We start from the raw sequence: 136,382 nt of genomic DNA on the forward strand, positions 1-136,382 counted from the left end.
GGAGAGTATGTATTTGTCCTGGCAAAGCGGTTTTATGCGCTTATTGAATGGAAGCTGATAATTAGTAGGTTTTGTTCTCGGCTGGTCTCGGGAAGAAATGACCAGTCCTCACTGTTTGAGACCGAGTCAAGACGAGTACAAATGTATCTGACACGGAGACAAGACCAAGAGACTTGACGTGGTCTCGAGACCGGTCTCTGGTACTAGAACACTGCCAGACGCTATTTTCAGTCATATGGCGGCAACATTATGTACAAAAAACGTTAAGATCAGCGCAAAAAAACACACAAAATTGCATAATTTTTCCCGAACTACTGAACAAAGAACATATCTCAGCTTATAAGGCTTGTTTTTTCAACACATCTGTTACCCTTCGGTGGGCACGCCCTTCTCTGATGTTACCCTTGTCCCTAAGTCAGTATATCATATCCATCAATCATTCTAAGATAAACCACCAATAAGCTCCCTTGACATAATGCAATGCAGACTGTGGCACCAAGCCACTTATCTACTAACTTTAACCTGGTTCACACAACAATATGAAATGACATCATAACACTGTGAATGCTAACAGTTCCTTCGTTGGAGGACAACCCCATGTTTTCACTGAATTATGATGTTTTTGTTGAAGCTCCATCAGCCTGTGTGAAGTCTGGCTGCCAGCTCTGCCTTCCGACTCTGGACCAGCCTGCTGGGTTCACCTGTACCTGTCCTGATAACAAGCTGCTCATGACAGATGGCTCATGTGAATGTATGGTCACCATGTATTACATAATTAACTCTAACCCTGTTTCTTGCTCTGCTAGTTCTGGCACTTTAGAGCATTGGTTGAGCAATGTACTTGTTGTTCGATCACACAGATCCCAGGTTTGCTTATGCAACAGCCACAACACTGAACCTGTTGGAGTTGAAAGGGAAGGAGCTGATCAAGACATTGCTAATGACTACGGATGACGTCATGGAGTCTTTTGACATCGACTGGAGGAGGGACTGGGTCTACTGGGCAAACAGCACTGGTCATGTGATGCGCAGGAGCCTCAATACCGGACAATCAGAGACTGTCCCCACACTGAGACCAGGTACACCCTTTACTGAGACCAGGTACACCCTTTACTGAGACCAGGTACATATAATGGAGCCATATGGTGCAGGTTTCGTGTTTGTGCGTGTATATGTATGTACACTGAACAAAAATATAAACGCAACATATATAGTGTTTGTTTCATGAGCTGAAATAAAATATCCAGGAAATGTTCCATATGCACATAAAGCTTATTTCTCTCAAATCGTGTGCACAAATGTGTTTACATCCCTGTTAGTGAGCATTTCTCCTTTGCCAAGATAATCCATCCAACTGACAGGTGTGGCATATCAAGAAGCTGATTAAACAGCATGATCATTACACAGATGCACCTTGTGCTGGGGACAATAAAATGTGACTCTGGTGCAGTTTTGTCACACTACACAATGCTACTGATGTCAGGTTTTGAAGGAGCGTGCAATTGGCATGCTGAAAGCAGGAATGTCCACCAGAGCTGTTGCCAAAGAATTGAAGGTTAATTTCCCTACCATAAGCCACCTCCAATGTTGTTTTAGAGAATTTGACAGTACGTCCAACCGGCCCCAAACCACAGACCATTTGTAACCACGCCATCCCAGGACCTCCACATGGCATCTTCACCTGTGGGATCGTCTGAGGTGTAGTGGGGGGGTACTGAGGATTATAAAAGCCCTTTTGTGGGGAAAAACTCATTATGATTGGCTGGGTCTGGCTCCACAGCGGTCATGTGGTCCTCTGTAGCTCAGCTGGTAGAGCACGGTGCTTGTAACGCCAAGGTAGTGGGTTCGATCCCCTGGACCAACATACACAAAAATGTATGCACGCATGACTGTAAGTCGCTTTGGATAAAAGCGTCTGCTAAATGGCTTATATTATTATTATTATTATTATTATTATTATTATTATTATTATTATTATGTGAAATCCATAGTTTAGGGCATAATGAATTTGTTTCAATTGACTTTCCTTATATGAACTGTAACTCAGTAAAGTCTTTGTAATTGTTGTTTATGTATGTATATCGAACATTAGGAAGACCTTCTGAATATTGAGTTATGTTGGTCCATTCCCTCTCCTAGCCTGTTCTGGTCGTCTATATTCATGTTGTGCCGTCCTTGCCTCTCCTAGCCTGTTCTGGTCGTCTATATTCATGTTGTGCCGTCCTTGCCTCTCCTAGTCTGTTCTGGTCGTGTATATTCATGTTGTGCCGTCCTTGCCTCTCCTAGCCTGTTCTGGTCGTCTATATTCATGTTGTGCCGTCCTTGCCTCTCCTAGTCTGTTCTGGTCGTGTATATTCATGTTGTGCCATCCTTGCCTCTCCTAGTCTGTTCTGGTCGTCTATATTCATGTTGTGCCGTCCTTGCCTCTCCTAGTCTTTTCTGGTCGTGTATATTCATGTTGTGCCGTCCTTGCCTCTCCTAGTCTGTTCTGGTCGTGTATATAGTCTCCCGAGTGGCGCAGTGGTGTAAGGCACTGCATCACAGTGCTAGCTGTGCCACTAGAGATCCTGGTTCGAATCCAGACTGTCGTAGCCGGCCGCGACCGGGAGACCCATGGGGCGGCGCACAATTAGCCAGCGTCGTCCAGGGTAGGGGAGTGAATGGCCGGCAGGGATGTAGCTCAGTTGGTAGAACATGGCGTTTGCAATGCCAGGGTTGTGGGTTCGATTCCCACGGGGGGGGCATTATGAAAATGTATGCACTCACTTAACTGTAAGTCGCTCTGGATAAGAGCGTCTGCTAAATGACTAAAATGTAAATGTAAAAATTTATATTCATGTTGTGCTGTCCTTGCCTCTCCTAGCTTGCGTGGTGTCAGTAGACCAGAAGATGAGAAATCTGTACTGGCTGTCATGTGACGAAGTCTGTATTGGCGTCACTAACTTGGATCAAGGTTACCCCCGGAGACTGTACCAGGCAGGCAGTGAGGTAAGCGATGTTTATCTGGACTGGCAGCGGGGGAGGCTGTACTGGCTGGAGGCCGGCTGGATCCTATCCATGAGACTGCCAGGAGGAAACCCTAGGAAAGTCCTGAGTGTGGATGGACACGTCGCTGGGCGCGTTGTTTTGGACCTGAAGTCCAACACACTGCTCTGGAACACAGAGGGGGACGGTCAGTATCACTAACTGCAATGTTATCTTTAACAGTGATTGTTCTGTCTCCTGTAACGCTTTTTCTTGTGCTCCTCAGTGTAGGGCTGGTTCTGTTTAGGAAGGATCATGTGGGGTGTAGGGCTGGGGGTGTGGGGCTGGTCATGGGGGGCGGTGCTGGTCGTTGGGGGAGCCGGGCTGGTCGTGGGGGGCGGTGCTGGTCGTTGGGGGAGCCGGGCTGGTCGTGGGGGGCGGTGCTGGTCGTTGGGGGAGCCGGGCTGGGCTGGTCGTGGGGGGCGGTGCTGGTCGTTGGGGGAGCCGGGCTGGGCTGGTCGTGTGTGATGTAAGGCTGGTAATACTTTGGGGCATTTGAGCGGATGACTTTTGTCAAGTTGGTGACCATTGTTGGTCACCGACCTTTTCAGTGTTGCGTTACGGGAATACAAATTCTGTCTTGTCAACCAATCATTTAGGGTGTGTGTTTGACCCACGCGAACGCGACCAAAGACGTGACTGAAGTCCATTTATGTCGCGATATGTGAAATGTTTAGCCTCACCAATTGATTGTACAATGTACACATGTATTTGCAGTTTGTGTGGGTGATATGGGGGTTGGAGAAGTATTTATTTTGACATATTAAATAAACTTTTCTAAACCACTGCCAGGTTGATCTGAGCCTTGCTGTTGGAAAACGACATCCGTGTCTGACTTTGGGTTGTCGCAGATGCACCTCACCTGACTTGGCTCCTGGACTTTCATTAACAGTCGGTTGCGTTGGCCTTACCACTCAAACAAGCTCTGTGTGCTCCCTGACCCTGTGTAGATCTGAAGATCATGAGTCTGTTGAAGTCCCAGACTCACCTGGCAGGTAGAGAGTGGAATGTCCCTGGTTCCATCATGGCCGCTCACGCGCCGCTCCTCGTGTCGCTGTTTAATGATGTCATCACTGTGTGGGACCGGCGGGACAGGAGGCGTGTCCACGACGTCCCTGTAGGAACAGGCGTTGTCAGGGTGATTGTGGCTCTGATGGATGTAAACAAAGGTTAGTACATTAGGATCAATGTATAGTGAACAAAAATGTAAATGCAACATGCAACAATTTCAGAAAACGAGCTCAGACTGGGAAATTGTTTTGAACAGTCATCCAACTCTGGAACTCTGGCCTCTTTCTAGAGCTCTGACTTTCTGACCTCAATATCACTGATGTCATGATTTTACCTCGTAGTTCCCAGTTGTCTTGAAAGCACCATAGGTGGTTAGGGTTAGGGTAGTTCCCAGTTGTCTTGAAAGCACCATAGGTGGTAAGGGTTAGGGTTAGGGGTTAAGGGTTAGGATTAGATAAGGGAACCATCCAGTCACCTCATTTTGTTATAGCATCTTTGGTCTGACAGACGATTATGTGTGATAGAAGGTCAACAAACATGGCACCCTAACCCTAACCCATAGCTGGCAAGTGGCTTAGCATTAGCGTCATATCATTACAACCTTCAAAAAAGTATTTTAAACATGTGTCCATTACAATCTATGCAAGAATCGGAATGCATGATTTGTCACCAGTACTAGAAAACGTGAATAAAACATTATGCTCCATACATACGGCGTGCTACAGTAGAAACGACAACACAATATACAGAAACTAAGGCTCTGATAGGAACGCACATGTCCAAAGTTATTAGTAAGGAAAAGCACAATGAAGGCAATGCGGGCGCCATTGAAAAAGTTTGCAAGGCCTGTTCTGCCTAGAGATGCGCAAATGTCTGCATACTTGATCTGGGGAAACACTGGGGAAGTGCTTGGGCTCTTGACGAAGAGAGAAGTTCTCAGTAAAGCCTCAAACAAATTGTCCGCAACAGTGAAATGGGCTACTTTGTATGTGAATTAATTCAAACTGTTAAATAAAACTTGTTAGAAAATAATTAGAAATTGACAAGTTGAAACAGCCTATAGATAATTAGCAGGCAACTGTTGTGCAACAATCACATTTTGAGTGCATTCTGACATCGTACGCATAAAAAAAACTCAGACCCCTTCCCTTTTTCCACATATGGTTATGTTACAGCCTTATTCTAAAATTGATTAAATTAAATGTTTTCCTCATCAATCTACACACAATAACCCATAATGACAAAGCGAAAACAGTTTTTTAGAACTTTTTATTTATAAAAAAATAAAACAGCATATTTACATATGTATTCAGACCCTTTGCTATGGGACTTGTAATTGAGCGCAGGTGCACCCTGTTTCCATTGATCATCCTTGATGTTTCTACAATTTGATTGGAGTCCACCTGTGGTAAATTAAATTGATTGGACATGATTTGGAAAGGCACACACCTGTCTATATAAGGTCCCACAGTTGACAGTGCATGTCAGTGCAAAAACCAAGCCATGAGGTTGAAGGAATTGTCCACAGAGCTCCGAGACAGGATTGTGTCGAGGCACAGACCTGGGGAAGGGAATCAAAACATTTCTGCAGCATTGAAGGTCCCCAAGAACACAGAGGCCTCTGTCATTCTTAAATGGAAGAAGTTTGTAACCACCAAAACTCTTCGTACAGCTGGCCGCCCGGCCAAACTGAGCAATCGGGGGAGAAGGGCCTTGGTCAGAAGTGACCAAGAACCCGATGGTCACTCTGACACCGCTCCAGAGTTCCTCTGTGGAGATGGGAGCACCTTCCAGAAGGACAACCATCTCTGCAGCACTCCACCAAATCAGGCCTTCATGGTAGTGGCCAGACGCAAGCCACTCCCCAGTAAAAGGCACATGACGGGCTGCTTGGAGTTTGCCAAAAGGCACTTAAAAGACTCTCAGACCATGAGAAACAGGTTTCTCTGGTCTGTAAACAAGATTGAACTCGTTGGCCTGAATGCCAAATGTCACATCTGGAGGAAACCTGGCACCATCCCTACGGTGAAGCATGGCGGTGGCAGCATCATGCTGTGGGGATATTTTTCAGCGGCAGGGACTAGGAGACTAGTCAGGATCGAGGGAAAAATGAATGGAGCAAAGTACAGAGATCCTTGATGAAAACCTGCTCCAGAGCGCTCACGACCTCCGACTTAGGCAAAGGTTCACCTTCCAACAGGACAATGACCTTAAGCACACAGCCAAGACGATGCAGGAGTGGTTTCGGGACAAGTCTCTGAATGTCCTTGAGTGGCCCGGACTTGAAAACGATTGAACATCTAAGGAGAGGCCAGAAAAATAGCTGTGCAGCGACATTCCCCATCCAACCTGACAGAGCTTGAGTGTATCTGCAGAGATTAATGCGAGAAACTCCCCAAATACAGGTGTGCCAAGCTTGTAGCGTCCTACCCAAGATAACTCGATGCTGTAATCACTCCAAAGGTGCTTCAACAAAGTACTGAGTAAAGAGTCTTATATAAATGTGATATTAAACTTTTTTAATGCATTTGCAAAAATGTCTAAACAGGTTATGTCATTATGGGGTATTGTGTGTAGATTGAGGGGACAAAAACAATTTAATCCATTTTAGAATAAGGCTGTAATGTAACAAAGTGGAAAAAGTCAAGGGGTCTGAATACTTTGCGAATGCACTGTATTTGGAACTCGCAAGTGAAAAGGTTGCCTTTCATTGTCCCCAATCAGCTGTTTAATCACCTGTCAGGTGGATGGAATATATTTTCTTACATCCCTATTAGCATTTCTCCTTTGACATTTGTGCACAAAATATAAAATAAGCTTTTTGTGTGGAACATTTCTGGGATTTTCTTTTTTCATCTAATGAAACATCGGACCAACACTTTACATGTTGCATTTATATTGTTCAGTGTGTTTTAATTCAGTCTCGGGGGGGGGGGAGATGGAGGTAAAGGAAGGTTAGTAGGATCATTAATGTATTTAATTCAGTGTGACCATCGTTTGACGCTCTTCATCCCAAAAAATTGATTTAAATGGATGTGCATGTTTTCAACTCAGTGTCTCCTGCTCAGCCAGTCCATCAGTGACGTATCGAATCAAATTAAATCAACCTTATGTAACCTCTCTCCCTAGATTCTAACAAGGCCCTTCCTCCTGTCCAGCCAACTCTGGTTCAGACCTGTACTAGTCCATCAGTGATGTGTCGGGGTTCAACATTGTGCATCTCCCAAACTCAGCTGTGTGATGCATGGAGAGACTGTCCTGATGGTTTTGATGAGGAGTCCTGCATTACTAAATGTCCAAACGGCGGTAAATATATGAAAGCTTTCTGATATTTGTTACCTCTTTGCCCCCCAGAAAACCCCTTAAACCCTCTTAGCTTTCTTCATGGTCCCTCCTATGTGTGTCTCCCAGGTGAGTTCCGATGTAAGGACAGGAGGAGGTGTATTGAGAGGAGTCTGGTTTGTGACGGACGCTCTCATTGCAATGACGGCTCCGATGAGGTTGGCTGTCCAACGATAGCTGCGCCAACATCCCAGGCAGCGCCGCTGAAGTGTCGTATGGGCTCTAGACTGTGTAAGGATGGGAGAGAGTGTGTCCTGCACAGCCATGTTTGTGATGGAGAGGTGGACTGTACGGATGGATCAGATGAACAGGACTGTGAGCTGCTCTGCAAAGCAGGTCAGAAGCTTACCTCTTGATCTGGTTTAATCATAAGTAGCCCGTTCCAGTACAAATCCATCCCTTTATGTCAACGTCCTAAGTTCAGTGCCAGTGATCTCATTGGTTCCTTCCTCTCAGGTCAGTTCCAGTGTGCTCATGGGAAAAAGTGTATCGACCAGCAGCAGGTGTGTGATGGGAAGGCCCAGTGTCAGGACCGCTCTGATGAAATGGACTGCTTCAAGCCCACCAAGAGCTGCAGCCATCGCTGTGACAACAAGAGCCGCTGTATCCCAAAACCTTCCTCTGTGACGGAGAGGGAGACTGTGTGGATGGCTCTGATGAGGAAGGCTGTGGTGAGACACTGCTGACTCACTGGGACAGTTGGCACAGAAGGATGAGGAGGAGAATCTCTTTAAATGAATCTAATGTAACCTCTCTCCCTAGATTCTAACAAGGCCCTTCCTCCTGTCCAGCCAACTCTGGTTCAGACCTGTACTAGTCCATCAGTGATGTGTCGGGGTTCAACATTGTGCATCTCCCAAACTCAGCTGTGTGATGCATGGAAAGACTGTCCTGATGGTTTTGATGAGGAGTCCTGCATTACTAAATGTCCAAACGGCGGTAAATATATGAAAGCTTTCTGATATTTGTTACCTCTTTGCCCCCCAGAAAACCCCTTAAACCCTCTTAGCTTTCTTCATGGTCCCTCCTATGTGTGTCTCCCAGGTGAGTTCCGATGTAAGGACAGGAGGAGGTGTATTGAGAGGAGTCTGGTTTGTGACGGACGCTCTCATTGCAATGACGGCTCCGGTGAGGTTGGCTGTCCAACGATAGCTGCGCCAACATCCCAGGCAGCGCCGCTGAAGTGTCGTATGGGCTCTAGACTGTGTAAGGATGGGAGAGAGTGTGTCCTGCACAGCCATGTTTGTGATGGAGAGGTGGACTGTACGGATGGATCAGATGAACAGGACTGTGAGCTGCTCTGCAAAGCAGGTCAGAAGCTTACCTCTTGATCTGGTTTAATCATAAGTAGCCCGTTCCAGTACAAATCCATCCCTTTATGTCAACGTCCTAAGTTCAGTGCCAGTGATCTCATTGGTTCCTTCCTCTCAGGTCAGTTCCAGTGTGCTCATGGGAAAAAGTGTATCGACCAGCAGCAGGTGTGTGATGGGAAGGCCCAGTGTCAGGACCGCTCTGATGAAATGGACTGCTTCAAGCCCACCAAGAGCTGCAGCCATCGCTGTGACAACAAGAGCCGCTGTATCCCAGAAACCTTCCTCTGTGACGGAGAGGGAGACTGTGTGGATGGCTCTGATGAGGAAGGCTGTGGTGAGACACTGCTGACTCACTGGGACAGTTGGCACAGAAGGATGAGGAGGAGAATCTCTTTAAATGAATCTAATGTAACCTCTCTCCCTAGATTCTAACAAGGCCCTTCCTCCTGTCCAGCCAACTCTGGTTCAGACCTGTACTAGTCCATCAGTGATGTGTCGGGGTTCAACATTGTGCATCTCCCAAACTCAGCTGTGTGATGCATGGAAAGACTGTCCTGATGGTTTTGATGAGGAGTCCTGCATTACTAAATGTCCAAACGGCGGTAAATATATGAAAGCTTTCTGATATTTGTTACCTCTTTGCCCCCAGAAAACCCCTTAAACCCTCTTAGCTTTCTTCATGGTCCCTCCTATGTGTGTCTCCCAGGTGAGTTCCGATGTAAGGACAGGAGGAGGTGTATTGAGAGGAGTCTGGTTTGTGACGGACGCTCTCATTGCAATGACGGCTCCGATGAGGTTGGCTGTCCAACGATAGCTGCGCCAACATCCCAGGCAGCGCCGCTGAAGTGTCGTATGGGCTCTAGACTGTGTAAGGATGGGAGAGAGTGTGTCCTGCACAGCCATGTTTGTGATGGAGAGGTGGACTGTACGGATGGATCAGATGAACAGGACTGTGGTGAGTCTGATTTCTGACTGTTTCCACCTTGGTCAGTCAGAACGTTTTTCTAAATCGACTAAGTGTCTGACGTTATTCAGAAAATGGCATGATGTCCCAACAATGGGGAGCCGGACAGAACGGCCATTTACAGTACATGGTCAACAATGTGGCAAATGTTTTCCAATGTTTTTTTGCAGGGCTGTCAGAGTTAATCAGTTAACTCAAGTTAACCTTTCTGCAATTTTTGTATCGTGATTAAGCGCATTGTCAAAATACATCTCAAATCTACAATGCCATGTAAAAACATGTTGACATTGCGGTTAAAGAAAGTGTGGTTTCTCAAATTACCTAATTTTGCTAACCGTTACTTATGACAAAATCAAGACGTCAATATTCTTGTAATGTTTTTTTTGGGGGGGGGGGTTTATCAAAATAAATCGAATGCAGCACGTTAACTTATTAAGTACAATACCATTGGAAATTAATGTTGACATTATATTCATAAAACGTAAGTTAAAAATTATGCTGTCGCTGCTTCCTGTTAACAAGACATAATGATAAATAGCCTGTCAAAATCAACTAATATGCAGAGAAGGTTCTTGATATATTGTAAAATTTACTGTGCAACAATAGTAATCATATGACATATTTTTTTTAGGAGTACCTTATAAACTGCACATGCACCAAAAAAAACGTGTCAATTGGCAATTAATCACTCATCGATTATTGAGGGGGGGGGGAGATTATATGCGATGTTGAAACTACCACAACTCAAAAACCACATGGAAACTGGATATATTTCTACATCACTTATTAAAGGACAACCTTCGGAACAGTCCGCTATATTTTGGGATGTAGCATTTTGATAGGGGATAACAAAAACAGGAAGTGGAACCCAACACTTTTTCATTTTGACTCAAGTGGGTCGCCAACGAGGCAAGTGTAAAGCAATACTTTTTTAAATCACTTCCATCGATATCACACTGAAATCAATAGATCAGGGGCTGTTTTAAATTAACACTTTTCAAGGCCACACGGAAACTTGGATTAACCTATACATGGTTGGTTAGATGAGAATTTGTAGAAGGCTTCTATTTATATTTTGGAATGGCACATTTTGATTTCGGGAGGCTACATCACCGGAGAAGGGAATATACCACTTTCTGTTAAGGTCAACGAATCCCAACCCGCCATAGGAATATCCGCAGTGACAAAGGTCGGCTGTTACTTAAGTGATCCGGGCGCCGACGAAGATGGCGGCCTCGCGACTAGCTCTTAGGAAACTTTGCGGTATTTTGTTTTATGTATTATACAAGCTCGACGAACTCCGGGCAAGGATTTCTTTCCAGAGAGACATCAAGGCTTGTAACATACTTTGTTTCACGGAAACATGGCTCTCTGGGGATATTTTGGCGAAATCAGTCCAACCAGATCAGTTCATTGCGCAGACAGGAATGAATATCTCTCCGGGAAGCAGAAGGGTGGAGGTTTCATGATTAACGACTCATGGTGTAATTGTAGTAACATACAGGAACTCAAGTCCTTTTGTTCACCCAACCTAGAATACCTCACAATCAAATTCCGACCGTACTATCTCCCAAGATAATTTTCTTCATTTATAGTCACGGCCGTGTATATCCCCCCCCCTCAAGCCAATACCATGATGGCCCTCAAATAACTTCACTGGACTTTATGCAAACTGGAAACCACATCCTGAGGCTGCGTTTATTGTAGCCGTTGATTTTATCAAAGCAAAATTGAGGACTAGACTGCCAAAGTTCTATAAACATATCGACTGTTGTACTCGCGCTGCTAAAATCCTCAACCATTGCTATTCAAACTTCCGGGATCGTTAAAAGGCCCTCCCCCGCCCTCCTTTCGGCAAATCTGACCACGACTATATTTTGCTCCTCCCTTCCTATAGGCAGAAACTCAAACAGGAAGTACATTACATTTACGTCATTTAGCAGATGCTCTTATCCAGAGCGACTTAGTTATAGTGAGTGCATACATTTTCATACTGGCCCCCCGTGGGAATCAAACCCACAACCCTGGCGTTGCAAACGCCATGCTCTACCAACTGAGCTACACGGGACTACCCATGCTAAGGACTATTCAACGCTGGTCTGACCAATCGGAATCCACGCTTCAAGATTGTTTTGATCACGCGGACTGAGATATGTTCCGGGTAGCTTGCGAAAAATATTTTAAACCCAGTCACCGCTTCAGTGTATTCGTCTATCAGGAAGTGTATAGGTGATGTGCCCATTGTGACTATTAAAACCTACCCTAACCAGAAACCGTGGATAGATGGCAGCATTCGCAAAACTGAAAGCACGAACCACCCCATTTAACCATGGCAAGGTGACTGGGAATATGGCAGAATACAAACAGTATAGCTACTCACTCCGCAAGGCAATTAAACTGGCTAAACATCAGTATACAGACAAAGTGGAGTCGCAATTCAACGGCTCACACACAAGACGTATGTGGCAGGGTCTACAGACAATCACGGACTACAAAAAGAAAACCAGCCACGTCGCCGACGTCACGCTTCCAGATAAGCTAAACAACTAGACCGCTAGACTCCCCGTAAATAAACGTTCAGTTACAATCTGTAGCTACTCGGTTAATGTTACAAGGCAGCTAGCTAGCTAACACTTGCCTCCTTATGCAGTGACCAGAATGTGGTCCTCATTGCTTGGTTCTGGTGGTAAATGCTCTAACGTTACATTGCTCACCCATCCACAGTCAATGTAGTTGTGGCTACGATTGCACCGACTTGTAGGCTTTGAACTCTTGGCAGGTGGATGCAGTTATTGTGTTGTGAATAAAGTATAGAGTTCACAATGTCAGGGTAGGTGATTGTTGGTGAGTCAGAATGATCAAGAACTAGCTTAATCTTGTCTCATTAGGGTCCAAACCAACAATGTGACAGTCTTCACAACGCCTCATGAATCGTTTTGTCTTTGTACTTTGCAGAAAAGTTGGTTGCCATTGTAACTTTGACACTTGTAATTTCCCCATGTGCTAACATAGGTTAACAGTGCTCTTAAAGATGACTATAAAAATGGCTGCCACCGGGCCAGCAGTGAGGTCACCAAATTCTATCAATTAAGTTCTAATATAAGGAGTGGTTTCATGGACAAGGATTAAGTCTAGTGCTGGACGGAAAATAGCTTAAAAATGAGAATTTTCAAATTATCTTTTCGGAAACTTCTAACAGTTCATTAGACTTGTTCTGGGTAGTCTGTAAAAGGCTTGTGCTTTCCTTTCCATTATCTTGGTAACATTCTCTCCCTACAGGGTCTCCAATTCCAGTTACTACCTCTAATTTAGCTCCAACTACAACCAGTCCAGATATTCTTCCTGCTCAGCCAGTTTGTACCAGTCCATCAGTGATGTGTCGGAGTTCAACATTGTGCATCTCCCAAACTCAGCTGTGTGATGCATGGAGAGACTGTCCTGATGGTTTTGATGAGGAGTCCTGCATTACTAAATGTCCAAACGGCGGTAAATATATGAAAGCTTTCTGATATTTGTTACCTCTTTGCCCCCCAGAAAACCCCTTAAACCCTCTTAGCTTTCTTCATGGTCCCTCCTATGTGTGTCTCCCAGGTGAGTTCCGATGTAAGGACAGGAGGAGGTGTATTGAGAGGAGTCTGGTTTGTGACGGACGCTCTCATTGCAATGACGGCTCCGATGAGGTTGGCTGTCCAACGATAGCTGCGCCAACATCCCAGGCAGCGCCGCTGAAGTGTCGTATGGGCTCTAGACTGTGTAAGGATGGGAGAGAGTGTGTCCTGCACAGCCATGTTTGTGATGGAGAGGTGGACTGTACGGATGGATCAGATGAACAGGACTGTGAGCTGCTCTGCAAAGCAGGTCAGAAGCTTACCTCTTGATCTGGTTTAATCATAAGTAGCCCGTTCCAGTACAAATCCATCCCTTTATGTCAACGTCCTAAGTTCAGTGCCAGTGATCTCATTGGTTCCTTCCTCTCAGGTCAGTTCCAGTGTGCTCATGGGAAAAAGTGTATCGACCAGCAGCAGGTGTGTGATGGGAAGGCCCAGTGTCAGGACCGCTCTGATGAAATGGACTGCTTCAAGCCCACCAAGAGCTGCAGCCATCGCTGTGACAACAAGAGCCGCTGTATCCCAGGAAACCTTCCTCTGTGACGGAGAGGGAGACTGTGTGGATGGCTCTGATGAGGAAGGCTGTGGTGAGACACTGCTGACTCACTGGGACAGTTGGCACAGAAGGATGAGGAGGAGAATCTCTTTAAATGAATCTAATGTAACCTCTCTCCCTAGATTCTAACAAGGCCCTTCCTCCTGTCCAGCCAACTCTGGTTCAGACCTGTACTAGTCCATCAGTGATGTGTCGGGGTTCAACATTGTGCATCTCCCAAACTCAGCTGTGTGATGCATGGAAAGACTGTCCTGATGGTTTTGATGAGGAGTCCTGCATTACTAAATGTCCAAACGGCGGTAAATATATGAAAGCTTTCTGATATTTGTTACCTCTTTGCCCCCCAGAAAACCCCTTAAACCCTCTTAGCTTTCTTCATGGTCCCTCCTATGTGTGTCTCCCAGGTGAGTTCCGATGTAAGGACAGGAGGAGGTGTATTGAGAGGAGTCTGGTTTGTGACGGACGCTCTCATTGCAATGACGGCTCCGATGAGGTTGGCTGTCCAACGATAGCTGCGCCAACATCCCAGGCAGCGCCGCTGAAGTGTCGTATGGGCTCTAGACTGTGTAAGGATGGGAGAGAGTGTGTCCTGCACAGCCATGTTTGTGATGGAGAGGTGGACTGTACGGATGGATCAGATGAACAGGACTGTGAGCTGCTCTGCAAAGCAGGTCAGAAGCTTACCTCTTGATCTGGTTTAATCATAAGTAGCCCGTTCCAGTACAAATCCATCCCTTTATGTCAACGTCCTAAGTTCAGTGCCAGTGATCTCATTGGTTCCTTCCTCTCAGGTCAGTTCCAGTGTGCTCATGGGAAAAAGTGTATCGACCAGCAGCAGGTGTGTGATGGGAAGGCCCAGTGTCAGGACCGCTCTGATGAAATGGACTGCTTCAAGCCCACCAAGAGCTGCAGCCATCGCTGTGACAACAAGAGCCGCTGTATCCCAGAAACCTTCCTCTGTGACGGAGAGGGAGACTGTGTGGACGGCTCTGATGAGGAAGGCTGTGGTATGAGCCTCATCTCTAAAAACACATTTCCATTGTAACGACTTTCCACGTTGTTCAGAACCCATTTCCATTGTAACGACTTTCCACGTTGTTCAGAACCCATTTCCATTGTAATGACTTTCCACGTTGTTCAGAACCCATTTCCATTGTAACGACTTTCCACGTTGTTCAGAACCCATTTCCATTGTAACGACTTTCCACGTTGTTCAGAACCCATTTCCATTGTAACGACTTTCCACGTTGTTCAGAACCCATTTCCATTGTAACGACTTTCCACATTGTTCAGAACCCATTTTCGTGGTAACGTGTTTCCAAGTTGTTCACAATCAATTTCCATTGTAACGCGATTCCACGTTCACAACCCATTTCCATTGTAACATGTTTCTACTTTGTTCTTTGCCACCATCACGCTCCTGTTTCCGCCGTCTCCTCTCTCACCTCCCAGTGGCAAAGCTGTGTGGTCAGCAGCAGTATCAGTGCAGTAGTGGTCAGTGTGTGTCTGAGGGTCTCCGTTGTGACGGCCATGCTGACTGTAGAGACCATTCTGATGAGGCGGGCTGTGCCAAACCCCCCCACTGTCCCCCGGAGCGCCGCTGCACAAACAGCCATGAATGTCTGGTGAAGGAGTGGCTGTGTGATGGGGAAGAGGACTGCCAGGACGGTTCAGATGAGAGGGTGAGGAACCCATCTAACATTAACCTTCACTTTAAAAGGACTGTGCAAACCTACTTCCCCTCAGCCAGATGAACTCATGGATACTCTTTTTGGCTCTGCGACCAGTATTAAGGAAGGTAGTTTCGCAAACCAATACAAACTAGTATTAGGTTAGTTGACAATCTCGCACTATCCTGTTTACCTTAACTCTACATTCTTGGTCAACTACAGTACTTCTCTTCCTAAAGCAAGAGTTGAAATAACATGCTTGAAACGTTTTCCATTGGTCTGTATATTTAGCCTTTAAATTGGTGTTGTGGTTTCAGAACTGTAAGGTGTCTCCAGTGAGGTGTGGGGAGTCCCAGTGGAGCTGTGTCTCTAGGAGTCAGTGTATCCCTGCGACCTGGAGGTGTGATGGACAGAAGGACTGTGAGGACCACAGTGACGAGGCCGGATGTGAGCTTACACAAATAAAGGGTTATGGTTACATTTGTAGGTGGCCAGGTGACGTGCTCCAACCAGCTGTGGTAGTGGAGAGTGTGTGGACCAGTCTGTTGTTGTACTGCAGGTGGCCAGGTGAAGTGCTCCAACCAGCTGTACCAGTGTGGTAGTGGAGAGTGTGTGGACCATTCTGTGCTGTGTGACCACATCATCAACTGTCCTGATGGATCTGATGAGGGGCATGGCTGTTTCATCAAGAACTGCTCCAGCCCTGGGACCCCCCAATGTGACCAGCACTGTGTCAGCACCCCTTATGGACCGGTTAGTACATTACATTTACATTTACGTCATTTAGCAGACGCTCTTATCCAGAGCGACTTACAAATTGGTGCATTCACCTTATAGCCAGTGGGATAACCACTTCACAATATGTTTTTTTTTCTTTCTTTGGGGTGGGGTAAGGGGGGGTTGAAGGATTACTTTATCCTATCCCAGGTATTCCTTAAAGAGGTGGGGTTTCAAGTGTCTCCGGAAGGTGGTGAGTGACTCCGCTGTCCTGGCGTCGTGAGGGAGCTTGTTCCACCATTGGGGTGGCAGAGCATCGAACAGTTTTGACTGGGCTGAGCGGGAACTGTGCTTCCGCAGAGGTAGGGGGGCCAGCAGGCCAGAGGTGGATGAACGCAATGCCCTCGTTTGGGTGTAGGGACTGATCAGAGCCTGAAGGTACGGAGGTGCCGTTCCCCTCACAGCTCCGTAGGCAAGCACCATGGTCTTGTAGCAGATGCGAGCTTCAACTGGAAGCCAGTGGAGTGTGCGGAGGAGCGGGGTGACGTGAGAGAACTTGGGAAGGTTGAACACCAGACGGGCTGTGGCATTCTGGATGAGCTGTAGGGGTTTAATGGCACAGGCAGGGAGCCCAGCCAACAGCGAGTTGCAGTAATTGCATTTAGATTTTAGTCATTTAGCAGACGCTCTTATCCAGAGCGACTTACAGTTAGTGCATACATTTAAAAAAAATCTTACCCCCGTGGGAATCGAACCCACAACCCTGGCGTTGCAAACACCATGCTCTATCAACTGAGCTACATCCCTGCCGGCCATTCCCTCCCCTACCCTGGACGACGCTGGGCCAATTGCGCGCCGCCCCATGGTTCTCCCGGTCGCGGCCAGCTACGACAGAGCCTGGATTCGAACCAGGATCTCTAGTGGCACAGCTAGCACTGCAATGCAGTGCCTTAGACCACTGCGCCACCCGTAATCCAGACGGGAGATGACAAGTGCCTGGATTAGGACCTGTGCCGCTTCCTGTGTAAGGCAGGGTCGTACACTCCGAATGTTGTAGAGCATGAACCTGCAGGATCGGGTCACTGCCTTGATGTTAGCGGAGAACGACATGGTGTTGTCCAGGGTCACGCCAAGGCTCTTCGCACTCTGGGAGGAGGACACAACGGAGTTGTCAACCGTGATGGCGAGATCATGGAATGGGCAGTCCTTCCCCGGGAGGAAGAGCAGCTCCGTCTTGCCAAGGTTCAGCTTGAGGTGGTGATCCGTCATCCATACTGATATGTCTGCCAGACATGCAGAGATGCGATTCGCCACCTGGTTATCAGAAGGGGGAAAGGAGAAGATTAGTTGTGTATCGTCAGCGTAGCAATGATAGGAGAGGCCATGTGAGGATATGACAGAGCCAAGTGACTTGGTGTATAGGGAGAATAGGAGAGGGCCTATAACTGAGCCCTGGGGGACACCAGTGGTGAGAGCACGTGATGCGGAGACAGCTTCTCGCCACGCCACTTGGTAGGAGCGACCGGTCAGGTAGGACGCAATCCAGGAGTGAGCCGCGCCGGAGATGCCCAGCTCGGAGAGGGTGGAGAGGAGGATCTGATGGTTCACAGTATCAAAGGCAGCAGACAGGTCTAGAAGGACAAGAGCAGAGGAGAGAGAGTTAGCTTTAGCAGTGCGGAGAGCCTCCGTGACACAGAGAAGAGCAGTCTCAGTTGAATGACCAGTCCTGAAACCTGACTGGTTTGGATCAAGAAGGTCATTCTGAGAGAGATAGCAAGAGAGTTGGCTAAAGACGGCACGCTCAATAGTTTTGGAAAGAAAAGAAAGAAGGGATACTGGTCTGTAGTTGTTGACATCAGTGGGATCGAGTGTTGGTTTTTTGAGAAGGGGTGCAACTCTCGCTCTCTTGAAGACGGAAGGGACATGGCCAGCGGTCAAGGATGAGTTGATCAGCGAGGTGAGGTAGGGGAGAAGGTCACCGGAGATGGTCTGGAGAAGAGAGGAGGGGATGGGGTCAAGCGGGCAGGTTGTTGGGCGGCCTGCAGTCACAAGTCGCAAGATTTTATCTGGAGAGAGAGGGGAGAAAGAAGTCAAAGCATAGGGTAGGGCAGTGTGAGCAGGACCAGCAGTGTCATTAGACTTAACAAACAAGGATCGGATGTCGTCAACCTTCTTTTCAAAGTGGTTGACGAAGTCATCGGGAGGGAGGGGGGGATTCAGCAGGGAGGAGAATGTGGCAAAGAGCTTCCTAGGGTTAGAGGCAGATGCTTGGAATTTAGTGGTAGAAAGTGGCCTTAGCAGCAGAAACAGATGAAGAAAATATAGAGAGGAGGGAGTGAAAAGATGCCAGGTCGGCAGGGAGTTTAGTTTTCTTCCATTTCCACTCCGCTGCCCGGAGCTCTGTTCTGTGAGCTCGCAATGAGTCATCAAGCCACGGAGCTGGAGGGGAGGACCGAGCCGGCCGGGAGGATAGGGGACACAGAGAGTCAAAGGATGCAGAAAGGGAGGAGAGGAGGGTTGAGGAGGCAGAATCAGGAGATTGGAGGGAGAAGGATTGAGCAGAGGGAAGAGATGATAGGATGGAAGAGGAGAGAGTAGTGGGAGAGAGAGAGCGAAGGTTGCGGCGGCGCATTACCATCTGTGTAGGGGCAGAGTGAGTAGTGTTGGAGGAGAGCGAGAGAGAAAAGGATACAAAGTAGTGGTCGGAGACATGGAGGGGAGTTGCAGTGAGATTAGTAGAAGAGCAGCATCTAGTAAAGATGAGGTCAAGCGTATTGCCTGCCTTGTGAGTAGGGGGGGACGGTGAGAGGGTGAGGTCAAAAGAGGAGAGGAGTGGAAAGAAGGAGGCAGAGAAAAATGAGTCAAATGTAGACGTAGGGAGGTTGAAATCCCCCAAAACTGTGAGGGGTGAGCCATCCTCAGGAAAGGAGCTTATCAAGGCGTCAAGCTCATTGATGAACTCTCCAAGGGAACCTGGAGGGCGATAGATGACAAGGATATTAAGCCTAAATGGGCTAGTGACTGTGACAGCATGGAATTCAAATGAGGAGATAGACAGATGGGTTAGGGGAACATTTGAGAATGTCCACTTGGGAGATATGAGGATTCCTGTGCCACCACCCCGCTGACCAGATGCTCTCGGGGTATGCGAGAACACATGGTCAGACGAGGAGAGAGCAGTAGGAGTAGCAGTGTTTTCAGTGGTAATCCATGTTTCCGTCAGCGCCAAGAAGTCGAGGGATTGGAGGGTAGCATAGGCTGGGATGAAGTCTGCCTTGTTGGCAGCAGAACGGCAGTTCCAGAGGCTGCCTGAGACCTGGAACTCCAGGTGAGTGGTGCGTGCAGGGACCACCAGGTTAGAGAGGCAGCAGCCACGCGGTGTGAGGCGTTTGTGTAGCCTGTGCGGAGAGGAGAGAACAGGGATAGGCAGAGGCATAGTTGACAGGCTGCAGCAAATGGCTACAATAATGCAGAGGAGATCGGAATGAAATTAACTAAACATCTGGGAAAGGAGAGAGCGGGCCTCCCTCACCACAACTCCCAAATATAACTCTCCCAACTTCCACCTCAGAAACTATAATTGTTGTAAACTACAGCGGTTCAATGTTTTCTATGAATAGACTAACTCAGCTAGCTAACTAGGCGCAGCACGAACGGCACGAACACACAGAGAGAGCCAAACTAACGTTAACTAGTCACCCATGTCCCGAATTCCCTGAACGACTCGGGCTATCAATATGTAAAAAACAAAACACAAATGTAGGTTATGACTTACCCCTAGCAGCTACTGTTAGCTAGCCAAGTGCAAAGCTAGCCACTGAATTGACTCAGCCAGTTCGCGTCTGTTCGCTAGGTCGTTCCAGCTATTGTTTACTAGTAGCTATCCAGGTAGCAACAAGCTAGCTAAATTTCAAGCACAGTAGCCACTTGCTACCTAACGTTAACGGTTCAGACATGAGGTTAGAAAACAGCTGAATGGTAGGCAATTATTGTATGTAATCATTGTAGGCAGCCAGCTGGCGTAACCACAGGCACTCCCAGGCGTGAAATAACTATACCGTTGCTAATTGCTACTCGCCAGCTAGTCCAGGTGGAGGGTTAGCCAGCTAGCTTCGTGCTACGCCGGCGCCGCCGAATACAATACTAACCTACAATAATTACATACAACAACCCACGATAACTACCAACAATACCTAACTACAATCTAAATACATATGTAGGTTATGACTTACCCCTAGCAGCTACTGTTAGCTAGCCAAGTGCAAAGCTAGCCACTGAATTGACTCAGCCAGTTCGCGTCTGCTCGCTCGGTCGTTCCAGCTATTGTTTACCAGTTAGCGTTAACGGTTCAGACAATGAGGTTAGAAAACAGCTGAATGGTAGAAAACAGCTGAATGGTAGGCAATTATTGTATGTAACTATTGTAGGCAGCCAGCTGGCGTAATTACAGGCACTCTCAGGCGTGAAACAACTATACCGTTGCTAATAGTTGCCAGTAGCTATCCGCCAGCTAGTCCAGGTGGTGGGTTAGCCAGCTAGCTTCTAGCTTCAGCCGAATACAGCTAGCTTCGTGCTCAGCCGAATACAATACTAACCTACAATAATTACATACAACAACCCACGATAACTTCCTACAATACCTAACTACAATCTAAATACATAGTTTTAGCCTTACTCGACAAAGCCCAAACTATGTATAAAGCCTAAGTGAGTTTGAGATGGTCAGAATATGAATGTCATCTGTTGCTAGCAAGTTATCGACTTTCATGAACCTTGTTTCTTAGGCTACATATTATAATGTGGGATATTTATCTGAGCTGGGCTTGAGTCATTAAGTCATTGTCTCAACATAGCTTTGAAATACGTGGACCGAGTCTAGGAGCCAACATGATTTGGATGGACTCCGTCATTCCTGTAGAGCATCTTCGGTTTCCAGAAGGTGTCAGTTATCTGTTAAAGTGATTCCAACAGAGCTACAGTGATCTTTTAGCCAGATGTGTAATGCCAGTAGCCTGCTGAATCTTTCACACCCACGGCCTAACGATGACCCATGCCACGCCCTAACTACACGCCCTAGGCCATGCCACGCCCTAACTACACGCCCTAGGCCATGCCACGCCCTAACTACACGCCCTAGGCCATGCCACGCCCTAACTACACGCCTAGGCCATGCCACGCCCTAACTACACGCCTAGGCCATGCCACGCCCTAACTACACGCCTAGGCCATGCCACGCCTAACTACACGCCCTAGGCCATGCCACGCCCTAACTACACGCCCTAGGCCATGCCACGCCCTAACTACACGCCCTAGGCCATGCCACGCCCTAACTACACGCCTAGGCCATGCCACGCCTAACTACACGCCCTAGGCCATGCCACGCCCTAACTACACGCCCTAGGCCATGCCACGCCCTAACTACACGCCCTAGGCCATGCCACGCCCTAACTACACGCCCTAGGCCATGCCACGCCCTAACTACACGCCCTAGGCCATGCCACGCCCTAACTACACGCCCTAGGCCATGCCACGCCCTAACTACACGCCCTAGGCCATGCCACGCCCTAACTACACGCCCTAGGCCATGCCACGCCTAACTACACGCCCTAGGCCATGCCACGCCCTAACTACACGCCCTAGGCCATGCCACGCCCTAACTACACGCCCTAGGCCATGCCACGCCTAACTACACGCCCTAGGCCATGCCACGCCCTAACTACACGCCCTAGGCCATGCCACGCCCTAACTACACGCCCTAGGCCATGCCACGCCCTAACTACACGCCCTAGGCCATGCCACGCCCTAACTACACGCCCTAGGCCATGCCACGCCCTAACTACACGCCCTAGGCCATGCCACGCCCTAACTACACGCCCTAGGCCATGCCACGCCCTAACTACACGCCTAGGCCATGCCACGCCCTAACTACACGCCCTAGGCCATGCCACGCCTAACTACACGCCCTAGGCCATGCCACGCCCTAACTACACGCCCTAGGCCATGCCACGCCCTAACTACACGCCCTAGGCCATGCCACGCCCTAACTACACGCCCTAGGCCATGCCACGCCCTAACTACACGCCCTAGGCCATGCCACGCCCTAACTACACGCCCTAGGCCATGCCACGCCCTAACTACACGCCCTAGGCCATGCCACGCCCTAACTACACGCCCTAGGCCATGCCACGCCCTAACTACACGCCCTAGGCCATGCCACGCCCTAACTACACGCCCTAGGCCATGCCACGCCCTAACTACACGCCCTAGGCCATGCCACGCCCTAACTACACGCCCTAGGCCATGCCACGCCCTAACTACACGCCTAGGCCATGCCACGCCCTAACTACACGCCCTAGGCCATGCCACGCCCTAACTACACGCCCTAGGCCATGCCACGCCCTAACTACACGCCTAGGCCATGCCACGCCCTAACTACACGCCCTAGGCCATGCCACGCCCTAACTACACGCCCTAGGCCATGCCACGCCCTAACTACACGCCCTAGGCCATGCCACGCCTAACTACACGCCCTAGGCCATGCCACGCCCTAACTACACGCCCTAGGCCATGCCACGCCCTAACTACACGCCCTAGGCCATGCCACGCCCTAACTACACGCCCTAGGCCATGCCACAAGCCCTAACTACACGCCCTAGGCCATGCCACAAGCCCTAACTACACGCCCTAGGCCATGCCACAAGCCCTAACTACACGCCCTAGGCCATGCCACAAGCCCTAACTACACGCCCTAGGCCATGCCACAAGCCCTAACTACACGCCCTAGGCCATGCCACAAGCCCTAACTACACGCCCTAGGCCATGCCACAAGCCCTAACTACACGCCCTAGGCCATGCCACAAGCCCTAACTACACGCCCTAGGCCATGCCACAAGCCCTAACTACACGCCCTAGGCCATGCCACAAGCCCTAACTACACGCCCTAGGCCATGCCACAAGCCCTAACTACACGCCCTAGGCCATGCCACAAGCCCTAAGACCCCTTGGACCGTTGAGTTAAAACAAACCCCAACGTGTTGCCCTACAGAGGTTTGGCTGTAACATGTTCTGTCTCCCACAGAGGTGCATCTGTGCTGCAGGCTTCCGGCTCCAGTCCAATGGTGTGTCCTGTGTGGATGTTGATGAGTGTAACACGGTCCTACCAGCTGTCTGCAGCCACACCTGCCTCAACACCCACAGCTCCTTCCTGTGTCGCTGTCACCATGGATATCTGCTGGAACTAGATGGTCGCAGCTGCAAGGCCCAAGGTACTCTCAACGTGTCTTGGCTTGAAAGAAATTAATACAAAAACTGTTTTAAATTAGATATTAGCTTTTGTCTGAAGCTGGAAAAGACAGGAAATTCAGAAGCTAATTTGACCTATGCACTAAATGTTTTTCGGTATAAGCAGCTTGAGTACTGTAGCTTTATTTATCTACTTTTCAACAGATGTACTCACATTAGATGGGTTGATTAGGATTGAAACCTTCTCTCAAACAGCCTAATACATACTCTTTAGAGTAGGTTAACCCCATTTAATGTACATGGTAATGTACATGTGTTTTTACATGTAAGACATCATCCCATTCCACTCATTTAAATATTATGCAGAGGTTTTCCCAGACACAGATTAAACCTAGTCCTGGATGAAAAAATAAGATCAAAGAACATCTCCAGCCAACAGATCAATGAACATCTCCAGCCAAAATCATTTATAGTCCAGGACTAAGTGAGATCTGTCTGTGAAACCGCTCCTTAACCCTAACCCTATATGTGACCCAGCCTAATACATGAGCCTACTCGGATGGGAAATGGACAAGGTAGTTGACAGCATTTGAACATATTTTGAAGCTATACATGGTTTATGTTCCTGTTATTTTTTTTATTTATTTTACCTTTATTTAACTAGGCAAGTTAAGTTATAAACAATGGAGTAATGCAATCTTATATTTTGTCTAATGATAGGGTAAGACGGTTACGCTATGCTCTTGAGACATAAGTTATTTAAAGCAGAGGGGGCACCACAGAGCCTAAAAGTGGTGTGGCAAAATTAGTGTGTTTTCTGGGGCTTGGAGTTGATTGGGTAAAACTCTGGGTCCTATTTGTAGGCTATGACAGGGTCCAATGCTAACTTTCTTTTCTCACTGACATGACTGGGCCAGTTGGCAAAAAATCGACTGACCCAAACAGAATTTTCCGGACATGGTGTAGCTTTTAAAAGTATTGGGGTAATGCATGGCCTATTGATTGGCATGCTTTCACTCTATATGTAGCTATTAATAGGCTACATTTATAATACATAAAAAATAATTAGTTGGGTGCTTATTTGTCCTATTTCACACATGTACTGTATGTGTGAATAAAAAATGTGCCATTAACGGCAACCCTGGACCAGTTAAGTGCCTTGATCTAGGGCACGTCGACAAATGTTTCACCTTGTCGGCTCGTGGATTCAAACAAGTAACCTTTCGGTTACTGGCCCAATGATCACCACTAGGCAACCTGCTGCCACCTTTGGTTATTATGAAGCTGTTTAATAGAATTGAACAATAAGTCATTACTCTAAGAATTGCACTGCATTAATTGCATTCATTTTTGTTTCTAAAGCATGTCATTTAGAGTTCTTTTTTTTACATCAACTGTATATCTACCAGGCTACAGTAGACAAGACTACCAACAGTAGCCAGCATATTGCTAGTATGTTCACTATTGAAAGTTTACTTCTGTACACTGAACAAAAATATAAATGCAACAATTTCAAAGATTTTACTGAGTTACAGTTCCTATAAGGATCTAAATTCATTAGGCCCTAATCTATGGATTTCACATGACTGGGAATACAGATATGCATCTGTTGGTCACAGACGCCTTACAAAAAGGTAGGGGCGTGGATCAGAAAACCAGTCGGTATCTAGTGTGAATACCATTTGCCTCATGCAGTGCAACACATCTTCGCATGCTGTTGATTGTGGCCTGTGGAATGTTGTCCCAATCCTCTTCAATGGCTGAGCGAAGTTGCTTGATATTGGCGGGAACTGGAACATGCTCTTGTACATGTTGATCCAGAGCATCCCAAATATGCTCAATGGGTGACATGTCTGAGTATGCAGGCCTCTAAAACAATGTTGAAGGTGGCTATGGTAGAGAAATTAACATTCAATTCTCTGGCAACAGTTTTGGTGGACATTTCTGCAGTCAGCATGCCAATTGCACTTCTCTACACGTTTTCCGGCGGCTCTGATTTTAAGGGTAAATCTCTGTTTTGACTTCTAAATTATTTACACACCCATTGATTCTTGAAGAGTATAACTTATAATAAATTGCTCATGAACTTAGTCCAATTGTCATAGCCCATCATAAGCCCAAATATTTACTTGTTCAACTCAATTGTTTATAAACAGTCTTTTGCAGCTTCAGGCAAAAGCTAATATTTAACAGTTTGTTTATTTCCAGGGTTTATTACTGTGCGTTAACTATAAAACATGGCTGTCGATGGCTGCCTAAAGTGGTTGGTTTTCAAAATGGTGCAGCTCCTTAACAGTTTAAGCTTTAGACACTATACAACTGTAAAAAGGTCTTACAACTACATAACTAGTTTAACTATATAATGTATATAAATCTATCGCAGCGCCTATCTCCTTAATGCTGAGTTCCAAGCGGAGACTCATCCTGTCCCACTTTTACAGTCTTGGGTTTGACTCGGCCAGGGATTGAACTCAGAACCTTCCACTCTAACCACAAGGCCACGGAGTTGGTTGATATTTGCTATTCTGTGTGGGCCTATGTTTTGAACCCGCTTCGGTGCTTTAGGTGCCAAAGATTTGGACATAGTGCAGCTTTGTGTTGAAGGGAGATACCGCGACATGATAAATGTGCAGGAGGGCATAGTCAGAGGGTGTGTTCAGTTGGGATAGAGTGTGGGTGTGCCCATGCAGCTGGTGATCCGAAGAGCCCTGTGTGAGGGAGTCCGGTTGAGATTGCCGGAGTTTGAGTGGGGCACAAAGTTTCCCATGCTGAGGCAGTGAAGAGTCGACTTGGAGGCCCCCAGTGAGTAGGCCTGAAGAGAGAGAGCCAGAGGTAGTTTTTTTTTTTTTAGTAAGGTTGGATTTCTTGCGTTTATAGTGATGCACTGCACTGATGGAGCGGAAATCACAGAAAATAGATGTGGTAGTGTTAAGATAATTATTTCCTCTCAATGGTTGAACTCAACTATTTCAGTGTCTCTGTGCGTCTCCCAAAAGGTTGTAAGGCTTTTGGATCAAGAAACGGACAGAGCTCCCAGTTGTAATAGTCAGATCTTTATTCATTGAGAATTCTGTTATCACAATTTCAGAGTCCATCTTTTTATACACACGTCATACAAAAATCCCACCCCGCTTTAGGCGGGCTGTATTTTTTCCATTGGTTTAGCTCATGTTTTCCTCTGCTCTCCTGACCATCAGGTCACACACATGTTCTTATCATAGTCTACTCCTTGCTCGGGCAGGCTGCATTCCTTAGTTATCGCCGTCCTCACAATATCCTGCAACATATTTCATACTCTCTTCCAAGCCTAACAGTTTCTCTCCTCCCTATATTGGGAGGCCTCTTTATCTTGGTTTCTCAGTTGTCTGTAGCCAGCTCTCCTTGTCCTTTGTTGTCTGGTCTAACTCCTACTCACATTGCTAAATAGTAACACAATGTAATCTCAACTTGCCCTACGCTCACACATTACTAGGTAGTAGTCTTATGATTCAAACCCATGTCATAAGGTGGAGTGTAATAATGAGTAATGACCAAATCCTGCTATCAGGTAGTTAGAGTAGCAGAGAAATGTTTTGATGAGATTTTAGTGCAGTAGATCTACAGGAAGTTCTGAGAGAAGGGGTTCCATCCTCCCAGGCCGACTTCCTGGTGTAGGATCGTTTAGGGCCAAGTAGTGGGATGGGGTGGTGAGTTTTGAGGGATGGTGTATAGGTGCAGGGTTGGATGGTGGTGCAATTTTACGTCTTTTCCCTTTTTTGGGTGACAAATGTGCAATCCGCCCTCCAATCTGCGGAAGGCCGCAATACGCAACATAGCGTCTAGTCTGCCGGAAAGCCACATGAAGAAGGCTTCAAAGTTAGCTGCTTAGCGATTTCAACGCATGCCTCGGAGCTCTGGTATCAAACGTGTCATCACTACTAACTATTTATTATGTTAAGGTAAGAATTATCCAAGATAAAAAGTTAGGGTTATTTGTTTGTCTCTGGGCAGTGACTGTTAATGTTAGCTAGCTAACAGTGTGTGATGTGTACATCTCCCTCCAATGCAACACCCCCAGGTGTGAGCCGGCTTTGAGAAGGTTCTGGAGGAGGTGACCCACTTCACCTTTCACTACATTACTGATTTGGTTTAATTGTTTGTAGATGGTGTTTAGTGTACGTTTTGATTTTTGTTTGTGTGGATGCATTGACAGATCAGCTTGTTGGGGGTGAACTGGGAGCACAGTGCTGTAGTGGTGGGACAGAGGAGACTGCAACAGAGGGCTTCATTTTGAGCCCTATACTACGAATCAGATTTGAGGTGTTAGCGAGGTAACTTTAGTAAACTCCGGGTTCAACTTTGCCGGGAAACCCGACGTTGAAATGCATTGAATTCTACGTCGGGCAGAAATTAGCGTTTGAATCGGGATTAATTTTTGTGTACATGCTTCGGTGTGATAGAAATCTGAACGCGCGACCAGCGCTTTGAAAAGTTGATGTAATTATACTTTCCTATATAGTGTCTCACATTCCTACCTGCAAAAGGACCAACTGCAGGACAACCGGAAAAGTACGTTAAAATATAATTTAATTCAACATTCTGGCTTGTGGAGGTTGTGCGAGGGAACTTTCCTGATTCAAAAGCCTGATGTAGAATTAAATTCAATGTCGGGTTATCAGGCAAGGTTCAACTCAGGATAACTGGTACCATGAAAGTGGCTCCCCTTTTAGCTAGGTACATTTCTATAGCAACGAATCCTTCAAAACTAACCTGCTCCGGGGCAGGCAACTAAGGGCTAACTCCATTTATCCTGAATGAAATGTCTGAGCCACGAGTTGAGGACCACTGAAATCAGATTCCCTCCCTCTCGCAGAGATTGAGTCATCCCCTTCATTAAGGAAGACGACTGATTACATACACTGCTCAAAAAAATAAAGGGAACACTTAAACAACACATCCTAGATCTGAATGAATGAAATAATCTTATTAAATACTTTTTTCTTTACATAGTTGAAAGTGCTGACAACAAAATCACACAAATTATCAATGGCAATCAAATTGATCAACCCATGGAGGTCTGGATTTGGAGTCACCCTCAAAATTAAAGTGGAAAACCACACTACAGGCTGATCCAACTTTGATGTAATGTCCTTAAAACAAGTCAAAATGAGGCTCAGTAGTGTGTGTGGCCTCCACGTGCCTGTATGACCTCTCTACAACGCCTGGGCATGCTCCTGATGATGTGGCGGATGGTCTCCTGAGGGATCTCCTCCCAGACCTGGACTAAAGCACCCGCCAACTCCTGGACAGTCTGTGGTGCAACGTGACGTTGGTGGATGGAGCGTGACATGATGTCCCAGATGGGCTCAATTGGATTCAGGTCTGGGGAATGGGCGGTCCATAGCATCAATGCCTTCCTCTTGCAGGAACTGCTGACACACTCCAGCCACATGAGGTCTAGCATTGTCTTGCATTAGGAGGAACCCAGGGCCAACCGCACCAGCATATGGTCTCACAAGGGGTCTGAGGATCTCATCTCGGTACCTAATGGCAGTCAGGCTACCTCTGGCGAGCACATGGAGGGCTGTGCAGCCCCCCAAAGAAATGCCACCCCACACCATGACTGACCCACCGCCAAACCGGTCATGCTGGAGGATGTTGCAGGCAGCAGAACGTTCTCCACGGCGTCTCCAGACTCTGTCACGTGCTCAGTGTGAACCTGCTTTCATCTGTGAAGAGCACAGGGCGCCAGTTGCGAATTTGCCAATCTTGGTGTTCTCTGGCAAATGCCAAACGTCCTGCATGGTGTTGGGCTGTAAGCACAACCCCCACCTGTGGACGTCGGGCCCTCATACCACCCTCATGGAGTCTGTTTCTGACAGTTTGAGCAGACACATGCACATTTGTGGCCTGCTGGAGGTCATTTTGCAGGGCTCTGGCAGTGCTCCTCCTTGCACAAAGGCGGAGGTAGCAGTCCTGCTGCTGGGTTGTTGCCCTCCTACGGCCTCCTCCACGTCTCCTGATGTACTGGCCTGTCTCCTGGTAGCGCCTCCATGCTCTGGACACTACGCTGACAGACACAGCAAACCTTCTTGCCACAGCTCGCATTGATGTGCCATCCTGGATGAGCTGCACTACCTGAGCCACTTGTGTGGGTTGTAGACTCTGTCTCATGCTACCACTAGAGTGAAAGCACCGCCAGCATTCAAAAGTGACAAAAACATCAGCCAGGAAGCATAGGAACTGAGAAGTGGTCTGTGGTCACCACCTGCAAAACCAGTCCTTTATTGGGGGTGTCTTGCTAATTGCCTATAATTTCCACCTGTTGTCTATTCCATTTGCACAACAGCATGTGACATTTATTGTCAATCAGTGTTGCTTCCTAAGTGGACAGTTTGATTACACAAAAGTGTGATTGACTTGGAGTTACATTGTGTTGTTTAAGTGTTCCCTTTATTTTTTTGAGCAGTGTATTATATAAAAATATTTGTAGGTGTCAAAAACATAAATAATCTTGTTAAAATACATATCATATTACACATTTAGTAAGGACAGCGTTTGCTTTCCAAACTATTTTTTTTGTGCAATTGTATTTAGAAATTTGCATAAAAGCAAACTGACAGCTGCAACCAACCACAGACATATAATCCCTAGATGGCAGTTCCCATTCAAGTCCAGACGGGCAGACATTGCTAGTGCACCCATGAGTGAACACATTGACTATACTTCAATGGATGTTTGTTACGTGTACGCTTTATTGGCTGTTCAAAAAAGTAATTGTGACTGTGTTTTTCAGATGACCATGGTGAGTCTAACCTAGAGATGGGCAACTGTATTTCTCGGAATGCAATTAGTTTTATCAGGTGTCTTAGCTGAGGCTGGGGAAAAGTCCCTCCACCCTTTCCTCTTGTAACCTCTCTCCCTCTACTATAGCAGTCTAGTCCCTCCACCCTTTCCTCTTGTAACCTCTCTCCCTCTACCATAGCAGTCTAGTCCCTCCACCCTTTCCTCTTGTAACCTCTCTCCCTCTACCATAGCAGTCTAGTCCCTCCACCCTTTCCTCTTGTAACCTCTCTCCCTCTACTATAGCAGTCTAGTCCCTCCACCCTTTCCTCTTGTAACCTCTCTCCCTCTACTATAGCAGTCTAGTCCCTCCACCCTTTCCTCTTGTAACCTCTCTCCCTCTACTATAGCAGTCTAGTCCCTCCACCCTTTCCTCTTGTAACCTCTCTCCCTCTACTATAGCAGTCTAGTCCCTCCACCCTTTCCTCTTGTAACCTCTCTCCCTCTACTATAGCAGTCTAGTCCCTCCACCCTTTCCTCTTGTAACCTCTCTCCCTCTACTATAGCAGTCTAGTCCCTCCACCCTTTCCTCTTGTAACCTCTCTCCCTCTACCATAGCAGTCTAGTCCCTCCACCCTTTCCTCTTGTAACCTCTCTCCCTCTACCATAGCAGTCTAGTCCCTCCACCCTTTCCTCTTGTAACCTCTCTCCCTCTACCATAGCAGTCTAGTCCCTCCACCCTTTCCTCTTGTAACCTCTCTCCCTCTACCATAGCAGTCTAGTCCCTCCACCCTTTCCTCTTGTAACCTCTCTCCCTCTACCATAGCAGTCTAGTCCCTCCACCCTTTCCTCTTGTAACCTCTCTCCCTCTACTATAGCAGTCTAGTCCCTCCACCCTTTCCTCTTGTAACCTCTCTCCCTCTACCATAGCAGTCCCTCCACCCTTTCCTCTTGTAACCTCTCTCCCTCTACTATAGCAGTCTAGTCCCTCCACCCTTTCCTCTTGTAACCTCTCTCCCTCTACTATAGCAGTCTAGTCCCTCCACCCTTTCCTCTTGTAACCTCTCTCCCTCTACTATAGCAGTCTAGTCCCTCCACCCTTTCCTCTTGTAACCTCTCTCCCTCTACCATAGCAGTCTAGTCCCTCCACCCTTTCCTCTTGTAACCTCTCTCCCTCTACTATAGCAGTCTAGTCCCTCCACCCTTTCCTCTTGTAACCCCTCTCCCTCTACTATAGCAGTCCCTCCACCCTTTCCTCTTGTAACCTCTCTCCCTCTACTATAGCAGTCTAGTCCCTCCACCCTTTCCTCTTGTAACCTCTCTCCCTCTACCATAGCAGTCTAGTCCCTCCACCCTTTCCTCTTGTAACCTCTCTCCCTCTACTATAGCAGTCTAGTCTCTCCACCCTTTCCTCTTGTAACCTCTCTCCCTCTACCATAGCAGTCTTTGGTGATTGGGCTGATGGATGTAAACAGACATATTGCTGCTACCACATTTAACAATGTGTGATTCATCCACCATTACATCATCATTTAAAATAAAGTGAATAATCTTTGTTTCATATTCTTGTTTGTGCTAAGGAGGTCCAGTAGGTGAATATGAATAGTACTGATGACTGAATTACAATCATGTTGGTAAGGTTGACCTGATGGATTGTAGTATTGTAATGCTTTCTGTAACTGGTCTCATCACCTGCTGCTTGCATTTCAAATAGCAAAGTTGTTTATTAATTACACAATTGTCAGAAAAGATCAGGCGACATCAGTGAACAGCCATCTTAGTGCAGAACAACATTGTCAGAAAGTGAGGATACGGAATTTGGAGGGACGCCATGTGCGACTGACGTGTTTTCCGTTTGCTCCCGTGGTATTTTTAAAGTTTATGTGAATTTTGCAGCAAAACCGTATTTATTTTCATATATTATTTTGGTGATCCCTTTCCGTAAAAACCAAGACTACTTTACTTCCAAATATCAGCATGTCGACGAAACATAAGGCCAAAAACATGACTTTGAGAAAACCCGGCCTACAAGACACACTCTCATCACCGCCCTCCCCTGAGCCTGACGACCCGGGGACTGATACTCTACCCGGGGCGGCTTAGCCTGGCGGCGCTGAAGTGAACATTCTCGAGGCCATCAAACTACTACGCTCTGAGATAGTTGAAATGAAAACGGAGGTGGTTGCTACGATTGAGGCCCGAATAAAGGAGGTTTCTGATACTTTCTGGTTTCTCTAATGACTGCCTCGCCTGGTTCACCAACTACTTCTCAGATAGAGTTCAATGTGTCAAATCGGAGGGCCTGTTGTCTGGACCTATGGCAGTCTCTATGGGGGGTGCCACAGGGTTCAATTCTTGGGCCAACTCTTTTCTCTGTGTATATCAATGACGTCGCTCTTGCTGCTGGTGACTCTCAGATCCACCTCTACGCAGACGACACCATTTTGTATACATCTGGCCCTTCATTGGACACTGTGTTAACAAACCTCCAAACGAGCTTCAATTCCATACAACACTCCTTCAGTAGCCTCCAACTGCTCTTAAACACTAGTAAAACAAAATGCATGCTCTTCAACCGAACGCTGCTTGCACCCGCCCACCCGACTAGAATCACTACTCTAGACGGGTCTGACCTAGAGTACGTGGACAACTACAAATATCTAGGTGTCTGGTTAGACTGTAAACTCTCCTTCCAGACTCACATTAAGAATCTCCAATCCAAAGTTAAATCTAGAATCGGTTTCCTATTTCGCAACAAAGCCTCCTTCACTCATGCTGCCAAACATGCCCTTGTAAAACTGACTATCCTACCGATCCTTGACTTCGGCGATGTCATTTACAAAATAGCCTCCAACACTCTACTCAGCAAATTGGATGTTGTCTATCACAGTGCCATCCGTTTTGTCTCCAAAGCCCCATATAATACCCACCACTGTGACCTGTACGCTCTTGTTGGCTGGTCCTCACTACATATTCGTCGCCAAACCCACTGGCTCCAGGCCATCTATAAATCACTGCTAGGCAAATCCCCGCCTTATCTTAGCTCATTGGTCACCATAGCAACACCCACCCGTGAGTCTGCGCTCCAGCGGGTATATCTCACTGGTCATCCCCAAAGCCAACACCTCCTTTGGCCGCAATTCCTTCCAGTTCTCTGCTGCCAATGACTGGAACAAACTGCAAAAATCTCTGAAGCTGGAGACGCTTATCTCCCCTCACTAACTTTAGGCATCAGTTGTCAGAGCACCTTACCGATCACTGCACCTGTACACAGCCCATCTGAAATTAGCCCGCCCAACTACCTCATCCCTATATTGTTATTTATTTTGCTCATCTGTACCCCAGTATCTCTATTTGCACATCATCTCTTGCACATCATTCCAGTGTTAATACTAAATTGTAATTATTTTGCACTATAGCCTATTTTATTGCCTTACCTCCATAACTTGCTAAATTTGCACACTGTATATTAATTGTATTTCTGTTGTATTTTTTTGATTTTTGTTTTGTTTTACCCCATATGTAACTCTGTGTTGTTGTTTTTATCGCACTGCTATGCTTTATCTTGGCCAGGTCGCAGTTGTAAATGAGAACTTGTTCTCAACTGGTTTACCTGGTTAAATAAAGGTGAAATAAAATAAAAAAAAAAGATCTAACCATCCTGCGGAACGAGACGGTGCCGGCAATCGCATCACTCAAAACAACAATGGAGTCGCACACTACAACGATTGCAGCACTGGAGACCTTCGCTACAAATGTCTCCGACTTAACTACATCCCTGGAGGCTGACGTGAAACGCCTAGCTGCGGATTTGAATAAGGTGAAGGAGAGCTGTGTAAGTTTGGAGGGATTCTCTCGCCGCAATAACCTGAGACTTGTATCAGTCCCAGAGTCAGCGGAAATGCCTCGCGCCACGGATTTCGTTTCTGGGCTGCTGAAAGATGTTCTAGCCTTAGATGAAAAGCCCCTGATTGATCGTGCCCACCGGTCGCTGCGCCCAAAGCCCCGGGATGGGGAGAGGCCCCGTGACATAATTCTTCGAGTGCACTTTTTTCCATGAGAAGATGGAGATTCTCCGACGAGCCCGCAATACCACTCTGAGCTTTCAAGGACAGAGCTTCTCCATCTACCAGGACTACTCCCCCACTGTTTCCAGGCAGCGCGCAGCTTTTCGGACAGGCCAAACGACTACTTCGGGACCATCCAGGTGTGAAGTACGGACTGCGATTCCCGGCCCGTTTATGGCTATCTCATGATGGTAAAGACTACACATTTGAATCTCCGGATGAGGCTCTCTCTCACATTCAACGTCACATCAAGAAGTCTTGAACTTGCTCATAGTTCAGCAACTGTTGCTAGCGAACTGTGGATAGTAAGTAACCCACCTGTGGTACAACTATGTTTAGCTACAACATGCTAATTTTGTATAGTTGGGGGGTTGGCGTACCCATTCAGGCTTATTTGATGTGATCTAATGTTTTGATCATCTGGTGTGCTTGCCTTACAAGCATTCAGTCATTTTAATTTCATTGTATTGCGGTTTTACTATACTCCTGTGTTTTCTAGGCTGTCTTGCTCACCTATTCAGTTTGTTTACATAGTGTCTCAGTGACTCAAAATATTCTTGGTTATTTGCTTACTGCATCCGTTTGCATTGACCCAGTAAACAGTAAATGCTTCCCGAGGCGACACGTTTTTTTGGGGTCTTCACTTAAATTTTAAAGTTCTGAGCGTCATTTATGCCCAGCAAGCGTTAAACGTTGCGCACACGTAGTTTTTTGGTCTTGGTTGTAAGCTGTCTCAGCATTCAACTAGACAACTATTATAATAATAATAATTGTTATCATTTTTGATTGTCTTACTACGATTTCCTTACTTCAAATTAGGTTTTCGGCTGAGAGCCTTTACACATTCTATTTATTTTCTTTATTTTCTCTCTCAAATGCCTGTTATAAGACTGGGAATATAATTATATACATCTACAAGTGGTGCTTTTGTAATTTCGTCTGCACAAGGGATTCACCTTAATTTCTTTTATTTAAAAATGATTATCTCTTTTTGCTGTTTGATCCACTAACAAAACACGACTTTAAAGAGCGGGACTGTGGGTTTAGGTTTAAGACCGCACTCTCACAGACATACTGTGCGAAGAGAACATGCTCTATTTAGGCTTGTACCTCGTTTGGGGAGGTACTGTCTGGGATGGGGGGAGGGGGTGGGGGGAGGGGTTGAATTGTTCAGTTCTGTTGTCATTCTGTCTTTTTTGTTTTTTTTTCGGTACTTTTTCTCAACATCTACCACCGTACATTATTACTCTGAGGCAAGTTATTCTGGGGTTTCTGGGCGCTCATTGCTTTTCCATTCTATGCTCTAATGACAGGGTTGTATAACGGGAATGCCCAGAGGGGCCGAAACAATGCGATCAAATACATTTCGTGGAACACCAAAGGGGTTAATAACCCAGTGAAACGTAAGAGGGTGTTGACACACTTAAAGGGTTTGAATGCAAATGTTGCATTTCTACAAGAGACTCACTTGAGGACTGGTGAGCACTTTAGGATGCGTAGGGACTGGGTTGGTCAAGTGTTCCACTCTAACTTTCATAGTAAATCAAGAGGGGCTGCCATTTTGGTTGATAAAGTCACTCCCTTTGTAGCTTCTGAGGTTATCGCTGATCCTAAGGGACGATACGTCATAGTAACCGGTAAACTGTTTTCTACCCCTCTTGTTTTGGCTAGTGTTTATGCTCCCAATTGGGATGACACAAGTTTCATTTCTTCCTTTTTGTCTGCTATACCCAATTTAGATTCTCATTTATTGATTTTAGGGGGGATTTCAACTGCAAAATGTCCCCAGTTCTTGACAAGTCCTCACGAACAACTACAGGCCCATCTAAATGTGCCCTACTTATTCAAGCCTTTCTTCAGAAATATGCCATGTTTGAGGCCTGGCGTTTCCTACATCCTACAGATAGACAGTATTCCTTTTATTCTCATGTTCATCAAACATACTCCCGGATTGATTACTTCTTTTTGGACAAAAAACTTTTGCCTAACCTTCGGCAGTGTACTTACAAGAGTATTGTTATTTCGGACCATTCACCATTAGTGCTTGAACTAGAGTTTCCCCAGCGACCTCCTATGTGTTATCAATGGCGTCTTAACCCCATTTTACTCTCAGATAAGGAGTTTGTCAATTTCATTTCTTCTGAAATCACCTTATTCCTAGAAACTAATTCAACACCAGGTATGTCCTGCTCTACCATATGGGAGTCTCTCAAAGCATACCTACGTGGCCAAATTATTTCTTATACAGCCAACCAAAACAGAGTTCGCTCTCAGCGACTTCCGGGACCTGAGCGAATCCATAGCCACATTGGATGAGAAGTATGCCACGGTTCCTTCCTCTGATCTGCATAAAGAGCGCCAACTACTCCAATCTGAATTTGATGAGCTTTCTACCAGGCAAGCTGAACAGTTACTCTTGCGAGCTCGGTACAGAGTGTATGAACAAGGCGACAAGGCCAGTAAACTCCTTGCACATCAGATCCGTAAATCTGAGGCCTCACGTTTAATCCCACAAATAAGGACCCCGTCTGGTGCCACCACAGTTATACATAAAGAGATCAATGATCAATTCAAACAATTTTATTCTGCGCTATACACCTCTGAATCCCCTCAAGACCCTTTGCTGATTGATTCCTTCTTTAATGGCCTGAATATGCCTTCAATTGATACAGACACCCATGACTATCTAGAAGAAGAAGTTACACCTGAGGAGATTGCAACAGCAGTGTCCGCAATGAAAAGCGGTAAATCACCGGGTCCGGATGGTTTTCCAACCGAATTTTACAGGACGTTTTCTGGTCTGCTTTGCCCATTCTTGTCTCGACTATTTGCAGAGTGCCTTAATACCTCAAAGCTACCGCCTAGTCTTTATCAAGCTTCAATTTCATTACTATTAAAGAAAAACAAAGACCCCCTGGAATGTGGATCCTTTCGCCCAATCTCGCTTTTAAACTGTGATTACAAAATCCTAGCCAAGCTTTTAGCCATCCGTATGGAAGGCTCCCTGCATCAAGTAATACACTCTGACCAGACTGGCTTTGTGAGAAATAGGCATTTGTTTTTCAATATTAGGCGCCTTATGAATATACTGTACTCCCCTCGTCGGAGGACCCAGAGGTGGTGGTCTCACTTGATGCAGAAAAAGCGTTTGACCGCGTTGAGTGGGATTACCTAACAGCCACCCTTTATAGATTTGGCTTTGGCCCCAAATTCATTGCGTGGATAAAGATTCTTTATTTTTTCCCCCATGGCTTCGGTACGGACTAACAACTTGTCCTCTGACTATTTTCCCTTGCACCGCGGATCCAGACAGGGCTGTCCACTCTCCCCCCTTGTTGTTTGCTTTGGCAATCGAACCTCTCGCCATTGCATTACGCTCTAATGATGCCATTCAAGGAATAATCCGGACGGGCTCAGAGCAGAAAGTCTCGCTATATGCGGATGACCTCCTTTTGTTTATCTCTAACCCTGATACCTCATTGCCACGCGCCTTATCTGTTCTTAAAAGGTTTGGATCAATCTCAGGGTACAAGCTGAATCTAGGCAAGAGTGAGCTTTTTTCCTGTAAACAAGGCTGCTTTAAAGTGCTCTTTTACAAGTTCTCAGTTTAGGATTGTCCGGGATCAATTCACCTACTTGGGAGTTAAAGTGACAAGGAAATATTCAAATCTGTTTCAGGAAAACTTGGTTGCTCTAGCAGACAGTTTGAAACAATCTTTTGCTTTTTGGAATGCGCTACCTCTTTCTCTTATCGGAAGGATTAATGTCATTAAAATGAGTGTGTTGCCCAAATTTCTATATTTATTTCAATGTCTACCCATTTTTATTCCAAAATCTTTTTTATTTCACTGGATCAAACATTCATGCATTTTATTTGGGATGGCAAGGTACCACAGATTGGTAGAAAACATTTACAGAAGCCTAAGTCATTGGGGGTTTAGCTCTACCAAATTTTCAGACATACTATTGGGCTGCAAATTTCAGAGCCCTTCTGTACTGGCTGCAGACTGATCCTACTGGCCCTAGACCAATCTGGGTCCAGATGGAGTCTGAATCGTGTAAACCTGCTGCACTTTCTTCTGTGTTGTGCTCGTCTCTCCCAGTGTCCCTAGGCAAAAGGTGTGTCAACCCAATTGTAAAGCAGTCTCTTAAAATTTGGAATCAGTTCCGCTTAGCCTTTGGCCTTCGAGGCTTTTCTCTATCAGGCCCAATCAATCAGAACATTTTATTTCCTCCATCTTTGAATGATGGGGCTTTTGACATCTGGCACTCACTAGGCCTCTCCTCACTAGCCCAATTATTCTTTGATGATACATTTGCCTCTTTTGCTCAGCTACAGGAAAGGTTCAACCTCCCCCAATCCCACTTTTTCCGCTATCTCCAGACTAGGAACTTTGTCAGAGCTAACACACCTGAATTTCCCCATAGGCCTGTGAATACAGCTATAGAGAGCATCCTGGAGCTGAACAAGCTTCCTAGGGGCGCAATTTCAGATGTATATGCAATCATTCATGACTTACAGAACCCTTCTTTGGTGCCTTTAAAAACTCGATGGGAAAAGGATTTGGGGGAGGAACTTGGGGAAGACACCTGGGAATCTGTGCTGCGCAGGGTGCATTCGTCCTCTTTTAGCACTAGACACAGCCTCATTCAATTCAAGGTGGTTCACCGTATCCACTGGTCTGGGGCCAGACTTGGAAGAATATTCTCTGATTTTGATCCTACCTGTGTCAGATGTAAAATTGAACCGGCCACACTGTTGCATATGTTCTGGGGCTGTCATAAACTGTCAGGTTTCTGGGAATTAATATTTAAATGTTTCTCTGATATATATAACACTGTTATAGATCCCTCTCCCCTTACAGCCCTTTTTTGGAGTACTGCCCATAAGCACCCCCCTGTCAAGAATCCAGTCGGACACTGTTGCTTATACAACTCTTTTAGCTAGACGGCTAATACTACAGAACTGGAAGATGGCAGCTCCCCCATCTTATAAATATTGGGTGAGAGATGTGTTGTGCTCTCTGAAATTAGAAAAAATTAAATTCAATTCACGTGGGAACCCCAAACTGTTTAATGAGGCTTGGGCTCCATTCCGGTCTTACTTTAAACAGTCCATCCTCTGATGGCATTCCTATTAAAACCAAAATAAGTCTGTATTTGACCCCCTGTGACTTAGGGGTTGGATGAGCATTTCTCTGTGTTTTTTTCTGGGGTGGGGGTGGGGGGCATTAAGGTTGATGTGCTTATTGATTGTGACCTGCGGATGCCTTGTTCATCTCGCCCGGGCAGAGACTAAGGTGTGAGCTTGTTTTTCCCAGTTATTTTTATTTTTTAATTCTGTTCACGCCTACATAAAATTATCAATATTCATTTTTTATTTTAAAGCATTGTAAACTTTTTATTTTTGGTCCAGTGGATGATTGGTCTGTGGCCTTGACTGTCTGTGAGTGGTTGCATTTCTCCACCCCATCCCTTAACTGTTTACAGGAACAATGGTGAGGTGTTTGCTCTGTCCCTATTCTATAGATTGCCCTTTAACCTTTTGTAGCCTTCTGCCTGGTGTGTTTAAAGTATGGTATCTTTAAAGTAATTTTTTTTTTTTATATGTATTATTTGTATTTTTTTTCTAGTTGAGTATATTATTTATATTGCTTTGTCTTGTCTGTGTGTGTGTAAAACTTAATAAACAGAGTTCTCAAAAAAAAAGAAAGTGAGGATACATCAGTCAACAGCCATCTTAGTGCAGAACAACATTGCCTGGACACACAATTTTGTGATGAGTCTCCAAATAATGTTAGAGTAGCTAATACTGTAAGAATAGACTTGACGTTCTACTTCTGTTTGATCAGGCCCTGTGTAGCTCAGTTGGTAGAGCATGGCGCTTGCAACGCCAGGGTTGTGTGTTCGTTTCCCACGGGGGGCCAGTATGAAAATGTATGCACTCACTATAACTGTAATTCGCTCTGGATAAGAGCGTCTGCTAAATGTCTAAAATGTAAATGTAATGAAACTGTTGCGGAATTATGTTATTGTACAGGGCCGTGAAAAAGTATCTGCCCCCTTTCTGATTTTCTCTTTTTGCGTATTTTTGATACTGAATGTTATCAGATCTTCAACCAAAACCGGTCTTCGATAAGATTTTATTTAAAGTTATACAACACCCAATTCCCCAGTGAAAAAGTAATTGCCTCCTTACACTCAATAACAGGTTGTGCCACCTTTAGCTGCAATAACTGCAACCACATGCTTCCTGTAGTTGTTTATCAGTCTCGCTATGGAGGAATTTTTTCCCACTCTTGCATGCAGAACTGCTTTAAATAAGTGACATTTGGGGGTTTTCAAGCCCTGCCACTTCTCAATTGGGATTAGGTCTGGATTTTGACTAGGCATTTGATTTCTGTGTCATTAAGAGTGAGAACGGGGGCTGTTGATATCTCAAGCGTTTTGGACAATTCGTTTATATGGTTGTCTAGCAATGATCGTGTGTGTGTGTACACGCACAGTGCCTTTAGAAAGTAGTCACAACGCTTAACTTTTTTCCACATTTTCTTGTTATTGGATGAGTTCTGGATGAGGTCTGGATTTCCAAAACATGTGTTGCTTTTTATCAATTTTAATGTAGATTTGATTTGTTGATTTGATTTTTTGATTTGATTGTGTTTTGGCTCATTGTCTTGCTGCGCTTCAGCTCAGACGGATGTCCTGACATTCTCCTGTAGGAATTCTGATACTCATTGTTCCTTCTATTAAGGCAAGTCGTCCAGGTCCTGAGGCAGCAAAGCATCCCCAAACCATCACCACTATGCTTGACCGTTGGTATGAGGTTCTTACTGTGGAAGGCAGTACATGGTTTTCACCAGGCATAATGGGACCCATGTCATCCAAAAAGCATCTGGATGATCAAGACTCTTGGAAGAATGTTTGATGGACAGATTCAAAAGTAACTTTTTGGATGACACGGGTCCCGTTATGCCTGGTGAAAACCAAGTACTGCATTCCTTAGTGACGTGAGACGGATCAACAACTACAGGAAGCGTTTAGTTGGTCATTGCAGCTAAAGGTGGCACAACCAGTTATTGAGTGTAAGGAGGCAATTTACTTATTCACACAGGGGCATTCGAAAGTGGCATACTTTCTCGGCACTAATTTGAGGCATTGGTTTGATTAGCTGACGTAGTGAACTAGCTAGCTATGGTGGAGAGGCCTTTTTGATGCAACTAAATGAATGTTTCTGAGCTCATGCCTGTGTGTTATAGTGTATCTGACTTTAATAACATTTTGAATATGGTTGATGTGACCTGTTACAGAAAGCTGGGCGTATGACGCACGTCACTACTTCACAGGAGATGCATTTGAAAGCAAAACATTTTTCATCAACAGCTTTAGAGGATGTGAACGATGTTAAATGGGCGTAAACAAAGAATAGTATTGTAGCTGGTCAATGTGAAAGGTTATCTTTATTATAAAACAATAGGCAATATACTGTTAATGGTTTGCCTAACGGGGTAACCTGGTGAGAATGTTCAGAGAATCCATTTTGGCTATTTGGGGGAAAGTATTCCTTTTCGAAATGTTTCCCAAGGATTAATGTAGAGCGTGAAAACACAACAAAATGTGACTCGTTTCAGGAAACTAGTCGTATGTCGCACATCACTACTTCACAGGAAAGACATTTGAACACTTTTTTATCAAAATGCTTGTTTTTGGCAGAAAAGCCTTCTGGAACATGTGAACTTTCATGTGCCTTCATAACAAACTTGTATTCTATCTGTAAATACAAATAAAATGGTTAACTTAAGAGCCTAGTTGGTTTAGCCATGGAAAAAGACAGCAACCTTCCCGCTAGCCATGATTGGCTGAGATAATGAGTGGGCTGGACATGCCGAGAGATGAGTTCGGATTGGTCTGCAATGTAGCACGCTTCTGTCCATAACATGAGCTGGTCAGTATGTGTAGGTAATCCTTTCTAACATGGCTTTTTTGAAAGATGTCACGTAGTAGAACTGCATAAGTGTTGCTCTCCACTTTCTGGAGGACAGAGTTTTGAAATCAGTGGACTTAGAGTATGATAGCTAAGGAGATTCTGGCGTTTGATTGCAAATATGCAGATGGAGTTGAAAAGAGAACACAGAGAAGGCTGTTGTTTAAAACACCTGTGTCTGGATTACATCTTCAAACTAAGGGCAACCATGGCATCTGTGACAGAGAGGGAGAAGCGTCCATCCATGTAGACTGGTAAATGTAGACGGGTAAGATTAGCTAGCTACATTTTGAGATATTACACGTTTCTAATTTTGTCAGTCGATTTCAAGTTAGCTAGCTAACGTTACATGTATGATCTGTGTAGTAATATTATTCGGATCTCAGAGCCATTTGCATTGCTAGTTATATTTGTTAGCTAGCTAACATTGAACCTGGTTGGTTAGCTACCTGCAGATTAATGCAGGGTAGTAACGTTATGAGTTGGGATTATGGTTAATTGTTTAGCTAGCTAGCTACATGTCTTATCAAAAGACTCCACTATGCAAGTAACCATTTCAATAGAATGTTTCATGCTGTCACGGCAACAAGTGTTGATAGACGTAGCTGTTAAATTCGCTCTGGCTATCTACTCCGATTTCAGAGCACTCTCGTCTGAGTGTGCCAGAGTGCAGAATAACTGACAAATTTACGAACGCTCAACACCCATTGAATATGGCCGTGTCAGTAAACATTGGCAAAAAGCATAATTAAATTGTTGCCAGCAGCACCGTTGCAGTCACCAACACACTGGATAACATAAAAACAGCCTAACCAGCTCTGCAGTACTACATAGAGCCATAACTACATGGAACTCTATTCCACATCAAGTAACTGATGCCAGCAGTAACATGTTGATTTATAAAACAGATAAAAATACACCTTATGGAACAGCGGGGACTGTGAAGCAACACAGACACATGCATACAAGCACACAATAACATACGCACTATGAACGCGTGTGAACGCGTGTGAACGATGCTGAATGGGTGTAGACAAAGAAGAGCTCTCCAGTAGGTACCAAAACATTCAAGGATCATTTTCTCAAAAGTAAGCTTACAAGTTTATCAACTTTCAAAATATAATTACTTTCCCATTGTTCCTCAACTGTAGTGTATGATATATCATTTTCTAGCTCTGAGTCTCTACTTTTATCCAATGTAAAAAAACACCCTTTCAAATTTTGCTACACAAGTGTCAACTTTTAAAGCGGCATTGCTTCTCCATGTTTCCTCCCACTACAATGTATGATATGCCATTTTGAAGCTCTGATTCTGTACTTTTATCCAACGTAAAAACAATTTCAAATTTTGGATCATTAGACTGAAAAAAAATGGTGGGTCACAAATGTCTTAGAATCCCTACAGGAGAATTCTAGATTTCTATACATCCTTCCAGCAAGAAAACGAGCCAGCGGATTACGGCGCCCAATGCTGACCATGAGTTCTCAACCAGTGTGCCAAATTTCTTTCCATAATATGGACTGTTGATGGAGAAATGACGGGGGAAAAAAACTAACTTTAACATGCATTGCTGGCTCAACCTAATAGATGAAACTAATGTAGATTTGCCTAATGTAGTTTTGTCATTGTATTCAGAATGGTGTGTTGTCATGGTATATTGATGGTGTGTATTTTGTTGTGTGTGCAGATGAGGCTCTCCTGCTGGCATCTGTTGAGTATGAGCTGCTGGTGTTAGGGCTGCATAGCTCCAGCCTTTCAGTGCTCTCTACTAGTATGAGACCTGTGTTCTGTGTGGATTATGACTGGAGAGACCAGAGGGTATACTGGGTCAGTCTGGATGAGGAGAGCATCAAGTGGACCTCCATCAACACCAAGGATGCAGGCACTCTGGTCAAAGGTCAGTACCCTAACCAAGGACAGGGTTAGTTCCAAGTACAGACTCAGCCCTATTGTCTCCTAGATGTTTGCTAACAGAATGCTTCCCTCTGTCTGTAGGTGTGAAGCCTGAGTCTATAGCTGTGGACTGGGTTGGCAGGAACCTGTACTGGCTGGATGGGCTGGCCAGTCGGATTCTGGCTGTGAGGCTGTCTACAGTAAAGCCTCAGAACTACATAGTGGTTCTGGATGAGGATCTGGAGCAGCCTCGCTCACTACTGCTGCTGCCACACAAAGGGTGGGTGAGGGTGAGGGCTGCTGCCACACAAAGGGTGGGTGAGGGTGAGGGCTGCTGCCACACAGGGTGGGTTAGGGTGAGGGCTGCTGCCACATAGGGTGGGTTAGGGTGAGGGCTGCTGCCACACAAAGGGTGGGTGAGGGTGAGGGCTGCTGCCACACAAAGGGTGGGTGAGGGTGAGGGCTGCTGCCACACAATGGGTGGGTGAGGGCTGCTGCCACACAGGGTGGGTGAGGGTGAGGGCTGCTGCCACATGGGGGTGGGTGAGGGTGAGGGCTGCTGCACACAGGGTGGGTGAGGGTGAGGGCTGCTGCCACACAGGGTGGGTGAGGGTGAGGGCTGCTGCCACACGGGGTGGGTGAGGGTGAGGGCTGCTGCCACACAGGGTGGGTGAGGGTGAGGGCTGCTGCCACACAGGGTGGGTGAGGGTGAGGGCTGCTGCCACTGGGGTGGGTGAGGGTGAGGGCTGCTGCCACAAGGGTGGGTGAGGGTGAGGGCTGCTGCCACAGGGGTGGGTGAGGGTGAGGGCTGCTGCCACAGGGTGGGTGAGGGCTGCTGCCACACAGGGTGGGTGAGGGCTGCTGCCACAGGGTGGGTGAGGGCTGCTGCCACACGGGGTGGGTGAGGGCTGCTGCCACACAGGGTGGGTGAGGGCTGCTGCCACACAGGGTGGGTGAGGGCTGCTGCCACACAGGGTGGGTGAGGGCTGCTGCCACACAGGGTATAAAAATACATCAAATCCGTTTTTTTTTTTTTATCACATACATGTGTTTAGCAGATGTTATAGCGGGTGTAGCGAAATGCTTGTGCTTCTAGCTCCGACAGTGCAGTAATATCTAACAAGTAATAACTAACAATTTCCCAACATATACCCAATACACACAAATCTAGTAAGGAATGGAATTAAGAATATACAGTGGGGAGAACAAGTATTTGATAACCTGCAAAATCGGCAGTGTTTCCTACTTACAAAGCATGTAGAGGTCTGTAATTTTTATCAAAGGTACACTTCAACTGTGAGAGACAGAATCTAAAACAAAAATCCAGAAAAACACGTATGATTTTTAAGTAAATAATTTGCATTTTATTGCATGACATAAGTATTTGATCACCTACCAACCAGTAAGAATTCCGTCTCTCACAGACCTGTTAGTTTTTCTTTAAGAAGCCCTCCAGTTCTCCACTCATGACCTGTATTAACTGCACCTGTTTGAACTCGTTACCTGTATAAAAGACACCTGTCCACACTCAATCAAACAGACTCCAACCTCTCCACAATGGCCAAGACCAGAGAGCTGTGTAAGGACATCAGGGATAACATTTTAGACCTGCACAAGGCTGGGATGGGCTACAGGACAATAGGCAAGCAGCTTGGTGAGAAGGCAACAACTGTTGGCGCAATTATTAGAAAATGGAAGAAGTTCAAGATGACGGTCAATCACCCTCGGTCTGGGGCTCCATGCAAGATCTCACCTCGTGGGGATAAAAATCCTGCAGCGCATGCAAGGTCCCCCTGCTCAAGCCAGCGCATGTCCAGGCCCGTCTGAAGTTTGCCAATGACCATCTGGATGATCCAGAAGAGGAATGGGAGAAGGTCATGTGGTCTGATGAGACAAAAATAGAGCTTTTTGGTCTAAACTCCACTTGCCGTGTTTGGAGGAAGAAGAAGGATGAGTACAAACCCAAGAACACCATCCCAACCGTGAAGCATGGAGGTGGAAACATCATTCTTTGGGGATGCTTTTCTGCAAAGGGGACAGGATGACTGCACCGTATTGAGGGGAGGATGGATGGGACCATGTATCGCGAGATCTTGGCCAACAACCTCCTTCCCTCAGTAAGAGCATTGAAGATGGGTCGTGGCTGGGTCTTCCAGCATGACAACGACCCGAAACACACAGCCAGGGCAACTAAGGAGTGGCTCCGTAAGAAGCATCTCAAGGTCCTGGAGTGACCTAGCCAGTCTCCAGACCTGAACCCAATAGAAAATCTTTGGAGGGAGCTGAAAGTCGAATTGCCCAGCGACAGCCCCGAAACCTGAAGGATCTGGAGAAGGTCTGTAAGGAGGAGTGGGCCAAAATCCCTGCTGCAGTGTGTGCAAACCTGGTCAAGACCTACAGGAAACGTATGATCTCTGTAATTGCAAACAAAGGTAACTGTACCAAATATTAAGTTCTGCTTTTCTGATGTATCAAATACTTATGTCATGCAATAAAATGCAAATGAATTACTTAAAAATCATACAATGTGATTTTCTGGATTTTTGTTTTAGATTCCGTCTCTCACAGTTGAAGTGTACCTATGATAAAAATTACAGACCTCTACATGCTTTGTAAGTAGGAAACACTGCCGATTTTGCAGGTTATCAAATACTTGTTCTCCCCACTGTATACACTACCATTGAAAAGTTTGGGGTCACTTAGAAATGTCATTGTTTTTGATAGAAATTTAAAAAAATGTGTCCATTTAAAATAACATCAAATTGATCAGAAATACAGTGTAAATGGCTATTGTAGCTGGAAACGGCAGATTTTTAATGGAATATCTACATAGGCGTACAGAGGCCCATTATCAGCAACCATCAGTCCTGTGTTCCAATGGCACATTGTGTTTGCTAATCCAAGTTTATCATTTTAAAAGTCTAATTGATCATTAGAAAACCCTTTTGCAATTATGTTAGCACAGCTGAAAACTGTTGTGCTGATTTAAGAAGCAATAAAACTGGCCTTCTTGAGACTAGTTGAGTATCTGGAGCATCAGCAACTGTGGGTTCGATTACAGGCTCAAAATGGCCAGAAACAAAGAACTTTCCTCAAACTCGTCAGTCTATTCTTGTTCTGAGAAATGAAGGCTATTACATGCGAGAAATTGCCAAGAAACTGAAGATCTCGTACAACGCTGTGTACTACACCCTTCACAGAACAGAGCAAACAGGCTCTAACCAGAATAGAAAGAGGAGTGGGAGGCCCCGGTGCACAACTGAGCAAGAGGACAAATACATTAAATAACTTGTAAATGAGAAAAATGACAACTCCATGAACGTATTCTATCGCACAACTGATATTCATGACTAATATTTTAGCTGCCCCCCGCGTTACAAAGATGGTTCAGTTGTTGCTGGCTCTTCTTACTGTCCAATATTGACTGTAGGAGAAACTTCTAAATGCTTTGAAATAAATATTGATTTAAACTAAAATGCAGTTAATCATTTTAGCTTTAACTGCTTGAAAAAATGACTGTCTCTAGGCTACGTCATAAACTGCTATAAATGGCACAACTTTTCAAATGTGCTCAACTGACCTGACTAGTAAAATGCGAGCAAATTTACATCATCTCATCTTTCATTTAGGAAATTTAAAAAAATTAACAAAAGAACAAAACTGCTTTTTTTTTTATTAAATGAAAATCATGACCTATACCAGCCATGAATAAACAGAAAAGCCTTTGGGCTTAGTCATAATTTTTCTTCCAGTGACTCTAGATGGCTGGGTACAATATGACTGCCCTTTTACCATTTTTACATTTGGGGGGGGTTGTTCGGCTTCGTCACGAGCGGTTTCTTTTTTTCCTCTACAATTAAAATATTTTAATTAATATGCCATTTAGCAGATGCTTTTATCCAAAGCGACTTAGTCAAGCGTGCATAAATTTTTACGTATGGGTGGTCCCGGGGATCGAACCCACTACCCTGGCGTTACATGCGCCATGCTCTACCAGCTGAGCTACAGAGGACCACACTGAGAAGGCGCTCACTGTCCACACTACTACAGGGAGCACCAAGATACTTGTGCGCAGCTTTAGCTAGGACGGGGAAACGCTGCTTGTTACTTCTCCAGTATCCAAGTGCATCTTCATTCCTGTGAATAGTAGTTTCTGTCAGGTATGCTAGTATCTGCAAATAATGGGAAAGGAGGGGGGGGGGGGGATTAGTATATTTAATACAACATATTGCATTATTCTTGCATTCCAAAGGATCATTAGGCATAGATCAAATGTTGGCCGATGTAGTAACAGAAAATGAAAATACAACGCGTCTCCCTCTGAGATGCATACACACACCAAAAAGTTATTTTGTTGGCATTTCCGCATGTCCCCATTACCAGGAAAACAGAAGCAAAACATATTTCTTTCACTTACTTGCTGTGCTGTTTTGTTGTTCTTCTTCAGTCGTTCCATTGTCAACCAGGATTTCATCATACATGTCAAGCAGTGAAGTTTCAGCTCTGTCTGTCCTGTTCTGTCGTGGGTCCTCTCTCTCGGTGACCTAACCCTAACCACTGTCACTGTGTCCTCTCTCTCGGTGACCTAACCCTAACCACTGTCACTGTGTCCTCTCTCTCGGTGACCTAACCCTAACCACTGTCACTGTCCTCTCTCTCGGTGACCTAACCCTAACCACTGTCACTGTGTCCTCTCTCTCGGTGACCTAACCCTAACCACTGTCACTGTCCTCTCTCTCGGTGACCTAACCCTAACCACTGTCACTGTGTCCTCTCTCTCGGTGACCTAACCCTAACCACTGTCACTGTGTCCTCTCTCGGTGACCTAACCCTAACCACTGTCACTGTGTCCTCTCTCTCGGTGACCTAACCTAACCACTGTCACTGTGTCCTCTCTCTCGGTGACCTAACCCTAACCACTGTCACTGTGTCCTCTCTCTCGGTGACCTAACCCTAACCACTGTCACTGTGTCCTCTCTCTCGGTGACCTAACCCTAACCACTGTCACTGTGTCCTCTCTCGGTGACCTAACCCTAACCACTGTCACTGTGTCCTCTCTCTCGGTGACCTAACCCTAACCACTGTCACTGTGTCCTCTCTCTCGGTGACCTAACCCTAACCACTGTCACTGTGTCCTCTCTCGGTGACCTAACCCTAACCACTGTCACTGTGTCCTCTCTCGGTGACCTAACCCTAACCACTGTCACTGTGTCCTCTCTCTGGTGACCTAACCCTAACCACTGTCACTGTGTCCTCTCTCTCGGTGACCTAACCCTAACCACTGTCACTGTGTCCTCTCTCGGTGACCTAACTCCTAACCACTGTCACTGTGTCCTCTCTCGGTGACCTAACCCTAACCACTGTCACTGTGTCCTCTCTCGGTGACCTAACCCTAACCACTGTCACTGTGTCCTCTCTCGGTGACCTAACCCTAACCACTGTCACTGTGTCCTCTCTCTCGGTGACCTAACCCTAACCACTGTCACTGTGTCCTCTCTCTCGGTGACCTAACCCTAACCACTGTCACTGTGTCCTCTCTCGGTGACCTAACCCTAACCACTGTCACTGTCCTCTCTCTCGGTGACCTAACCCTAACCACTGTCACTGTGTCCTCTCTCTCGGTGACCTAACCCTAACCACTGTCACTGTGTCCTCTCTCTCGGTGACCTAACCCTAACCACTGTCACTGTCCTTTCTCTCGGTGACCTAACCCTAACCACTGTCACTGTGTCCTCTCTCTCGGTGACCTAACCCTAACCACTGTCACTGTCCTCTCTCTCGGTGACCTAACCCTAACCACTGTCACTGTCCTCTCTCTCGGTGACCTAACCCTAACCACTGTCACTGTGTCCTCTCTCGGTGACCTAACCCTAACCACTGTCACTGTGTCCTCTCTCGGTGACCTAACCCTAACCACTGTCACTGTGTCCTCTCTCGGTGACCTAACCCTAACCACTGTCACTGTGTCCACTCTCGGTGACCTAACCCTAACCACTGTCACTGTGTCCTCTCTCGGTGACCTAACCCTAACCACTGTCACTGTGTCCTCTCTCTCGGTGACCTAACCCTAACCACTGTCACTGTGTCCTCTCTCTCGGTGACCTAACCCTAACCACTGTCACTGTGTCCTCTCTCTCGGTGACCTAACCTTAACCCTAACCACTGTCACTGTGTCCTCTCTCTCGGTGACCTAACCCTAACCACTGTCACTGTGTCCTCTCTCTCGGTGACCTAACCCTAACCACTGTCACTGTGTCCACTCTCGGTGACCTAACCCTAACCACTGTCACTGTGTCCTCTCTCTCGGTGACCTAACCCTAACCACTGTCACTGTGTCCACTCTCGGTGACCTAACCCTAACCACTGTCACTGTGTCCTCTCTCGGTGACCTAACCCTAACCACTGTCACTGTGTCCTCTCTCTCGGTGACCTAACCCTAACCACTGTCACTGTGTCCTCTCTCTCGGTGACCTAACCCTAACCACTGTCACTGTGTCCTCTCTCTCGGTGACCTAACCCTAACCACTGTCACTGTGTCCACTCTCGGTGACCTAACCCTAACCACTGTCACTGTGTCCTCTCTCGGTGACCTAACCCTAACCACTGTCACTGTGTCCTCTCTCTCGGTGACCTAACCCTAACCACTGTCACTGTGTCCTCTCTCTCGGTGACCTAACCCTAACCACTGTCACTGTGTCCTCTCTCTCGGTGACCTAACCCTAACCACTGTCACTGTGTCCACTCTCGGTGACCTAACCCTAACCACTGTCACTGTGTCCTCTCTCGGTGACCTAACCCTAACCACTGTCACTGTGTCCTCTCTCTCGGTGACCTAACCCTAACCACTGTCACTGTGTCCTCTCTCGGTGACCTAACCCTAACCACTGTCACTGTGTCCTCTCTCTCGGTGACCTAACCCTAACCACTGTCACTGTGTCCTCTCTCTCGGTGACCTAACCCTAACCACTGTCACTGTGTCCTCTCTCTCGGTGACCTAACCCTAACCACTGTCACTGTGTCCACTCTCGGTGACCTAACCCTAACCACTGTCACTGTTTCCTCTCTCGGTGACCTAACCCTAACCACTGTCACTGTTTCCTCTCTCGGTGACCTAACCCTAACCACTGTCACTGTGTCCTCTCTCTCGGTGACCTAACCCTAACCACTGTCACTGTGTCCACTCTCGGTGACCTAACCCTAACCACTGTCACTGTGTCCTCTCTCGGTGACCTAACCCTAACCACTGTCACTGTGTCCTCTCTCGGTGACCTAACCCTAACCACTGTCACTGTGTCCTCTCTCTCGGTGACCTAACCCTAACCACTGTCACTGTGTCCTCTCTCTCGGTGACCTAACCCTAACCACTGTCACTGTGTCCTCTCTCTCGGTGACCTAACCTTAACCCTAACCACTGTCACTGTGTCCTCTCTCTCGGTGACCTAACCCTAACCACTGTCACTGTGTCCTCTCTCGGTGACCTAACCCTAACCCTTTTTTAACTGGGTGCACGTTTGCATTCGCACAAAGTGCTACTTGTGGATGGCAAATCCACAAGTGGGGACACCGTGTTGATCAGTTTGCTCACATTAGGATTATAATGACATGACAAATTGCATTGAGAGGGAGCGTACGGAATTAATACATAAGGTCTGTAAAGTAAAGTTGGCTAACGTTTCCTTTGGCTGGTCGAAAATCAACATGTCTGTCTGGTGTGCTAGCGAACTGTTTCTTAGCAAGGTCATTTTATCAGCTACAGTTGTCAGATACATGGCTGGCTGGCTAGCTAGCTATCAGTTATGTGCTGAAATCTGTTTGCACATGTAGCGTTAGCAAGCAAGCCAATGTGACTGTGTGGAGTAGCTAAAGTTAGATGAGCAATGCCGGTTGCAAGATGTACTATAAATTAGCAACGTGGCAGTTTCCCAAAGTTGGGTGTTGACTATGAACTTTACATAGTTAGTTAGCTATGCTTTGTGGAAGAATGTGGGGTATATATTTTCAACATTGGGTTGTTACTGGCTAGCTAACAAGCTATAGCAGGAAAGGAAGTTCCTAAATTGTTTGTTAATGGAGAGAAATGAGCGGATTATTTTATTATACATTTAATCACTGTTGCAGCTACAGATTTAGTCATGCCGGCATTTCTTCAGTCCTATGATCACATTATGGACGATATAGTGTTTTAATCCGATGTCTAGAATATAAACTAGGTAGCTGCAAGAAATACTCAATTATATTCCTAACAACCCTGTTAAGTCTGGTATGTGGTTCTCGGTAACGGACGGACGGGGAGTGTGTTGACCTCCAAGTTGATTTGCGATTTTCTTTTATCGATTGGGGTCATTGGGTTAGATATGATGCTAGGGAGATTAGAATTTAACACTGAGCTTCAACCAATGCCTATATAGACCACTATAATTCAATCAAATTATAACTAAAATAGGCATATAAGGAATTGTTTCCGTCACACAATTTCAACAAAATGCACACTAATCTAATTTTTAAATAATCATACAATGATTCAGCCAATAAATAATCATGATCATGACAAGTACAATAGGTCCTAATTGTGAAATGGAAGCCACATCCCTAACTATAAGGGTCTGTATAGTTTCTGGCACTGACTCCAACTTAGGTTCCCAATGTGATTGGTTTGTAAACGATGTATGGGGAAAATGTTTCATAATCCAAATGGTCTAATTCAATCTTCTATGATAGACAGGTTTTTAATTTTAGAATGTTGGAGTTGTAAGATAACCCTCCTCCCCCTTACATGTTTAATTGCCAGTATTCAGATTCAGGAAACTAATGTCCTCAGAGGCAATTCATTTTGCAGCAGTCATAAAACACATCACATATAAAAATGTAAAATAAATGGCAAAGGATATTTACAAGCAAATAGGCAGTTTCATAGTTCAAGTGCAATTAATTCAACATTTTGTTAAGTTGGATAATTGAATTATGAATAAAAGAATACTGGGACCATTATTTTTTTAGTTAGGGTGTACCACACAGAAGGTGGGTTAGGGTGAACCACACAAAAGGTGGGTTAGGGTGAGGGCTGCTGCCACACAGGGTGCGTTAGGGTGAGGGCAGCTATCACACAGGGTGCGTTAGGGCTTCTACCAAGGAAAGGGTAGGTTAGACTGGGGTTAGGGCTGCTACCAAGGAAAGGGTGGGTGAGGGGATAGGGTTTTGGCATAAAGCCCCAGTAGAATATAATGACAAACTCTAGTCTGTGAAGTTGTAGACTGTAAGGACAGGTTGGTGGTAGACTGTAAGGACATCCAAGATGGCGTAGCAGTGCGGTTGTGTTTTCTGTAGTGTCCTTGTGTAAATAGCCATTATTATTTTTAATTTTTTGTCTTTTGTATATATTTTACTTTTCATTCTTTAACTAAATATACTTTCCTGCAAACCGCCTCACCCAACGTGGAAAGGATTCTATTATTTCTTTAATTTTTATCAAGAACCTGAAGCTGAAACTAGTCTAGCTAGTTTGGGGCTGGTCCTCTGTAGCTCAATTGGTAGAGCATGGCGCTTGTAACGCCAGGGTAGTGGGTTCGATCCCCGGGACCACCCATACGTAAAAATGTATGCACACATGACTGTAAGTCGCTTTGGATAAAAGCGTCTGCTAAATGGCATATTATTATTATTATTATTATCTAGCTGCAACCGAATGGCTACTTGCTATTAGCCACCGTTAGCGTCTTCACCATTGTCCGTGGCCTGCACTACCCGCCAGCCAGCACTAGCTCTAGCCTGGACAATTTGTCGGCCAGTCTGCACAGCGTGCTATCGACCCAGAGCATATCGGATTTTCTGCCTGAATCACTGGTCCCTAGCGCCGGATCATCGCAACCAGCTAGCTGCAACCGAATGGCTGTTGTCGTTGGCTAATTACCATTGCCCTTTAGCAAGCACCAGTTAGCCTTGAGCTAGCTTCGAGCCAGGCCCATCTCCCGGCTATCTACCTCTCTGTCAACCGGACTGGACCTCCTAGTGTTGACACGGAGCCCCGCCGATCCAACACGACTGGTCTGCCGACAAAATACTGTGGTTTCAACAGGCTTCCCGTTACGACGTCGACCACGAAGATCCATCTGCTAGCCTCGGCCCGCTAGCACACGCAAGCTGTGGCCTCTTGCTCGCCAGTGCTGTAGCAGCCCCTGAACTACCTCCGAACTCTCCTATTGCTGTTCACCGGACCTTACGATAACTCAGCTATACAGCTGATGCCTGCTGGACTGGTCCTTTATACGGTACCCCATCCTGTTTAGCCTCAGCCCAAACTGTGTCGCCATTACCAGCTGTTGTCTTAGCTCTCTCGAATAACACCTGTGATTGCTTTATGTCTCTCTCCCATGTCAATATGGTTTGCTTATTGCTGTTTCGGTTATTTCTTATTGTACTATCTCACTGTAGATCCCCCAGCCCAGCTCAACCTGCCATAGATGGCTCCTTTGTCCCACCCTCCATACACGCGGAGACAGACTCAATCGGTGCCTCCAGTGATGCTATCTCTTTCGTTGTTACCCAGCGCTTAGGTTTACCTCCACTGTACTCATATCCTTCCATATCCTTGTCTGTACATAATGCCCTGAATCTATTCTACAACGCCCCTTTTTGTCTCTGTACCCAACAGACTAGAAGACCAGTTTTTAAAGCCTTTAGCCGTATCCTTATTCTACTCCTCTGTTCCTCTGGTGATGTAGGTTAACCCAGGCCCTGTAGCCCCCAGTATCTCTCCTACTCCCCAGGCGTTATCATTTGTTGACTTCTGTAACCGTAAAAGCCTTGGTTTCTTGCACGTTAACATCCGAAACCTCCTCCCTAAGTTTGAGTTATTCACTGCGTTAGCACACTCCGCCAACCCTGATGTTCTAGCAGTGTCTGAATCCTGGCTTAGGAAGGCCACCAAAAATTCAGAAATGTCCATCCCCAACTACATTTTCCGTATCGATAGAACTGCCAAAGGGGGTGGGGTTGCAATCTACTGTAGAGAGAGCCTGCAGAGCTCAATCATACTATCCAGGTCTGTGCCCAAACAGTTTGAGCTTCTACTTCTAAAAATCCACCTTTCCAGAAATAAGTCTCTCACTGTTGCCGCTTGCTACAGACCCCCCTCAGCCCCCAGCTGTGCCCTGGACACCATATGTGAATTGATTTCCCTCCCATCTATCCTCAGAGTTTGTACTGCTTGGTGACCTAAACTGGGATATGCTTAACACCCCGGCCAACCTACAATCTAAACTAGATGTCCTCAATCTCACACAAATGATCAACAAACCTACCAGGTACAACCCTAAATCTGTGAACATGGGCACCCTCATAGATATCATCCTGACAAATTTATCCTCTAAATACACCTCCGCTGTCTTCAACCAGGATCTCAGCGATCACTGCCTTATTGCCTGCGTCCGTAATGGGTCTGAGGTCAAACGACCACCCCTCATCACTGTCAAACGCTCCCTAAAACACTTTAGCGAGCAGGCCTTTCTAATTGCCTGGCCCGGGTATCCTGGATGGATATTGACCTCATTCCGTCAGTAGAGGATTCCTGGTTGTTCTTTAAAAGTGCTTTCCTGTAGCACTAACTCCAAATAGTTTTGGGACACTGTAAAGTCCATGGAGAATAAGAGCACCTCCTCCCAACTGCCCACTGCACTGAGGCAAGGAAACACTGTCACCACCGATAAATCTACAATAATTGAGAATTTCAACAAGCATTATGCTATGGCTGGCCATGCTTTCCACCTGGCTACCACTACCCCGGCCACCAGCACTGTACCCTCTGCTGCAACTTGCCCATGCCCCCCCCGCTTCTCCTTCACACAAATTCAGACAGCTGATGTTCTGAAAGAGCTGAAGAATCTGGACCCCTACAAATCAGCTGGGCTAGACAATCTGGACAAAGAGGGTGACACTCTAGATCCAAACTGTTACAGACCTATATCCAGCCTTTCGAAAGTATTTGAAAGCCAAGGTAAACAGATCACCGACGATTTCGAATCCCACCGTACCTTCTCCGCTATGCAATCCGGTTTCCGAGCTGGTCATGGGTGCACCTCAGCCACGCTCAAGGTCCTAAACGATATTATAACCGCGATCGATAAAAGACAGTACTGCGCAGCCGTCTTCATCGACCTGGCCAAGGATTTCGACTCTGTCAACCACCACATTCTTATTGGCAGACTAAATAGCCTTGGTTTCTCAAATGTCTGCCTCGCCTGGTTCACCAACTACTTCTCAGATAGAGTTCAATGTGTCAAATCGGAGGGCCTGTTGTCTGGACCTCTGGTAGTCTCAATGGGGGTGCCACAGGGTTAAATTCTCGGGCCAACTCTATTCTCTGTGTATATCAATGATGTCGCTCTTGCTGCTGGTGACGCTCGGATCCACCTCTATGCGGACGACACCATTTTGTATACATCTGGCCCTTCATTGGACACTGTGTTAACAAACCTCCAAACGAGCTTCAATGCCATACAACACTCCTTCCGTAGCCTCCAACTGCTCTTAAACACTAGTAAAACTAAATGCATGCTCTTCAACCGAACGCTGCTTGCACCAGCCCACCCAACTAGAATCACTACTCTCGGCGGGTCTGACCTAGAGTATGTGGACAACTACAAATACCTAGGTGTCTGGTTAGACTGTAAACTCTCCTTCCAGACTCACATTAAGCATCTCCAATCAATAGTTACATCTAGAATCGGCTTCCTATTCCGCAACAAAGCCTCCTTCACTCACGCTGCCAAACATGCCCTCGTAAAACTGACTATCCTACCGATCCTTGACTTCGGCGATGTCATTTACAAAATAGCCTCCAACACTCTACTCAGCAAATTGGATGTAGTCTATCACAGTGCCATCCATTTTGTCACCAAAGCCCCATATACTACCCACCATTGTGACCTGTACACTCTTGTTGGCTGGTCCTCACTACATATTCGTCGCCAAACCCACTGGCTCCATGTCATCTATAAATCACTGCTAGGCAAATCCCCGTCTTATCTTAGCTCACTGGTCACCATAGCAACACCCAACCATAATCTGCGCTCCAGCAGGTATATCTCACTGGTCATCCCCAAAGCCAACACCACTTTTGGCCGCCATTCCTTCCAGTTCTCTGCTGCCAATGACTGGAACGAACTGCAAAAATCTCTGAAGCTGGAGACACTTATCTCCCTCACTAACTTTAAGCATCAGTTGTCAGAGCACCTTACCGATCACTGCACCTGTACACAGCCCATCTGAAATTAGCCCACCCAACTACCTCATCCCCATATTGTTATTTATTTTGCTAATTTGCACCCCAGTATCTCTATTTGCACATCTTTTGCAAATCCTATCATTTCCAGTGTTAATACGAATTTGTAATTTCTTTGCACTATTGCCTATTTATTGCTTTACCTCCATAACTTGCTACATTTGCACACACTGTATATATATTTTCTGTTGTATTTTTTACTTTATTTTTTGTTTTACCCCATATGTAACTCTGTGTTGTTTTTATCGCACTGCTTTGCTTTATCTTGGCCAGGTCGCAGTTGTAAATGAGAACTTGTTCTCAACTGGCTTACCTGGTTAAATAAAGGTTAAATAAATAATAAAGGACAGGTCGGTGGTAGACTGATAGCGGTAGGCAACCCTGTTTCTGGAGCGCCGCAGGTACTGCAGGATTTTGTCCCAACTGAGTTAATTGATCAGTTCAGTGATGGCCTAAATTCAACACACCTGGTCTTCCCAGGTTGGTGCCTGTTGCCCTCCAGGACCAGGGTTGCCTACCCCTGATGACAGTACCTGTTGCCTACCCAGGACCAGGGTTGCCTACCCCTGATGTAGACTAATCATTCTTTCTCTCCCAGGTTGATGTTCTGGTCAGAGGTTGGTAACGATCCCCAGATAGAGCGGTCAGGGATGGACGGCGCTGAGAGGAAGGTGGTGGTGACTCGTGGTCTCAGCTGGCCAGTCAGTCTCTCTGTGGACACTCTCACTGACCGAATCTACTGGGCCGACGAAAAACTACAGTGCATCGGCTCTGTATCCCTGGAAGGACACAATGTCAGGGTAACACTGCAGCTAACATTAATTATGGTTATAGACTTTACAGTAAACATGGAATGTCTAGATATGAACTTTATTGTAAACATGGAATCTGGTTAATTAAGATGTTTCTTTTTGCTCTTGTCTGTCTTTACCAAAGCTTCTGCAGATGACTGAAATGCCCAGTCCCTTCTCTGTAGTGGTCTTCAATGACATGGTCTACTGGTCTGACACCAGGAGGAGAACTATTCAAGTAGCCCACAAGAACACTGGCAAGAACCGCAAGGTTTTACTCAAAAGGCCTGGACAGCCTTTTGGCCTCAGGGTAAGGATTTATAAGAGGGTTAGGATAAGGGCACTTCAAGTTCATGGGTTCAGTCCTTATAATCAGTTGTAGTGGTCATGATGTTGACCTTGTCACTGCCCTTCTCTCCCTTGGTCTCTTTCCTTCTAACTGTCTCGTTCCTGGTCTCTGTGTCACTTGCGCTCGCGCGGTGTCTCGTGCGCGGTCTCTCTCTCTCTCTGTCTCTGTCTCTCTCTGTCTCTCTGTCTCTCTCTGTGTGTGTGTGTGTGTATAGATGATGCACCCCCTCATGCAGGCCAACGTGTCCAGCCCCTGTGAGAAGCTCCAGTGTTCAGACCTCTGTCTCTTGGCTCCAGGGCTATCTACGGGGCCCAAGGCTGTGTGTCGATGCGCAGCAGGGCTACTTCTGGCTGGGGACGGCCTCACCTGCTCCGCCCTTGTAGACACCACCTTCCTCCTGCTCCTCTCTCCTACTGCAGTCACACAGGTATGTGCCTCTGTCCTACTGCAGTCAGTCATGTAGGACAGTATATTGGTCAAACTGTGATTTGACCTCCACCTATAGCTGGCTGTTGGTCAGACAGGATCCACCTATAGCTGGCTGTTGATCAGACAGGATCCACCTATAGCTGGCTGTTGATCAGACAGGATCCACCTATAGCTGGCTGTTGGTCAGACAGGATCCACCTATAGCTGGCTGTTGGTCAGACAGTGATGTTGCCTCCAGCTATTTATGAATCTAGATTTTTCTACTCTTGTATTTCTGTTTAGATATACCTTAGCACCATGCATAATGGTGTGGGTTTGACGCGGTGGCCTGAGCACCATGTATTGTCTCTGCCGGGGGTGCACCAGGCTTCTGGGCTGGATTTGGCTGTACAGGACAGGACATTATACCTGGCTGATGCTGCCCAGGGCTCAGTGGGTCTCCTGAAACTGAGTAGCTCAGGGCTGACACCAGGCAGCAGAGTCCTGAATCTCCCGGACGATACGGTGACGGCTCTGGCTGTGGACTGGGTAACACTCAACCTGTACTGGAGTAGCAGCAAGCAGCCTGACCTACATGTCACCACCAGCAGGGGGCAGCACACTGCACTTCTGCTCCAACCAGGAGTCCAGGGAACCACCTCCGTCGCCCTGCACCCCCCCTCAGGACGACTGTGCTTCACGGCCTTGGGCCAGGTGAATGTGAGGAGCCTGCCTCAGGTGGACTGTGCCTTCATGGATGGACGCAGTCAGAAGCTGCTCTGGAGGAAAGCTGTGATGCCAACCTCCCTTCTGTTCTCCAACAAGGGCACTCAGCTGTATTGGGCTGACATAGGTGAGGTTATAACCGGTACTGGGCTGACATAGGTGAGGTTATAACCGGTACTGGGCTGACATAGGTGAGGTTATAACCGGTACTGGGCTGACATAGGTGAGGTTATAACCGGTACTGGGCTGACATAGGTGAGGTTATAACCGGTACTGGGCTGACATAGGTGAGGTTATAACCGGTACTGGGCTGACATAGGTGAGGTTATAACCGGTACTGGGCTGACATAGGTGAGGTTATAACCGGTACTGGGCTGACATAGGTGAGGTTATAACCGGTACTGGGCTGACATAGGTGAGGTTATAACCGGTACTGGGCTGACATAGGTGAGGTTATAACCGGTACTGGGCTGACATAGGTGAGGTTATAACCGGTACTGGGCTGACATAGGTGAGGTTATAACCGGTACTGGGCTGACATAGGTGAGGTTATAACCGGTACTGGGCTGACATAGGTGAGGTTATAACTGGTACTGGGCTGACATCGGTGAGAGATTATGACCTGTAATGGGCTGATTTATGTGAAAGATTTAAACTTGTACTGGGCTGACATCTTTCAGATATTATAACCTGTACTGACTGGGCCAACCTAGATTATTGTGGCCCATTATAAGCTATGTGGAATACCTCATTGAGATGAATTGTTTTCACCAGGCCTGCTATCCTCAGTGAAAACATGTCCCTTGTTGCAGGTGCTGGAGTGATCGGCTCCATTCTTCTGGATGGTTCTGGATATAAACAGTTTAAAGCAGGTCCCGGCCTCATCTCCTTCACACGAGCTGAGAACATCCTCCTGTGGAGCACCCTGGACAACGGTATGGTACAGCCCTACACGACTAATCCACACCGTACACCCCTAAGCCCTAGGAAGTCTGAGCGGTTGTATGAAACCAATCGGTACGTCAAGCAAAGCTCTTAACCTTGCCAGCCCGCTCTTCATTTCTATTAAATTCAACTTGCAAGAAGTTTGGCGTCTGAACTGTGCGTAACCGACCTGACACCCCTAATTCTAACCTTGACAACGGTACAGCCCCACACTCCTAACCCTTTAATTCCGTAAAATGAGTGTGGAAGAGATGGGAAATTGATTGTCTATCAACAATGACAAGCCACTGGGGTCTGACAACTTGGATGGGAAATTACTGAGGATAATAGCGGACGATATTGCCACTCTTATTTGCCATATCTTAAATTTAAACCTACTAGAAAGTGTGTGCCCTCAAGCCTGGAATTAAGCAAAAGTCACTCCGCTACCTAGGAATAGTAAAGCCCCCTTTACTGGCTCAAATAGCCGACCAATCAGCCTGTTACCAACCCATAGCAAACCTTTGGAAAAAATTGTTTGACCAGATACAATGCTATTTTACAGTAAACAAATTGACAACAGACTTTCAACACGCTTATAGGGAAGGACATTCAACAAGCAGAGCACGTACACAAATGACTGACTAGCTGAGAGAAACTGATGATAAAAAGACTGTGGGGGCTGTTTTGATAGACGTCAGTGCGACTTTTGACATTATTGATCATAGTCTGCTGATGGAAAAACTTATGGCTTTACACCCCCTGCTATATTGTGGATAAAGAGTTACCTGTCTAACAGAACACAGAGGGTGTTCTTTAATGGAAGCCTCTCCAACATAATCCAGGTAGAATCAGGAATTCCCCAGGGCAGCTGTCTAGGCCCCTTACTCTATTAAATCTTTACTAACAACATGCTTTGAGTAAAGCCAGTGTGTCTATGTATGCGGATGACTCAACACTATACACGTCAGCTACTACAGTGACTGAAATGACTGCAACACTTAACAAAGAGCTGCAGTTAGTTTCAGAATGGGTGGCAAGGAATACATTAGTCCTAAATATTTCCACTGTGTTCTTGGGGACCTTCAGTGTTGCAGAAATATTTTGGTACCCTTCCCCGGATCTGTGCCTCGACACAATTCTGTCTCGGAGCTCCTCAGACAATTCCTTCGACCTCATGGCTTGATTTTTGCTCTGACATGCACTGTCAACTGTGGGACCTTTTATGTAGACAGGTGTGCCTTTCCAAATCATGTCCAATCGAAAAAGTCAAGGGGTCTGAATACTTTCTGAATGCACTTGATCTACAATACAACATGTATAATACCACCATATTACAATGTACGTGTGTGTGCGTATCTCTTCAGTCCCTGCTGTTCCATAAGGTGTTTTAATCTGATTCTACAGCTTGTATCAGTTACCTGATGTGGAATAGAGTTCCATTTAGTTATGGCTCTATGAAGTACTGTCTACCTCCCATAGTCTGTTCTGGATTGTGAAGAGACCTCTGGTGGCATGTCTTGTGGGGTATGCATGGGTGTCCGAGCTGTGCTAGTAGTTTTAAACAGACATCTCGGTGCATTCAGCTTGTCAACACTTCTTCCAAAAACAAGTAGTGATGAAGTCAATCTCTCCTCTACTTTGAGCCATGAGAGATTGACATGCATATTATTGTTAGCTCTTCGTGTACATCCAAGGGCCAGCCATGCTGACCTGTTCTGAGCCAATTGTAATTTTTTACGAGGTCCTCCTTTGTGGCACCTGACCACACGACTGAACAGTAGTCCAGGTGTGACAACACTAGGGCCTGTAGGACTTGCCTTGTTGATAGTGCTGTTAAGAAGGCAGAGCAGCGCTTCATTATAGACAGACTTCTCCCCATCATAGCTACTGTTGTATCAATATGTTTTGACCATGACAGTTTACAATCCAAGGTTACTCCAAGTAGTTTAGTCACCTCAACTTGCTCAATTTCCACATTATTCATTACAAGATTTAGTTGAGGTTTAGGTGAATGATTTGTACCAAATACAATGCTTTTAGTTTTTGACATATGTAGGACTAACTTATTCCTTGCCACCCATTCTGAAACTAACTGCAGCTCTTTAAGTGTTGCAGTCATTTGTCACTGTAGTAGCTGACGTGTTGAGTCATCGGCATACATGGACACACTGGCTTTACTTTGAAAAAAGTGGCCTAGACAGCTGCCCTGGCAAATGCCTGATTCTATCTGGATTATGTTGGAGGGTCTTCCATTAAATAACACCCTCTGTGTTTTGTTAGACAGGTAACTAGACTGACTCTCTGTTGTAGATGTAATTCGATTCTGTCTCTGTAGATGTGACTAGACTGGATCTCTCTCTGTTGTGTCTCTGATGTGGCTCTGTTGATGTCTCTGTTGATGTGGCTCTGTCTCTGTTTATGTGGTTCTGTCTCTGATGTGGCTCTTGATGTGGCTCTGTCTCTGTTGATGTGGCTCTGTCTCTGTTGATGTGGCTCTGTCTCTGATGTGGCTCTGTCTCTGTTGATGTGTCTCTGTTGATGTGTCTCTGTTGATGTGGCTCTGTCTCTGTTGATGTGGCTCTGTCTCTGTTGATGTGTCTCTGTTGATGTGGCTCTGTCTCTGTTGATGTGGTTCTGTGTCTGTTGATGTGGCTCTGTCTCTGTTGATGTGTCTCTGTTGATGTGGTTCTGTCTCTGTTGATGTGGTTCTGTGTCTCTGTTGATGTGGTTCTGTGTCTCTGTTGATGTGGTTCTGTGTCTCTGTTGATGTGGTTCTGTGTCTCTGTTGATGTGTCTCTGTTGATGTGGTTCTGTGTCTCTGTTGATGTGGTTCTGTGTCTCTGTTGATGTGGTTCTGTGTCTCTGTTGATGTGGCTCTGTCTCTGTTGATGTGTCTCTGTTGATGTGTCTCTGTTGATGTGTCTCTGTTGATGTGGCTCTGTTGATGTGGCTCTGTTGATGTGGCTCTGTCTCTGTTGATGTGTCTCTGTTGATGTGTCTCTGTTGATGTGTCTCTGTTGATGTGTCTCTGTTGATGTGGTTCTGTGTCTCTGTTGATGTGGCTCTGTCTCTGTGTCTCTGTTGATGTGGCTGTGTCTCTGTGTCTCTGTTGATGTGGCTCTGTCTCTGTGTCTCTGTTGATGTGGCTGTGTCTCTGTGTCTCTGTTGATGTGGCTCTGTCTCTGTTGATGTGGCTAGACTGGATCTCTCTCTGTTGTGTCTCTGATGTGGCTCTGTTGATGTCTCTGTTGATGTGGTTCTGTCTCTGTTGATGTGGCTCTGTTGATGTGGCTCTGTCTCTGTTGATGTGGCTCTCTCTCTGTTGATGTGGCTAGACTGGCTCTGTCTCTGTTGATGTGGCTCTGTCTCTGTTGATGTGGCTCTGTCTCTGTTGATGTGGCTCTGTCTCTGTTGATGTGGCTCTGTCTCTGTTGATGTGTCTCTGTTGATGTGTCTCTGTTGATGTGTCTCTGTTGATGTGGCTCTGTCTCTGTTGATGTCTCTGTGGCTCTGTCTCTGTTGATGTCTCTGTGGCTCTGTCTCTGTTGATGTGGCTCTGTTGATGTGTCTCTGTTGATGTCTCTGTGGCTCTGTCTCTGTTGATGTGGCTCTGTCTCTGTTGATGTGGTTCTGTGTCTCTGTTGATGTGGTTCTGTGTCTCTGTTGATGTGGCTCTGTTGATGTGGCTCTGTTGATGTGGCTCTGTTGATGTGTCTCTGTTGATGTGGCTCTCTCTGTTGTAGATGTGACTAGGCTCTGGTTCAGTGATGGATTTCAGCCCAAGCAGCTGTGGTTTGAGGTCAAGACCAATGTAGTGGCACTGAGGGTTTACAGCAAGACCAGTCAGAAAGGTAAGTGTGTGTGTGCTGCGTCCACCACGGCCCAGTGTAAAGACCAGCTCTGCCTCCTGAGAGATTGAATAGAAGCAGAGGGATATGAGATCTGTTGAAAGACCAAGCTTGGCGTACCATGAAGGCCCAACCGGTCTCTGAAACCTGCTTCATTCAGTCCTCTCCTCTGTGATTCGATGAGGCGCTTACTGGTCTCAAATAGGACAAGCTTGTCTCACAAATGTGTGGAAAATCTGCATGAAATCTGTGGTATGATTTGACTCATGATGAAGTTACAACTAGCCATGTGGGTCACAGTGCAGTTAGGTGAAGTTCCAACTAGCTTTGTGTGTCAGTGCCGGAAGGAACAAAACACATTCCTGTCATCCATGTTGCATCACACTGGTCCAGAGACACTAAACCAGCACCCTTCCTCTGCCTGTAGTGTATTCAGAGTTAAGTAGTGTCACATTCAGCCACCAATGCTCCTCTGTCCTGTCTCTCCCAGGAACGAACAGTTGCTCAGAGAGGAACGGAGGCTGCAGTCAGCTGTGCCTGGCCTACCCAGGGGGGCGGAGCTGCCGATGTGGACGTGGTTACCAGCCTATCGACACCACCACGTGTAGCCCTTTCCCCTCCCTCCAGTGTCCAGAGGGCAGCAGGGCCTGTAGCGACGGCAGCAGGTGCCTCCCCCTCACAAAGTTCTGCAACCACCAAACAGACTGCCTCGACCAATCAGACGAGATCAAATGTGAGTCTAACCCCAAACCCGTCTAACCTGCTTCACATAAAGAATTACAGTGAATAGACTATACCCCTGACTCAACCATAGAAATACAGTGAATAGACTATAGACAGGTTGGCTGACATTGTCACAAAAATGATGTGCGCGTCGACGTGGCCGGAAGGTGTGCGTTATGATTCAGATATCTAGGAACAATGACAAGGAGCTGCCTGATGGGGAATCGCAGGTGTCTTGTTTCAGCTCATTATATCATATTATATCTAGGAACAATGACAAGAAGCTAAAGCTGAATGTCCTGCTAAAGCTGAATTAATCTCTGTCTGGTGGAAAACAGACAACCAAGTTTTCCTCTAGGATTTTGCCTGTGCTTAGTTCGATTTTCATTTTTTTTTAAATCCTGAATACACTATTACTGCACACAGTGAATCAATGCAACTTATTATGTGACTTGTTAAGCAAGTGTTTACTCATGAACTTATTTAGGCTTGCCATAACAAATGGGTTGAATACTTATTGACTGAAGACTTTTCCGCTTGTCATTTTTTATTAATTTATAAACATTTCGAAAAACATAATTCCACTTTGACACTATGGGGTATTGTGTGTCAGCCAGTGATGACAAAATCAGAATTTAATCTGTTTTATTCAGGCTGTAACAGAACAAAATGTGGAAAATGTTAAGGAGTGTGAATAATTTCTGAAGGCACTGGAATTGGGTCGTTGTATAAATAATGGGGCCAATGTGTGACATTGATCTACATTTCAAAATGGTTTGAAACAAAAATAAAGATTGTTATGCAGTTCCACATGTGTACTTAGAGGAATAAAAGTGAATATATGCAGATTAGGCCATGACTGAACTATAGACATTGGCAAGTCAAATTCAAGGACTTTCAGGGACTTTTTCAAGCACTTAATTATAGTTTTCAAGGACCTCAATGTTATAAAATAGAATAATTTATTTACAGTAGTTGTACTTAATATAGAACCCAAAAAACATGCAATAAGTAGGTCATTACCACTAAGAAGAATGCATTTTTTAAAACCTTGATTCTAAAATGTGATAATGTGGACATTGCCTGACTAAACAGATCGGATGCATGATCTTTCAGTGGCCAGTGTGGCCCTCGCAGGCACACATAATAAAGCCATGAATAGTGGTGGCATTTGTCTCAACATCCGAGTTTTTATCAGGAGAAAGTGACCAAAAACCAGTTCTTTTTTAATGGAAGGATTTGCATGGAAAGCCAAGTTGAAGCCAACATTAATGTCATCCTCATAATAACAACGTGGTTGTACTGCAACAGAGTAGCTTCAATTGAAGCCGCGGGAAACGGATCAAAAATGAAATCACAGATAATTGTAAGGGAGCAGGATTAATAATTACAAGGAAAATTGAACAAATGTCTGATTTTCAAGGTAGGTCTATTCCAATACTTGAATTTCTGAGCTCCAAGTTCCGTGTATTGTTTCAAATTGTGTGTGTAACATGGAAAACAATTTATTTGTCAGTGTTGTAGTACTCGAGACAGGTCTCGGTCTCGAGACCACATATTGAGTGTATCGGTCTTGTCTTGGTGTCGGATACATTTGTACTCGGTCTTGACTCGGTCTAAGACAGTGAGGACTCACAATTTCTTCCCGAGACCAGCTGAGTAAACAATTCATAATTATCAGCTTCCAAACAGTCAGCGCATAAAACTGCTTCGCCAGGCCAAATATATACACTGCTTTCTTGAAACATTAATATCTTAACAGCCTGTATCTATTATAGACATGTTTGATCAGTAGCGAACCTATAGACCTTCAGTGTGTGACAGGTTGGTGATTCTGAAAGGACAGCAACCGTAATAGCCAGCAACCGTAATAACCAGCGCACTCATGTAGGAGATTGAGCTTTATGTAAAACACAAAGGGCCAGTGGTGTAGTGGAGGGTGTATTCAGGTATAAACCGTTTTTAAACTGTTTTTCAGTGGGCGTTGCTTATAGGCACTACTTATTCCCTACTGATGCGTATCAAAGAAGTGTAGTGGAGGTATATGACTTATCAATGATGCAATAGAGAAATCATGCTCAAAGTAGCCTACACAGCCGCAAAGCACGTGGAATATATTCACATGCGCGCCGCCGCACACAGCCTAGTTTCAGCAGAATATCATCTGCAGGAGTGGAGCAGCTCTCAACTGGTTTGGGCACGGAGCAGCTCTCAACTGGTTTGGGCACGGAGCAGCTCTCAACTGGTTTTGGCACGGAGCAGCTCTCAACTGGTGTTGGCACGGAGCAGCTCTCAACTGGTTTTGGCACGGAGCAGCTCTCAACTGGTGTTGGCACGGAGCAGCTCTCAACTGGTTTTGGCACGGAGCAGCTCTCAACTGGTTTTGGCACGGAGCAGCTCTCAACTGGTGTTGGCACGGAGCAGCTCTCAACTGGTGTTGGCACGGAGCAGCTCTCAACTGGTTTTGGCACGGAGCAGCTCTCAACTGGTTTTGGCACGGAGCAGCTCTCAACTGGTTTTGGCACGGAGCAGCTCTCAACTGGTTTTGCACGGAGCAGCTCTCAACTGGTTTTGCACGGAGCAGCTCTCAACTGGTTTTGGTACGGAGCAGCTCTCAACTGGTTTTTGACGGAGCAGCTCTCAACTGGTTTTGCACGGAGCAGCTCTCAACTGGTTTTGCACGGAGCAGCTCTCAACTGGTTTTGCACGGAGCAGCTCTCAACTGGTTTTGGCACGGAGCAGCTCTCAACTGGTTTTGGCACGGAGCAGCTCTCAACTGGTTTTGGCACGGAGCAGCTCTCAACTGGTTTTGGCACGGAGCAGCTCTCAACTGGTTTTGGCACGGAGCAGCTCTCAACTGGTTTTGGCACGGAGTAGCTCTCAACTGGTTTTGGCACGGAGCAGCTCTCAACTGGTTTTGGCACGGAGCAGCTCACAGAAGAATGACATCCACAGCCGGTAGGGTAGGAAAGTTTAAACTTAAATCTACCAGTAAATGCTAACTAAGGCAACAATGGATATGCAAACCAGGTATTGAAAAAGTTATATTATCAGAGGTAGACCTGATGAGCTTTGTTTGCTTTACTACAATGAGTATGTAGGACTGGCCTTTCTTCCTGTGTTATATTACGTAGAACATGGGAATCAACTGTGAAGACAGTGAATATACAAGTGAGGCGACTAGGCAGGGTGAGATCTCATGGTCAATGTGTAAAAACATTAGCACCACAACTGTCTTTATTCTTAGACTGAAACTGATAAAGCATGAACACTACTAGTACTTACTACCACACATGCCAACACCACCGTCACACAGGAGCCAGACACATTCATGCTCCTGTAGGAGGATTACCTTCAGGAGAATGTCATGGCCTGGGATAGTGAGAAGCAATTCCCTCCTACTCAGAAGACAGGGAGAGAAGAGAGCTCTGTCAAGCAGCCCAGTCAGAGATAGGAAATGAAGGAAGAGGAGACCAGAAGTGGCCACAGGATGTTGTCACTGCTTTGTGCTTGGCTACGATGACGAGCGCAGAGGAAAGTGTCAGTGTAGAACAACAGTCTTGAGTGGTGGTAATGACCGAGAGAGAGACAGATCAGCAGACTACCGAATGGCTTTCTCTCTCACTGTTGGCCTACTAAAGAGCTGCCTCTTACTTCTTGACCTCCTTATGTCTATGTACAGAGTAGACTGGGCCATCCTGGTGTAGGCTACAGTACACAGGGGGTCAAAGATGGTCTGGAGAAACAATGGAACCGCTTCAGAACGTCTGGACAGAATGCAACTACTAGCCTATCTAATATACCTTATGGAGACTGTCAAGCTCCAAAACAGCTGAACCCAGACCAAATCTGATATCAAGTCAAATCATAACAGTGAATAATTCATGGATCTTCCAAAGGATGAGAGATGAAATATTACAAAAATGTTTCTCCCTCCAGGGATGTGAATAATAGTGGTGTGCAGCAGGCAGGCAGGGCTGATTTGGCCTGAGGTGTTGTGGAGAAGACCTAAAGCCAATGTTTTGGTTGTTGGAATTTGTGATGCGCAATTGCCATCATGCATCGTTTGCATCAGGGGCGTAGACATGGATGGGCCTGGGTGGATACAGGCCCACCCACTGGGGAGCCAGGCCCAGATAGGCCCATCCAATCAGATTGATGTGGTTTAAGCATTGTTGTGGACTTAGACCATCAATTGTGTAATTTTTCTATTAACCCTTGTGCTTTGCTGGAAAAAAATGACATCCATTATGTTACGGGTCAAATTGACCCGCACTAGTTTAAACACACTCAAGACAGTCAAAGAATTAAGTAAAAACAGAAAACCACTTTATTTTGTCTTATCAGACATTTCAGAAAGAAGAAATACAATACTTTTTATTTTTTTTTAAACAATATTTAAGAACTATTTGTTAAACATATTTCCTTTCTCACAAACAAGATTTTTCAGTTTCCCCAAGTAGGTTTTTTCCCCCTATTGGTCCATATTATCCCTTCAGTCTTTCTCTCTACATGTTGAACACAATGTGTGTGTGCTTTCTGCAGATGTATTTATTGCATTCTACACAAGTGGTGCTTGTTTTACTGTCTTGTCGAGGGGGGCAGAGCTGGCATCTTTTCCGTTTCTTGCCACTGCCTGTATCCACTGGATCCATTTCTGGTTGATTGGAGGCATGTGTTGATGGTCCAGCTTGAATTTTCTGGACGGCAGATGCAGCTGCTGTCGACCGAGGAGGCCGGACTCTCCTCTGGATCTTGGGAGTGATGAGAGCTTTGCCGAGCTCCTCTAGGGAAAAGCCGAGCGTCGGTACAATTTGCCACCATTCCATTGCTGGTTGATTTCAGTCCACAGGACATAGGCATTGTAAGCAGACACATCCACAATGTTGTAGAAAATCACCAAAGGCCAGCGGGCAGTCATGCGCTGACAACTATATGTTGCTGTGACTTTATCCAAATTGTCAACTCCTCCTTTGGTGGAATTGTAGTCCAGTATTATTTGTGGCTTGATGTCCTCTCTTGTACTCAGCGATGCATCTTTGTGCATTGTGCTCTCATTACAAGAACATTCTTGTTCTTCTTTGGGCAGTATGAAACAACAGTTGCATTTTCAGAGAAAGCAAATTTAGAGGAATGCACAGTTCTGCCCTGCATTTTTCAGAAGCTCACTGGGAAGTTCAGGTTTGTTTTTTTCTGATTGTTCCAACCATGGTCAGCTTTCTTCTGTAGTTCAACACCAAGGCGGTAGGATGTGAAGAAGTTGTCACACGTGATGTTATGACCTTGCAGCCCTTCACTCATGTCCAGCACCACCCGCATCCCCTGGTTTTTCTCAGGCACTCCCCGGGTGGCTTCCCCAGTGTAAACTTGCATATTCCATGCATAGCTTGATGTGGCATCACATGCTGCCCATATTTTGATGCCATATTTTGCAGGCTTGTTTGGCATATACTGTCTGAAGGGACAACGTCCTCTGAATGGAACAAGGCGTTCATCAACTGTAACATGAGGACTGGGATTGTACAGTAACGGTAGAATTTCCACCCATTTATCCCATACATCTCTGATTGCAGCTAGTTTGTCTCTTTCACGTCGACCCGGTCTGGTATCACGGTTATCAAGCGAATCACCCGAGAAATTATGTGGAATTCTTGTAGAGACATTGTTGCCCGAAATATTGGCCTTCCATTCTCTTCATTCCACAGGCTGGCCGTTGCTTCTCCGTTTGACCGGTAGACTCCAGCTAATACGAGCAATCCAATGTATGCATGCAAGTCAATCCGATCCAGTGGCTTCCAGTTCTCTTGAAACACACGGCTCCCCCTCCAAGTTGGTCATGTCCAGAACAATCTTCTCTATTGCTTGGGGTAAAAAGAGCTCAAAAGCTGATTGTATGTCATGGACTCGAGTGACAGCAAATCGTGTAGGTCCTGGAACCATTTTTATTACATTGGAAGCTGAGAGTCTACCTTGACCTCGTTGTGGTGACGGTGACCATTCAATATGACCATCTTTAGACTTCCATGTCTTCTCTTTCTCTTGATGATGCTTGTTGCATGCTCTGTCTCTCATCTGATGTAGGGGATGGTACGGCAGACTCCTCCTCTGAATCCTCTTCAATGAAGACAAAATCTGGATCATCAACAGCATTGTCCTCTATCTCTGAAATATCCTCTGTCTCTGAAACCTCTTCTTCTTTTCACTGTCACAGTCCAGAATTTGTGATAAGACTTCATTGATTGAAAATCTTTTGGAGCTCATTTTTGAGTGTCTGTGTCAGGGGACCTGCTGCTCTCACACTGAGGAGAAGCTTGGGAAAGCCCTTTTAACCCAAACACAATTCTAAAAAGTGCAACCAGGACCAGTCAAAACAAAATACATCAAAGACACTTTTTTGTTTTGCACCTGTGCAAATATATATACACATGAAAGCCTCCGGGTCAAAATGACCCACAACATCATGTTTGTATACAAAATGTACACAGACATTCCACAACACATCAGTGTGTCCACATTTTGCAGTTAGGTTCATGACCCTAAATGAGGAAAAGTCATGTAATTTCATGGCGAAAAAGAGTGGTTAACTAGTATTTTAGACAACGCAAAAGTGGAAACGGGTCAAATTGACCCACAACATAACAGGAGGGTTAAAAAAAATTGGGTTTTGAGAGTGAATCTCCTAAATCTTTAGGAAAACTCATAAACATAGGAAAACATGGGATTTTTCACACAGGGTGCCTTTCCTTGGCTGGGCAGTCTGTTAGGGAACTTTTGAGTATACCCATTTCTCCAGGCACCACTACACCACTGACTAAGGCTGATGGAAAGACAGCAGTCACACAGCATGATGTTAAAGGATAAGCAGTCACACAGCATGATGTTAAAGGATAAGCAGTCACACAGCATGATGTTAAAGGATAAGCAGTCACACAGCATGATGTTAAAGGATAAGCAGTCACACAGCATGATGTTAAAGGACAGCAGTCACACAGTATGATGTTAAAGGATAAGCAGTCACACAGCATGATGTTAAAGGATAAGCAGTCACACAGCATGATGTTAAAGGATAAGCAGTCACACAGCATGATGTTAAAGGATAAGCAGTCACACAGCATGATGTTAAAGGATAAGCAGTCACACAGCATGATGTTAAAGGATAAGCAGTCACACAGCATGATGTTAAAGGATAAGCAGTCACACAGCATGATGTTAAAGGATAAGCAGTCACACAGCATGATGTTAAAGGATAAGCAGTCCATGAACTCTGGCATAAGAAGCCATTAGGTCCCAATCATCAGAATAGAAAAACGCAACCATTAAGCATTTCCCAATCGAAATGCAAAAAAAACATTTTCACATTGAGCACACAATGTAACCGGTGACCTAAAGTTTAAAGTGGAACTGACAGCGTTTTAACTACTTTGCGGATATGAAACAGACAATCATATCAGTCAAAAAACAACTTTAAGAGGTTTTAAAAATAGGTTATTTGTTGGCAGAATAGATGGATGTAGTTCAATGCATAATTCACCAATACGTTTCTTGGTAGTCCAAAATATATTGCAATCAGGTTGTAAATCACAGCTGGCCTGGTACATTGTTTCCTGCCTTCATTCAGGATGCACTGTTTCAGTGTCAATTACTCAATATTCTGGACCAAAACAGACGAATGTAACTAAGGCAGGAATGTCAATACAATCAAACTAGTAAAGGGCAATGATCACAAGTCAGTCATAACGTGGCTAATAGGCTAGCGTATCTATTAATGTAGCAAGCGAAAAACATGGAGCCTAACGTTGGCTAGATAGCTCGCTAACTGCTAGGAGGATGTCATGCCATTTGAGGAGTGGGTGAGTGACTGTACACAGCTAGAGATGCAGGTTTCATTTGGTTAGCTTGCAAGAACTTGAATGACTGTTATCCAGTTAGAATCTCTTTTGTTCACAAATTCACTGTCTTTCTACTCTGATTTCAGAGCACTCTCGTCTGAGTGTTCCAGAGCGCAGAACAACTGATGAATTTACGAGTGCGCAACACCCGCTGAATATGACTGGTGTCAGTAAACATGTACCAAAAAAGTTAGTTAGTCAAGAACGCTCTAGATAACATTAACATAACCAGCTCTGCTACGGCGAGTAAAATGGTCTGAGTGAGGTGTTCTCTGATTTGTCTGGAAGTAGCTAGCTAGCAAGCTAGTCAACTTTAGCCAGTTAGCTTGGGTGCTTGGTTGGGGCAAGCTGCAGAGTGACGAGGAGGCTACAATTCCCCATCGTTCATCAGTGCAATTTTGACGGCAAACTAGCTGAAATGTTCCTTCGTTTAGATTTTAGCTCGTCTTGCTCTGGCTAGCAGTAGTTGTTGATCTTGTTTGATCGATAGGACTGTAACATTCCCAAATGTAAGAGGACTTCCGTGGTGTTGACATATTGGCAGAAATCCATTCAGGTGTATTTTGTGGCTTTTGGTGAATGTGTTCTAATGATCTGAAGTCACTGCCTGTAAAGACAGTCCAGTTCAAAGTGAATGATGGCAGGCCAGTTCATGGTGAATGATGGCAGGCCAGTTCATGGTGAATGATGGCAGGCCAGTTCATGGTGAATGATGGCAGGCCAGTTCATGGTGAATGATGGCAGGCCAGTTCATGGTGAATGATGGCAGGCCAGTTCATGGTGATTGATGGCAGGCCAGTTCATGGTGATTGATGGCAGGCCCGTGTGGCAAATGGCTTGTTTGTACAAAGGCCTACTGTTGCTCTGATTTTGGCTATAGCACATCGGTCTGTGTAGACTTGGGTCCTTGACAAGACAGATGTTTTTATTCAGTTTTGTTTACTGTAGTGTCTCTTAATTGTCCAAATGCACGGCTGCTTTCTCACTCTATATTGCTATAGAATTTATACTTAATTCCCAAACATTCTAGGTGATCGCTTGTCAGAAAATGATTTTAAAAAGTGTAATTCTTCTGGGGGTAAAAATTAACAGATTAATAATATTTCATGTTGCTAAAATGCAGTCAGTTCTACTTTAAATGCAACAATCTTTCACAAACAAGTTATTTTCAAAGAGATAGCGAACAGCAAGCACGTTGAAATAAAGTTGTTTTTAGTTCTTCTTGAAAAGGGAGACGCTAAGAAATTAGCAACAACATCCTCTTTGACTACGCCTGCTGCAGCCGCTGCAAACTAGCCTACAACAAAGATGGCTAGCTAGACCGTGGGAAAACTACCTCGCTATTGCACAGTGACCTGTTGGCCTTCAACATGGCAGAAGTTTCCATAAGTTTTTGTAAAAACGGTCCCACCCATTAAGTTGATGTGATTGGTTGATTCCACTGTCACTCCAAATGTGGCCATAATACAGTTGAATGGCAGGTGCCTTTTTTATCTAGCTTCTGATGGCCTGGCCAATGGCTGCCTTAGTTAGCTAGCTTTATCTCCCCACACACCAGCAAATAAATTCTGATTGGATCTTTTTCTTGTTAACCCTTTCCTTTCCAACAAAAATTTCAGAGATTAAATCAGAACATAATTGAAAATAAGGTCATTATAATGATAATAATAATTGTATAAATCCTTAGCCCTTATCTGAAGGCGTAGAAGGCCCATTGTTCCTCACTGTGTTTGGGTTAGTAATTTGTAGAGTGGCTCTATTTGCCCTCAGCATGCTTTTTTTTCACTATTCTGAATGTCTAAAGAATCCATATGTTCTGAAATATGAACACAGAAATACTGGGCATTTTGAACTCTTATGGTGGTGATTTGACAAAATTACAGTCATGGCCTTGAATTGAAATTGTTTGTCTGGTCTTGGTCTGGACCCCTTGTCCTACTCCCGGTCTCAGTCTTCTTGACTCTGACTCGCTCCGGTCTTGGTCTTGAATCGGTCTCGCTTTAGGTGGTCTTGAACACAACACTGGTATTTAATGTTATTTCATTACCAGATCATAGTGTGAAGAAGCCCACTAGGCTGTCATTTGTCATTATATCCAGAATAATTAATAGGAAGAGCTTTGGGTGTTGAGCAATGGTCTATCCTACTCAATTATGCACAGTAGACTCTGTGTCCAATCTGAGGCACAAAAACACATGAAAACATGAAGTCATGACCTTGATGCTTTCTCTGTTAAATCTAACGAGACCCTGCTGTAAATCAAGCAGACAACAGATCAACCTCAATTCACTAGGGATATTAGATCCAACATGGATCCAGGTAGAACGGTCTACACCTGTGAAATGAATGAGAGACCCAAATATTCTGGACATTCCTCAGGAACCTTTTTTCCATCACTTGGGCTGTTGCATTGCATGCACTATCACAACAGCTGTTCGTCATTCGGAAAATCTGATGTGTAAAAAGATCAAAGCGTAATGAAACTGCAAATGCACATCCCAAAAAATTTTTGCATAATTATTGAAAAACCACGTTAATGAAGGTATAATTTAGGTTTTAAGGTAAGGTGACTTTTGGTTAGAAGCATTCGCGTTTTCAATCTCATTTATTATTTTGGATTTGTGTGCCCATAAACTGTTTTCACCACGTAACATAAGGAGACACAATGTTACAGTTAGGGTTAGTTAATGTTACGTAGTTACACTGAATTTCTGAGATCTCGTACAAAAAACTGTCCGACAGCTAGATCTGGATTCATACATGGTTAGGGTTAGATTTCTAATTTAACTGATTAATGCTTCATATATGATGTAATGACAACTATTTTATATATATATATATATATACATACTACAGTTGAAGTCGGAAGTTTACATACATTTAGGTTGGAGTCATTAACTCGTTTTTCAACCACTACACCAATTTCTTGTTAACAAACTATGGTTTTGGCAAGTCGGTTAGGACATCTACTTTGTGCATGACAAGTAATTTTTCCAAAAATTGTTTACTGACAGATTATTTCACTTATAATTCACTGTAGCACAATTCCAGTGGGTCAGAAGTTTACTCTGTCTAAGTTGACTATGCCTTTAAACAGCTTGGAAAATTCCAGAAAATGTCATGGCTTTAGAAGCTTCTGATAGGCTAATTGACATAATTTGAGTCAATTGGAGGTGTACCTGTGGATGTATTTCAAGGACTACTTTCAAACTCAGTGCCTCTTTGCTTGACATCATGATAAATTCAAAAGAAATCAGCCAAGACCTCAGAAATAAAATTGTAGACCTCCACAAGTCTGGTTCATCCTTAGGAGCAATTTCCAAACACCTGAAGGTACCACGTTCATCTGTACAAACAATAGTACGCAAGTATAAACACCATGGGACCACGCAGCCGTCATACCGCTCAGGAAGGAGACTCATTCCGTCTCCTAGAGATGAACGTGCTTTGGTGCGAAAAGTGCAAATCAATCCCAGAACAACAGCAAAGGACCTTGTGAAGATGCTGGAGGAAACAGGTACAAAAGTATCTATATCCACAGTAAAACGAGTCCTATATCGACATAACCTGAAAGGCCGCTCAGCAAGGAAGAAGCCACTGCTCCAAAACCGCCATAAAAAAGCCAGACTACGGTTTGCAACTGCACTTGGGGACAAAGATCGTACTTTTTGGAGAAATGTCCTCTGGTCTGATGAAACAAAAATTTGAACTGTTTGGCCATAATGACCATCGTTACGTTTGGAGGAAAAAGGGTGTGGCTTGCAAGCCGAAGAACACCATCCCAACCGTGAAGCACGGGGGTGGCAGCATCATGCTGTGGGGGTGCTTTGCTGCAGGAGGGACTGGTGCACTTCACAAAATAGATGGCATCATGAGGAAGGAAAATTATGTGGATATATTGAAGCAACATCTCAAGACATCAGTCAGGAAGTTAAAGCTTGTTCGCAAATGGGTCTTCCAAATGGACAATGACCCCAAATATACTTCCAAAGTTGTGGCAAAATGGCTTAAGGACAACAAAGTCAAGGTATTGGAGTGGCCATCACAAAGCCCTGACCTCAATCCTATAGAATATTTGTGGGCAGAACTGAAAAAGCGTGTGCGAGCAAGGAGGCCTACAAACCTGACTCAGTTACACCAGCTCTGTCAGGAGGAATGGGCCAAAATTCACCCAACTTATTGTGGGAAGCTCGTGGAAGGCTAGCCGCAATGTTTGACCCAAGTTAAACAATTTAAAGGCAATGCTACCAAATGCTAATTGAATGTATGTAAACTTCTGACCCACTGGGAATGTGATGAAAGAAATAAAAGCTTAAATAAATCATTATCTCTATTTTAAGAATGTGAAATGTCAGAATAATAGTAAAGTGGTGATCCTAACTGACCTAAAACAGGGAATTTTTACTAGGATTAAATGTCAGCAATTGTGAAACTGAGTTTAAATGTATTTGGGTTAGGGTAAGGGTTAGGGTTCACCTGTACATGATATAATGACTACTTACACTGCCATAAATAATGACAGAATAGTAATGTTTTATGTCATAGGATTTTTGACAAATCCGTCAAGACGCCAACCATGATCAAGGGTTAAACAGGTTTTAAATCAACTAGTGAATTTGATTGAATATAGCTATGAGTCCCCTTATATCTTAATGTAATGAAATGGGGGAAAAATTGTGGATTATTATCAATGACTAATCAACAGATGTAGTTTATAGAAAGACACATACTGCTGGTTGATAGCGTGGTAGCTTTTAGCGTGGTAACTAGTCTGAGTAATTGGTGAGTAGATTTAGACCGATCAAATTAAATGTTATTTGTCACATGCACGTGTTTAGCAGACGCTATTGTGGGTGTAGCGAAATGCTTGTGCTTCTAGCTCCGACAGTGCAGTAATATCTAACAAGTAATATCTAACAATTTGACAACATATACCCAATACACATCAATCTAGTAAGGAATGGAATTTAAGAATATATACATATATGGACAAGCAATGACAGAACGGCATGAACTAAGATACAGTAGAATATTATAGAATAGAATGCAGTATATACATATGAGATGAGTAGTGCAAGATATGTAAACATTATTAAAGTGACTAGTGTTCCATGTATTAAAGTGGCCAGTGATTTCAATAGGCAGCAGCAGCCTAATGTGCTAGTGATGGCTATTTAACAGTCTGATGGCCTTGAGATAGAAGCCGCTTTTCATTCTCTCGGTCACAGATTTTAATTGAGGTTGTGATTATTTAGCCCTACTGACATCCCTTTCATACTAAGATGTTTTTCCGCCAACCTGACCATACTGCCAACTTTATTCCCTCCTCTTCTTTATATCTGGAAGGTATTGCCGATATCAAAGCCAAAACCTTTTTCCAACTGACGACCTAGTAATCATTTGGGTAAAGTTTTGCCTAAGGCTGGTTTACAGTTGGTCTATCGACATGTCTGTAGACCGTTGTTGCAGTGACATCATGAACATTCTATTGTCTGTCATTATGAAAAAGTATAAACACAAAAACGACAGGTTGCATGACATCAGCAGCCTGGTGGTCCAAAATAGCAGAAATGCTGTATTTTAACACCAATAAACTAATCCATTTAAAATGAATTGAGTATATGTCAATCTAGCAAACCAGGCATCTAAAAGCACCTTTCTAAACAATATTTTGGTTAGTTTTCTAGCTTGTTAGCTAGCTAGTTGGCTAGACAGTTTAAATAATGACCATATCATAGCTGACAACGTATCTATTTGTTTTACAATTTTTTTTTGTAATTTAACCTTTATTTAACTAGGCAAGTCAGTTAAGAACAAATTCTTATTTACAACGACGGCCTACACTGGACGACGCTGGGCGCCGCCCTATGGGTCTCCCAATCATGGCCGGTTGTGATACAGCCTGGAATCGAACCAGGGGGTCTGTAGTGACGCCTCAAGCACTGAGATGCAGTGCCTGAGCGCATTTCTATTACAGGAAATTAAATTCACAACAAGATCATTATTTACACCTTAATGGCTAGCTAATTACAGAAAATAGCTTATGTCTGAGTGTGACGAATAAAAGCCGTGCATTCTACCAGAATTTTCTGTCAGGTAACCGTGACAATGGACGCAGCGACAGGGTAGAAGTTGAACTTTTTTCATCTGTCTGTGACATGGAAACTGACAGTCGCAGCAACTGTCTATAGATTTTCCACCAAAGTTTAACTTCTAATTGTCTACAGACAGGTCGATAGTATAAAGCTGTCTTTAGTATGAAACGTAGCCGTAATGCTGAGGCGGAGTTGGCACGCACTGCGCTAAAGCTCTTGATGGTTGCTAGGGAGCACCAGTTAACCATCCTCCTGGCAGTTCTAAACTTTGCAAGGCATGTTACTTCACCCATCTCTTTGCATAGCCCAACACTAAGCATGCACTCTTTTCTTAACCACAACTGGATGGATCTATAAAGAATTACTGTGGGAATAAATATCTCTGAATGACACAAATATTGTAATAAAGTAGGCTAATGCAATTGAAAGCATAACAAATTGTTGCTTACTGAAACTTCCAAAGTCATCCAATAAATTTGAAGCAATAGTTGTGGTCAACTAGATGATCATTTCAGCACCGTTTTGATTGGGACAGCGCCATGGCACTGCTTTGAGACCAGCGTGGGGACTCGTCTTGATAAATCAAACATCAGATTTTTGTTCTCCATTTTGGATATTGATTAGGCTACAATTAGGCTGTGGAAACGTTAGCTAAATTGAGGTGAGTGCTGCTAAAGATCATCTTGTCTAACTGGCTCATTTATTAGAACATTTTGCCAGCTTGTTATTTAGTTGAGCTGACAGTGTTTTTGCGCTGTTTCACTGTGGTTTTAGTCATCAATCTAGCAAGAGAGCAATATTGTATTAATGCAGTAGTGCCCCCCCCTACCTAAAAAGCTATGACCTTTGACCTTTGGCTTTCACCTGGAATTGTTCATGTATGTCTGAGAAAGAACCCATACGATCTAGTACACAATAAAACATATACAAATATGATAAACGATTTGTAATGAATAAGCCTTTTCATACTTTATAATATGTCCATATATAGTTATCTGTTTTAGGAACGTCTACCCCAAAATATTTCACCTTTATTACGTTACCAAACATTACATTAGTCCAGATCTGTTAAATTTGTGAAGGTCTAAATCAACATTTGGGCCATTTAAACAGCGTGCGTCCCCTCCTATAGACAAAGGGAGAAGGGTTATATAAAGGGCTCCATTTTGTTGCTCTGAGCATATGCAATGTGTCTGCCTACAACGTGAAACAAATGTTTGACTTCCACACAAAGACTACTTTAATTATTTTAGATTTAAGTGTGAAGGTCGTATTCATCATCGTAGAGCTACGATGTATTTATATCCGCCTGCTCGAGACATACAGCGATTGCTTTGCCATGTCTGAAGCAGTCGAGCTGGATAAATGTTTTACTAAGGACCGCCCCTTTTGACGTAACGTTGCAGTTTAGTTATATAAATGATGCAGCCGACCACCAGAGGGAGGCAAATATAATTCATTAATTAATATGCCATTTTAATATTAATATGCCATTTAGCAGACGCTTTTATCCAAAGCGACTTAGTCATGTGTGCATACATTTTTACGTATGGGTGGTCCCGGGGATCGAACCCACTACCCTGGCGTTACAAGCGCCATGCTCTACCAGCTGAGCTACAGAGGACCACAGCGCCGTGCTCTACCAGCTGAGCTACAGAGGACCACAGCGCCGTGCTCTACCAGCTGAGCTACAGAGGACCACAGCGCCGTGCTCTACCAGCTGAGCTACAGAGGACCACAGCGCCGTGCTCTACCAGCTGAGCTACAGAGGACCACAGCGCCATGCTCTACCAGCTGAGCTACAGAGGACCACAGCGCCGTGCTCTACCAGCTGAGCTACAGAGGACCACAGCGCCGTGCTCTACCAGCGGAGCTACAGAGGACCACAGCGCCGTGCTCTACCAGCTGAGCTACAGAGGACCACAGCGCCGTGCTCTACCAGCTGAGCTACAGAGGACCACAGCGCCGTGCTCTACCAGCTGAGCTACAGAGGACTTTGACATGGTCCTAAATGTCTTCTGACTTATAAAATGGTGGGAAATCAATAAAATAAGTCATGTGGACCCCGTGTAGCTCAGTTGGTAGACCATGGCGCTTGCAACGCCAGGGTTGTGGGTTCGATTCCCACGGGGGGCCAGTATGAAAGAAATAATGTATGCACTCACTCTGGATAAGAGCGTCTGCTAAATGACTAAAATGTAAACGTATTTTAAGTCATTCTAGTGCCCGATTTCAGGGACTGTCAGTTTAAGAGGATTTATTAACAAGTGGATTATTTTGCTCTTCAGTCGTTTAGTAACCCAGGCCTACTCCTGACAAAAAGGGTTAGGGTTAACCTGACCCTAACCCTAACCCTAACCCTAACCCTAGGCCTACTCCTGACAAAAAGCCTGTGACTTCACTGATAATCAATGTGATTTTATTTAACAGAATCTCTGTCTGTATTGGCTATTTGGTTAATTGGTTTCTGTCTGGCAAATAAGTGGAGGTGGTATAGCTCATCTGTTCAAGTGCTCATCTACCACTGAGCAGAAACATTTAGCATGCTATAATGGAGCCTAAATCAAGTGCTCATCTATCACTGAGCAGAAACATTTAGCATGCTATAATGGAGCCTAAATCAAGTGCTCATCTATCACTGAGCAGAAACATTTAGCATGCTATAATGGAGCCTAAATCAAGTGCTCATCTATCACTGAGCAGAAACATTTAGCATGCTATAATGGAGCCTAAATCAAGTGCTCATCTATCACTGAGCAGAAACATTTAGCATGCTATAATGTAGGCTAGGCCTATTAATTTGTTCGATCGCGTATATGCAACTCCAAAAGCCCGCGGAGGTTGTGAAATATGAATGAGACTCGCATGCTTTTGAAAATAGGAATGCCATTATTTACTGTGAGTATTATAACTAAGATGAGACCCTACTCCTAACAAAGTGGAGGGAGGGTAGGAAGGAGATGAAATGCGTGTTTAAAAAAGCATGGGATCAGCCTCAAACTTTTATGAATGCGGTTCCACACATTCCCGTGACAAGTTGTGGGAAAAATATTATTTTGTTTTGTTATATTCCGTTATATTTTTTTATATAAAATATCTTGACTGTGATTGTATCTTGTCTGTTTTAATGAACAAAATAACAAACTATTGATTTCATTTGGATGGCACAGCCATGGCTTCATAGACCTGTAAAATAGGCCTAATTAAACTCAAAATAAGCTATTCCATTCGTTTGAAAATATATTTGATTAATTGTAGTTTCTTAGGATCTACCTAAGTTAGTTAATAATGGATTTATTTTTGATGGTGGATATTATCAATGGATTTTAAAATAGACACCCACCTACATCTGTAGAAGCTACTGGTGGGTCTAACCCCTGTAGAAGCTACTGGTGGGCCTAACCCTAACCCCTGTAGAAGCTACTGGTGGGCCTAACCCCTGTAGAAGCTACTGGTGGGCCTAACCCTACATCTGTAGAAGCTACTGGTGGGTCTAACCCTAACCCTACATCTGTAGAAGCTACTGGTGGGCCTAACCCTACATCTGTAGAAGCTACTGGTGGGCCTAACCCTTGTAGAAGCTACTGGTGGGCCTAACCCTAACCCTACATCTGTAGAAGCTACTGGTGGGTCTAACCCTAACCCCTGTAGAAGCTACTGGTGGGCCTAACCCTACATCTGTAGAAGCTACCGGTGGGCCTAACCCTACATCTGTAGAAGCTACTGGTGGGTCTAACCCTAACATCTGTAGAAGCTACTGGTGGGCCTAACCCTAACATCTGTAGAAGCTACTGGTGGGCCTAACCCTACATCTGTAGAAGCTACTGGTGGGCCTAACCCTACATCTGTAGAAGCTACTGGTGGGTCTAACCCTACATCTGTAGAAGCTACTGGTGGGCCTAACCCTACATCTGTAGAAGCTACTGGTGGGCCTAACCCTAACATCTGTAGAAGCTACTGGTGGGCCTAACCCTAACATCTGTAGAAGCTACTGGTGGGCCTAACCCTACATCTGTAGAAGCTACTGGTGGGTCTAACCCTACATCTGTAGAAGCTACTGGTGGGCCTAACCTTACATCTGTAGAAGCTACTGGTGGGCCTAACCCTACATCTGTAGAAGCTACTGGTGGGCCTAACCCTACATCTGTAGAAGCTACTGGTCGGCCTAACCCTACATCTGTAGAAGCTACTGGTGGGCCTAACCCTAAATCTGTAGAAGCTACTGGTGGGCCTAACCCTAAATCTGTAGAAGCTACTGGTGGGCCTAACCCTACATCTGTAGAAGCTACTGGTGGGTCTAACCCTAACCCTACATCTGTAGAAGCTACTGGTGGGCCTAACCCTACATCTGTAGAAGCTACTGGTGGGCCTAACCCTACATCTGTAGAAGCTACTGGTGGGTCTAACCCTAACCCCTGTAGAAGCTACTGGTGGGCCTAACCCTACATCTGTAGAAGCTACCGGTGGGCCTAACCCTACATCTGTAGAAGCTACTGGTGGGTCTAACCCTAACATCTGTAGAAGCTACTGGTGGGCCTAACCCTAACATCTGTAGAAGCTACTGGTGGGCCTAACCCTACATCTGTAGAAGCTACTGGTGGGCCTAACCCTACATCTGTAGAAGCTACTGGTGGGTCTAACCCTACATCTGTAGAAGCTACTGGTGGGCCTAACCCTACATCTGTAGAAGCTACTGGTGGGCCTAACCCTAACATCTGTAGAAGCTACGTGGCCTAACCCTAACATCTGTAGAAGCTACTGGTGGGCCTAACCCTACATCTGTAGAAGCTACTGGTGGGTCTAACCCTACATCTGTAGAAGCTACTGGTGGGCCTAACCTTACATCTGTAGAAGCTACTGGTGGGCCTAACCCTAACATCTGTAGAAGCTACTGGTGGGCCTAACCCTACATCTGTAGAAGCTACTGGTGGGCCTAACCCTAACATCTGTAGAAGCTACTGGTGGGTCTAACCCTAACATCTGTAGAAGCTACCGGTGGGCCTAACCTTAAATCTGTAGAAGCTAATGGTGGGTCTAACCCTACATCTGTAGAAGCTACTGGTGGGCCTAACCCTACATCTGTAGAAGCTACTGGTGGGCCTAACCCTACATCTGTAGAAGCTACTGGTGGGCCTAACCCTACATCTGTAGAAGCTACTGGTGGGCCTAACCCTACATCTGTAGAAGCTACTGGTGGGTATAACCCTACATCTGTAGAAGCTACTGGTGGGCCTAACCCTACATCTGTAGAAGCTACTGGTGGGCCTAACCCTAACATCTGTAGAAGCTACTGGTGGGCCTAACCCTACATCTGTAGAAGCTACTGGTGGGCCTAACCCTAACCCTACATCTGTAGAAGCTACTGGTGGGTCTAACCCTAACATCTGTAGAAGCTACCGGTGGGCCTAACCCTAACCCTACATCTGTAGAAGCTACCGGTGGGTCTAACCCTAACATCTGTAGAAGCTACTGGTGGGTCTAACCCTAACATCTGTAGAAGCTACTGGTGGGCCTAACCCTAACATCTGTAGAAGCTACTGGTGGGCCTAACCCTACATCTGTAGAAGCTAGTGGTGGGCCTAACCCTAACCCTACATCTGTAGAAGCTACTGGTGGGTCTAACCCTAACATCTGTAGAAGCTACTGGTGGGCCTAACCCTACATCTGTAGAAGCTACCGGTGGGCCTAACCCTACATCTGTAGAAGCTACTGGTGGGCCTAACCCCTACATCTGTAGAAGCTACTGGTAGGTCTAACCCTACATCTGTAGAAGCTACTGGTGGGCCTAACCCTACATCTGTAGAAGCTACTGGTGGGTCTAACCCTACATCTGTAGAAGCTACTGGTGGGCCTAACATTAACATCTGTAGAAGCTACTGGTGGGCCTAACCCCTACATCTGTAGAAGCTACTGGTGGGCCTAACCCTAACCCCACATCTGCAGAAGCTACTGGTGGGCCTAACCCTACATCTGTAGAAGCTACTGGTGGGTCTAACCCCTACATCTGTAGAAGCTACTGGTGGGCCTAACCCTACATCTGTAGAAGCTGCTGGTGGGCCTAACCCTAACATCTGTAGAAGCTACTGGTGGGCCTAACCCTACATCTGTAGAAGCTACTGGTGGGTCTAACCCTACATCTGTAGAAGCTACTGGTGGGCCTAACCCTACATCTGTAGAAGCTACTGGTGGGCCTAACCCTACATCTGTAGAAGCTACTGGTGGGCCTAACCCTACATCTGTAGAAGCTACTGGTGGGTATAACCCTACATCTGTAGAAGCTACTGGTGGGCCTAACCCTACATCTGTAGAAGCTACTGGTGGGCCTAACCCTAAATCTGTAGAAGCTACTGGTGGGCCTAACCCTAACATCTGTAGAAGCTACTGGTGGGCCTAACCCTACATCTGTAGAAGCTACTGGTGGGCCTAACCCTAACCCTACATCTGTAGAAGCTACTGGTGGGTCTAACCCTAACATCTGTAGAAGCTACCGGTGGGCCTAACCCTAACCCTACATCTGTAGAAGCTACTGGTGGGTCTAACCCTAACATCTGTAGAAGCTACTGGTGGGCCTAACCCTAAATCTGTAGAAGCTACTGGTGGGCCTAACCCTAACATCTGTAGAAGCTACTGGTGGGCCTAACCCTAACATCTGTAGAAGCTACTGGTGGGCCTAACCCTAACATCTGTAGAAGCTACTGGTGGGCCTAACCCTAACATCTGTAGAAGCTACTGGTGGGCCTAACCCTACATCTGTAGAAGCTACTGGTGGGTCTAACCCTACATCTGTAGAAGCTACTGGTGGGCCTAACCTTACATCTGTAGAAGCTACTGGTGGGCCTAACCCTAACATCTGTAGAAGCTACTGGTGGGCCTAACCCTACATCTGTAGAAGCTACTGGTGGGCCTAACCCTAACATCTGTAGAAGCTACTGGTGGGTCTAACCCTAACATCTGTAGAAGCTACCGGTGGGCCTAACCTTAAATCTGTAGAAGCTAATGGTGGGTCTAACCCTACATCTGTAGAAGCTACTGGTGGGCCTAACCCTACATCTGTAGAAGCTACTGGTGGGCCTAACCCTAACATCTGTAGAAGCTACTGGTGGGCCTAACCCTACATCTGTAGAAGCACTGGTGGCCCAATCTGTAGAAGCTACTGGGCCTAACCCTACATCTGAGAAGCGCCGGGTATAACACATCTGTAGAAGCTACTGGTGGGCCTAACCCACATCTGTAGAAGCTACTGGTGGGCCTAACCCTAACATCTGTAGAAGCTACTGGTGGGCCTAACCCTACATCTGTAGAAGCTACTGGGGCTAACCAACCCTACATCTGTAGAAGCTACTGGTGGGTCTAACCCTAACATCTGTAGAAGCTACCGGTGGGCCTAACCAACCCTACATCTGTAGAAGCTACTGGTGGGTCTAACCTCAACATCTGTAGAAGCTACTGGTGGGTCTAACCCTAACATCTGTAGAAGCTACTGGTGGGCCTAACCCTAACATCTGTAGAAGCTACTGGTGGGCCTAACCCTACATCTGTAGAAGCTAGTGGTGGGCCTAACCCTAACCCTACATCTGTAGAAGCTACTGGTGGGTCTAACCCTAACATCTGTAGAAGCTACTGGTGGGCCTAACCCTACATCTGTAGAAGCTACCGGTGGGCCTAACCCTACATCTGTAGAAGCTACTGGTGGGCCTAACCCTACATCTGTAGAAGCTACTGGTGGGTCTAACCCTACATCTGTAGAAGCTACTGGTGGGCCTAACCCTACATCTGTAGAAGCTACTGGTGGGTCTAACCCTACATCTGTAGAAGCTACTGGTGGGCCTAACATTAACATCTGTAGAAGCTACTGGTGGGCCTAACCCTACATCTGTAGAAGCTACTGGTGGGCCTAACCCTAACCCTACATCTGTAAAAGCTACTGGTGGGCCTAACCCTACATCTGTAGAAGCTACTGGTGGGTCTAACCCTACATCTGTAGAAGCTACTGGTGGGCCTAACCCTACATCTGTAGAAGCTACTGGTGGGCCTAACCCTAACATCTGTAGAAGCTACTGGTGGGCCTAACCCTACATCTGTAGAAGCTACTGGTGGGTCTAACCCTACATCTGTAGAAGCTACTGGTGGGCCTAACCCTACATCTGTAGAAGCTACTGGTGGGCCTAACCCTACATCTGTAGAAGCTACTGGTGGGCCTAACCCTACATCTGTAGAAGCTACTGGTGGGTATAACCCTACATCTGTAGAAGCTACTGGTGGGCCTAACCCTACATCTGTAGAAGCTACTGGTGGGCCTAACCCTAAATCTGTAGAAGCTACTGGTGGGCCTAACCCTAACATCTGTAGAAGCTACTGGTGGGCCTAACCCTACATCTGTAGAAGCTACTGGTGGGCCTAACCCAACCCTACATCTGTAGAAGCTACTGGTGGGTCTAACCTAACATCTGTAGAAGCTACCGGTGGGCCTAACCCTAACCCTACATCTGTAGAAGCTACTGGTGGGTCTAACCCTAACATCTGTAGAAGCTACTGGTGGGCCTAACCCTAAATCTGTAGAAGCTACTGGTGGGCCTAACCCTAACATCTGTAGAAGCTACTGGTGGGCCTAACCCTACATCTGTAGAAGCTACTGGTGGGCCTAACCCTAACCCTACATCTGTAGAAGCTACTGGTGGGTCTAACCCTAACATCTGTAGAAGCTACCGGTGGGCCTAACCCTAACCCTACATCTGTAGAAGCTACTGGTGGGTCTAACCCTAACATCTGTAGAAGCTACTGGTGGGCCTAACCCTAAATCTGTAGAAGCTACTGGTGGGCCTAACCCTAACATCTGTAGAAGCTACTGGTGGGCCTAACCCTACATCTGTAGAAGCTAGTGGTGGGCCTAACCCTAACCCTACATCTGTAGAAGCTACTGGTGGGTCTAACCCTAACATCTGTAGAAGCTACTGGTGGGCCTAACCCTACATCTGTAGAAGCTACCGGTGGGCCTAACCCTACATCTGTAGAAGCTACTGGTGGGTCTAACCCTACATCTGTAGAAGCTACTGGTGGGCCTAACCCTACATCTGTAGAAGCTACTGGTGGGTCTAACCCTACATCTGTAGAAGCTACTGGTGGGCCTAACATTAACATCTGTAGAAGCTACTGGTGGGCCTAACCCTACATCTGTAGAAGCTACTGGTGGGTCCACCTAACCCTACATCTGTAGAAGCTACTGGTGGGCCTAACCCTACATCTGTAGAAGCTACTGGTGGGTCTAACCCTACATCTGTAGAAGCTACTGGTGGGCCTAACCCTACATCTGTAGAAGCTAGTGGTGGGCCTAACCCTAACCCTACATCTGTAGAAGCTACTGGTGGGTCTAACCCTAACATCTGTAGAAGCTACTGGTGGGCCTAACCCTACATCTGTAGAAGCTACCGGTGGGCCTAACCCTACATCTGTAGAAGCTACTGGTGGGCCTAACCCTACATCTGTAGAAGCTACTGGTGGGTCCTAACCCTCACATCTGTAGAAGCTACTGGTGGGCCTAACCCTACATCTGTAGAAGCTACTGGTGGGTCTAACCCTACATCTGTAGAAGCTACTGGTGGGCCTAACATTAACATCTGTAGAAGCTACTGGTGGGCCTAACCCTACATCTGTAGAAGCTACTGGTGGGCCTAACCCTAACCCTACATCTGTAAAAAAGCTACTGGTGGGCCTAACCCTACATCTGTAGAAGCTACTGGTGGGTCTAACCCCTACATCTGTAGAAGCTACTGGTGGGCCTAACCCTACATCTGTAGAAGCTACTGGTGGGCCTAACTCCTAACATCTGTAGAAGCTACTGGTGGGCCTAACCCTACATCTGTAGAAGCTACTGGTGGGTCTAACCCTACATCTGTAGAAGCTACTGGTGGGGCCTAACCCTACATCTGTAGAAGCTACTGGTGGGCCTAACCCTACATCTGTAGAAGCTACTGGTGGGCCTAACCCTACATCTGTAGAAGCTACTGGTGGGCCTAACCTACATCTGTAGAAGCTACTGGTGGGTATAACCCTACATCTGTAGAAGCTACTGGTGGGCCTAACCCTACATCTGTAGAAGCTACTGGTGGGCCTAACCCTAAATCTGTAGAAGCTACTGGTGGGCCTAACCCTAACATCTGTAGAAGCTACTGGTGGGCCTAACCCTACATCTGTAGAAGCTACTGGTGGGCCTAACCCTAACCCTACATCTGTAGAAGCTACTGGTGGGTCTAACCCTAACATCTGTAGAAGCTACCGGTGGGCCTAACCCTAACCCTACATCTGTAGAAGCTACTGGTGGGTCTAACCTCAACATCTGTAGAAGCTACTGGTGGGCCTAACCCAAATCTGTAGAAGCTACTGGTGGGCCTAACCTAACATCTGTAGAAGCTACTGGTGGGCCTAACCCTACATCTGTAGAAGCTACTGGTGGGCCTAACCCTAACCCTACATCTGTAGAAGCTACTGGTGGGTCTAACCCTAACATCTGTAGAAGCTACCGGTGGGCCTAACCCTAACCCTACATCTGTAGAAGCTACTGGTGGGTCTAACCCTAACATCTGTAGAAGCTACTGGTGGGCCTAACCCTAAATCTGTAGAAGCTACTGGTGGGCCTAACCTAACATCTGTAGAAGCTACTGGTGGGCCTAACCCTACATCTGTAGAAGCTAGTGGTGGGCCTAACCCTAACCCTACATCTGTAGAAGCTACTGGTGGGTCTAACCCTAACATCTGTAGAAGCTACTGGTGGGCCTAACCCTACATCTGTAGAAGCTACCGGTGGGCCTAACCCTACATCTGTAGAAGCTACTGGTGGGTCTAACCCTACATCTGTAGAAGCTACTGGTGGGCCTAACCCTACATCTGTAGAAGCTACTGGTGGGTCTAACCCTACATCTGTAGAAGCTACTGGTGGGCCTAACATTAACATCTGTAGAAGCTACTGGTGGGCCTAACCCTACATCTGTAGAAGCTACTGGTGGGCCTAACCCTAACCCTACATCTGTAGAAGCTACTGGTGGGCCTAACCCTACATCTGTAGAAGCTACTGGTGGGTCTAACCCTACATCTGTAGAAGCTACTGGTGGGCCTAACCCTACATCTGTAGAAGCTACTGGTGGGCCTAACCCTAACATCTGTAGAAGCTACTGGTGGGCCTAACCCTACATCTGTAGAAGCTACTGTTGGGCCTAACCCTAACATCTGTAGAAGCTACTGGTGGGCCTAACCCTAACATCTGTAGAAGCTACTGGTGGGTCTAACCCTAACATCTGTAGAAGCTACCGGTGGGCCTAACCCTACATCTGTAGAAGCTACTGGTGGGCCTAACCCTAACATCTGTAGAAGCTACTGGTGGGCCTAACCCTACATCTGTAGAAGCTACTGGTGGGCCTAACCCTACATCTGTAGAAGCTACTGGTGGGCCTAAGCCTACATCTGTAGAAACTACTGGTGGGCCTATCCCTACATCTGTAGAAGCTACTGGTGGGCCTAACCCTACATCTGTAGAAGCTACTGGTGGGCCTAACCCTAACATCTGTAGAAGCTACCGGTAGGCCTAACCCTACATCTGTAGAAGCTACTGGTGGGCCTAACCCTACATCTGTAGAAGCTACTGGTGGGCCTAACCCTAACCCTACATCTGTAGAAGCTACTGGTGGGTCTAACCCTAACATCTGTAGAAGCTACTGGTGGGCCTAACCCTACATCTGTAGAAGCTACCGGTGGGCCTAACCCTACATCTGTAGAAGCTACTGGTGGGCCTAACCCTAACCCTACATCTGTAGAATCTACTGGTGGGTCTAACCCTAACATCTGTAGAAGCTACTGTTGGGCCTAACCCTACATCTGTAGAAGCTACCGGTGGGCCTAACCCTACATCTGTAGAAGCTACTGGTGGGCCTAACCCTACATCTGTAGAAGCTACTGGTGGGTCTAACCCTACATCTGTAGAAGCTACTGGTGGGCCTAACCCTACATCTGTAGAAGCTACCGGTGGGCCTAACCCTAACATCTGTAGAAGCTACTGGTGGGCCTAACCCTACATCTGTAGAAGCTACTGGTGGGCCTAACCCTACATCTGTAGAAGCTACTGGTGGGCCTAACCCTACATCTGTAGAAGCTACTGGTGGGCCTAACCCTAACCCTACATCTGTAGAAGCTACTGGTGGGCCTAACCCTAACCCTACATCTGTAGAAGCTACTGGTGGGCCTAACCCTACATCTGTAGAAGCTACCGGTGGGCCTAACCCTACATCTGTAGAAGCTACTGGTGGGCCTAACCCTACATCTGTAGAAGCTACTGGTGGGCCTAACCCTACATCTGTAGAAGCTACTGGTGGGCCTAACCCTAACATCTGTAGAAGCTACCGGTGGGCCTAACCCTACATCTGTAGAAGCTACTGGTGGGCCTAACCCTACATCTGTAGAAGCTACTGGTGGGCCTAACCCTACATCTGTAGAAGCTACTGGTGGGCCTAACCCTAACATCTGTAGAAGCTACCGGTGGGCCTAACCCTACATCTGTAGAAGCTACTGGTGGGCCTAACCCTACATCTGTAGAAGCTACCGGTGGGCCTAACCCTAACATCTGTAGAAGCTACCGGTGGGCCTAACCCTAACATCTGTAGAAGCTACTGGTGGGTCTAACCCTAACATCTGTAGAAGCTACCGGTGGGCCTAACCCTACATCTGTAGAAGCTACTGGTGGGTCTAACCCTAACATCTGTAGAAGCTACTGGTGGGTCTAACCCTAACATCTGTAGAAGCTACTAGTGGGCCTAACCCTACATCTGTAGAAGCTACTGGTGGGCCTAACCCTAACCCTACATCTGTAGAAGCTACTGGTGGGCCTAACCCTAACCCTACATCTGTAGAAGCTACTGGTGGGCCTAACCCTACATCTGTAGAAGCTACTGGTGGGTCTAACACTACATCTGTAGAAGCTACTGGTGGGCCTAACCTACATCTGTAGGAAGCTACTGGTGGGCCTAACCCTACATCTGTAGAAGCTACTGGTGGGCCTAACCCCTACATCTGTAGGAAGCTACTGGTGGGCCTAACCCTACATCTGTAGAAGCTACTGGTGGGCCTAACCCTAACATCTGTAGAAGCTACTGGTGGGCCTAACCCTACATCTGTAGAAGCTACTGATGGGTCTAACCCTACATCTGTAGAAGCTACTGGTGGGCCTAACCCTAACCCTACATCTGTAGAAGCTACTGGTGGGCCTAACCCTAACATCTGTAGAAGCTACTGGTGGGCCTAACCCTACATCTGTAGAAGCTACTGGCGGGCCTAACCCTACATCTGTAGAAGCTACCGGTGGGCCTAACCCTAACATCTGTAGAAGCTACCGGTGGGCCTAACCCTACATCTGTAGAAGCTACAGGTGGGCCTAACCCTAACATCTGTAGAAGCTACTGGTGGGCCTACCCCTAACCCTACATCTGTAGAAGCTACTGGTGGGCCTAACCCTAACCCTACATCTGTAGAAGCTACTGGTGGGTCTAACCCTACATCTGTAGAAGCTACTGGTGGGCCTAACCCTACATCTGTAGAAGCTACCGGTGGGCCTAACCCTAACATCTGTAGAAGCTTCCGGTGGGCCTAACCCTAACATCTGTAGAAGCTACCGGTGGGCCTAACCCTAACATCTGTAGAAGCTACTGGTGGGCCTAACCCTACATCTGTAGAAGCTACTGGTGGGCCTAACCCTACATCTGTAGAAGCTACTGGTGGGCCTAACCCTAACATCTGTAGAAGCTACTGGTGGGCCTAACCCTAACATCTGTAGAAGCTACTGGTGGGCCTAACCCTAACATCTGTAGAAGCTACTGGTGGGCCTAACCCTAACATCTGTAGAAGCTACTGGTGGGCCTAACCCTAACATCTGTAGAAGCTACTGGTGGGCCTAACCCTAACATCTGTAGAAGCTACTGCCATAACACTCTGGTTCTCCTTATATAACCTAGGATGTCTCTGTAACCTCCAGGTGGGTCTGGAGTGAAGCCCCAAGATGTCAGCCATAGTAAACCTTCCCTGGGGCATGCTGGGAACACCGTCCCCCCTGGTCAGGACTGGTCCGGGAGGACCACCCCCGCTGGGGTGGAGGTGCAGGAGCTGGACTCTGAGTCATGTGATGTCCAGCAGTGTAATGGACATGGGAAGTGTGTGACGCGGGGTGGAGAAACCTCCTGCCAGTGTATTCTGGGATACCAGGGGGAGTTCTGTGGTGAGGGTCCAGGGGTCAGTAACGCCCCCCTCACATTGGGCATCCTCAGCCTCATTGGTGGAGTCCTCATCGCAGCTGTCATCATCTGGAAGAGGTAGTCTCAGATAAAATCAATGCTGCATACCTATATACCCTACTACTGTATACCCGACTGCTATATACCTGTATACCCTACCACTCTATACCTATATACCCTACTACATACCTGTATACCCTACTACCGTATACCCTACGACTATATACCCTACTACTATAAACCTATATACCCTACTACTGTATACCAAAAAAGTGTTAATGATCCAAATATATTTTATATTTGAGGTTCTTCAAATAGCAACTCTTTGCCTTGATGACAGCTTTGCACACACTTGGCATTCTCTCAACCAGCTTCACCTGGAATGCTTTTCCAACAGTCTTGAAGGAGTTCCCACATATGCTGAGCACTTGTTAGCTGCTTTTCCTTCACTCTGCGGTCCGACTCATCCCAAATCATCTGATGCAGCACTCAATCACTCCACTTACACTGCCTGGAGGTGTTTTGGGTCGTTGTCCTGTTGAAAAACAAATGACAGTCCCACTAAGCCCAAACCAGATGGGATGGTGTATCGCTGCAGAATGCTGTGGTAGCCATGCTGGTTAACTGTGCCTTGAATTCTAAATAAATCACTGAACGTGTCACCAGCAAAGCACCCCCACACCATAACACCACCTCCTCCATGCTTTACGGTGGGAAAAACACATGCGTAGATCATCCATTCACCCACATGGAACCAAAAACTGTCGTTTCTCTTTGCTTATTTGAGCTGTTCTTGCCGTAATATGGACTTGGTCTTTTACCAAATAGGGCTATCTTCTGTATACCAACCCTACCTTGTCACAACACAACTGATTGGCTCAAAAGCATTAAGGAAAGACATTCCACAAATTAACTTTTAAGAAGGCACACCTGTTAATTGAAATGCATTCCAGGTGACTACCTCATGAAGCTGGTTGAGAGAATACCAAGAGTGTGCAAAGCTGTCATCAAGGCAAAGGGTGGCTATTTGAAGAATCTCAAATATAAAATATATTTGGATCATTAACACTTTTTTTTGGTTACTACCGGATTCCATATGTGTTATTTCATAGTTTTGATGTATTCACTATTATTCTACAATGTAAGAAAAACCCTTGAATGAGTAGGTGCTTTCAAACTTTTGACTGGTACTGTACCTATAATAATAATATATATATATATATATATATATATATATATATATATATATATATATATATATATATATATATATATATATATATATATATATATATATATATATATACTTGCACCCTACTGCTGTATACTCTACTACTATATACCCTACTTCTGTATTCCCTATATACCCTACTAATGTATACCCTACTACTGTAGACCCTATAGACCCTATAGACCCTACTACTGTAGACCCTACTACTATATACCCTACTTCTGTATTCCCTATATACCCTACTAATGTATACCCTACTACTGTAGACCCTAATACTGTAGACCCTACTAATGTATACCCTATAGACCCTACTACTGTAGACCCTACTAATGTATACCCTATAGACCCTACTACTGTAGACCCTACTAATGTAGACCCTATAGACCCTACTACTGTAGACCCTATAGACCCTACTACTGTAGACCCTACTACTGTAGACCCTACTACTGTAGACCCTACTACTATAGACCCTATAGACCCTACTACTGTAGACCCTACTACTGTAGACCCTATAGACCCTACTACTGTAGACCCTATAGACCCTACTACTGTAGACCCTATAGACCCTACTACTGTAGACCCTATAGACCCTACTACTGTAGACCCTACTACTATAGACCCTATAGACCCTACTACTGTAGACCCTACTACTGTAGACCCTATAGACCCTACTACTGTAGACCCTATAGACCCTACTACTGTAGACCCTACTACTGTAGACCCTACTACTATAGACCCTATAGACCCTACTACTATAGACCCTATAGACCCTACTACTGTAGACCCTATAGACCCTACTACTATAGACCCTATAGACCCTACTACTGTAGACCCTATAGACCCTACTACTGTAGACCCTATAGACCCTACTACTGTAGACCCTACTACTGTAGACCCTACTACTGTAGACCCTATAGACCCTACTACTATAGACCCTACTACTGTAGACCCTACTACTATAGACCCTATAGACCCTACTACTATAGACCCTACTACTGTAGACCCTATAGACCCTACTACTGTAGACCCTACTACTGTAGAACCTACTACTGTAGACCCTACTACTATAGACCCTATAGACCCTACTACTATAGACCCTACTACTGTAGACCCTATAGACCCTACTACTGTAGACCCTACTACTGTAGACCCTACTACATAGACCCTATAGACCCACTACTATAGACCCTACTACTGTAGACCCTATAGACCCTACTACTGTAGACCCTATAGACCCTACTACTGTAGACCCTATAGACCCTACTACTGTAGACCCTATAGACCCTACTACTGTAGACCCTACTACTGTAGACCATATATACCCTACTACTATATACCCTACTACTGTAGACCCTACTACTGTAGACCCTATAGACCCTACTACTGTAGACCCTACTACTGTAGACCATATACCCTACTACTACTACCACTGTAGACCCTACTACTGTAGACCCTATAGACCCTACTACTGTAGACCCTATAGACCCTACTACTGTATACCCTACTACTGTAGACCCTATAGACCCTACTACTATAGACCCTACTACTGTAGACCCTATAGACCCTACTACTGTATACCCTACTACTGTAGACCCTATAGACCCTACTACTATAGACCCTATAGACCCTACTACTGTAGACCCTACTACTATAGACCCTACTACTGTAGACCCTACTACTGTAGACCCTATAGACCCTACTACTGTAGACCCTATAGACCCTACTACTGTAGACCCTATAGACCTACTACTGTGACCCTATAGACCCTACTACTGTAGACCCTATAGACCCTACTACTGTAGACCCTATAGACCCTACTACTGTAGACCCTATAGACCCTACTAATGTATACCCTACTACTGTAGACCCTATAGACCCTACTACTGTAGACCCTATAGACCCTACTACTGTAGACCCTATAGACCCTACTACTATAGACCCTACCACTGTAGACCCTATAGACCCTACTACTGTAGACCCTATAGACCCTACTACTGTAGACCCTATAGACCCTACTACTATAGACCCTACCACTGTAGACCCTATAGACCCTACTACTGTAGACCCTATAGACCCTACTACTGTAGACCCTATAGACCCTACTACTGTAGACCCTATAGACCCTACTACTGTAGACCCTACTACTGTAGACCCTATAGACCCTACTACTGTAGACCCTACTACTGTAGACCCTACTACTGTAGACCCTATAGACCCTTACTGTAGACCCTATAGACCCTACTACTGTATACCCTACTACTGTAGACCCTATAGACCCTACTACTATAGACCCTACTACTGTAGACCCTACTACTGTAGACCCTACTACTGCGACCCTACTACTGTAGACCCTACTACTGTAGACCCTATAGACCCTACTACTGTAGACCCATAGACCCTACTACTGTAGACCCTATAGACCCTACTACTGTAGACCCTATAGACCCTACTACTGTAGACCCTACTACTGTAGACCCTATAGACCCTACTACTGTAGACCCTATAGACCCTACTACTATAGACCCTATAGACCCTACTACTGTAGACCCTACTACTGTAGACCCTATAGACCCTACTACTGTAGACCCTATAGACCCTACTACTGTAGACCCTATAGACCCTACTACTGTAGACCCTATAGACCCTACTACTGTAGACCCTATAGACCCTACTACTGTAGACCCTACTACTGTAGACCCTACTACTGTAGACCCTACTAATGTAGACCATATAGACCCTACTACTGTAGACCATATATACCCTACTACTGTAGACCCTATAGACCCTACTACTGTAGACCCTATAGACCCTACTACTGTAGACCCTACTAATGTAGACCATATAGACCCTACTACTGTAGACCATATAGACCCTACTACTGTAGACCATATATAACCCTACTACTGTAGACCCTATAGACCCTACTACTGTAGACCCTACTACTGTAGACCCTATAGACCCTACTACTGTAGACCCTACTACTGTAGACCCTACTACTGTAGACCCTACTACTGTAGACCCTATAGACCCTACTACTGTAGACCCTATAGACCCTACTACTGTAGACCCTACTACTGTAGACCCTACTACTGTAGACCCTACTACTGTAGACCCTATAGACCCTACCACTGTAGACCCTACTACTGTAGACCCTACTACTGTAGACCCTACTACTGTAGACCCTATAGACCCTACTACTGTAGACCCTACCACTGTAGACCCTACCACTGTAGACCATATATACCCTACTACTGTAGACCCTACTACTGTAGACCCTATAGACCCTACTACTGTAGACCCTGTAGACCCTACTACTGTAGACCCTATAGACCCTACTACTGTAGACCCTATAGACCCTACTACTATAGACCCTACTACTGTAGACCCTATAGACCCTACTAATGTATACCCTACTACTGTAGACCCTACTACTGTAGACCCTATAGACCCTACTACTGTAGACCCTATAGACCCTACTACTGTAGACCCTATAGACCCTACTACTGTAGACCCTATAGACCCTACTACTGTAGACCCTATAGACCCTACTACTGTAGACCCTATAGACCCTACTACTGTAGACCCTACTACTGTAGACCCTACTACTGTAGACCCTATAGACCCTACTAATGTATACCCTATAGACCCTACTACTGTAGACCCTGTAGACCCTACTACTGTAGACCCTACTACTGTAGACCCTACTACTGTAGACCCTATAGACCCTACTACTGTAGACCCTATAGACCCTACTACTGTAGACCCTACTACTGTAGACCCTACTACTGTAGACCCTATAGACCCTACTAATGTATACCCTACTACTGTAGACCCTACTACTGTAGACCCTATAGACCCTACTACTGTAGACCCTACTACTGTAGACCCTACTACTGTAGACCCTATAGACCCTACTACTGTAGACCCTACTACTGTAGACCCTACTACTGTAGACCCTATAGACCCTACTACTATAGACCCTATAGACCACTACTCGTAGACCCTATAGACCCTACTACTATAGACCCTACTACTGTAGACCCATAGACCCTACTACTATAGACCCTACTACTGTAGACCTATAGACCCTACTACTGTAGACCCTACTACTGTAGACCCTATAGACCCTACTACTGTAGACCCCACTACTGTAGACCCTACTACTGTAGACCCTACTACTGTAGACCCTATAGACCCTACTACTATAGACCCTATAGACCCTACTACTGTAGACCCTATAGACCCTACTACTATAGACCCTACTACTGTAGACCCTATAGACCCTACTACTATAGACCCTACTACTGTAGACCCTATAGACCCTACTACTGTAGACCCTATAGACCCTACTACTGTAGACCCTAATACTGTAGACCCTATAGACCCTACTACTATAGACCCTACTACTGTAGACCCTATAGACCCTACTACTGTAGACCCTACTACTGTAGACCCTGTAGACCCTACTACTGTAGACCCAGTAGACCCTACTACTGTAGACCCTATAGACCCTACTACTGTAGACCCTATAGACCCTACTACTGTAGACCCTATAGACCCTACTACTATAGACCTCTACTGTAGACCCTATAGACCCTACTACTGTAGACCCTACTACTGTAGACCTGTAGACCCTACTACTGTAGACCCTGTAGACCCTACTACTGTAGACCCTATAGACCCTACTACTGTAGACCCTACTACTGTAGACCCTGTAGACCCTACTACTGTAGACCCTACTACTGTAGACCCTGTAGACCCTACTACTGTAGACCCTACTACTGTAGACCCTGTAGACCCTACTACTGTAGACCCTACTACTGTAGACCCTATAGACCCTACTACTGTAGACCCTACTACTGTAGACCCTGTAGACCCTACTACTGTAGACCCTACTACTGTAGACCCTATAGACCCTACTACTGTAGACCCTGTAGACCCTACTACTGTAGACCCTACTACTGTAGACCCTGTAGACCCTACTACTGTAGACCCTGTAGACCCTACTACTGTAGACCATATAGACCCTACTACTGTAGACCATATATACCCTACTACTGTAGACCCTATAGACCCTACTACTATAGACCCTACTACTGTAGACCCTATAGACCCTACTACTGTAGACCCATAGACCCTACTACTGTAGACCCTATAGACCCTACTACTATAGACCCTACACTAGACCCTATAGACCCTACTACTGTAGACCCTATAGACCCTACTACTGTAGACCCTATAGACCCTACTACTGTATACCCTACTACTGTAGACCCTATAGACCCTACTACTGTAGACCCTACTACTATAGACCCTATAGACCCTACTACTGTAGACCCTACTACTGTAGACCCTATAGACCCTACTACTGTAGACCCTACTACTGTAGACCCTACTACTGTAGACCCTACTACTGTAGACCCTACTACTGTAGACCCTACTACTGTAGACCCTACTACTGTAGACCCTATAGACCCTACTACTGTAGACCCTATAGACCCTACTACTGTAGACCCTATAGACCCTACTACTATAGACCCTACTACTGTAGACCATATATACCCTACTACTATAGACCCTACTACTGTAGACCCTATAGACCCTACTACTGTAGACCCTACTACTGTAGACCCTACTACTGTAGACCCTACTACTGTAGACCCTATAGACCCTACTACTGTAGACCCTACTACTGTAGACCCTATAGACCCTACTACTATAGACCCTATAGACCCTACTACTGTAGACCCTACTACTGTAGACCCTACTACTATAGACCCTACCACTGTAGACCCTATAGACCCTACCACTGTAGACCCTACCACTGTAGACCCTATAGACCCTACTACTGTAGACCCTATAGACCCTACTACTGTAGACCATATATACCCTACTACTGTAGACCCTACTACTGTAGACCCTATAGACCCTACTACTGTAGACCCTATAGACCCTACTACTGTAGACCCTATAGACCCTACTACTGTAGACCCTATAGACCCTACTACTGTAGACCCTACTACTGTAGACCCTATAGACCCTACTACTGTAGACCCTATAGACCCTACTACTATAGACCCTACTACTATAGACCCTGTAGACCCTACTACTGTAGACCCTACTACTGTAGACCCTATAGACCCTACTACTGTAGACCCTACTACTGTAGACCCATAGACCCTACTACTGTAGACCCTATAGACCCTACTACTATAGACCCTACTGGTACTACTGTAGACCCTACTACTGTAGACCCTACTACTGTAGACCCTACTACTATAGACCCTACCACTGTAGACCCTATAGACCCTACCACTGTAGACCCTACCACTGTAGACCCTATAGACCCTACTACTGTAGACCCTATAGACCCTACTACTGTAGACCATATATACCCTACTACTGTAGACCCTATAGACCCTACTACTGTAGACCCTACTACTATAGACCCTGTAGACCCTACTACTGTAGACCCTATAGACCCTACTACTGTAGACCCTATAGACCCTACTACTGTAGACCCTATAGACCCTACTACTATAGACCCTATAGACCCTACTACTGTAGACCCTACTACTGTAGACCCTGTAGACCCTACTACTGTAGACCCTATAGACCCTACTACTGTAGACCCTATAGACCCTACTACTATAGACCCTGTAGACCCTACTACTGTAGACCCTATAGACCCTACTACTGTAGACCCTATAGACCCTACTACTGTAGACCCTATAGACCCTACTACTGTAGACCCTATAGACCCTACTACTGTAGACCCTACTACTGTAGACCCTACTACTGTAGACCCTATAGACCCTACTAATGTATACCCTATAGACCCTACTACTGTAGACCCTGTAGACCCTACTACTGTAGACCCTACTACTGTAGACACTATAGACCCTACTACTGTAGACCCTATAGACCCTACTACTGTAGACCCTATAGACCCTACTACTGTAGACCCTACTACTGTAGACCCTACTACTGTAGACCCTATAGACCCTACTAATGTATACCCTACTACTGTAGACCCTACTACTGTAGACCCTATAGACCCTACTACTGTAGACCCTACTACTGTAGACCCTACTACTGTAGACCCTATAGACCCTACTACTGTAGACCCTACTACTGTAGACCCTACTACTGTAGACCCTACTACTGTAGACCCTATAGACCCTACTACTATAGACCCTATAGACCCTACTACTGTAGACCCTATAGACCCTACTACTATAGACCCTACTACTGTAGACCCTATAGACCCTACTACTATAGACCCTACTACTGTAGACCCTATAGACCCTACTACTGTAGACCCTACTACTGTAGACCCTACTACTGTAGACCCTACTACTGTAGACCCTATAGACCCTACTACTATAGACCCTATAGACCCTACTACTGTAGACCCTATAGACCCTACTACTATAGACCCTACTACTGTAGACCCTATAGACCCTACTACTATAGACCCTACTACTGTAGACCCTATAGACCCTACTACTGTAGACCCTATAGACCCTACTACTGTAGACCCTAATACTGTAGACCCTATAGACCCTACTACTATAGACCCTACTACTGTAGACCCTATAGACCCTACTACTGTAGACCCTACTACTGTAGACCCTATAGACCCTACTACTGTAGACCCTGTAGACCCTACTACTGTAGACCCTATAGACCCTACTACTGTAGACCCTATAGACCCTACTACTGTAGACCCTATAGACCCTACTACTATAGACCCTACTACTGTAGACCCTATAGACCCTACTACTGTAGACCCTACTACTGTAGACCCTGTAGACCCTACTACTGTAGACCCTGTAGACCCTACTACTGTAGACCCTATAGACCCTACTACTGTAGACCCTACTACTGTAGACCCTGTAGACCCTACTACTGTAGACCCTGTAGACCCTACTACTATAGACCCTACTACTGTAGACCCTACTACTGTAGACCCTACTACTGTAGACCCTATAGACCCTACTAATGTATACCCTATAGACCCTACTACTGTAGACCCTGTAGACCCTACTACTGTAGACCCTACTACTGTAGACCCTATAGACCCTACTACTGTAGACCCTATAGACCTACTACTGTAGACCCTATAGACCCTACTACTGTAGACCCCTACTGCTGTAGACCCTACTACAGCTGTAGACCCTACTTAAGTATACCCTACTACTGTAGACCCTACTACTGTAGACCCTATAGACCCTACTACTGTAGACCCTACTACTGTAGACCCTGTAGACCCTACTACTGTGGACCCTACTACTGTAGACCCTATAGACCCTACTACTGTAGACCCTACTACTGTAGACCCTGTAGACCCTACTACTGTAGACCCTACTACTGTAGACCCTATAGACCCTACTACTGTAGACCCTGTAGACCCTACTACTGTAGACCCTACTACTGTAGACCCTGTAGACCCTACTACTGTAGACCCTACTACTGTAGACATATAGACCCTACTACTGTAGCACCCTACTACTGTAGACCCTATAGACCCTACTACTATAGACCCTACTACTATAGACCCTACTACTGTAGACCCTATAGACCCTACTACTGTAGACCCTATAGACCCTACTACTGTAGACCCTATAGACCCTACTACTATAGACCCTACTACTGTAGACCCTATAGACCCTACTACTGTAGACCCTACTACTGTAGACCCTATAGACCCTACTACTGTAGACCCTATAGACCCTACTACTGTATACCCTACTACTGTATACCCTACTACTGTAGACCCTATAGACCCTACTACTGTAGACCCTACTACTATAGACCCTATAGACCCTACTACTGTAGACCCTACTACTGTAGACCCTATAGACCCTACTACTGTAGACCCTACTACTGTAGACCCTACTACTGTAGACCCTACTACTGTAGACCCTACTACTGTAGACCCTATAGACCCTACTACTGTAGACCCTATAGACCCTACTACTGTAGACCCTATAGACCCTACTACTATAGACCCTACTACTGTAGACCATATATACCCTACTACTATAGACCCTACTACTGTAGACCCTATAGACCCTACTACTGTAGACCCTACTACTGTAGACCCTACTACTGTAGACCCTACTACTGTAGACCCTACTACTGTAGACCCTATAGACCCTACTACTGTAGACCCTACTACTGTAGACCCTTCAGACCCTACTACTATACACCCTATAGACCCTACTACTGTAGACCTTACTACTGTAGACCCTACTACTGTAGACCCACTACTATAGACCCTACCACTGTAGACCCTATAGACCCTGCACTGTAGACCCTACCACTGTAGACCCTATAGACCCTACTACTGTAGACCCTATAGACCCCACTACTGTGAGACCATATATATCCTACTACTGTAGACCCTACTACTGTAGACCCTATAGACCCTACTACTGTAGACCCTATAGACCCTACTACTGTAGACCCTATAGACCCTACTACTGTAGACCCTACTACTGTAGACCCTATAGACCCTACTACTGTAGACCCTATAGACCCTACTACTATAGACCCTACTACTATAGACCCTGTAGACCCTACTACTGTAGACCCTACTACTGTAGACCCTATAGACCCTACTACTGTAGACCCTACTACTGTAGACCCTATAGACCCTACTACTGTAGACCCTATAGACCCTACTACTGTAGACCCTACTACTGTAGACCCTACTACTGTAGACCCTACTACTGTAGACCCTACTACTGTAGACCCTACTACTATAGACCCTACCACTGTAGACCCTATAGACCCTACCACTGTAGACCCTACCACTGTAGACCCTATAGACCCTACTACTGTAGACCCTATAGACCCTACTACTGTAGACCATATATCCCCTACTGTAGACCTATAGACCCTACTACTGTAGACCCTACTACTATAGACCTGTAGACCCTACTACTGTAGACCCTATAGACCCTACTACTGTAGACCCTATAGACCCTACTACTGTAGACCCTATAGACCCTACTACTATAGACCCTATAGACCCTACTACTGTAGACCCTACTACTGTAGACCCTGTAGACCCTACTACTGTAGACCCTATAGACCCTACTACTGTAGACCCTATAGACCCTACTACTATAGACCCTGTAGACCCTACTACTGTAGACCCTACTACTGTAGACCCTATAGACCCTACTACTGTAGACCCTATAGACCCTACTACTGTAGACCCTATAGACCCTACTACTGTAGACCCTATAGACCCTACTACTGTAGACCCTATAGACCCTACTACTGTAGACCCTACTACTATAGACCCTGTAGACCCTACTACTGTAGACCCTACTACTATAGACCCTACTGCTGTGGACCCTACTACTGTAGACCCTATAGACCCTACTACTGTAGACCCTACCTGGACCCTACTACTGTAGACCCTACTACTGTAGACCCTAGTAGACCCTACTACTGTAGACCCTACTACTGTAGACCCTACTACTGTAGACCCTACTACTGTAGACCCTACTGTAGACCCTACCACTGTAGACCCTACTAGACCCTACTACTGTAGACCCTATAGACCCTACTACTGTAGACCCTACTACTGTAGACCCTATGAGACCCTAACTGTAGACCCTACTACTGTAGACCCTACTACTGTAGACCCTACTACTGTAGACCCTTAGACCCTACTACTGTAGACCTATAGACCCTACTACTGTAGACCCTGCTACTGTGAGCCTGTAGACCCTACTACTGTAGACCCTATAGACCCTACTACTGTAGACCCTATAGACCCTACTACTATAGACCCTACTACTGTAGACCCTACTACTGTAGACCCTACTACTGTAGACCCTACTACTGTAGACCCTACCACTGTAGACCCTATAGACCCTACTACTGTAGACCCTACTACTATAGACCCTACTACTGTAGACCCTACTACTGTAGACCCTACTACTGTAGACCCTACTACTGTAGACCCTATAGACCCTACTACTATAGACCCTACTACTGTAGACCATATAGACCCTACTACTGTAGACCCTACTACTATAGACCCTACCACTGTAGACCCTACCACTGTAGACCCTATAGACCCTACTACTGTAGACCCTATAGACCCTACTACTGTAGACCCTACTACTATAGACCCTACCACTGTAGACCCTACCACTGTAGACCCTATAGACCCTACTACTGTAGACCCTATAGACCCTACTACTGTAGACCCTACTACTGTAGACCCTACTACTGTAGACCCTAGACCACCTGTAGACCCTACTACTGTAGACCCTACTACTGTAGACCCTACTACGTAGACCCTACTACTGTAGACCCTATAGACCCTACTACTGTAGACCCTAGACTAGACCCTACTACTGTAGACCCTACTACTGTAGACCCTACTACTATGACCCATAGACCCTACTACTATAGACCCTACTACTGTAGACCCTACTACTGTAGACCCTATAGACCCTACTACTGTAGACCCTACTACTATAGACCCTACTACTATAGACCCTACTACTGTAGACCCTATAGACCCTACTACTATAGACCCTAATACTGTAGACCCTACTACTATAGACCCTAATACTAGACCCACTATAGACCCTACTACTGTAGACCCTAGACCTACTACTGTAGACCCTATAGACCTACTACTGCAGACCCTATAGACCCTACTACTGTAGACCCTACTACTGTAGACCCTACTACTGTAGACCCTACTACTGTAGACCCTATCTACTACTGTAGACCCTAGACCCTACTACTGGGACCCATAGACCCTACTACTACCGTAGACCCTACTACTGTAGACCCTATAGACCCTACTACTGTAGACCCTACTACTATAGACCCTATAGACCCTACCACTGTAGACCCTATAGACCCTACTACTGTAGACCCTATAGACCCTACTACTATAGACCCTACTACTGTAGACCCTATAGACCCTACTACTGTAGACCCTATAGACCCTACTACTATAGACCCTATAGACCCTACTACTGTAGACCCTATAGACCCTACTACTGTAGACCCTACTACTGTAGACCCTATAGACCCTACTACTGTAGACCCTACTACTGTAGACCCTGTAGACCCTACTACTATAGACCCTACTACTGTAGACCCTATATACCCTACCACTGTAGACCCTATAGACCCTACTACTGTAGACCCTACTACTGTAGACCCTATAGACCCTACTACTATAGACCCTAATACTGTAGACCCTACTACTATAGACCCTAATACTATATACCCTACTACTATAGACCCTAATACTGTAGACCCTATAGACCCTACTACTGTAGACCCTATAGACCCTACTACTGTAGACCCTATAGACCCTACTACTATAGACCCTAATACTGTAGACCCTATAGACCCTACTACTGTAGACCCTATAGACCCTACTACTGTAGACCCTATAGACCCTACTACTGTAGACCCTATAGACCCTACTACTGTAGACCCTACTACTGTAGACCCTATAGACCCTACTACTGTAGACCCTACTACTATAGACCCTATAGACCCTACTACTGTAGACCCTATAGACCCTACTACTGTAGACCCTGTAGACCCTACTACTGTAGACCCTACTACTGTAGACCCTACTACTATAGACCCTAATACTATAGACCCTACTACTATAGACCCTAATACTGTAGACCCTATAGACCCTACTACTGTAGACCCTATAGACCCTACTACTGTAGACCCTATAGACCCTACTACTATAGACCCTAATACTGTAGACCCTATAGACCCTACTACTGTAGACCCTATAGACCCTACCACTGTAGACCCTATAGACCCTACTACTGTAGACCCTATAGACCCTACTACTATAGACCCTACTACTGTAGACCCTATAGACCCTACTACTGTAGACCCTATAGACCCTACTACTATAGACCCTATAGACCCTACTACTGTAGACCCTATAGACCCTACTACTGTAGACCCTATAGACCCTACTACTGTAGACCCTACTACTATAGACCCTACTACTGTAGACCCTACTACTGTAGACCCTATAGACCCTACTACTGTAGACCCTATAGACCCTACTACTGTAGACCCTAATACTATAGACCCTACTACTGTAGACCCTACTACTGTAGACCCTATAGACCCTACTACTGTAGACCCTATAGACCCTACTACTGTAGACCCTATAGACCCTACTACTGTAGACCCTACTACTGTAGACCCTATAGACCCTACTACTGTAGACCCTACTACTATAGACCCTATAGACCCTACCACTGTAGACCCTATAGACCCTACTACTGTAGACCCTATAGACCCTACTACTGTAGACCCTATAGACCCTACTACTATAGACCCTATAGACCCTACTACTGTAGACCCTATAGACCCTACTACTGTAGACCCTACTACTGTAGACCCTACTACTGTAGACCCTATAGACCCTACTACTGTAGACCCTATAGACCCTACCACTGTAGACCCTATAGACCCTACTACTGTAGACCCTATAGACCCTACTACTATAGACCCTACTACTGTAGACCCTATAGACCCTACTACTGTAGACCCTATAGACCCTACTACTGTAGACCCTACTACTGTAGACCCTACCACTGCACCCTACTGCTAACCGCACTACTGTATACCCTATTATATGCCTTTATACCTTACAGCTACAGTGGGGAGAACATATATAACCTGACTATATACAGTGAGGAGAACAAGTATTTGATACACTGCCGATTTTGCAGGTTTTCCTACTTACAAAGCATGTAGAGGTCTGTAATTTTTATCGTAGATACACTTCAACTGTGAGAGACGGAATCTCAAAAAATCCTGAAAATCACATTGTATGATTTTTCATTTGCATTTTATTGCATGACATAAGTATTTGATACATCAGAAAAGCAGAACATAATATTTGGTACAGAAACCTTTGTTTGCAATTACAGAGATCATACGTTTCCTGTAGGTCTTGACCAGGTTTGCACACACTGCAGCAGGGATTTTGGCCCACTCCTCCATACAGACCTTCTCCAGATCCTTCAGGTTTCGGGGCTGTCACTGGGCAATACGGACTTTCAGCTCCCTCCAAAGATGTTCTATTGGGTTCAGGTCTGGAGACTGGCTAGGCCACTCCAGGACCTTGAGATGCTTCTTACGGATCCACTCCTTAGTTGCCCTGGCTGTGTGTTTCGGGTCGTTGTCATGCTGGAAGACCCAGCCACGACCCATCTTTAATGCTCTTACTGAGGGAAGGAGGTTGTTGGCCAAGATCTCGCGATACATGGCCCCATCCATCCTCCTCTCAATACGGTGCAGTCGTCCTGTCCCCTTTGCAGAAAAGCATCCCCAAAGAATGATGTTTCAACCTCCATGCTTCACGTTTGGGATGGTGTACTCATCCTTCTTCCTCCAAACACGGCGAGTGGAGTTTAGACCAAAAACCTCTATTTTTGTCTCATCAGACCACATGACCTTCTCCCATTCCTCCTCTGAATCATCCAGATGGTCATTGGCAAACTTCAGACGGGTCTGGACATGCGCTGGCTTGAGCAGGGGGACCTTGCGTGCGCTGCAGGATTTTAATCCATGACGGCGTAGTGTGTTACTAATGGTTTTCTTTGAGACTGTGGTCCCAGCTCTCTTCAGGTCATTGACCAGGTCCTGCCGTGTAGTTCTGGGCTGATCCCTCACCTTTCTCACGATCATTGATGCCCCACGAGGTGAGATCTTGCATGGAGCCCCAGACCGAGGGTGATTGACCGTCATCTTGAACTTCTTCCATTTTCTAATAATTGCGCCAACAGTTGTTGCCTTCTCACCAAGCTGCTTGCCTATTGTCCTGTAGCCCATCCCTGCCTTGTGCAGGTCTACAATTTTATCCCTGATATCTCTCTGGTCTTGGCCATTGTGGAGAGGTTGGAGTCTGTTTGAGTGTGTTTTGACAGGTGTCTTTTATACAGGTAACGAGTTCAAACAGGTGAAGTTAATACAGGTAATGAGTGGAGAACAGGAGGGCTTCTTAAAGAAAAATGAACAGGTCTGTGAGAGCCGGAATTCTTACTGGTTGGTAGGTGATCAAATACTTATGTCATGCAATAAAATGCAAATGAATTACTTAAAAATCATAAAATGTGATTTTCAGGATTTTTGTTTTAGATTCCGTCTCTCACAGTTGAAGTGTACCTATGATAAACATTACAGACCTCTACATGCTTTGTAAGTAGGAAACACTGCCCACTGTATATATATCCTACTGCTAAACAGTCTATCATACTATTATAAACCTATATAACCCATTACTAACCCTATTCTATTTATAGCAGAGCAAGAGCTGCAGCTCGGGGCCAGTCCACAGAGAAGGAGACTCTGATGACCAACATGGATGAAGGGACGGTCTACGCTGAGTCCTTCAACAACCATCTGTATGACCCCGATCCTGACCAGGTTAGTTAAGGTTAGGGTTAGTTAAGGTTAGGGTATAGCTCAGAGCTTTATAACCAGTGTTTTGGTCTGCCACAGCATTGCCATGCTTTGTTCCCCACCTTGAATATGATAGAATATTTTCAATTAAAGCTTACTTATTTTTGTATACCTGTAGACCCTACTACTGTAGACCCTACCACTGTAGACCCTATAGACCCTACTACTGTAGACCCTACCACTGTAGACCCTACCACTGTAGACCCTATAGACCCTACTACTGTAGACCCTACTACTGTAGACCCTATAGACCCTACTACTATAGACCCTACCACTGTAGACCCTACCACTGTAGACCCTATAGACCCTACTACTGTAGACCCTACTACTGTAGACCCTATAGACCCTACTACTATAGACCCTACCACTGTAGACCCTACCACTGTAGACCCTATAGACCCTACTACTGTAGACCCTATAGACCCTACTACTATAGACCCTATAGACCCTACTACTGTAGACCCTACTACTGTAGACCATATAGACCCTACTACTGTAGACCCTATAGACCCTACCACTGTAGACCCTATAGACCCTACCACTGTAGACCCTATAGACCCTACTACTGTAGACCCTATAGACCCTACTACTGTAGACCCTATAGACCCTACCACTGTAGACCCTATAGACCCTACCACTGTAGACCCTATAGACCCTACTACTGTAGACCCTATAGACCCTACTACTATAGACCCTATAGACCCTACTACTGTAGACCCTACTACTGTAGACCATATAGACCCTACTACTGTAGACCCTATAGACCCTACTACTGTAGACCCTACTACTGTAGACCCTACTACTGTAGACCCTATAGACCCTACTACTGTAGACCCTACTACTGTAGACCCTATAGACCCTACTACTGTAGACCCTACTACTGTAGACCCTATAGACCCTACTACTGTAGACCCTACTACTGTAGACCCTGTAGACCCTACTACTGTAGACCCTACTACTGTAGACCCTGTAGACCCTACTACTGTAGACCCTGTAGACCCTACTACTGTAGACCCTATAGACCCTACTACTGTAGACCCTATAGACCCTACTACTGTAGACCCTATAGACCCTACTACTGTAGACCCTACTACTGTAGACCCTACCTGTAGACCCTACTACTGTAGACCCTATAGACCCTACTACTATAGACCCTACTACTGTAGACCCTGTAGACCCTACTACTGTAGACCCTACTACTGTAGACCCTATAGACCCTACTACTGTAGACCCTACTACTGTAGACCCTACTACTGTAGACCCTACTACTGTAGACCCTATAGACCCTACCACTGTAGACCCTACTACTATAGACCCTGTAGACCCTACTACTGTAGACCCTATAGACCCTACTACTGTAGACCATATATACCCTACTACTGTAGACCCTATAGACCCTACTACTGTAGACCCTACTACTGTAGACCCTACTACTGTAGACCCTATAGACCCTACTACTGTAGACCCTACTACTATAGACCCTATAGACCCTACTACTATAGACCCTACTACTGTAGACCCTGTAGACCCTACTACTGTAGACCCTACTACTGTAGACCCTATAGACCCTACTACTGTAGACCCTACTACTATAGACCCTATAGACCCTACTACTATAGACCCTACTACTGTAGACCCTGTAGACCCTACTACTGTAGACCCTACTACTGTAGACCCTATAGACCCTACTACTGTAGACCCTACTACTGTAGACCCTACTACTGTAGACCCTACTACTGTAGACCCTATAGACCCTACTACTGTAGACCCTATAGACCCTACTACTGTAGACCCTATAGACCCTACCACTGTAGACCCTACCACTGTAGACCCTACTACTGTAGACCCTATAGACCCTACCACTGTAGACCCTACCACTGTAGACCCTACTACTGTAGACCCTATAGACCCTACTACTGTAGACCCTACTACTGTAGACCCTACTACTATATACCCTACTACTGTAGACCCTATAGACCCTACTACTGTAGACCCTATAGACCCTACTACTGTAGACCCTACTACTGTAGACCCTATAGACCCTACTACTGTAGACCCTACTACTGTAGACCCTATAGACCCTACTACTGTAGACCCTACTACTGTAGACCCTATAGACCCTACTACTGTAGACCCTATAGACCCTACTACTGTAGACCCTACTACTGTAGACCCTATAGACCCTACTACTGTATACTATATACCCTACTACTGTAGACCCTATAGACCCTACTACTATAGACCCTACTACTGTAGACCCTATAGACCCTACTACTGTAGACCCAACTACTGTAGACCCTACTACTATAGACCCTACTACTGTATACCCTATAGACCCTACTACTGTAGACCCTACTACTGTAGACCCTATAGACCCTACTACTGTAGACCCTATAGACCCTACTACTGTATACTATATACCCTACTACTGTAGACCCTATAGACCCTACTACTGTAGACCCTATAGACCCTACTACTGTAGACCCTATAGACCCTACTACTGTAGACCCTAAGACCCTACTACTATAGACCCTACTACTGTAGACCCTATAGACCCTACTACTGTAGACCCTATAGACCCTACTACTATAGACCCTAATACTGTAGACCCTATAGACCCTACTACTGTAGACCCTATAGACCCTACTACTGTAGACCCTATAGACCCTACTACTGTAGACACTATGTAGACCCTACTACTGTAGACCCTACTACTGTAGACCCTATAGACCCACTACTGTAGACATAGACCCTACTACTGTAGACCCTACTACTGTAGACCCTACTACTGTAGACCCTACTACTGTAGACCCTATAGACCCTACTACTGTGGACCCTACTACTGTAGACCCTACTACTGTAGACCCTATAGACCCTACTACTGTAGACCCTACTACTGTAGACCCTACTACTGTAGACCCTACTACTGTAGACCCTATAGACCCTACTACTGTAGACCCTACTACTGTAGACCCTACTACTGTAGACCCTACTACTGTAGACCCTACTACTGTAGACCCTATAGACCTGACCTGTAGACCCTACTACTGTAGACCCTACTACTGTAGACCCTACTACTGTAGACCCTACTACTGTAGACCCTATAGACCTACTGTAGACCCTACTACTGTAGACCCTACTACTGTAGACCCTATAGACCCTACTACTGTAGACCCTATAGACCCTACTACTGTAGACCCTATAGACCCTACTACCTATAGACCCTACTACTGGGCCCTATAGACCCTACTACTGTAGACCTATAGACCCTACTACTGTAGACCCTGCAGACCCTACTACTGTAGACCCTACTGCTGTAGACCCTATAGACCCTACTACTGTAGACCCTAGCATGTAGACCCTACTACTGTAGACCCTATAGACCCTACTACTGTAGACCCTACTACTGTAGACCCTACTACTGTAGACCCTATAGACCCTACTACTGTAGACCCTATAGACCCTACTACTGTAGATATAGCTACTGCGGTAGACCCTACTACTGTAGACCCTACTACTGTAGACCCTATAGACCCTACTACTGTAGACCCTACTACTGTAGACCCTACTACTGTAGACCCTACTACTGTAGACCCTATAGACCCTACTACTGTAGACCCTACTACTGTAGACCCTACTACTGTAGACCTATAGACCCTACTACTGTAGACCCTATAGACCCCTACTGTAGACCCTATAGACCCTACTACTGTAGACCCACTACTGTAGACCCTATAGACCCTACTACTGTAGACCCTACTACTGTAGACCCTATAGACCCTACTACTGTAGACCCTATAGACCCTACTACTATAGACCCTACTACTGTAGACCCTATAGACCCTACTACTGTAGACCCTACTACTGTAGACCCTACTACTGTAGACCCTATAGACCCTACTACTGTAGACCCTATAGACCCTACTACTGTAGACCTATAGACCCTACTACTGCAGACCTATAGACCCTACTACTGTAGACCCTACTACTGTAGACCTATAGACCCTACTACTGTAGACCCTATAGACCCTACTACTGTAGACCCTACTACTGTAGACCCTACTACTGTAGACCCTATAGACCCTACTACTGTAGACCCTACTGTAGACCCTACTACTGTAGACCCTACTACTGTAGACCCTATAGACCCTACTACTGTAGACCCTACTACTGTAGACCCTACTACTGTAGACCCTACTACTGTAGACCCTATAGACCCTACTAATGTAGACCCTACGTAGACCCTACTACTGTAGACCCTATAGACCCTACTACTGTAGACCCTACTACTGTAGACCCTATAGACCCTACTACTGTAGACCCTAGCTAGACCCTACTGAGACCCTATAGACCCTACTACTGTAGACCCTATAGACCCTACTACTGTAGACCCTACTACTGTAGACCCTATAGACCCTACTACTGTAGACCCTATAGACCCTACTACTGTAGACCCTACTACTGTAGACCCTACTACTGTAGACCCTATAGACCCTACTACTGTAGACCCTATAGACCCTACTACTGTAGACCCTATAGACCCTACTACTGACCCTATAGACCCTACTACTGTAGACCCTATAGACCCTACTACTATAGACCCTACTACTGTAGACCCTATAGACCCTACTACTATAGACCCTACTACTGTAGACCCTATAGACCCTACTACTGTAGACCCTACTACTGTAGACCCTATAGACCCTACTACTGTAGACCCTACTACTGTAGACCCTACTACTGTAGACCTATAGACCCTACTACTATAGACCCTACTACTGTAGACCCTATAGACCCTACTACTATGAGACCCTACTACTGTAGACCCTATAGACCCTACTACTATAGACCCTACACGTAGACCCTACTGCAGACCCTATAGACCCTACTACTATAGACCCTACTACTGTAGACCCTATGTAGACCCTACTACTGTAGACCCTACCTGTAGACCCTAATGTAGACCCTACTACTGTAGACCCTATAGACCCTACTACTATAGACCCTACTACTGTAGACCCTATAGACCCTACTACTGTAGACCCTACTACTGTAGACCCTATAGACCCTACTACTGTAGACCCTAAGACCCTACTGGGACTGTAGACCCTACTACTGTAGACCCTACTACTGTAGACCCTACTACTGTAGACCCTAAGACCCTACTACTTAGACCCTACTACTGTAGACCCTACTACTGTAGACCCTATAGACCCTACTACTATAGACCCTACTACTGTAGACCCTACTACTGTAGACCCTACTACTGTAGACCCTATAGACCCTACTACTGTAGACCCTATAGACCCTACTACTGTAGACCCTATAGACCCTACTACTGTAGACCCTACTACTGTAGACCCTACTACTGTAGACCCTACTACTGTAGACCCTATATACCCTACTACTGTAGACCCTACTACTGTAGACCCTACTACTATAGACCCTACTACTGTAGACCCTATAGACCCTACTATTGTAGACCCTATAGACCCTACTACTATAGACCCTACTACTGTAGACCCTATAGACCCTACTAATGTATACCCTACTACTGTAGACCCTACTACTGTAGACCCTACTACTGTAGACCCTATAGACCCTACTACTATAGACCCTATAGACCCTACTACTGTAGACCCTACTACTATAGACCCTACTACTGTATACCCTATAGACCCTACTACTGTAGACCCTACTACTGTAGACCCTATAGACCCTACTACTGTAGACCCTATAGACCCTACTACTGTAGACCCTACTACTGTAGACCCTATAGACCCTACTACTGTATACTATATACCCTACTACTGTAGACCCTATAGACCCTACTACTGTAGACCCTATAGACCCTACTACTGTAGACCCTATAGACCCTACTACTGTAGACCCTATAGACCCTACTACTATAGACCCTACTACTGTAGACCCTATAGACCCTACTACTGTAGACCCTATAGACCCTACTACTGTAGACCCTAATACTGTAGACCCTATAGACCCTACTACTGTAGACCCTATAGACCCTACTACTGTAGACCCTATAGACCCACTACTGTAGACCCACTACTGTAGACCCTACTACTGTAGACCCTACTACTGTAGACCCACTACTGTAGACCCTATAGACCCTACTACTGTGACACTGAGACCCTACTACTGTAGACCCTACTACTGTAGACCCTATAGACCCTACCACTGTAGACCCTACTACTGTAGACCCTACTACTGTATACCCTACTACTGTAGACCCTATAGACCCTACTATTGTAGACCCTACTACTGTAGACCCTATAGACCCTACTACTGTAGACCCTATAGACCCTACTACTGTAGACCCTACTACTGTAGACCCTATAGACCCTACTACTGTAGACCCTGTAGACCCTACTACTGTAGACCCTACTACTGTAGACCCTACTACTATAGACCCTACTACTGTAGACCCTATAGACCCTACTAATGTATACCCTACTACTGTAGACCCTACTACTGTAGACCCTATAGACCCTACTACTGTAGACCCTACTACTGTAGACCCTATAGACCCTACTACTGTAGACCCTATAGACCCTACTACTATAGACCCTACTTCTATAGACCCTATAGACCCTACTACTATAGACCCTACTACTGTAGACCCTATAGACCCTACTACTGTAGACCCTATAGACCCTACTACTGTAGACCCTAATACTGTAGACCCTATAGACCCTACTACTGTAGACCCTATAGACCCTACTACTGTAGACCCTATAGACCCTACTACTGTAGACCCTACTACTGTAGACCCTACTACTGTAGACCCTACTACTGTAGACCCTATAGACCCTACTACTGTAGACCCTACTACTGTAGACCCTACTACTGTAGACCCTATAGACCCTACCACTGTAGACCCTACTACTGTAGACCCTACCACTGTAGACCCTACTACTGTAGACCATATATACCCTACTACTGTAGACCCTACTACTGTAGACCCTATAAACTGTAGACCCTGGACCCTACTACTGTAGACCCTATAGACCCTACTACTGTAGACCCTATAGACCCTACTACTATAGACCCTACTACTGTAGACCCTATAGACCCTACTAATGTATACCCTACTACTGTAGACCCTACTACTGTAGACCCTATAGACCCTACTACTGTAGACCCTACTACTGTAGACCCTACTACTGTAGACCCTATAGACCCTACTAATGTATACCCTACTACTGTAGACCCTACTACTGTAGACCCTATAGACCCTACTACTGTAGACCCTACTACTGTAGACCCTACTACTGTAGACCCTATAGACCCTACTACTGTAGACCCTACTACTGTAGACCCTACTACTGTAGACCCTATAGACCCTACTACTATAGACCCTATAGACCCTACTACTGTAGACCCTATAGACCCTACTACTATAGACCCTACTACTGTAGACCCTATAGACCCTACTACTGTAGACCCTACTACTGTAGACCCTATAGACCCTACTACTGTAGACCCTACTACTGTAGACCCTATAGACCCTACTACTGTAGACCCTACTACTGTAGACCCTACTACTGTAGACCCTATAGACCCTACTACTATAGACCCTATAGACCCTACTACTGTAGACCCTATAGACCCTACTACTATAGACCCTACTACTGTAGACCCTATAGACCCTACTACTATAGACCCTACTACTGTAGACCCTATAGACCCTACTACTGTAGACCCTGTAGACCCTACTACTGTAGACCCTACTACTGTAGACCCTACTACTGTAGACCCTACTACTGTAGACCCTATAGACCCTACTACTATAGACCCTACTACTGTAGACCCTACTACTGTAGACCCTACTACTGTAGACCCTACTACTGTAGACCCTACCACTGTAGACCCTACTACTGTAGACCATATAGACCCTACTACTATAGACCCTACTACTGTAGACCCTATAGACCCTACTACTGTAGACCCTATAGACCCTACTACTGTAGACCCTATAGACCCTACTACTGTAGACCCTATAGACCCTACTACTATAGACCCTACTACTGTAGACCCTATAGACCCTACTAATGTATACCCTACTACTGTAGACCCTACTACTGTAGACCCTATAGACCCTACTACTGTAGACCCTACTACTGTAGACCCTACTACTGTAGACCCTATAGACCCTACTACTATAGACCCTATAGACCCTACTACTGTAGACCCTATAGACCCTACTACTATAGACCCTACTACTGTAGACCCTATAGACCCTACTACTATATACCCTACTACTGTAGACCCTATAGACCCTACTACTGTAGACCCTATAGACCCTACTACTGTAGACCCTAATACTGTAGACCCTATAGACCCTACTACTGTAGACCCTATAGACCCTACTACTATAGACCCTACTACTGTAGACCCTATAGACCCTACTACTGTAGACCCTGTAGACCCTACTACTGTAGACCCTACTACTGTAGACCCTATAGACCCTACTACTATAGACCCTACTACTGTAGACCCTAATACTGTAGACCCTATAGACCCTACTACTGTAGACCCTATAGACCCTACTACTGTAGACCCTACTACTGTAGACCCTACTACTATAGACCCTACTACTGTAGACCCTATAGACCCTACTACTGTAGACCCTACTACTGTAGACCCTACTACTGTAGACCCTACTACTGTAGACCCTATAGACCCTACTACTATAGACCCTATAGACCCTACTACTGTAGACCCTATAGACCCTACTACTGTAGACCCTATAGACCCTACCACTGTAGACCCTACTACTATAGACCCTACTACTGTAGACCCTGTAGACCCTACTACTGTAGACCCTATAGACCCTACCACTGTAGACCCTATAGACCCTACTACTGTAGACCCTACTACTGTAGACCCTACTACTGTAGACCCTATAGACCCTACTACTATAGACCCTACTACTGTAGACCCTATAGACCCTACTACTGTAGACCCTACTACTATATACCCTACTACTGTAGACCCTACCACTGTATACCCTACTTAGCTTACTTCTTTTTGTTTAGGTATTGATGTCTTCTGCTGATGGGACACCTCAACGTCTGTAAATGTTGTCTTTCCTCCTCGCTGAAATAAAGAATGTAGTCTAGGATGTTAAACCTGATGGTGTGTTTTATTTTCTCAGACAAACATCACATGTAGCTGAACATCATAGCCCTATAGACCAGTTCCTGGTCATAAACCTGTTATGATATGGGTGTTGGTTTAGTGTGAGGCACATAGATGGACAATGAATCAGCGGCACCAACTGGTGGTGGTCTCCAAAGAGGTGACTGTTTAAATATAGGTAGTACTGTCCGGGCGCCCTGGTTAGTGGACGGAGAATGACCAGCAGGAGACAGACGCACAGTTCACATGTTCATTACCACACCACACAGACAGGCACACACATGGCATTGAAACAGGATGTAATATATTCCCGTTTCTGTTTTCAGTAAAGGCTAATAGCAATATATCATGTAGCCAGGCTTACGGTGATGATAATGACTGATGCATTACACCAAGGACTGCATACTGTGTCCAGAGGAAGATCAGGGACTGTTCAGGGAATGCTCCAAACCACTGCCAAGATGTGGTGGCTTTTCGTGAGCTTTTTAGCAGCATGACAATGTAAAAAAAAATAAAACGCCATTTATTTAATCTTTAACTGCAGTGGGCTGAATCAGGGTCACACAGAGCGTTTCTTGGTAGTCTTAAACAAATCTACTTTGAAACAAAAGTATACACTTGTTACACGCTCCTCTCGGAAGAGGGAACGCAACACCCTGCTACAACTCAACTCTCCGTGGTGTGAAAGAGGTATGGGACTGTAGGCGTGAGTAAGGATGACAAAAGGCAGAGAATACCGTTAACAGGGAATTTATTCCTTCGCACGGTAAGTTTGGGGAAAAGGGGCTGGACGGAACCAAAGCAAAGAAAGTAAATATCAAAGCCCCCTCTCCTACCTTACCTGCCTACCCACTGCTTACTGAACTAGCACCACCTGGTGCACTAACCAAAATACAGGGGATGGTCCGCCCAGGTCTTTCCTAGTGTGCATAGACAGTCAACTTCTACGGGTAATGTATGCCCGCAGGCCTCTTGCCTAAGCACTCCCTAGGTGCCTTCCCCTTCCCCCCCTTGGGAACAAATGAAACAGAATAACACAAACTGGTTCACAACAAAACCTGAGAAAAAAAAGTCAGGACATTAAAGAAACTCTCTGAGCAACAAACTAACACAAAACATTACAATCAGCTCTCACAGCAACAACTACACAGTACATACCAAATGTCTTAGCAACAACCAACATGCTATAACTCTCAGCCATTAGCCCGCTCTCTAATCTCTGGTTCCCCCCTTCTGAGCAACAGAACTGGGGCTTATATAGCTTCAGAAGGAGTTGGTAATTGGAGACAGCTGCGTCCTGACGAGGGCGCGGGGTTAGCTCTCCAATCATCAATGTTCATTGACCAATCAGCTGCTTGTTGGGGAATTTCAGGTACCCATTTCCTGAAATACATACATGACAATACACAAACCACAACACAGAAACTGGGGAACGTAACACGCCCACCACTAAAAATGCAAACATACAGTTTGCAATAACAAAAACCAACGCATCCCCAGTTATTAAACCCGTGATAGGGCGTCTGCAACCACATTTGCAGAGCCCTTCACATAGGCTATCTGTACATTATATCCTTGTACAATCAGAGCCCACTGCATAAGGCGACGGTTCTGATTGTACATTTGCTTTAAGAACACCAACGGGTTATGGTCCGTGAAGACCATAACAGGCAAGGCACTGGAGCCCACATATACCTCAAATAACTGTAAGGCTAGCAATAAAGCCAGCGTCTCCTGTTCAATTGTGGAGTACCTTGACTGACACGAGTTGAACTTACGGGAGAAGAAACTGACGGGTCGATCCACTCAATCTTCATCTTCCTGCAAGAGAACCGCACCCACCCCCACTACTAGCGTCTACCTCCAACTTAAAAGGTTTGTCAAAGTTGGGGGCGGCAAGCACTGGGGCACTACAAAGTTACAGTCAAAGCATAGTTACAGTCCTGGGACCACATAAATGGTACCTTAGGACTAAGCAGAGATGTAAGGGGAGCTACTACCGTTGAGAAATTCTTACAGAATGTTCGATAGTACCCTACCATCCTCAGGAATCTGCGCAACTGGCAACAATTGCTTCCACTTTGCCGGTTACTGGGCGCACTTGGTTTTGCCAGTTACTGGGCGCACTTGGCCTTGGTTTCTCAAATGACTGCCTCGCCTGGTTCACCAACTACTTCTCAGATAGAGTTCAGTGTGTCAAATCGGAGGGCCTGTTGTCTGGACCTATGGCAGTCTCTATGGGGGTGCCACAGGGTTCAATTCTTGGGCCGACACTTTTCTCAGTGTATATCAATGATGTCGCTCTTGCTGCTGGTGACTCTCAGATCCACCTCTACGCAGACGACACCATTTTGTATACATCTGGCCCTTCATTGGACACTGTGTTAACAAACCTCCAAACGAGCTTCAATGCCATACAACACTCCTTCAGTAGCCTCCAACTGCTCTTAAACACTAGTAAAACTAAATGCATGCTTTTCAATCGAACGCTGCAGGCACCCGCCCACCCGACTAGAATCACCACTCTTGACGGGTCTGACCTAGAGTATGTGGACAACTACAAATACCTAGGTGTCTTGCTAGACTGTAAACTCTCCTTCCAGACTCACATAAAGAATCTCCAATCCAAAGTTAAATCTAGAATCGGCTTCCTATTTCGCAACAAAGCCTCCTTCACTCATGCTGCCAAACATGCCCTCGTAAAACTGACTATCCTACCGATCCTTGACTTCGGCGATGTCATTTACAAAATAGCCTCCAACACTCTACTCAGCAAATTGGATGTAGTCTATCACAGTGCCATCCGTTTTGTCTCCAAAGCCCCATACGCTACCCACCACTGTGACCTGTACGCTCTTGTTGGCTGGTCCTCACTACATGTTCGTCGTCAAACCCACTGGCTCCAGGCCATCTATAAATCACTGCTAGGCAAATCCCCGCCTTATCTTAGCTCATTGGTCACCATAGCAGCACCCACCCGTAGTCTGCGCTCCAGCAGGTATATCTCACTGGTCATTCCCAAAGCCAACACCTCCTTTGGCCGACATTCCTTCCAGTTCTCTGCTGCCAATGACTGGAACGAATTGCAAAAATGTCTGAAGCTGGAGACTCTTATCTCCCTCACTAACTTTAAGCATCAGTTGTCAGAGCACCTTACCGATCACTGCACCTGTACACAGCCCATCTGAAATTAGCCCACCCAACTACCTCATCCCTATATTGTTATTTATTTTGCTCTTTTGCACCCCAGTATCTCTATTTGCACATAATCTCTTGCACATCTAGCATTCCAGTGTTAATACTATTGTAATTATTTTGCACTATAGCCTATTTATTGCCTTACCTCCATAACTTGCTACATTTGTACACACTGTATATATATTTTCTGTTGTATTTTTGACTTTATGTTTTTTACCTCATATGTAACTCTGTTGTTTTTATCGCACTGCTTTGCTTTATCTTGGCCAGGTCGCAGTTGTAAATGAGAACTTGTTCTCAACTGGCATACCTGGTTAAATAAAGGTGAAATAAAAAATAAACTTGACCTCGTCCCACTTGTTTCCCTAAGTAAGTCACAGTAGCCTTCCCAAACTCACACTTGGCCAAATTGAGGGTTAAAGAAGCATTCTCCAACCGCTGAAACACACTTCAAGGTGGCGAGATGATCAGACCAAGTAAACTAATGAATCACCATATCATCAAGGTAAGCAGTACAATTTGGCACATCGACGAACACAATGTTAACTAGCCGCTGAAAGGTAGCAGGTGCATTACACATTCCAAAGGGCATCACAGTGTTAGGGTTAGGGGTACGAAGTTATCTGGCGTAACGAAAGCCGAGATGTTAGAAGCTCGAGAGGTCAGAGGCACCTGCCAATAACCTTTTAGCAAATCTAACTTGCTAACATAAGCAGCAGAGCCAATTCTATCAATGCAGTCTTCTAAGCGAGGTAGAGGAAAATAATCAGACTTTGTAACGGCATTTACTCGACGATAGTCCGTACATAAGCGAGACGTACCGTCAGGCTTAGGAACAAGAATACACGGAGAACTCCAGGAGCTGTTACTGGGTTTTGCCATGTCATTCTGTAATAAATAAGCTACTTCACTTTTCATTACCTCCCTTTTCTTTGCATTAACCCGGTACGGATGCTGACTTATAGGAGCCGCGTTCCCCACATCCACGTCATGTTCCAAGATGGATGTCCTGAAACACATTGAGAAAACTGTTAATCAATAGGATAAGATGCTTAGTTTGCTCGTTATCCAAATGTTCCATTTGAGAGGGTAACTTTTTGAACATCTCTGAATTACATAAGCGTTCACACTGCTGTAACGTATGGCGTAACTCCAACCCGTCCTCCTTATCCTCCTCTAGGTCCAAGCCAGGCTTCAGCACAACCGCAGCCACACTGGAGACGGCGGCCTGGACCGGCTTACCTGAGGAACTGTTTGGAGAATCACGCACATAATATGCTTTCAGCATGTGAACATGACACACTCGGGAAGAACGCCTCCGATCTGGGGTCTATATTACATAATTGGTGTCACTGAGTTTCTTTTCCACAAGATATGGTCCAGAAAAACGTGCTGACAGAGATGAGCCAGGGATTGGCTCTTGATGACACTTGAAACCCCACCTCTTTAAGGAATACCTGGGATAGGATAAAGTAATCCTTCTACCCCCCCTTACCCCACCCCAAAAAAAAAAAAAAAAAAACGTATTGTAAAGTGGTTATCCCACTGGCTATAAGGTGAATGCACCAATTTGTAAGTCACTCCGGATAAGAGCGTCTGCTAAATGACGTAAATGTAATTGGCAACAAAACTAAAACTTGATCCCCTGGTGCAAAAGAACGACCAACAGCCTTTTTGTCATAATGCAACATCATGCGTTTTTGAGTAGAGGAGAGAGACTTTTGGGCTAACGCACATGCAGCGTGCAGTCTCTCCCGCATCTTACTGACATAATCCAACACATTTTTAGGGGCACTACTGGGTGTAGGAGATAAGATATGCTCCTTCAACCCTTTCAGCGGACCCCGTGGGGTGTGTCCAAACACAAGCAGGGCTGAACCCTAAGGACTCTTGTATTGCTTCCCTACTAGCAAATGGGACAAAGGGCACCCCCTCATCCCAATCGGTACTGGTATCCATGCAATACTTGCGTAGCATTGCCTTTAGCGTCTGATGCCAGCATTCGAGAGCCCCTTGACTCTCAGGATGATACGGACTGGAGACCTGATGGGGAAATACACAGCGTCTTCAACACATTAGAGAACAGCTTTTACATAAAATTGGATCCCTGATAAGTTTGGATTACTTTAGGGAGTCCAAACGTAGAGAATAACTTTACTAGTACCTTCACGACAGTCTTAGCCGTTATTGTACGGAGAGGAATAGCCTCTGGGTATCGAGTAGCACTGCACATTATTGTTAGTAAGAACTGGTTACCTGACCTGGTTTTCGGCAACGGACCTACACAATCAATTATCACTTTTTCAAACGGTTCCCCCACCACAGGAATCGGGCAGAGCGGCGCACGAGGAACTGTTTGATTCGCTTTCCCAGTGAGTTGACATACGTGACATGTTTTACAAAATTGGACGTCGTTAGACTTCCAACCTGGCCCCCAAAAAATTTTGAAGGACTCGGTTATAAGTCTTCGTGATCCCCAAGTGTCCGGACCAAGCCTGGTCATGGGCGAGTGACAGCACCTGCTGTCGGAACGGTGTAGGAACAACCACTTGACACACTTCACTCCAGTTACTAACGGTGTCATGAGCTGCCCATTTACGCATCAAAACTCCTGCTTCCATAAAGTAGGCAGTCTCCTTAGTTTTAGCTTCCTCAATGGACATTACCGAAGTAAAACACTTGCGAAGACTGGTCTCTTTTGACATTCAATCACCTTCTCAGGGGTGACAGACAAAATAATGTCATGTAATTGGGGCGCGATTTCACTTTCCCCTGCCTTAGTTTTTACGGGGGTAAAAACTGTCAGCATAGCAGAAGGAATACTCGGTGCACTGTCTTCTACCTCAACCTTCTCAAAAATGGAACTAGCCAAATCCACCACATCTCCTAGCTTGCGAGATTGTGCCCTCGTTAACACACAAGCTGGAAAAACGTGGAAATGCTTGAACCAGTTTATCATCTGCAATTCTGATTTCTGGGTTGTCTACTACCTCTAACACAGGGGTGACGTTACCACCAGCAATATCATTCCCTAGTAACAATGTAACTCCTTTTACTGGCAGTGTAGACACTACACCAATACGGAAACATCCGGATACCAAGTCTGACACTAAGTGGACCCAGTGTAATGGTACAGGTACTGTTTTTGTCTCGATCCCTTTTAATATGACATGCAAGCCACAATACGTTTCAGGAGACCAGGGTAAAGCATCAGTAACCATTACTGACTGCGCCGCCCCGGTGTCTCGTAAGATTTCATCAGCCATCAGCCAAGATCAGCCAATTTTGTTCCAGCTTTACTCAAACAGACACTCAACAAATCAGGCAAGGGGAATACAGATGGAGAGCCTGGGTTCATATCACAGTAAAGGGGCTGTACAGATACCTCTGGTTTTTATTGGCATGAAAAGGGGGAGCTCTGGTCAGGGACACAGCTATGGCGAGTAGCATTACTTCTCTTCTTAAAGGGGAGCTCTGGTCACTTCTCTTCTTAAAGGGGAGCTCTGGTCACTTCTCTTCTTAAAGGGGAGCTCTGGTCACTTCTCTTCTTAAAGGGGAGCTCTGGTCACTTCTCTTCTTAAAGGGGAGCTCTGGTCACTTCTCTTCTTAAAGGGGAGCTCTGGTCAGGGATACAGTTGTGGTGAGTAGCAGAACTTCTCTTAAAGGGGAGCTCTGGTCAGGGACACAGCTGTGGTGAGTAGCAGAACTTCTCTTCTTAAAGGGGAGCTCTGGTCAGGGACACAGCTGTGGTGAGTAGCAGAACTTCTCTTCTTAAAGGGGAGCTCTGGTCAGGGACACAGCTGTGGTGAGTAGCAGAACTTCTCTTCTTAAAGGGGAGCTCTGGTCAGGGACACAGCTGTGGTGAGTAGCAGTACTTCTCTTCTTAAAGGGGAGCTCTGGTCAGGGACACAGCTGTGGTGAGTAGCAGTACTTCTTAAAGGGGAGCTCTGGTCAGGGACACAGCTGTGGTGAGTAGTAGTACTTCTCTTCTTAAAGGGGAGCTCTGGTCAGGGACACAGCTGTGGTGAGTAGCAGTACTTAAAGGGGAGCTCTGGTCAGGGACACAGCTGTGGTGAGTAGTAGTACTTCTCTTCTTAAAGGGGAGCTCTGGTCAGGGACACAGCTGTGGTGAGTAGCAGTACTTCTCTTCTTAAAGGGGAGCTCTGGTCAGGGACACAGCTGTGGTGAGTAGCAGTACTTCTTAAAGGGGGAGCTCTGGTCAGGGACACAGCTGTGGTGAGTAGTAGTACTTCTCTTCTTAAAGGGGAGCTCTGGTCAGGGACACAGCTGTGGTGAGTAGCAGTACTTAAAGGGGGAGCTCTGGTCAGGGACACAGCTGTGGTGAGTAGTAGTACTTCTCTTCTTAAAGGGGAGCTCTGGTCAGGGACACAGCTGTGGTGAGTAGCAGTACTTCTCTTCTTAAAGGGGAGCTCTGGTCAGGGACACAGCTGTGGTGAGTAGTAGTACTTCTCTTCTTAAAGGGGAGCTCTGGTCAGGGACACAGCTGTGGTGAGTAGCAGTACTTCTCTTCTTAAAGGGGAGCTCTGGTCAGGGACACAGCTGTGGTGAGTAGCAGTACTTCTTAAAGGGGAGCTCTGGTCAGGGTCACAGCTGTGGTGAGTAGTAGTACTTCTCTTCTTAAAGGGGAGCTCTGGTCAGGGACACAGCTGTGGTGAGGAGCAGTACTTCTCTTAAAGGGGAGCTCTGGTCAGGGACACAGCTGTGGTGAGTAGCAGAACTTCTCTTCTTAAAGGGGAGCTCTGGTCAGGGACACAGCTGTGGTGAGTAGCAGTACTTCTTAAAGGGGAGCTCTGGTCAGGGACACAGCTGTGGTGAGTAGTAGTACTTCTCTTCTTAAAGGGGGAGCTCTGGTCAGGGACACAGCTGTGGTGAGTAGTAGTACTTCTCTTCTTAAAGGGGAGCTCTGGTCAGGGACACAGCTGTGGTGAGTAGCAGTACTTCTCTTCTTAAAGGGGAGCTCTGGTCAGGGACACAGCTGTGGTGAGTAGCAGTACTTCTTAAAGGGGAGCTCTGGTCAGGGACACAGCTGTGGTGAGTAGTAGTACTTCTCTTCTTAAAGGGGAGCTCTGGTCAGGGACACAGCTGTGGTGAGTAGTAGTACTTCTCTTCTTAAAGGGGAGCTCTGGTCAGGGACACAGCTGTGGTGAGTAGCAGTACTTCTTAAAGGGGAGCTCTGGTCAGGGACACAGCTGTGGTGAGTAGCAGTACTTCTCTTCTTAAAGGGGAGCTCTGGTCAGGGACACAGCTGTGGTGAGTAGTAGTACTTCTCTTCTTAAAGGGGAGCTCTGGTCAGGGACACAGCTGTGGTGAGTAGCAGTACTTCTCTTCTTAAAGGGGAGCTCTGGTCAGGGACACAGCTGTGGTGAGTAGCAGTACTTCTTAAAGGGGAGCTCTGGTCAGGGACACAGCTGTGGTGAGTAGCAGTACTTCTCTTCTTAAAGGGGAGCTCTGGTCAGGGACACAGCTGTGGTGAGTAGTAGTACTTCTCTTCTTAAAGGGGAGCTCTGGTCAGGGACACAGCTGTGGTGAGTAGCAGTACTTCTCTTCTTAAAGGGGAGCTCTGGTCAGGGACACAGCTGTGGTGAGTAGTAGTAATTCTCTTCTTAAAGGGGAGCTCTGGTCAGGGACACAGCTGTGGTGAGTAGCAGTACTTCTTCTCTTAAAGGGGAGCTCTGGTCAGGGACACAGCTGTGGTGAGTAGTAGTACTTCTCTTCTTAAAGGGGAGCTCTGGTCAGGGACACAGCTGTGGTGAGTAGTAGTAATTCTCTTCTTAAAGGGGAGCTCTGGTCAGGGACACAGCTGTGGTGAGTAGCAGTACTTCTCCTCTTTGTCATCCAGGAGAGAGGTTGCATCAGAGGTTCTTTCCTGAAAGGTGAAATAAATACAATTGTGTAAATGTCTAGTAGTTAGGTCTAGATTTTTTTTAAGCCCTAGACAGCCTAAATACACTATAAACATGGTCGCTGTGGGACCACAATTGCTTTGCAGCATGTTCAGGATTTGCGAGTCAGTATTCCATTTTGAATAAACTGGATATCCTAAATAGTGGCGTTTGCATTGGTTGAAAAATAGGCTATACAGCACTAACTCAGCCAGCCAGGAGAACCTGTAGGTGAGGTAACCTAACCCTAACCCTAACCCTAACCTGTAGGTGAGGTAACCTAACCCTAACCCTAACCTGTAGGTGAGGTAACCTAACCCTAACCCTAACCCTAACCTGTAGGTGAGGATGGGGGTGAGTGAATGACCAACTGGGATATGCTTAACACCCCGGCCATCCTACAATCCAAACTACATGCCTTCAATCTCACACAAATTATCAACGAACCTACCAGGTACAACCCTAAATCCGTAAACATGGGCACCCTCATAGATATCATCCTGACTAACTTACCCTCTAAATACACCTCCGCTCTCTTCAACCAGGATCTCAGCGATCACTGCCTTATTGCCTGCGTCCGTAATGGGTCTGAGGTCAAACGACCACCCCTCATCACTGTCAAACGCTCCCTAAAACACTTTAGCGAGCAGGCCTTCCTAATTGACCTGGCCCGGGTATCCTGGATGGATATAGATCTCATTCCGTCAGTAGAGGATGCCTGGTTGTTCTTTAAAAGTAATTTCCTCTCAATCTTAAATAAACATGCCCCTTTCAAAAAATACAGAACTAAGAACAGATATAGCCCCTGGTTCTCCTCAGACTTGACTGCCCTTGACCAGCACAAAAACATCCTGTGGTGTACTGCATTAGCATCGAATAGCCCCCGTGATATGCAACTTTTCAGGGAAGTTAGGAACCAATATACACAAGCAGTTGGGAAAGCAAAGGCTAGATTTTTTAAACAGAAATTTGCATCCTGTAGCACTAACTCCAAAAAGTTTTGGGACACTAAAGTCCATGGAGAATAAGAGCACCTCCTCCCAGCTGCCCACTGCACTGAGGCTAGGAAACACTATCACCACCGATAAATCTACAATAATCGAGAATTTTGCTACGGCTGGCCATGCGTTCCACCTGGCTACCACTACCTCGGCCTCCAGCTCTGCACCCTCCGCTGTAACTTGCCCATGCCCCCCCTGCTTCTCCATCACACAAATTCAGACAGCTGATGTTCTGAAAGAGCTGCAAAATCTGGACCCCTACAAATCATCTGGGCTAGACAATCTGGACCCTTTCGTTCTCAAATTAGCTGCCGAAATTGTCGCAACCCCTATTTCTAGCCTGTTCAACCTTTCTTTCGAAATGTCTGAGATCCCCAGAGATTGGAAAGCTGCCGCGGTCATCCCCCTTTTCAAAGGGGGTGACACTCTAGATCCAAACTGTTACAGACCTATATCCAGCCTTTCGAAAGTATTTGAAAGCCAAGGTAACAAACAGATCACTGACCATTTCGAATCCCACCGTACCTTCTCCGCTATGCAATCTGGTTTCCGAGCTGGCCATGGGTGCACCTCAGCCATGCTCAAGGTCCTGAACGATATTATAACCGCGATCGATAATAGACAGTACTCTGCAGCCGTCTTCATCGACCTGGCCAAGGCTTTCGACTCTGTCAACCACCACATTCTTATTGGCAGACTAAATAGCTTTGGTTTCTCAAGTGACTGCCACGCCTGGTTCACCAACTCCTTCTCAGATAGAGTTCAATGTGTCAAATCGGAGGGCCTGTTGTCTGGACCAATGGCAGTCTCTATGGGGGTGCCACAGGGTTCAATTCTTGGGCCGACTCTTTTCTCTGTGTATATCAATGATGTTGCTGTTGCTGCTGGTGACTCTCAGATCCACTTCTACGCAGATGACACCATTTTGTATACATCTGGCCCTTCATTGGACACTGTGTTAGCAAACGTCCAAACGAGCTTCAATGCCATACAACACTCCTTCAGTAGCCTCCAACTGCTCTTAAACACTAGTAAAACTAAATGCATGCTCTACAATCGAACGCTGCTGGCACCCGCCCACCCGACTAGAATCACTACTCTCAACGGGTCTGACCTAGAGTATGTGGACAACTACAAATACCTAGGTGTCTGGTTAGACTGTAAACACTCCTTCCAGACTCACGTTAAGCATCTCCAATCCAAAGTTACATCTTAAATTGCCTCCTTCACTCATGCTGCCGAACATGCCCTCTTAAAACTGACTATCCTACTGATCCTTGACTTCAGCGATGTCATTTACAAAATAGCCTCCAACACTACTCAGCAAATTGGATGTAGTCTATCACAGTGCCATCCGTTTTGTCACCAAAGCCCCATATACTACCCACCATTGTGACCTGTACACTCTTGTTGGCTGGTCCTCACTACATATTCGTCGCCAAATCCACTGGCTCCAGGCCATCTATAAATCACTGCTAGGCAAATCCCCGCCTTATCTTAGCTCATTGGTCACCATAGCAACACCCATCCGTAGTATGCGCTCCAGCAGGTATATCTCACTGGTCATCCCCAAAGCCAACACCTCCTTTGGCCGCCATTCCTTCCAGTTCTCTGCTGCCAATGACTGGAACGAACTGCAGAAATCTCTGAAGCTGGAGACTCTTATCTCCCTCACTAACTTTAAGCATCAGTTGTCAGAGCAGCTTACCGATCACTGCACCTGTACACAGCCCATCTGAAATTAGCCCACCCAACTACCTCATCCCCATATTGTTATTTATTTAGCTAATTTGCACCCCAGTATCTCAATTTGCACATAATCTCTTGCACATCTATCATTCCAGTGTTAATACTAATTGTAATTATCTTGCACTATGGCCTATTTATTGCCTTACCTCCATAACTTGCTACATTTGCACACACTGTATATATATATTCTGTTGTATTTTTGACTTTATGTTTTGTTTTACCCCATATGTAACTCTGTGTTGTTGTTTTTATCGCACTGCTTTGCTTTATCTTGGCCAGGTCGCAGTTGTAAATGAGAACTTGTTCTCAACTGGCTTACCTGGTTAAATAAAGGTGAAATATTTTTTTTTTTAAATAAACTGTTTCATCCAGGAGAGAGGCACACACCACCCACGTGGAGTTCCAGGTCTCAGGCAGCCTCTGGAACTGCCGTTCTGCTGCCAACAAGGCAGAGTTCATCTCAGCCTATGATACCCTCCAGTCCCTCGACTTCTTGGCGCTGACGGAAACATGGATTACCACTGAAAACACTGCTACTCCTACTGCTCTCTCCTCGTCTGACCATGTGTTCTCGCATACCCAGAGAGCATCTGGTCAGCGGGGTGGTGGCACAGGAATCCTCATCTCTCTCAAGTGGACATTCTCAAATTTTCCACTGACCCATCTGTCTATCTCCTCATTTGAATTCCATGCCGTCACAGTCACTAGCCCATTTAAGCTTAATATCCTTGTCATCTATCGCCCTCCAGGTTCCCTTGGAGAGTTATCAATGAGCTTGACGCCTTGATAAGTTCCTTTCCTGAGGATGGCTCACCCCTCACAGTTCTGGGGGATTTCAACCTCCCTACGTCTACATTTGACTCATTTCTCTCTGCCTCCTTCTTTCCACTCTCCTCTTTTGACCTCACCCTCTCACAGTCCCCCCCTACTCACAAGGCAGACAATACGCTTGACCTCATCTTTACTAGATGCTGTTGTTCTACCAATCTCACTGCAACTCCCCTCCAAGTCTCCGACCACTACTTTGTATCCTTTTCTGTCTCCCTCTCCTCCAACACTACTCACTCTGCCCCTACTCAGATGGTAATGCGCCGTCGCGACCTTCACTCTCTCTCTCCCGCTACTCTCTCCTCTTCCATCCTATCATCTCTTCCCTCTGCTCAATCCTTCTCCCTCCAATCTCCTGATTCTGCCTCCTCAACCTTCCTCTCCTCCCTTTCTGTATCCTTTGACTCTCTATGTCCCCTATCCTCCCGGCCGGCTCGGGCCTCCCCTCCAGCTCCGTGGCTTGATGACTCATTGCGAGCTCACAGAACAGAGCTCCGGGCAGCTGAGAGGAAATGGAAGAAAACTAGACTCCCTGCGGACCTGGCATCTGTTTCTGCTGCTAAGGCCACTTTCTACCACTCTAAATTCCAAGCATCTGCCTCTAACCCTAGGAAGCTCTTTGCCACATTCTCCTCCCTGCTGAATCCTCCTCCCCCCTCCTCCCTCTCTGTGGATGACTTCGTCAACCATTTTGAAAAGAAGGTTGACGACATCCGATCCTCGTTTGTTAAGTCAAATGACACTGCTGGTCCTGCTCACACTGCTCTACCCTATGCTTTGACTTCTTTCTCCCCTCTCTCTCCAGATAAAATCTTGCGACTTGTGACGGCAGGCCGCCCAACAACCTGCCCGCTTGACCCTATCCCCTCCTCTCTTCTCCAGACCATCTCCGGTGACCTTCTCCCTTACCTCACCTCGCTGATCAACTCATCCTTGACCGCTGGCTATGTCCCTTCCGTCTTCAAGAGAGCGAGAGTTGCACCCCTTCTCAAAAACCAACACTCGATCCCTCTGATGTCAAAAACTACAGACCAGTATCCCTTCTTTCTTTTCTCTCTCAAACTATTGAGCGTGCCGTCTTTAGCCAACTCTCTTGCTATCTCTCTCAGAATTACCTTCTTGATCCAAACCAGTCAGGTTTCAAGACTGGTCATTCAACTGAGACTGCTCTTCTCTGTGTCACGGAGGCTCTCCGCACTGCTAAAGCTAACTCTCTCTCCTCTGCTCTTGTCCTTCTAGACCGGTCTGCTGCCTTTGATACTGTGAACCATCAGATCCTCCTCTCAACCCTCTCCGAGCTGGGCATCTCCGGCGCGGCTCACTCTTGGATTGCGTCCTACCTGACCGGTCGCTCCTACCAAGTGGCGTGGCGAGAAGCTGTTTCCGCACCACGTGCTCTCACCACTGGTGTCCCCCAGGGCTCAGTTCTAGGCCCTCTCCTATTCTCGCTATACACCAAGTCACTTGGCTCTGTCATATCCTCACATGGCCTCTCCTATCATTGCTACGCTGACGACACACAACTAATCTTCTCCTTTCCCTTTCTGATAACCAGGTGGCGAATCGCATCTCTGCATGTCTGGCAGACATATCAGTATGGATGACGGATCACCACCTCAAGCTGAACCTTGGCAAGACGGAGCTGCTCTTCTTCCCGGGAAGGACTGCCCGTTCCATGATCTCGCCATCACGGTTGACAACTCCGTTGTGTCCTCCTCCCAGAGTGCGAAGAGCCTTGGCGTGAACCTGGACAACACCCTGTCGTTCTCCGCTAACATCAAGGCGGTGACCCGATCCTGTAGGTTCATGCTCTACAACATTCGGAGAGTACGACCCTGCCTTACACAGGAAGCGGCACAGGTCCTAATCCAGGCACTTGTCATCTCCAGTCTGGATTACTGCAACTCGCTGTTGGCTGGGATCCCTGCCTGTGCCATTCAACCCCTACAACTCATCCAGAATGCCGCAGCCCGTCTGGTGTTCAACCTTCCCAAGTTCTCTCACGTCACCCCGCTCCTCCGCACACTCCACTGGCTTCCAGTTGAAGCTCACATCTGCTACAAGACCATGGTGCTTGCCTATGGAGCTGTGAGGGGAACGGCACCTCCGTACCTTCAGGCTCTGATCAGTCCCTACACCCAAACAAGGGCATTGCGTTCATCCACCTCTGGCCTGCTGGCTCCCCTACCTCTGCGGAAGCATAGTTCCCGCTCAGCCCAGTCAAAACTGTTCGCTGCTCTGGCACCCCAATGGTGGAACAAGCTCCCTCACGACGCCAGGACAGCGGAGTCACTCACCACCTTCCGGAGACATTTGAAACCCCACCTCTTTAAGGAATACCTGGAATAGGATAAAGTAATCCTTCTATCCCCCCTTACCCCCCAAAAAAAAAAAAAACATTAAAAAAAACATTGTAAAGTGGTTATCCCACTGGCTATAAGGTGAATGCACCTATTTGTAAGTCGCTCTGGAGCGTCTGCTAAGCTCGTTGTCTCTGATTGGGGACCATACTTAGGTAGCCTGTTGGTACTAGTGGGTTGTGGGATCTTGCTCCGTATAGGTTTGTTGTGTGTACCTTAAGACTTCACGTATCGTTTGTTGTTTTGTCGTGTTTGCACAGTTGTAATAAACATGTACGCTTATCACGCTGCGCCTTGGTCCTTCTCGTTCGTTAACGATCGTGACAGAAGATCCCACCAATCCTGGATCAAGCAGCGTGACGAGGAGAGAGGTTGGACTTGGGAGGAGATGAGCGAGTCTGGCAAGAGGGATGGAGGCCATGATCACGGGGGAGAGACAATCCCCAAAAAAATGTAGGGGGGGGGGGGCTCACGACGAGGCAGCAGGAGGCCGTGATAGAGCGGTTCCCCTGTTTAGCAGAGGAGGCCACCAGATTAGGGGGGGTCATTGGTTCAGAGGGAGCAGAAGGAAAGTGTAGAGGGACGGCGAGAGGAGCTGGTTAGGCAGCAGAAGGAGCGGGGGTTAATGAAAGAACCCAGTCCCGCTCCTTGCACCAATCAAGTGGTGCGTGTCGCCAGTCCGGTCCGGCCCGTTCCTGCTTCCCGCACTAAGCCAGTGGTGTGTGTTCCCAGTACGGTTCGGCCCGTTCCTGCTTCACGTTTCGTTTGTTGTTTTGGTTGTGTGTTTATTCGTTAAATAAACATGAATGCATATCACGCTGCGCCTTGGTCCTTCTCGTTCGTTAACGATCGTAACAATACCAAAGGGCAGATTAAACTATGTATGTAATAGGGTTAGTACAGGGCATGAATTACTAGCAGATAATATGTACTTTATAAATCCATGCAAGATGGAAATGTGTCTTATGCTCTTATCCAACCCCCGATATACACGCATTAGGTTAGAAAGGCTGGAGCAGAGGGTTGCCGCAGTGCAGCGCCCAATGAGAAGTTTAGCGGGTTAAGTTGCCGTAAGGACCTGCACCTGAGATATTGACCAATCAAATGTTATTTGCCACATGCGCCTAATACAACAGGTGTAAACCTTACAGTGAAACGTTTACGTACAGCCCTTAACCAACATAGGGTAACCCTAACAACAGTTCAACAAGGCAGTTTTAAGAAATGTGTTTACTATTTTTTCCTCCGTCGGCACTGGGAGTCAAACCGGCAACCCTCCAGTTGGAGTCAAACCGGCAACCCTCCAGTTGGAGTCAAACCGGCAACCCTCCAGTTGGAGTCAAACCGGCAACCCTCCAGTTGGAGTCAAACCGGCAACCCTCCAGTTGCTGGCCCGGCAACCCTCCAGTTGGAGTCAAACCGGCAACCCTCCAGTTGCTGACCTGCGTCTCTAACCTCGAGGCTAAAGCTGAGGGCGACGGGGGGTTTTGTAGAGACAACATACTACACTACCATACCTCATTAAAGGTTAAATCAAATCAATAAAAATCCCCAGGGGGCAGCAGCAACCAGTTTAGGTGATGTGCTCTGCCAGGAAGTCGTAATAATTACTCAGGTGTGAACACTCAGGATTGATTGGCAGTACGTGAGAAAGGAGGCTAGAAGCCTTTCAACCAGCCTTTGCTCGTTTCTTTGTGTTAGTTAACCTCTTTAGTTAGGGTTAGCCATAACGAGGCTACATCTGTCTTCTAATCTAGTTGCTTTTTTGTACATATTTATTTTGTCAACGACCAAGAGGTCAAGACTGAGCTGGCCCTGAACTCGGTACGTTTGCAATCTCCTGAGCACATGTATATACAACACGGTCTTGATTTCGCACATCAACCAAGTTTCCATCCACAGTTTTTATGCGAGTAAAGTCATACAGTATAAACAAATAATAATCACGACAGCTGTGATGGAAATAGGACGTTTCTGTACAATTTTTAAAATGCCG

The 136,382-nt window shown here is 45.9% G+C and overlaps 1 protein-coding gene across 1 annotated transcript; it reads left to right on the plus strand.

The window, feature by feature from the left end:
- The first annotated feature begins 7,993 nt into the window (after positions 1-7,993).
- On the plus strand, positions 7,994-119,337 carry si:dkey-88l16.3 (low-density lipoprotein receptor-related protein 2). Its single transcript, XM_045216369.1, is given in 29 exon segments — positions 7,994-8,048; positions 8,140-8,316; positions 8,422-8,688; positions 8,809-9,024; positions 9,116-9,292; positions 9,397-9,645; positions 12,934-13,140; positions 13,246-13,512; positions 13,633-13,787; positions 13,789-13,849; positions 13,941-14,117; positions 14,223-14,489; positions 14,610-14,825; positions 15,271-15,500; positions 15,806-15,935; positions 16,048-16,241; positions 23,284-23,470; positions 43,949-44,158; positions 44,257-44,434; positions 58,029-58,230; positions 58,367-58,531; positions 58,785-58,997; positions 59,282-59,831; positions 60,517-60,639; positions 64,375-64,482; positions 64,970-65,212; positions 93,198-93,531; positions 110,026-110,149; positions 119,245-119,337. Coding segments are annotated over 28 exon segments (5,604 nt in total). The 5' UTR covers positions 7,994-8,048; positions 8,140-8,204; the 3' UTR covers positions 119,287-119,337.
- The last annotated feature ends 17,045 nt before the right edge of the window (positions 119,338-136,382 follow it).

This window comes from Coregonus clupeaformis, unplaced genomic scaffold, assembly GCF_020615455.1.
Source record: "Coregonus clupeaformis isolate EN_2021a unplaced genomic scaffold, ASM2061545v1 scaf0695, whole genome shotgun sequence".
NCBI classification, from domain to species: domain Eukaryota; kingdom Metazoa; phylum Chordata; class Actinopteri; order Salmoniformes; family Salmonidae; genus Coregonus; species Coregonus clupeaformis.